We start from the raw sequence: 144,179 nt of genomic DNA, 5'->3' as shown, positions 1-144,179 counted from the left end.
TGCCAGAAATAAGTCATTCCTGGAGTAACAGCTGTGTTCTGCGTCGTACAGCTGATAGGTGTGGGGCCATGGCCCATTTCCCCCCATCTAGGATTTTCAGGGCAATTTGATGTATCGCATGCGGCACTGGTTTAGACTGGATAATTTTAAAAGCAGTTTAGCACCATTTCCTTCTTTTACAGCTCCTTGAGAAATGCTTACACATTAGCTGTAGCGGGGAGCTAGGTGAATTATGAGACCAAAAGTTTTACTTGGGGATGGCTATGTTGCCTTGCCTGCCTTTCCTTAAAGGGTTTAGCTGGAATACATTCAATACAGACATTAGAACATGAAAACACAGTGTCCGTGACCTTCCTAAATTTATAGATGATCCAACAGAGATGCAGAAAGCATGTGATTAATATAGTCTGGAGCTTGAAAATAGGCGCTGTATGCTCGTGTACTCCAGCAAAATCTCTTTGAGAGCTGCCTACCTATTCTCTGGAATTTCACTTGTCATTTAGAAAAATGAAAGTGGGTTAAATCTCTGGCTGTTATAATAGTGAAGAAAACTTCCACAATTGGAACTCTGTGTAACAAATAAACAGTTCTCTGGGAAGGTGGGAGCATAGCTCTAAATGATGTGTGAATTGCCCCAGTCATCCTGGCGAGGTGCTAATTTATTTGCCCGGGAGTAACAATTTAAATGCCAGTAAGATTTGTTCCATTTTTCTTCATGTGAAAAATGGAGAGAGGTTCCAAGTGCACATCGTCAGGTTGTGTATTGGCAATGCCAGCAAAATCTTCTTAAATGAACACCCTGTCATTCTGGCTACCCCTAGGAACAGAAATCTTTTGGACGTGGAAAAATCCTCTGGTTTTTTCCACTTCCCAGGCTGCCTCTTGTCCGTTGGTACATCTTAACGTATTTGGGAGCTGAGAGGCTGCGTGTTGCCTCCATCTATCCCTCCGTCACAAGCATTCCATAGCTTCTGAGCCAAGGGTTTTCCTGGGGCACTGGTTCCCCCACCACAGGGTGTGCACAGCCATACACATAAGTGTGTGCACAGGCATACACACAAGTGTGTGCACACACAGGCATGAAGGAAACCCATTACTTGTGACTTACAGAAGCAGGCAACAACATGAATACAGCTCTTCCTGGGACGAACAGATGTGGGGGATGTCTGCAGGTGAGAGGGGATGTGGGGGATGTCTGCACCAAGCTGTGCAGGCGTGGTGATGTGGAAACTGTCCTGGAGAGCAGGAGAAGGGAGATCCTGTCCGTGCTTTGAAACGTCCCCTCTGAATTGCATTTCAAAGGTTTGTGTTTGCATGTGTCTTTAAAAAGAGACAAATTTTATCCTTGCACAGAAGAGTAACAGCTTCCACATGGGATTCCTACCTGCCTGCAGACTGGATTGCCTGTAGTTAAGGTACACGTGCCCTGGAAGCCACAAATGGGTATAATGGCAAACTAGCTTCATCGTTAACTACTGAGAGAAGAATGTCTGTACGTAATCAATCAATCAATCAGTCAATCACTTTTTTCCGGTGCCCCCTTCATGACAACATGCCTGAATGCTTTACAGTCATTAAATTAAATCAAAGAACACACCACTGAATGAACAAGGCCAGATCAATAAATCTTGAAACCTGATTCAAACTTACCAAGGACTCCGCACAAGTAACCATGAAGGGAAGGATGACTCCAGTCAGAAGGGCATGTGTGAGGGCATAAAACTGCACGAGGCGTAGGTCATGCCAGTTAGAAGACAGAAACATTTAAAGGAACTGAAAATTTTTATAGCATCACCCAACTACCATCAGCATCTACCCAGAGCTCAATGCCTTAAGAGTCTTTTTGGACTTCTGGGCAGTATTAGGAAATAGCCATGGTAGCAAGACCTGTTTACAGCTGGCCAGAAAGCTGTACGCTTCAGGTCACGCCCTGCCAGGAACATGCCTAATTTTAGGAACGCGCCTCTTTATGATGTCTCTCTTTGATTATTGCAGGGCACCATATCAAGGTGCCACACCATATTTGCCCAGGGGGGTGTGGACTCTCCTTCTCTGGAGATATTCAAGACCCGTCTGGACACCGACCTGTGTGACCTGTCCTAGGGAATCTGCTTTGGCAGGGGGGTTGGACCCGATGATCTCTGGAGGTCCCTTCCAATCCCTACTGTTCTGTGATTCTGTGAAAGAGGCAGCATATGCCAGCTGGTATTAAACCTTGTGTGACTGGCCCATCTTCATGGACCATCCCAGCAATTTGATCTTTGCACCAACTCCATGCTGAACTTGGATCCGGTCAAAAGCCATCCGTTAGTCTGGCAGAACATCTCTTCCCTCCTTGCTTGAGAAGAAAAGTTTTATGAGGCCGCAGTAGCTTTTATGAAACTACCAATTAATGGGGCAGTTTGTACAGTCTGCTCATAGAAATTTCCCAGTAGCTGCCATAACCCAGGAAGGTTCATTGCCAGAGCAGGTGAAATGACCACAGGCCTCACTGCATTCAAAACCAGATGCAAACCCCAGTTCTTCAACTTAAACTCTTCCCTCCCTCAATAATTTTGCGAGGCATGGGCTTCTTAGTCTGAACTGGATCAAAAGTATTGCCTAGAGGCAAAGGGTCAGAGGAGATTCCACATATGAAAAGCAGGAGGCCCTCAAAAGGGTGCAACCTCAGTTGCTGAACAGACACCACAAATAGGATGGATAAAAGCCCACATGAGACTCTGGTATGTGAGCAAGCAGAAGCTGACAGTTGCCCCTCAGGAATACAGTATAAAGCCTTGGCTTCTGCAGGAAACGTGATCTGAAAGTCGGCTTCCTGGCAGCAGTCACACCTAAACTGCTGCATGGTGCTGCAGTTGCATAATGTAATAGTTGTCATGTTCATCCCAAGGTGAGTGTTCTTGGTGGCAGTGGACACAGAAAATTTGTAAGTCATTAGGGATAAAAGGGTCTATGCAAGGAAAGGTCAGACATTATCCTCATGACTGTTGGAAAGGGTCCATATTAAAACAAAGAAGGTGTTTGATTTTCTTTTGAACATGGGCAGATGATTCAGACCCACGTGCCCTTCATATGCTCTGTCTCTCCCCTTCCCATCTCCTCTCTTCTGAAAGATATTTAAGTCCATCTACTTTTATATTTTCAAACAAAACCCATAAAAGGGCCATAAATATCATGACTCGCTAAAATGAAAGCTGTTTTCTTCTCCTCCCAGGAGACTCCTGCCTGAGAGAGAGAGAGACAGAAAGAGTTCACTTCTTTGAAAATTTCCTCCTCTGTTGAAGTAAAGCTGGTATCTAAGAGCAGTCTTCAAGGCTTTGTTCTTATCATCTTGACCTGGCTTTGTACTGGCTTCTCTCTGTGTTGCTTGTGGAAGTGTGAAGGACGGGGCTAGGGGAAGGAGTTTTGGCTATCGCTGGCAGACCAAGGGTCATGCTTGGAAGGCGATTTCATTGTGGTTTCAGAAAATGTTATAAACTCTGTGCACAGGCAGAAAGGATGAAGAAACTCATTCCCCTCCTGGATCAGACCAGCGATCCACCCCTTCTGTCTCTGATGTTGGCCAGAACCAGATGCATCTCGGAGAGGTATAAAGAAAGTTTAAGTGGGTAATTATGGAATAACCTGCCCTGAGTAAAATTTTATCCCCACCTGGCCCAAAGCCCTCCTTCATCTCTCTTCCTTGGTTAGAGTTCACGGCTATGCCCTGAAGCATGACGGCTTCTCTCCCTTCCAAACTGCTTTTCATCCTGGCCTGTCTAATGTAACTGCCTATGACAGTGTTGTGATGGGATGTATAGGTCTTGTCCATTGAGAGTCTGTGACAGATCATAGCCTTATTGGAAAGAGAAGCTGAGAGGTGAAGAGAAGGCAAGGGAGGAGAGCATAATCTCAGATGAAATATCCATCAGGAAGATGGAAAGAAGACTGAATGGCTGAGAAACTAATTGCTGCCTGCTGACCTGGGCTGTGGAGATAGCTTGCAAGTGAGAATTTTTGCTTTTCAGAGATTTCAGCCTGGAGCACGCTAGAAAAGTCAGCTCTTAGTTGAAACTACTCTTCATCAATACTTCCCCTTTTAGATACAATTTTTTTATCATTACTATTATTTTTTAAGCCGTAGAAGCATGAGAGTAGTCCTGAGGAAACTATTCTGTTGTATTCTCAGGGAGCTTTTTCTTCCACTGAAGTTTGTTGCTCATTTCTGAAAAGGTATTGCAGCAATATGGGGCTACTAGATACAGAACACCGACGAAAATCAGACTCGTTTTCTACTGGCTGAAAAGGATTTAGGAACCCAAGGTCAGACATTCTGGTCTATGTCCTCATCCCTCTTTTAGAAACAGAGATGGCTGCTCATACTCCCGAGTAGAGCACAGAGTATCTGGAAGTGTCGCAGAGGTCACCAGCTTCTGTGGGTTGGTTTGGTTCTTGCAGAGTGCATCAACATCTATGTGACAGAATGCCAGCTGCCCCAACGTGAGGGTTAGAATTGCCCGACACGTGAAGTCTCTTGACTTCTTTGATGTTGTCCCCATTATCTCCAGCGACAGCACTTTACCACAGAGAGTAATAACAGAGTTCCAGGGAATGCTTACTTAGTGTGCTTTCTAGATGGATACTTTCCGTTGTACGCAGGTTGAACGACAGCTTTCATTTGTTTGTCCAGGAGTTCAGCAGTTCCTAGTGAGGGAGGGAGAAAGAAGGGTCACACCCAAGCCTCAGCAGTGAAGAACTTCTCCTGCAGTACCCACAGTTTCCCATATTCCTTTCCCTCAAAGACGCTGCAAAGTGACCTCATGTTTTCCAAGTGACGGGTGTTGAAATCTCACCCCATCTCCTGGGTGCCACACTGAGGTGTCCAAAGCACCCTGCTGGTGTGTATTAAGAGAACTGGCCACATAATTCATACTGGGAACAGCTGCGGTGGGCAGTTCAGTGGCTCTGTAATCTCCTGCTAGTCACCACTTGCCGTTTCATTTCCTTACTGGCCAAAGCGGAGAAGTGTAGGGGAAATGAGATGTGACAATGATTCCCTGCTCTTCCAGCTGCTTTATCAATTCAGTAAGGGGGCGAATAGCATCACAAGGTAATTTGTATTGTGGAACATTAACAAGCTTGTTGTGGGGTAAAGGAACAGCTGTTGGCAACAGTCAGGGATGCATTTGTAGGAGGTGAACAGAGGGGCAAAGAGGGTGGCATCCCCATTTTCTGTTTTCCCCATGAGTCCATCCACAACTGGCCCTTCAAGACATCCATACCCAATATATTACCTAAAGGTTAGGTCAGGCAGATTGGCTGTCCATTAGACACAATTAGTTTAGCCCTGACCAGCGGATGGTTAGTGATTTTCCCATTAACGCCTACAATAGAAAGTAACTGCTTGCTAAGCAGAGGCTGGCCTTTGGGTCCTTACTTACCATCGATATTTCAGCTCCTGTGTCATCTGGGAATGTTGTAAGGTAGTGAGCATTAACTGCCACCATCACCTTGGGACTGGGATCCTCAGCAGTGGGAGTAGCGGCCGCCAGCACTGCCCCTGAACCAAACCCCCACACTAGTTTCCTGCATATTCATAGTCTAAGTTTAGTGCTGATAAATTTGGGTACATCCCTGAGCTCACATCCTTTGCAGTCTCTGGTTTCTTAGTTGTTATCCTTTTACACTCTACGGTGTCACCCCATTTCCTGACACAGGTCCCAGAGAGCTATCCTGGGAAGTGACTGAGGGAAACCCGTCCAGCTGCCGCAGAAGGGGAGCAGGCAGCCCCTCAGAGAGACTCCCTTTTCTAAACACATTTCCCATCATCTCTTACACTCAGTAGTAACTGCGGGTGTTTCCCAATTTCCCCGTTCTCCTTTTCTCATTTTCCTTTTTCAACTGTGCCTTTCCTCCTTTTAACTCATCAATCGGATCTGTGGATGCCCTACCACAGCTGCCTCGTAGCCAGCACACAACATCTTTTCCCTTTCCCCTATTTAACTTACAGGAAGCCCCCCCATCTGGCAGACTCCTGCCACATGTGACCAGCATCCATGCAGTGGCTCTCAACCCAGGACAAATCACACTGGGAATTTCATCGTCCATCATTTTCAAGTTCTCCTTCCAGTTGTGGCCATTCAGCATCTAGTTTTTCATAGCACAGACAGACACACAGAGGCACTGTTGCAGATGGGATAGATCAGAGGGATGCACTTCACTCTTGAGAGAGAGGCAATAATATGCTAATTGATATAAACCAAAAGGGTGTAATGGTGTTTGGTAATAAACACGACAATAATTAAGATTCGATGGTAAGGTAATCTTGATTAGTTAGTGCATAGAGAACAGGGTCAGATGAATCTATCAGGGAGACCCTCCCGTTGAGTCACGAGGTTCAGAAAGAATCCCCTTGCTTTCTAAACTCCTGCTCAGAGAGGAGCCTAGGTGTGGCTGGATTCAGTCTTAGTCCCAGACTTGGTCAACGGTTTATGTCTAAAGGATTATATATACAACCAATCCTTTCTATTTCTTAGCTAAGATCACAAATGTCAGTGCACTTATTCCCAACTCACTTACTGAGGATCTGTTGCGGATCTGTTGCAGCAAGGATTCTCTCGACCTCGAGGAGTAACCTTGAGAGGCGTCCCTTTCCAGGGGAGATCCTGACGTGCAGCCCGCTGTCGTCTCAGGAGAGCTCAAAGGGCTCTTGGACTGCTCACTGTGGATGCAGCAGGATGATTGGCTCATAGTCATATTTACATACCACCTGTATATGCCAGTGGACACTGACCAGTGTCTGGGTGGGCACATTAGCATAGATAACCCTTGGCTATCGTGTTGTTATCTGTCTTCCTGAATCCACTGTGAGAGGGATGCAGAAATCACAGTCAGCACCAATGGTTATCAATCAATCCATGTAAACAGGATAAACAGGAAAACATGGGGGCAATGGGGGAAGCATACTGTCACAGCAATCTTTTTACACTCACACTGAACCCATGGCTTCAACCGAGCCTGTCCAAGAGCGATCCCACTTCCAACACCAATAAAATGCCATGGTCTGAAAGGATCTCTCAGATTTAGAGGAAACTGCCAGACAAAAGACACAAAAGACATGGCTGCAGAAGTCAGCAATTTGCAGGTGATCCTGGCTGCATAATTGCCCTTTGGCTCTTTCTGGCCACCTGCACTGCCTACCTGGGGCTTCGCTTTGGCCTAATGGCACTGCTCCCAACAGACATCGGGGCTTTTAGCGTGAGCTGGGTCAGCCAATATCTAAGCAGGAGCTGAGTGAACTGTCACAGGAAAAAAACCCAAAAAAAGATACATATATTATTTATCAGTGAGTATGGTGATAGGACAAGGGGTAATGGCTTTAAACTGAAGGAGGGCAGGTTTAGATTAGACGTTAGGAAGAAGTTGTTTACTATGAGGGTGGTGAGTCCCTGGCACAGGCTGTCCAGAGAAGCTGTGGCTGCCCCCTCCCTGGCAGTGTTCAAGGCCAGGTTGGATGGGGCTTTGGGCACCCTAGTCTGGTGGAGGGTGTCCCTTCCCTTGGCAGGGGCTTGGAACCAGATGATCTTTGAGGTGTCTTCCAACCCAAAGCATTCTTGCATTATGTAAAGTAAACCTATATGTAATTTCTCATTTAAGCTCATTTCTCCTTCACAACGAAAAGTAATCCCTGTTGTCAGTACCATACTGTAAAGAATGGACTACACAGCCATCTCTTTGAAAGTATCTTCTTTGCTAACTCCCATGGATCAGCTTATGCACTGTCCTTTTCACCTGTGTGCATCCTTCTGAACGTTGGGGAGCAATACTGACTTCTCATATGCTCCCTGGAGAGGCAGCTGGGACATTTTTTTCCAGCGGTGGATCTCTGGCAGAACTTTGTGTCTTCTCCTTCCTTAGCTGACCAATGCCGGGCCTTCTCAGTGTGGGCTAGCAGATCTTTCCCCTCACTGGCTACAAGAGCTGCTAGAAAGCCAGGGGTGCTTAGTGCTGCCTAGTTCTGATGACAGGTTTTTCTCTGGTGACCAGACACTTGGGTGAGACTTTTGCTCAAACAGTCTCACAGGTGATGATGGCAGAGCTGCTCTGCTTTAAAGCTGACATTTGCCTAGTCAATCCCCACCTGGAGTACTGTACCCAGTTCTGGGCTCCCCAGTATAAAAAAGACTGAAATCTCCTAGAGAGAGTCCAGAGAAGGGCTACAAAGATGATTAAGGGCCTGGAGCATCTCCCCTACGAGGAAAGGCTGAGTGAGCTGGGGCTGTTCAGCCATGAGAAAAGAAGGCTAAGAGGGGATCTATCAATGTGTATAAATCTTTCAAGTGTGGGGCATGGGGAAATGGCCAGCCTCTTCTCAGTGGTCTGTGGGGACAGGACAAGGGGCAATGGCCTCCAGTTGGAGCACAGGAAGTTTCACACCAATATGCAGGAGAACCTTTTCCCAGTGAGGGTGACAGAGCCCTGGGACAGGCTGCCCAGGGGGGTTGTGGAGTCTCCTTCTCTGGAGATATTCAAGACCTGTCTGGGCACCTACCTGTATGACCTGTCCTAGGGAACCTGCTGTGGCAGGGGGGTTGGACACAATGATCTCTGGAGGTCCCTTCCAGCCCCTATGATTCTGTGATTCTGTGAAAATCACCTGCAACTGTTTGCTTCTAATCCTATAAGGCAATGCCACTGCCTGGTGTGGATGAGGTGATAAGTATTATTTCACTGAACTGACCTCATATATGTGTCCACAGCTTGGTCTGATGACAGTTACACACCGTAAAACAATCCCTCACCTCATTAGCAAATCTCTCTGCTGTCTGCAATTAAGTCCTCTTCATAATTCCATTTTTTCCCCATTTACAACAGTAGAGCTATGGCAAGTGCATCAAAATTAGAACTAACTTGCCTATTATTTTTCCTAGCCACCTTCATCCTTGTCTTTCAGTTATAAATGCCTTGGAGGAAAGTTCATCCTTGCTTGGTGCCTGAAAACTCCTTAGCTCTTAAGGGCAGCTACAGAAAATAAATAATTAAAAATAATTCTAGAGTCTGTTTTCACTATATATATAAAAAAAGGCAAAACCTGAGCCATGTTATAACCTGATTTGGTGTGATTATACTGTAAATAGGCCATAAACAGTCAAGGAGAAAATAACCCACAATATTCACACCACTGAGAGACTGTGTAGTGGTAATCACTGTTTCTCCCTGCTGTTCAAAACATTTTCCAAGTGTCCCCAAAACTGCACTGGCAGCAGAATGTGGCCCAATTCGAGGGCTTTAATGCTATTGCTAAGTAGAAACGATTTTTCTCTTAGAAATTTTCAGTGAAATAGTCTCTATTTTGCAAGGAAAAAAAATCATAGCTAGTTATTGTCAAAGCACTAGAAAAAGAGACCATCAAAAACATTTCTGGTCAGTCCCATGTTTTAAAAAAAAATAGGCCAATTAAGGAAAAGTTACAAAGGTTGAATTTTAGAAATAGGCATTTTCTATCTGAAGATGCCAAAGACGTTTTTCAGTGTTGGTTGCTGAACAGGGAACATAACCTCCACTTTATAGGTGGGGAAACAGGGAGGGAGATTTGTTTGCCTTCGGCTCATTCTCTCCCTTTTCCCCAAGAACTGTTACACTTTCCCTGCCACACAGAGAACCAGTTTTAAACTGGTGTTTTAGCTGATCTTTAAGAGCACAAACCTTCACAAATAGCATGGCCACCTCTCCCTAACACAATGCTCCAGAGGAGCTCTGCCAGAGAACTGCTCCCAATCTTGATGCAGGGAGATGGTGCGCTTTTCCTGCTCTTGGTGGAGTCTTTTCCATCTGATACCCTTGCTCAACACTTCCAAATATTTCCCCTTTATGACCTTTTACTTCTTGGCATCCTTTTGGGCTTACTGATAGCTAAGGAAATAATTATTTACTGTTACTCTGGTAGTATCCAGAGGCCTTAACTAGCACCAGGTCCCCACTGCGGTAACATAATACATGCAGTACAATTCATGATATTCTCACCCTAAAATATTTGCAAATTAAATGAACAATATGCAGTCCCAGGCTGGGAGGAAAAGATTGCATTTGTCAGTGTACTTGAGACCTAGAAACTGAGCCCAGTGTTGTACATACACGAATACTGCAGCAGAGGAAGTCTGCAGAAAATTTCAAAAGATCAGGTTAAATTCTAGCTTGCTAACAAAGTCTGTCTCCCTGAGCAATCACTCAGCTCTGTGTGGCATAATTAAATACTCACTGGCCTCCAGAGAGCACAAGAACCACTCTAAACTGGTGATTAAGGCATTTGCCTGAGAGGGGCAGACAGACGCATGTTTCAGAGACCTTTTTCCAGAGACCAGGAAGAGTTAAGCGTTCATCAGTGCAGGCTTTTCCCCTACCACGTCATAGCTCCTGATGGCTAGCCTGACAAGTTCTGTTCTGTCTTCCTGGCCCAATGAATACTTAAATAATCAATGAAAAGGGAAACAGTTGATGTGGTCTCTCTCACTCCAGAATAACCATCAGCACAGGGATGCTTCCTCAGACTTCATCTAGGTGATCCTGCTCTGGCAGGGGGTTGGACTAGATGATCTTTTGAGGTCCCTTCCAACTTCTAACATTCTGTGATCCCATGTGTGTCATGGGTGCAGGCTCTCTCTTTGAGTAAAAACACTGTCTTCTCAGTTGGCCTGAACACTGAGCTGTTGAGTTGAAAAAGGCCACTTAGCTTTTTGTCACCCGCTGGTTATGGGCTGTGTCTTGTCCGCAGATAAGGTTGGTGTAAGAACCAAAGGTAACTTCAGGGCAGTTGCATGACTATCGATTATAATCCAATATAACTGCAAAGTGCTGCCTGAAATGGAGGTCCCATTCTGCCTCAGTTTGCCTTTCTTAGCCTCCAGGAAGCACGCTGACATTGGGTATCTTAAGTCAGGTCTAGCAATGATGGGGGTATGGGGTTTGTCAGATCAGTTTGTTGGTATGACACAAAATATACCTGGTGTAGAGGTGGGAGCATGGTGTAAATGACTGCCTTGTGGCCACTCAAATTGCCATCTCCAAGATAAGAGAGTGAGCTAGGCTCTACCTCAGCAGGAATCCTCAAATACACTGGGATGAAAGGCTGCCTTATGACTGGAGCAGAGCCAGACTTCGGCATTTCTTCTTTTTCGAGGAGATTCCCCATTCACTATGGCGGTGTTAGCGCAGGGACTGCCCTGGACAAGGAAGCTGGCTATCTAACAGAGAACTGGAGGATCAGTAGGCAGGCGAGTCCCTGAACACTAGATATGCTGCACTGAACTTTACCGTATGGAGGTCATCTTGTGGATATGGGTGCTGTGGTTTAACCTGGCCGGCAGCTAAACACAGCCACCCCACGTACACACAGTTGGGTGGGGGAGAGAATTGAAAAGGGGAAAAAAAAGAAAACCTGTGGGTTGGGATAAAGGCAATTTAATACAACAGAAAAGGAAAATGATGGTGATGATGGTAATAGAATATACCAAACAAGTGATGCACAGTACAATTGCTCACCACCCGCTAATCACCAACACCCAGCTAGTTCCCAAGCCGTGGTTGCACCATCCCCAGCTTTCCCCAAGTTATATACTGAGCATGGCATCATATGATACGCAATATCGCTTTGGCCAGCTGGGGTCAGCTGTCACTGCCATGTCCCCTCCCAGGTTTTTGTGCACCCCAACCTCCTTGCTGGCAGGGCAGTGTGAGAAGCTGAAAAGTCCTTGACTTGGTGTAAACCTGGCCTAGCAACAACCAAAGCATCGTTGAGTTATCAAGGTTATTCTCATCCTAAATCCAAACCACAGCACTATACCTGCTGCTAGGAAGAAAGTTAACTCTGTCCCAGCCAAAACAAGGTCACACTGTGATGGTGCAGGTGGTTTCAACTATAAATGCAGGTCATCACATGGATGGGGCATACATTCCTGGCACCACCGGCAGCTTTACCTGCAGTGTTCTGTTTGAGGGACGATTCACATACAATCTGTGTGGCAGATGACGCTTGGGCATGCAGCAGCTTTCTAGGCAAAAGCTAGGCTGTCACCCACTGGAAGCACAAGCCTTATTTAGCATTTAACAGCTCAATTCAGCAAAGCACCAGATTTTATTTTCTCTTTGCCATACTTGCTCTCCCAAGGCTCAAATGATTGCAAATGCCTCTGGAGCACCAACACTTCAAGTCCAGTGTAGCCTGGCTGTTATTCCCATCAGCTGTGAGCCTGGCAGTTGCAGAGATGGGATGAGCACTTCCCATCTAGATCATTTAACACTTGTTTTTGTTATGAACGCCATCATTTTTTAACGTGACTTAGTTTGGAAAGCTGAAGTGGGGCAGACAACACAAGGCAATGCAATGCCTTATACCTCTGCCAGACTTGCACTTCGTAAGAGAGCGTCTTGTAAGATCAGGGTGGAGTGGGAGGGACATTTTAGGTCAGAGTAGACAACTGGCAGAAGAACCTTCTCTGAGGGAAATGTCTTGCCAAGTTTTATGCAGACTGGAGAGACACTGCATGTGGCACATAACAGGGGATGCACAAGGAGTCTTCCTATTCTTTTATTCTACTACTACACACTACAAAACCCATGGTCCTTGCATGAAGGAGCAGAATAAAATATGGTTTGACTTAAATCCATTCTTGCTTGCAAATGTAAATTAAATCTGTTCTCCTTCACATTTCTTTTGTTCTGCTGCTTTTATTTTTGTGGAAATGTTCCTTGGTGACTCCTCTATCATCACTTTGGCCCTGACAGGTGAAAATCATAAACTCTTCTCATGTCAGAAGCTCTAGGAACATGTCCTGTCCTCGGTGCCTTCTTGTCTTGGCCAGGGGCAATGAGGAACTACAGAACCCCAACTACAGTGCATTGGCTTTTCCTGCCTCCTCTCCTGCACAATTATTTTGGGGAAAGCTCTGAATCTAGGCCAGAGAAACTATATTCATACCATTCCCTACTGAAGCCCTGGCTCAGGCTCTTTCCTTGCAGCAGGACCTGACATACTGTCAAAGCTGACAGCGCTGTGCCAGTTTATTTCACCAGCCGACCCGGCCTTTTCTTTCCCCCCATCTCCCGAGCTCGGCTGCTCCCATTATATGAACCCTGGCTCAGTCCTGTCCTTAATAAAATCTCCATGCTCCATATGGTCCCTCAGCCTCACTTTGATTAGTGCTCTCAGAGTCTTCCTCACCGCTGACGTCTGTAATTTCCCGACAGCCCTTTTCCAACACTGGCTTTTAATCAGGCGCTCTGGTTTACCAGCACTTCCTTCCCTCACAGTGTGCCTTTGAAGCAGGGCTGCCCACGGTGGTGGAGTTCCCTCTCCGCTGCCCTTTTCTGTTGTTTCCACACAGGATTCTAGGACAGAATTTCGTAGCTTTTGGGATGCTCTGATTTTTTCTCTTTAATTTTTTTTTTTGGCTGTGTCATGATCCTAATTTCCTTCAGGATTTCTTCTTCCTCTCCTGGGAAATTTGTCTCTATTTCTGGCATCTGTCCTTCCGAACCCTTTCCACTTTTTTTTTTTTTCTCCTTTCCAAAGACAAGGGAAAAGAATCCATTTAATATTTGTCTGTAGTAACGTCTATCTCATCTGTCAATAAATTACCCTTTGCCATCTCTGGGAGACCCCTTTGTCTCCCTTCACTGACCTTATTCTGTACCTTGCCTGGTTTTTTTTAAGGGAGGATGCAATATCCCTGGGCTGTCATTCCATGAAGAACAGCTGTCATTCCTCCCACAGTGTATGCGTATGTGTTTGAAGAGGGAGGGGAAAGGGAGGGGGGGGAATTAGGGGAAGACAGGGAGCTGCTATTGGGAAATCTGATGGTCCTATTCACAGTGGTGAATGTTTTTTCATTCATGATATTCAGCTGCAATTTCGTCTTTCTTCCAGTGGTTTTAGACATTCATTTTCTGATTAACAGAAATCTAACCCCCATCTATCTGAAATGCAACTGCAAGAATATTTATTCAACATTTTTTAAAAGTCATTATGCATGCATTTTATACATCTCTAATTTCTTCTCAGCCTCTGCAACCGTGATTGCTCTCACTGTCAGAGCTGCAGCCCAACACCACAGCATCGGATGCAGAAAGCACATCTGTGGCTAAAACCCACATGATTTTTTCTCTATATTTTCAGTGTTAGAAAGCGCAGTGTTCCCCGAGAGGGTTAAAGAGCATGGTATAGTCCTGCATGCAACCAGCTCGCTGAGAGGACCTGCGTGAGGGGGAGACAGATCCATGAATCCCTTCGCTTTGCTTACTCCTTGTGCTGTGTGAAGCTCTGGAGACTCCCAGACAAGCCACCGCAGAGCATTCCCTGTGTATAGCATGGTCCAAGGGCTGCTTTGTGCTGGTCACACGGTAGCACAGGTACAAGTCTCCTTCTTCTTGCCCCTGCTTGCCTCCTTTCCCCCCAGCCCCTCCAATCTAGCCATAAATTAGTATAGTTTAGAAAAGCAAATTCTGGCTTTGCTCAAATTTTGCCATTATATTTAACAGAAAAAAAAGAACTAACTAAAACAAATCCCCTGAAGATGCCCCCACCTCTGCAGCCTGGTAATTACACTTTGTAATGCATTTATTCTCACAATATGGATGTGAAATAAGGAAACAAAGTGATTACCTATGATGCAGGCATGCAGTAGGGATACACTGAAGTGACCTGAAGGTACAAGACAGAGCACGTGGCGGGGCCCTCGTGCTCATAGTGAGTCAAAAACCTGGTCTTGTTTGATCTACCCTTGGGGTGTCCTTTGTTTGGCAGCCGGACACAGGCAGTGTGCATGTGTCACAGGCCAGATCCAGGCATGACCAAACTGAGGGCACCCCTCTGGACCTGAGAGCTCAGACATGTTCCAAGGCCCCAGATTAAACAATGCCAGAGACAGCCTGTGCTAGGGCCTCACCGCCCTCCCAGGGAATTTCTTCCTAGCAGCTGATGTAAGTCTGCCCTCTTTTAGTGTAAAGCCATTACACCTTGTCTCTCCTCAGCCTTTCTGTAGGCCTCTTTAGGTACTGGAAGGCTGCAATAAGGTCTTCCCCAAGCCTTCTCTTCTCCAGGCTGAATAAGTCCAACTCTCTCAGCCTGTTTTCACAGGAAAGGTGCTCCAGACCTCTGATCATCTTCGTGGCCCACCTCTGGGCTTGCTCCAACAGCTCCATATACCTGAGGGGACGCAATACTCCAGGTGGGGTGTCAGCAGAACAGAGGGGCCACTTCCCTCAACCTGCTGGCCACTTGTTTTGATGCAGCCCAGGATATGTTTGGCTTTCTGGCTGCAAGTGTGCATTGCTGGCCCATGTTGAGCTTTTCCTCCACCACTACACCCAAGTTGTCCTCCTCAGGGCTGCTCTCCATCCATTCTCTGCCCAGCCTGTAGTTGTGCTTGGGATTGTCATGACCTATGTGCAGAACCTTGCACTTGGCCTTGGTGAACTTCATGCAGTTCACATGATCCCACCTCAAGCCTGTCAAGATTCCTCTGATGGTGTGACATACATATCAAGCTTGTCACTTCTTTGTCCTGTACTAGAAGGATATCAGCTGAACATCTTTTCTCTTAAAAGGACTATAGTACTTATTTAACCACAGCTCTGTGACTGATGTCTGCTCTGGTTCTCTTTCACATGATTGGTCTGACTCACGGTCTCTGTTGGATCTAGCTGCCCTGACTGCAAAGGTAACCCACCTCCACAGCTAGAGGTAATAAATTCTTTGGCCACAGCAGTGAAATACATTGATATGATCAGGAATTCAATGAATTCAGAAAAATTCAAGGAATTCAGGGGAAAAATCACTTATTTCTGCAGTTCTCAGTCCAAGATATCAGAGTAAACTGGTATCAGTTGAAATCAGATTTACATCAGTGCATCAAGATACCAGCCGAGTGAGTTAGCAGTGAAGTCACCTCTTCTTTGGGTTAACTACCTCCAGCACCCTAGTAAAGCAGGCAGCTGAGAATGGTAATATCTCAGACTTTTCCAGGGTGAATCACCGGAGCTTGGGAATAAGAGCCCTTACTTCCCTGGGAAGTGCTGAAACAGTCTCATGCCTTCAGGGTCTAAAAGGCTCTGTCTGCATATGGAAATAGGGTTTTCAAATGTGTACTCCTACTGGTAACAGCCCTGCTCCAGCACCAGGAAAAAAGCTGGGTGTCTGCTGAAGAATGGCTCCTGGCTACTGCCATCTTCAGGACTACCTCATGTTAATTACACAAGTCTTTTGTAAAAAGACACCTGTGGCAACTGGCAGAGCAACTGCACACACATTACCAGCTTTGAGGCTGGGAAATTGTTAAATAGCCTTAGTAACAGAATATTAAAACCTTGATGATGAGTGAGCGTGGGTGGAATAATTGTCTGCTCAGAAAGAGGCGCCTTTTTCTCTTTCTATTTCTGTGGCTGAATCCTTATCTCCTGGATAAATAAAAACAAACCTCCCCAGTTATTATTGTTCTTGTTCACCTTTTGACTCTTGATTAGATTTACCGCAGATACATCCCTTTGGCAATGGAAGCGGAATCAAGGCATTTCTGGTGCCTTCCAGTGGAATTCTCACCTCCTGCTCCACCTCAGACTTGTAGTTTTCTGAATGGCTGTTAATTACCGGTCCTTCCAGCTCCTGGCTGAGATACACCTTCCTGAGTGATCACCGGCTCTGACTGTTCTGCATCACTTTGAATCCTTATTTTATTTTTAATCCTCAGCACTTGGAGCCAAACCTGACACTTTTCTGAGGAGAGAAACCCTGGGTGATAGCTGCCTCACTCAGGCTGCTTCTCCTTTCTATATTTTTCAGTGTTTTCCCAGATGAGGCCCCAGGATTATTGCAAACCAGTCCCAGGAAGAAACGCTGCTCAATTAGGCGAAAAGAAACTCCAAGGAAAAAAAGGAGTAGAGCCAGCAAATTGCTTGAGATAACAATCTCCCCCCACCCGTGTGTCTCTGTAACTAAGAGGATTAGCTGAACTTTCTGTGTCACACCAAAACTGACAATAAGCAACAGTGACTTCCCCCCGCTGGCACTTGTACCTTCACATGTTTCATTTTCTTGCCCATACTACTGCCTTGCCCCTTGCTGATTGTATGACAAACTTGGGGATGAACATGATGGCTCTTTCCTTTCCTTTAAGATTTATGACTCAAAGCCAAACAAACCCCAACTCTAGTTATTACATGCTCTGTTTCCTCCTAACAACAACTCGCTTTTAACAGTATAAGCTAACCAAGGAAACATGGAAATATGGTCTACTTGATCTCACCTGATCTGTCTGCTGTTTGCCAGAGAGGCAAACAGCAGCCTCAGGTCTGCTGCCATGGGAGTAGGCATAAAGACGTCCCTCGGGAACAGGACCAAATCTGCAGAATATATAAAGCAGAAGTCCCATGAAAATTCAAAGTGGTTGATACAGCACTGCCAGCAAGGAGCTGGCTGTTTATTTCAGGTGAAGTTTTATCATTGTGTGGTAGGAGGACTACCATGGGTACTTCTGCAGTGAGGGGAAATGAACTTGGGTGAAGCACTCTGTTGCTAATTATGGTGTCAGCCCCATGTTCCTCTGACAACAGCGTACACGTGGTGAAAAGAATGTGGCTTGTGGTTGAAGACGATCAAACATCAAATAATTCCAGTTTCTATAGTAAACCAATTCCTTTTTGCTGAGCCACACAGAACATCACTTTAAACCAGCTGAGCAACTCCTTCCCATGAGCCTGCTGCACAACTTGCACAAAGAAACAGTTTGTTCTAAAAGACAGGGCAAAGGAGGAGCATTCTTCCACTGAAAACATGCTCCCTCCCCTTCTCCAAACCAAGTTTCCACAGAAGACCACAGCAGAATGGTGGATATATAAGGTGAATGTCACTGATACCTGAAGGGCCACGCTCAGGCACACTGACCGAGCGGGCAGCTGTGCCACCATAAGGAAGGAAGTGGAAAGCAAGAGGAGGCAGGAGCAGCAGCAACCTATTCACATTGCTGTGAGGTAGACACCAACACTTAAAAAAGGCATGTTGTGATAAACATGGATGGGGGACTCAGGTGATTGCCACCAGGGCAGGGATCGAGGGAAAATGCTGGCACAGCAAAATCTGGAAGAAGTATTGGGGTTGGGTCAGAAAATGCATGGGACCTGCCAGTTTTTGTAAAGCATTTTACTGAACTAGGCATCTGTGCTGCGTACCCTCTCATTGCTACACAACTGCCTGAACCTAAATTAAATCACTGTGGCATTTCTGCCATGTTAAACGGTGTGAGCAGGTACTCTCAGGCCACATAAATTCAGCAAAGTAGTGGTTTGGGGGTCCCTGTACAGCTATATTTGCGATCAAAGGGTACGGTGTTGTGGGGGAGAAATACCTCCAGGCAGATTTAGACTTTTACTCCAAAAATCTGTTCAGACTGAGGCATTGTAAAAAACGCCCAGTGCATTGCCATGGGGTAAGACTGCCTTGTCACTCTACAGCAACCCCTGCCTCGCCTATATGGAGCAGCAGTTTTAGTTCAAAGGGATCTATGTCCATTCTCTTTCCCCATTTACATGAAATGGGACTAGAGTGGAGCGTGGCAGCCTTTTAACAGTGCCCCACAGCACTGCAAGAGTTCAGCCCGGAGAGTGAAGGACACCGTGTCCAATTGAAATTACAGAGGAATTTGGGGTAGGCAGAATGTAATTACACAATTGGAATTTAAACTGTGAAATTAAAAGGAAATATTCAAGGATGAAGGGGCAGAGAGAATCCCTAATCTCCAGCCAGGCTAGGCTGTGTGCCAGAAAAGTCCCCTTCTGAAGAGGGAATAAGCAAAGAGCCTGTCCTGGAAGAAAGGGGGGTAGAGAATAAAGACAATGTTTTCAAAAGCACCCTAACTCCAGCTGTGTGTTTGTTTCATAGGCTATGTCTATTCTACAGAAAACCTTGCGGTTGCTAAAAGGTGTCAGATGTGTCCCTCCTGGCCCCCTCTTCACTGAGGTCAAAACCAATTTGGTTCCTCGTGTAAGCAGCGCCAAAGCATTCCCAAGGTCTACAGCAGAAAGTGTGCTGTACGTCTGGTGGAAAAAAGGAGTTCATCCCTCTCTTTCATAGGGGTGCGAAGCAGAATTTGGCTTTCTTGTATGGGCTCTGCCAGACTGCAGCCACTCTCGCTGTGATATCTGAGCATTTCCCCATCTTAGCTAATAACCTTCGGAACAAAAAGTATTACGTATTTTTAAGGGTTCCCTGGTAGTAAGGGAAGGCAGAGAAAACCACTGAAAAGAGATCTGTGGCAGTTTTGAGTGGCAAGGTGAATCAGGCTATTGCCAATCCATTCTCCATGAGATCTGAACTGAGTTGTAGGACCCCATTGTTGTCCCTCTGAGTAGAGAGACAGGTAAAGATGGAGCCAGCCTTGTGGACCTCCGCAAGAGGAATGACAACAAGTTGAACAGGGTCTTTCAATCGAGGCACAATAGAGAGAATCGGGGTCTCCTCTCCTTAGGCTGCCCAGTTACACATGCAACTGCAGACAAGTGCCTTAATTCCCCTGCCTCAGTTTACTATTGCTAAAAAAGCCTTGTGATAATTTCACAAATCTGCTAAGCTGGTAATTTGTATGGCATAATCCGTTAAAATTGGAAGGCACTCAGACACTGTGTTGATGACAACCACTGAAACATATACAAGCATCTGAGCTGGAAAAAGTGCAGCCAAAGCAGCAGAGTGAGAAACAGACTGAAAAACCCACCTGAAAAGATAAGTGTCCCCGTAGTGATTACCTCTCCCTTTCCTGAGGATACGTGAAGGTTCTGAATTACAGGGGTTTTAAAATATGAAAATGAAAACCATGTTTCTTTTCATCTCTACTCCATTTCTTATCTCCAAAAAAGCAGTTAGCTGCACCTGGGAGGGGCAGATTATTACGAGGTGGTACAACTTTCCTGCCACAATTTCATTAGCTGGGAGATTCAGCGGATCGGTGGCGACTCTCAGAAATAAGGGATTCGGGGTCATCCTTTCTCCAATCCAGAGACAACAAAAGAGGGACAGAAACAGAACTAGAAAGCAATCCGGTCAAAGGCAGCCAGAGGAGTGTTAAGGGAAAATAATAGCCTATATATGCGGCGGACAGTCTCCATTCCTCTTCTGCTGTTCGTGCTGAGCACTCACAAGGCACATAGGAAAGAGCTCTGAAGGGAGGGCAGAGCATAATTCTAGAAAGAGAAGGTACTGGTGGGTCCCAAGCCTCAGGGGTGAGCTGGACAGCCTACACCACGCTGGTGAACCAGGGGAGGGCAGGGAGTGACATGGGAAAGAAAAGAAAACCAGCTTTCTGGTTCAAGTACGGACCTGCACAGCCTCAGAGCACCTAGGGCCAGGTCTGAGTCCCGCTGAGGCCTGCTGTGGCACCAGACTGCTGGCCCAAAAGTGGGGTCCTTACCCGGTGTGCAATACACCAATGCACACACGGAGCAGAGGTGTTTGATTTATTCCATGCCTGTGCAGAGATGGGTGCTCAGTGGTAATTCCACAAACTAGTCCCCTACACACAGAATTTACAACCTATTGTTCTGGTTACAGGATTAGAAAAACATGCCTAATTTTACACTAATTGGTTAGTAATTACTGCATCATCTAGCATATCCAAAATAGCAGGCATACTCCTTGAAGATGGGGGGGGGGTGTGGGGGGTGTGGGGGGTGTGTCTGTGTGTCATTTGCACTATCCTTTATTTGGGTGGGTGGTCACGATCTCCCCCTGCCACCTTTACCTTTCCCCCAGTTTCTGTTGACTTCAGGCCCCTCTGTCAATGCCCCAGCTCTGGCACCTGCTGGGGCAGGATGTTTCCTATTTATCAGCCTTTCAGCTCTTCTCCAATGATACTTTTTAGCAAAACATGCTTCTTATCAGGCCTCCCATCCTTCTTCAAAAGCAGAGTTATTAGCAAAGCAAGTTAGCATTTTTAACCCTAAACTAAACAGCGTCTAAGCACTAACCCAAAGACATTTTTGTCTCTCTGAAAATTCTAATTTATGGATATTGAGACCACTGTGGCACAGTCTTTATATTACTTTGCTTCTCCTCCTCAATCAAGGAGCTACTAATCCTGTTTTTCCCTCCTCCTTTGCCTGACATCTCTCTCGCTTGCAAGCTGTTTGAGACATGGACGGTCTTTTGCTGTCTGTATCTGTAGCACGTTAAAAAAAACTGGACCATAACCTTTAACTATTACAGAGACTGTAAGAGGGAGACTGCGGGTCTCTCTGTGCGTGCATTATACATGAAAAACGGTGAGCAGACAGAGCCACAAAGGTAAGATTAATTAAAGGTGAGACAATCGGAGCAGTCTGGCAGTGAAGGGAATGGAGAAGTTTTGGGGAGGTGTGCAGGAAAGGGGCACAGACCGCCGTTCTGAGGCAGAAGCCTCCACTGCAGTACCTGGAGGACAAAAGGGAAGGCTGAAGCAAACCTGACTCAGGAAACAGCGCCTTTTTGAGGAGAGAATTCTGATGTGAAGAAAAAATGACAGCGAGAAGGGGCATGGTGTGAGAAAAGCAGCATCTGGGATTCACATCTGAGCGGCACAGTGGAATTGGAGCGGAGCAGCTAAGTTTGCTCCTAATTTCTTCATTTACTAGAGCTGTGTAGGGAAAAGGAGAATTTTCTTTCCCAGTCTGATTTTTTTGCTCAGATGCTGCGATTTGTGCTTTTTTCTTTTTTGTCCCCCGCCTCCCCGCCTTAAGAAAAAAAAAATCGTCTCTGAAACACGAGTGAATTAATTCTAGCAGGAAATAGAAAATTCAGAAGGTAATATAGCCATCATAGAAGATATGGGCCATAGGCACAAGCAGAGCATGCCAAGGAGGTCTAGAAATTAGGAGGTGCCTGGATCAAAATCAAAACATCAGATGCATATATACTGCAGAGCTTTAAACGATCCTGAAATACCCTTTCTTCCCTTTACAGGTGTGTTGGTTTTGAACACTGTATTGTTTTCCACTGCCAGAAAATATTTTTAAAGCAAAATCCCTGCAAGAGGTGATTCTACAAGGCTGACAAGTCCAGTCAGAGAACAGAAACACGGAGTCCCGCAAGGCACTCACTGCTTTGGGCTCTGTTTCAGCAGAGGATGTAAGCGCGTTGTTAACCACCAGTGTGAGCCCAGCCTCACCGACTTCAGCCGAACAACTCGGCTTTGTGGAAGGAATCTAGAGTGCTCAGCTTCTCTCAGGACTAAGCTTCACACCCCCTTTGTGTCCTGACGCCAGTCAGGCACTATCTGGCAAGGATCATCAAGTAGTAAGTTTGCAGAAATCACAAGCTGTTTGCAGACACCTCGCAACTGAAATAGAGGTAAAATTTATCTGATAAATTATTCATCACTAATGATTTGGCCAGCTTTCCTGGATATATAGCCACAGGGATGTATGACACCTTGGGGAAGGCATCAGATAGAGATGCATTCAAACTAAACTAGAGAAGGGGATGCAGACATAGGTCCAGTCTTTAAAGGTGGAGGGAGAGCAGCTTTGTGGCAAATACAGAATGAAGTTCTCTTTCTAGCCGGTCATTTATAAAACACAGAGCAGGTTAGCAATTACCACAAAACCCCACAAAAGACCCCTCACCCCCTCCCCCCCCCAAAACCCCCCACCCTAGTAACTTATTTGTTTTCAGACAGCTTTTGTTTGGCAGCTGTGAGTTCCAGCAAACGGCGCAGAAGCTGAGCAAGAGCAAAGGCTAAATCAGGTGTGGTAATGGGAGCAAATTCTCCCCGACGAGACGCTGCTACTATCAGGGAGGAGGTTACTAGGGAGTAGCGTGCAGGACTGAGAAGAGTCTACGGGTGAGATGGGAAGATACAGGAGAGAATATTCAGCGTAGGCAGGATTAGAGCTGAGCAGAGTCTTAACCGAGGCAGCCCTTTCTCTACACCTTTATCTGTCATGGTGCAGCCACTGTGTTCTGCAGTGCTGGTATAACCTGGCCATAAAACTGGATTAACTGGCCCGTGAGGATCATGGCTGAACAGAAGAGGAGCATGACAATATGCCTTTGTTTAAACGTTCACTTCTGAGAGTTAAACACAGATCTTCAGGAGACAAAAGTGCTTAATTACTGGTACTGAATACCATCAAATGAATGTGCAAGAGTAGAATTCGTGTTAGGGGAAGGGTTTTGCTCTTTCACAGCGCAGTCCATTTCTACTGTTCTCTGCCGTATCAAGAGGTTATTTTATAATATGGGAGGGGGAAAAATCCCATTACCAGAGGAACTTACTTTTAAATAAAGATGTCAAAATTACCTTTCTGATTCAACCCTTGGAGAGAAACCACACACTGTCTGTCTCCCTCCCTCCCTCCCTCCCTCCCTCAGTTTTTCCTTTTTGGCTCTTCCCTAAATGAAAAAAAAATATATATATAGTGACTGCCGCTGATACGACTGGTAATTTCTTCAGCAACAGCATCCAAGAACGGATCCTTGCCAGTTTCAGTTATTCCACAAGGTTTCGAGCCCCAGAAGAAAATCCGGCTTGGACTCTGACCCACTGAGGTTAATGACTTACGGAAAACGTTAAGCCCGGTCCTTAATGAGCGCCGTTCTATACCACCTTCTGCTTCTTGTTTTCATACGGATGTGCATCACAAAGCTCAGGGATACTAGCTATTTATGCAACACTAAGAATATAAGCAAAGTTTTATTTTTTACTCTGCCAAATCTGTGGAGAATCAGCAAAGCTTTGCCACGCTGCCTGTTTAGGCGCGATTGCTTGTCCTCATTTGGAAGTTTTGAATTTCAAGCCGGCTTTTTATTTGCCGGTTGCCCATGTCTCTCGCTGTTCAGTCTACTATTCCTTTTAACGAGGGCTGCACGAAGCCCGACTCCCTTTCGGGTTAGTCAAATCTAACGTGGAAAGTGGAAAATAACTCGGATTTGAGAAAACCACCCCGAGAGCCACCGCACTGCCCAGAACTGGGGGCACGTTACAGCGGGTTCTTTAAGAGGAAAATCGCTTCCTCGTAATTGCGCTTTTCTGAGGGACAGGCAGACCACCGCTCGCGCGCCCTCCTCCTCCTCCGCAGAGGACCGCGGGTGCTGTTATTTCATTTTCTCTGTACGCAATTCCCTTTTATTCACAGGGGATTAATTTAGCTTGGGGGCTCGGGCAGTACCTGTCGTGCGGGCGCAGCTACGAGAGGCGTTTCCACACGCGCGCCGGCAGACACGGCTCTGTTCGCGGCGCCCTTTCAGCCCTAACGGCCGCATCTGGGGATGTGGTCAGCCGGCTGCCGTTTTACTACCACCATTAACCATTCGCGCTACTGCCCGGCGGCCGAACGGTTAACGAAGGCTGTGCGAGGCAGGACTAGAAATACCTCCTTCGCCCGGAGCGGCTCCTCCCTTGCCGCTCGTGCCTGCCCCGCAGCCGTTAACCCGTTGCGGCCTTCGCGCCGGCAAGAAGCCCCCAGTGCCTCCCCTCCCCGACCCGGCTCAGCCAGCGGCGGGCAACCGAGCACCACAGCGGGGGGGGGAGGAGGGCGCAGGGCGCCCTAGCCCTTCTATCTGCGCCATTTGCCACCACCGGCCACAGCCCGGGGGGCGCAGCCCCGCGCCCCCAGGCTCTCTCTGGCAGCCCCAGTGCGCAAGCGCCCCCTCCCCCCCGCACAGAAGCGCGCAGACCCGCGGCAGGAGGCGGGGGGGGGAATGGCAACCGAAACGCTGTTTCGCGGCACGACGGTTTATACGTTAACGAGCCCTCGGCCAGAGGTGAAAGGAAAGCAGCTGCGCGCCTGCGCAGTGCCGCGCGAAACCTGCCAGGGGGTGAGGAGCGAGCGAGTGCTCCCGCTCGGCGCATGCGCGGCGGCGCATCTCCCACTCGACGGGAAAGCGGCCGGAGAGGGCGGGGGAGAGAGGAGAGCGGGGAACTTGCGCAGGCGCAGAGCGAGGCCGCGGCGCGGTCGGTTGGCGGCTGCGCAGTACGGCGGGGTGTGTGGGGGGGGAGGGGGCGCGCGGCGGGGGGAGGGGAGGAGGAGGAGGAGGAGGGGAGGAGGGAAAGGGGGGGGGGCCCGGGAGCGAGGGAGGGTTTATCGGGCGGCCGATTTTGGTTAAAATATTCAAAATGGCGGACGGAGGAGCAGCGAGTCAAGATGAGAGTTCGGCGGCGGCGGTGGCGGCAGCGGCAGGTAATCATTACTGCATTTTACATATTCATATTCATACTCGCACACGCGGCCCCCCCGCCGCCCGCCCGCCCCGCTTAGCATAATTTATTAGTACTCAGGATTATTATAATTAACGGCACAGGAGGGAGCGGGGGGGGTGGGGGGGGAAGAGAAGGAAAGCAGCCTCCCCGTGCGGGGAGACACACATACACACACACACACGCTCCCTCCCTCGTCCGCCCGCTTCCTCACACGGAGCCGCACTCCCACCCGCCTGCACGCCGGGGCACCGGCGCTGGGGCAGGCAGCGGGGCGATGGGGGGCGGCGGCGCGGGCGGCGGCGGCGGCGCAACGGCGAGGCGGTGGGGTCGGGGTGGGGAGTCGGCGGGGGGGGGGGGGCGGGATGGTGGGGGAAGCGGGGAGGGTGGGGGGGAAAGCATCCCCGCAACCAAAAGCGGTCGGAGGTAGCTAGCCGCCGCCCGGCCGGGCTCCCCCCCTCGGCCCGCACGCCCACAATAAAAGCCGCTTTACATATTCATGGCGGGGGGGGGGGGGGGGGGGGGGGGGGGGAATGCTGCTGGAGCGGTCCCGGCGGGGGCCGCGGGAGGGGGCACGGCCCGCCCAGTTGGGGGGAAGCGGGTGGCCCCCCGAGTGGGGCAGAGTCCTCCCGTTGGCGCGGCGGCGGCAGCAGGACGGAGGGGGACGGGGGTGCTGGCCCCTTAGTGGGGCCGGGTGAGGGAGAAAGACTTGGTTTCCTCATCTCTCCCCTCATTACCCCTCCCGCCCTCCCCGCATCCCCCTCAGCCAGGGTTATTTCCCCAGAGTCTGGGGCCTGCAGGCATGGGGTGGATGGGTGCGGATGGCCTCGGGGAGGGGTAGGATGAGAGCGTGGTTTGGCTTTTTATTTAAAGCGTCCCCCCGCCCCCAGCCCCGTAAAGGGCAGGTTCACTGTGGGGTGATTTGGGGGGTGTGCGGGCAGAGTTTCTCTGTGCCCCTCTCTGGCGGGAGAGGCCGCGTGTTTGCGCCCCCCCCCCTCGAAGACCGCATTTGCCCCTGCGGCGTTTGCCCTCCTCCCCCTTTGCCCTCCTGCTTCCGCAGCCCCGAGGACTCGGGGAGAAGGAGGGTGCTGCGGCCTCGGGGCAGGCCCCCTGGGTGCCTGGCCCCGCGACCCCTCGCCCTAGGCGCCGGGGCAGGGGCGGATGATGGTGCCGGCAGCCCCGGTGGGCTGGCACTGGGGGTGCGGGTCCCGTCCCTCTCCCTCGCGCGCTCGCTCTCTCCCTCTCCTTCTCATTTGAATAATGTCTAATTCGGGGAGGTTTATATTATTGAAATGGCCGCCTGCCTTTCCCCGCCTCTCATGTTTAGTAATTCAGACCTTTAATAACAGCCACTCAGAGCCCAACGCCGTGTTTATATTTTACATTCGCCCCATGTGCTTTTGTGGTTCAATATGATTCTTCTTTCTCGCTCTCTCGCTTTTTTTAAATTTTCTTGGCAACCCACAGGGCCCCGAGATCAAACCCAGGCTGTGTGAGGAGAGGAGGGGGGAGAGCTAGGCCCTGACTCCTCTGGCAGGCGCCTAGGCCTCACTCTGCTGCTTGATTTATTTACTAATAACCAAAATGACCCCCCCATCTCCACTCCACCCCTGCCAGCAAAAACAAAACCCTCCTGGGGCTTGAGCAGCATCAGATCTGCTCATAGATTCTCAAACACTCATGTCTTTTAAATAAGGAGCTTATTTTTAATTTATAGCAACTCAGGACTGTAAAGCTGTGCCTTTCATATCTGCTTTTCAGAGGCTTGGGCATTTTTGGTCCCTTTGTCCTTGATTCTTTTCCTTAAAGGAGAGTTGCTTCTAATTTACGTTTCCTGGCACTGAGAGAGCTATAGAAGACACACTCAAAATCTGAACAGCTTTCCTCCTCCCTCTGAACACAAACAGAATTGAATACATTGAAGATAATCTTATTCACCTTCTTTTTGCTTAGTGTGGATGCAGTTTAACAGCACAGTGTGTCAGTTGCTTTTGTCGCTGCTTGTATCTTTGACTGTTCTGGGTTGTTTGGGGTTTTTGGTGTGGGGTTTTTTTTTTTTCCTTCTTTCATTTATATTTGGCTTTCAAGACACTAGATACTAGGCAGTACAGGGTTTAGAAAGGAAGATAAGTTTTCTGCGAATGTGTCCTAAGAACACAGAGTGAAAATTGAAATTAATCCTCTTAAATTGTCTAGAATAATTAAGTTTAAAACCAGGTATTAGTCTACTTAGAAAGAAAACAAATGGGGTACTTTATTAGGAGGAGGCAGTAATTAAAAAAGCCTCAACTATTTATGCAGGGATGGGTTTCAGATAAAACTGTAGGTTTTCATTAGTGACCATTGTTTTCACACTGTTGAGTAAAAGGACCTAACGGCAGGGTACTTCAAAGTAGCTGTGCCAGATTAGCATGTAAGCATCTCTGAAACATGACCAGAAAGAGCATTCACATACAAATGCAGGTGGCGTATTTTGTAGTTTGGTTCTAAATTTAATTTGTCACAAAATACTACGCTGCAGCTAATGAAAAGCATTTTGATTTCAAAAATAATGACTCAGATTATTTATCCTTTTTCTTCACCCCTGGTGAAGACAGGTCCTGAATACTAGAAGAAAAAAAAAATCTGTAGAAGCGGTAATGAGACTGTTCAGGTGACTGACTGTTTCACAGACCAACAGCACAAGGCTGGCTGGACAAAAAGCAGTAATACGATTTCATGCCTTAAATAGCATATGTTTTTGCACTCGCTTCACAAGATGTGGTCAAGCCGATGATGTCATTGGCCAGAGGACAAGGTGCAGTTAATTTGATTTATTGACCTGGGGTGAGGTGTAGCACTGAAACCTTCTCATAGGGAAACCATTTATCTGAGGACAATTTCCTTTATAGCAGCAATTTAACCACTGCTGAGACTGTAGATATTTTATCCAGCATGATAAAAATGTACATTGCATCTTGCAAACAAAATTTTTGTCACTGGCATTTTAGTATTTTTTATAGAATGGAATACTGGACAGTGGCCTTGTGCAGTCTTATGGCCGAGCTGGGGTTTATAACTGAATTCAGGTATTTACGTGTCAAAATGCACGTGATTTTATTGCAAACATACATTTGTGTTCCTGTATTGTAGCTTAAAATTTTACTGGAACATGATATGGATAGAAATATTTGTTCACCGGTGAAGCCCGGAGGCAACATGTTAGTGGGAAGCCCCTTTTCCCAAAGCCTGGCGTCATCCTCGCTTGTCGGAAGGTGCTGAGACTAATGTGTGGGTATTACTCCTCAATCTTGAGTGAGGACTTTTGTGTTAGTTTATCTCACTGGTGGGTGTCAGATTTTAAGCTGCTGCTTAGATCTTCTCCATCAGCAGTGGGTGGGAGAGTTAAAATAAACTTTTTTTCCTTCCTGCAGACTATCTGATTGCGGTGAGGGTGGAGAGTCGTGCTTCCTAATTCTTACCAGGGGAATACGTTCTCCTATTGTGGCTGTCCTTTTAGCTTTTATTTTATTAAGGACAGAAGGAAGAAGGCTTGTCCTCGCTATGAAATAGTTCCACTGCCTGATTGCCTCTGCTCAGTTATCAAGGTGACTCTGCCGTTTTCCTCTTTTTTTCTTCCTTTGTGAAAACCAACCAAAATTTACCAGTCTATCAGCTGGTTGTAAAATAGGCTGAGCTGTGTCAGTAGCCATGCTGTCACATGTGGAGTAGAGTTGAGGTGTATGTTAGCATGGTGATTTCTCAAGTAGAGCAGCTAGAGCTTGCTCTTCAATTCCTAGAAGGAAGGGGGAAGAATCTGAGCTTCCCACTCTGTCATTTTAAGAGGAAGAAATCTCAGATTTGCTGTCACGCACAATTTCTCAAAGATTAGCCTGCAGTAATAATTCAAGCAAGTAAGTGTTAATACTGACTTCCTGATGCTGAGCGTGGAAAGCTTCTGAACGCTTGTCTTAGCGAGTAATGGTGATGATGGCTCGAGTTGCCTCACTTGACGGAATCAGTGAGGTAGCCTTCAACTTGGTCTGTCTGTTAAACCTGGGAAGGACCAACATAACTCTGCGTTAGGAGTCTCTTGAGCGGTGTGAAGAAGTGTTGTTCCTACTTCTGGTCCATCCTAATAATGTATTGCCTAGAAAAATGAGATTTTCAACACCACTGTCACTTGAATGATCTTAATCAAATTTCAAGTGGTAATTCCCGTGCTTAGAATAGCACATTTTTGCTGCTTTCTGTATGCTCAGATGTGTGAGGATGCAAAGAATTTTGGGGTAAATGTTTTGTCCATGCTGTCCAGAATTTTTCTGCTTCATCTGTCATTCAGCATTTTTATTCCCATGTTCCATAGGCATCTCCAGATGCTCTGGCAAATTTGCAGTAGTTGTTTGTAGCATGCAACCAGCTTTCATTTGCTTCCTTCAAGTTTTGGCTCCTGTGGAGTTCAAGACTTCAAAACAGATTACAGCATTTTTAATGTGCAAACCTTGTCGGTTAATTTTTGTACCTCCCCCCCACCCCGTGTTATTTTCTATTCTCAAACTGTTGTTGCCCATAGGAAAATAATCTTGCTACTGATATTTTATACAGCTGACAATTAGGCAGCCGCTGCTACTTGTACTTACAGCTTTATTACTTTTATCTTGAGAGAAGCAGTGACACTCCTGGCAAATGACCGTCTTGTATGACATACGTATTTTCCATCTCTGTGACAAAGCTGCTGTCAAAAGGAGGTGTTGAATGAAATTAACTATGACTTGAGTGTCCCAAATGTGATAGGCTTGGTTTGGGTGCTTAGGCTAGTATGTGAATGAGAGACCATCTCATGTTGCTGGATAGACTTACAGCGCCTGCTGTTTACTACTGCAGAGATTTGCTTCTGTGTTGACAATGCTTCCCACCCCTTTTCCTATTGTGCTACGTTGTTACAGAGGGCAAGTTAGGCATGGGATTTGTTGGACTGAGCGTGGGAGGTAAATTTAAGGAACTGTACCTGCTTTGGTTAGTGTGTAATATGTAATTGCTTGTACTTCACTTGAAACTGTTTGACAATTGCTAATCTGAGAAAAAAACATGCACATAGATGTATTTTCCTTTCTCTGGTTCTTTGCATTAAATTTCTCAAGTTGTGTGAGCAGCCTCTCATGTTGCTTCATGTGCACTTAGTTTTCTCTGTAGAAAAGGAAATAATTACTTAATATCTCAGTATTATTCCTTTCCCTAGTTTCTTATTTCAGAACTACCTAGGAAATACCACGTTTGTTAACGTAGCTGTCTTATAAATAATCAGCTTTATAGCGCATTTCAAAGCCTTTGCAAAAGGGGTTTTTATAGACTGCTACTGGCTAATTGAATTAGCTTAGGGTTAACAGCACAGTTGAGCAATGAACTGTTGGTTTGATACAGAGAATTTAGCGGGTTCCAATCCTGAGTTTGTCACCAGTTCTGCTGGCTTTGCTGTTCTGGGCTAAATCTGTGTAATGGGAATTACAGAGAACATTTTCACAGAGGGGATAGTTAGCTAACGTTTTGTAATTTTTGAATACTACAAAAATTTGAATTCTACACATTTTGTGATTTGTCTGCTCTTTTACATGTAATCACACAAGCTCGTGCCCAGGTTAAACTTGGCTTAGGATGTTCCAGTGCTGGTACTGTTCATGTACTCTCATCAACGATGAAGGCCTCCTGTTGTAAAGGCACAGATTACTGTCAGTTCTAACTACAACGTGATGTAGATCTGCTGTAGGGTATGCAGTTCAGTGACAGTTTAAATCAGCCCGAGCCTGTCCTCATCTCCCTGTGTGTTCCTGCCCCCTTCTCTGCACTCTGGTGCAGATGCTTGCCTGATTCCTTTGCTGAGCTAGTTCAGGGAATTAAATTGGCAGAAAACAAGCCTTGCCAAAAATAATGAATAGGGTTTTTTTTTTTTGTTTTGTTGTTGTTGGTTTAGCTCTCTGAACTGGCTTACAATGAGATTAGACAAATAACAGTACCAATCAAGGAAGGGAACAAGAAGCACGTGTGTTGACCCAAGTCTTCTCATAATTTCATTCTCTGATGGCCTTCTTGTTGGCATAAATGGTGTGTGTGTGTGTAATGCTCTCAGCTATGTGATCATATCATTTACTTGGCACCCGTCCTAGTGCTTACTGGTTTCCAGGATGCTCTAGCTTACCTTGCTAACCTGGTGGAAAACTAGCTCCAGATTGATTTAGGTCTTCGGTTTGTGAATTGATATTGGCTCAACAAAGGCTTTCAAGTGCAAGAGAGAGGGTAGAACCATGTGAGTGAAAGTGGAGGAAGGGGGAAGAAGGAAGAGAAATGAAGCTTCCTCTTTTCAAAAGCAGCAGCAGCAGCAAGCAGTCTGGATAGCTTAGTTGTACAGCTTTGCTTTTAGATTGACACAAACCACTGTGAAACCACAGCTGATTGAGTTGATGAACTCAAGTTGATCTAAAACGGTACTAGCCCAAGGGGAGCAATGGGAATGTGTGGCCATGGGCACTGTGCTGGTCCTCCTGTTCTAGCAGCAGTCTGTACATAGGTCACGGCAGCTGGTGATGAAACGGTACCTAAGTAAAAGAGTACCTTAGGAGCCAGTAGATGCTGAAAATTTGGCGTGGTTTGTGCTGTCGTAGGTATGATTGCATTAATGGTAGCCACCACAGAAACTCTTAAGTAAAAATCGTGGATGACCTTTAAGTGGTTCCCATTATTTTGGCGCTGCTTAGTGAGACACCGGTCTAAAAAGGACTGTGGCTTAAAAGGACATATCAGCAAAAGTACTTGGGAAATTACAGGCACTGTTACTTCTGCTAAATTTTGGACTGTAAAGCCACCTTAAAAAAAAAAAAGCCAACCCACAAAAAAAATCCTAAACCAAAACGCAAAAACCCCAAGCATAACTGCTTCAACCATTTAACGTGATCACCCTGAGACAGTTCCTTTCTATCAATGGTAATATTGTGACAAGGAACCTTTTGCTCATTGTTCCTTTTATTTTTTTTCTTCCCAGAAATCAGATTTGGCTTTATAGAAATGAAGTAGCATATGTAGCATGTTTGACACTGTATGACAGGGCATGAAGTTTTGGAAAAGGAAGGTATGGACAGCTAAGTTACTAAAATAGTATATACAGTTGAAGACTTAAAAATAAATGTAGAAAAACCTGTTGAATCAGGGTGAAGCTTGCTTCATTTTTTCTAACCATTTCTTTAAGAGCTGGGAGAAAGCCACCATCCTTTTGCAGTCAGCGCCTTTGCTATTTGTTCTCTTTGTCCTTTTGATGATTCAGTTTTATTTGAAAAATACCATGTGACTTAGTAATTTGTTCCTGGCCATACCAGTGTGAAGTTGTAGCTTTATGCTACTTGGATATAGCCAAGGGGGAGGAGTATACAGTGAACATAGGTAGAAATGACTCAGATGTTTGAATCACTCATTTCTACGTTATTAGTTAATAGGGTCTACTGAATGAGAAATGTGATTCAGGTTTCTTCCAGGAACCCTGTTGCAAAGGTGACTTTCTAATTTTTAATAATTTTGTTTGTTACCTGGTGATATCTAAGTACTAAAATGACCACATTTATTTAAATTTTCAAATGCAGGTTTAATCAGATATGTGAATCTGTTTATATCTGAGGCCCCAGAGGTACAGACATGCTAGGAAATGCTACCTGTCCTCTCTAGCAACTCCTCCAGGAGTGCTTCCCACCTCATCCTCCTGTGCATGTACACACACCTGCGTGCACATGTGCTTTGTTCAAAATACCAGAGGGCTCCAGCTGGGGACGTGTTCTTCCAGCTCTGACTGTAGCAGGAGAAGACATTGCTGCTTCTGACTGTTGGAATTACCTGTTCCCCTGCATCTATTGGTGGGTCTGCCCACAGGGTGTACAGTCTCATTCATTTCAGTTAAAATTAGCTGGGTCAGTAAAGACTGTGATTTAAGCTGCCTAGAGTAGCCCAGATAATTCTGATAGAAATCTGTGAGTGAGGGATAGGCTGAGTTGCTTTGTCATCATACCTGAGGGTACAGTTCGTGTTACACTTAATCCAATTTAAGAGTGGGCTGCTGCCAAAAAGAAGTGGGAACATAAGCAAAAAGAGCATTGGGCTGTTGCTTTCTGGACTGTTGTCTGTTTTGACAGAGCCTGTGTAAAACGGTGTCATAGCTTCTGGCAGGAATGGGTTGAGGTTGTGTGGAGAAACTGGAGGTAGGAGGGTGAAGGGACCAGTAGCTTTCCACTTACAACATTTTTGTTTCTAAATGAGTGCTTCTGTTCCAGTGTTAAAGACCTGGTACTTCTCAGGCTTTGTTGAATGTTCCAGAGGTACTTTTTTGGTTTTCTTGAATTTATGTTGATCTGGACTATGCAATGTTAATTGTTATAAGTATTTCCAGTATCTCAAGTGAAGCATGTGATTTACGAATCATTTCTTTTAAGCAGACTTCATCACAAGATTGTCTTTACTTGCTGTCCTGTTTCAGTCAGAATATAGTTGCATTTGAAAGCTTATGGCAGCTGAACTTGGGAGCTTCAGAGTATCTCAGAACAGTTGAGCTCCTACACTTGTATATAGATATTTAGTCTCGGGTGTAGTGGCTTCAGTCACGCCGTCTCACGCAGCAAGTTGCTTGAATCCCATCACTTGCTAGCCTTTATCCATTATTTTACTGCTAGCATAGCTTCTCTTCAGGTAGGATGGGAGTGCCAAAGGAAGGCAGAAGCCATCGGCTGGCAGGCTGCACTACTGCTTGTCACTTTCTGCCAACCACTGTCCTCGAAGAACGTGTGGAAGTAGCAGCAGTTGTGGGACACTCAGTCAAAGCGCTCAAATGCCAAGACACGCCAGGTGGAAAAGTGTGAATGAGAAACACGATAATTTTCCAAAGTTAATTTTACTCAGTGTTGCAAAAAAACCCCAGATCTTCTTAAGTTGCCGAGTTTTTTAATGTATGTTTTTTTAAACTAATCTTTGCTGCTTACCTTTTTTTTTTTTTTCTTTCCTTTTTTTTCTCCTGTGTTTGCAAGGTTGTACAACGAAGGGCTAAGCAGTCTGGTGCGTGCTGCTGTTCTTCACCTCTGGCTCAGGCAAGTGCTGAGCTGCAAATTCTTGGCTTTTGGGAATGTAATCAAAGGAACTACCTTCTGCTTGCCCTGTTTTTACAGCCTTTCCTAGGTGTATGCTTGTGACTGCTGTTGGAGGAAGATCAGGTGGATCCTGAGTCTGAGCCAGTATGGTGATTCTTTTTGTTTCTTTCAAACAAAATCACCTTCCCCCTTGCTTCTCACTCCACCTTGAGTTCTGAACATGGTTCTTTTCCTATCCTAAAGTGCTCAGGAGCACTGTAAAAGAGTTCAGGAAAGATTATGTTCCTTGTGTGCTCTGAATGTTTCTAGCTCTAGAAAAGAACCAAAGGGTTGCTCTAAGGTCATTCCTCTGAATTTCTAGTTCCCTACCATGGAACTAGAGAACTGGAAGCTCCTTTTGTTCCCTCACTTTGTGAAGGTAAGAGGGTGGGTGTTAAAAACTAAGCATCTGTTACAGCTGTGTGGAAAAGATCTGCAACTGAGTGGATTCTCTCTTTTATTTTAAGAGGGTCTTTCAGAGTGTGTTTCAGAATTATGCTGTAGACTACAGAAATCTGTCTAATTTTTGAGCTTATTTTTTCAAGACTATTTCATTACATTATTACAATGTAATGTTTTGAGAGATAAAAGCTCTGTGTTTTATTCTGACATGATTTAATTTAGCTTGTAACCTAGTTGCAACATGGTTGCATCTTATATTATTCAGTTCAGTGGGACTAAAACTTCTTGAGACAGGATTCAACCACGCCTGTGTTGGGAAAAACAAGTTCATTAATATCATTCTCTCAACATAGTTAAAATTGAAAATAGATCCAGTTATGTTTTGTAACACATTTTAATACTATATATACATAACTGTTTATAAATTTAACAGTTAAATTGAAAGGATTGTATTTAAGTGCTCATACACTTTTTTTTCTGTAACTATGAGGATGAACTCTGCAACAGTGGAAAGGATTTGCTATATGGGAGTTTGAATAAAGGCATGGAGAGTTAGAATGGTTGCATGACATCTTAAGCCCCCTAGCCTTTTTCAGCTTGATTTTCTGGGGGAGACAGGAGGGACATATAGTGTTTCTTTGTGGTGTCTCTAGTCAGGTTTGCAAGTCCTGTGGGCATATCTAAGGATCCTAGCAGAAAATTTTGAGTTGTTGCTTCTGTTATAACATTGACAAATGAATAATGTAAGAAAAAATACCATGTACAAAGGTGGAACATCTTTTCATTCCCCTATCTATTGTTAACATAAAAAAAAGGTAAGACTTAGCAGAAGGACTGTTGGGGAAAACCTCATTCAACAAGTTATTTTTAAAGTTATATAAAAAGCTCTCTAAAGTGTTGAGACAATCCATAATTTTCTGTGTGCACTCGGAGAAGACACGGTAGCTGCTTGAGGGATCAGTTAATCTGTCAGTCTTTCAAAAAGCAAAATTAACTGCAGGCACAGTGGTATTTTTTCATTACTTACTGAGTAGTGATTTCATATTGTGTGGGTTAGCTAGAAATGCAGTGTTTATTAATGAAGAAGGGAATATCATTGCCATTTGTCCTGTATTTGCATAACAAACAGGTTTGCGTATTGTATAATACACTTGGAGAAATTTGTACTCAGAATTGCAGGGAAGTTGAGAACTCTGCATTTCTGATGTAACTTGCTTGAGGTTTTATCAGCTCAATTCTTTCAGTTTTCTGTGTTTGTGGAAGTTACATATATCCTACTACACCGAAGACAGTTAATACGTTTGTATACACAAGTTATCACCAAAGGCAGCAGACGTTCCTAGTGTTTTTAAAAACATGTGGAAAATTGTTCATTTCTTGACTTTTCTGTGGCGGGGAGTAGATTGATACACTCAACAGTTTCCTTAGAATGTTGTCAACTGCAGTAATTTCCTGACTACACTTCATATTGCGGAAGGTTGGTTAAGCGGGGGATTTTCATGGTGTCATCACTGGAGTAGCAATCATCACTTTTGATCGTGTGAAATAATATTAGGAGAACACTGAAAACAGAAACATGGGATACAGCTGTCTACTCATCTTGTGTATCTGAAACTCTTCATTTATTTTTATATGCATTCTCTACTTTGTCTAATTCTCATTTATTGAGACAGTCTTTTTATGAAGAGAATGGGGACTGGAGAGGCAGGTTACTTCAGTACTTCTGTCCGGTGGTTTTGGTGTAATCAGTGTGTTGGATGGCAGCAGAGAAAGTGTCCAACAAAGGCACAAAGCCAATATAGAAATGTGGTGCTGCTGTTTAATTGGTAACTAGGACAGTTTTGTTTTCTCAGAAGCTGAAAAGAACCCCCATCAATGCATCCTGAAATTGTTTAGACACATTGACTAATTACATATGGTTATGTGGAAGTGTTCTCTGGTCCAGCAATAGTTTATGGATTACTCTTTAAGAAGCAATCATTATTTGTACTTTTCTATATGGTGTGGTCTGTTAAAATCTGTTTTGAAACAATTTCTTTGGTGCTAATAAACTTTAAGGTTGAACTTCGAAACGTTATTTGGTATTATTCACCTACAGCTCTGACTTTTTTTTTTAAGTTTGGCAGGTTGATATGAAGTTGATTTTCAGGTGTTTTTTTCTTCATGCCCCTTCGTAATACTGATTGATTTAGTGCACAAATATTGGAGATTGCAACATTAAGTGTGGCATTTGTGCATTTAATACTTAGCTGTTAGTAACAAACCTAAACATTACCTGATAAATTGTCAACTGCTTAGCTTTCTTTTTTCTTTTTTAAAATTTGTGATTTCTGAAGCTTTTGTATTTGTGAATGATGAGGAGCCTGGGAATAGCAGATATTCCTCATGTAAACCTGGGCTGTTCAGAGGAGAAGGATGATGCTTTTATTTACAAGAAAGCTACTCTTGGGCTGTTCTCATAGCCCTGCAGATTTGATGCATTGCATTTAGTGAGTGCATGAAAAACGCATGACTGGTGTTTGAAGGCCCTGCTGGGTCAGTCCTTAAACAAAAGGAGTTGTGGTCTCTAAATGTGGAATATGTTCTTTATCAATTAGTTCTGCTGCTGTGTGACAGTTCCAATTTGATGTCTGGCTGGCTTGCTGAAATAACTGGAAAATGTTTTGTTTTGTGGTTTTGGTTTTTTTCCCTTTGGGGTTTTTGCCCTCTGTGTGTGAACAGAGGTTTGTTGTATATAATTGCAGTCATAAGCATAGGAGAGGAAAGCGCAGAGAGAATTACTCTGTACTGGAAAAATTGAGGAACACTGTGGAAGAAAAACATCATTTTTTCAATTAGACTCTTTCTGTCATGTGTATACTTTATCAGACCTCTTTATGTGTGACCGAGTGTTTAAAAAGTCTCTCACCAGGTGAACAAAATAAGAGGTATTGGAAAGGCAATTTACTTACAGTAATATCTTATTTCCTGTGTTGGTGACGAGATTTGTGTTTGAATAAGAACATTTCTTTTGTGGCAGCACAGGTGCTCCTTGATTCTGCAGTGAAGGCAGTATTCTGTGCTTGATACTAGCCAGTTGCCATGACAACAATTATGATGTCATGAATTCAGTACAGTGACTTCACTGCAGTGTGTTTTATCTTTATTCTCAGTTTTCTTCAGATCTTGCTAGCAAAAAGCATCTACACATGATACTGTGACTTATGTGATAATGATGACTAATATGATACAGATCTCTCTCAAAGTAAACCTAATTGCTGCTTACCTTTAAATTCACCTGCAGTCTGGGAAACTTGAGACCTTATATTTTTATGTATCTGGACCTGTTTCAGTTATATTAGTCCAAAAAGTTTGCTGATAGGAATCAAGAGGAAAATACTCTTTTTTTTTCGTCACTCAGATGTGATTCTTCTCAGCTGAGAGAAATGTATGTGCATTTGAAACTGAAAAGTGTGAGTAGCAGTATCCTGTTACGTCTCTGCTCCCTGAATAATGTGTTGAATTCTAGCTTGCCTTTCTTAGTCCTTGCCTGAAGCAGGTGAAATGTTTTCTTAGCCTCTTTTCAAGGGTTTCTTGACCCTCAAATGGTACCAAGAAGCTTCCTGCCCATCAGCCTTTGGGAAATGGTCAGCTGTTTTCTGCTCTCTGAGCACTTCTATTTATCACTAGGCTATGTACCTTTGTTTCACAGGTAGCAGAGCTGACTGTTCAGTGCATACTCTTACCCTGTCCTCCATTGCCTTTTGATAGTCAGAGAAGTCTTTAGCATTTTTATTATATTTTAAAAGTTATATGACTTCCAAATTTAGCCCCAGTAAAAATGCCAGTAAAAACATTGAGTTTAAATAGCCTGCATGTCTTTTGTTGACATAACTGTGTGTCTGTTTAGAGCTGACTTATTGGCTTAACTCAAAGGTTGCCTGCGACTTCTGGGCCATCTGACTTGACATTATCAGTGACTGGTGCAGAGTATGTTAAAGAGGTATTTTTGTAAGGCTTTTTTTTGGCCTCGTCAAGTGAAAGGTTCTTCACCTTTGGCAAAGGTATTATCTATGTATAAGCAGCGCCTAAGCATGTTGTGTGTTTGAAAGCACACAGGAGAAATGCAGGATGTGCTGATTTCTTGCTGTAGCTTACTGCTGCAGCGATCATTTGCATTAAATTGTTTTGAACATTATATCTGTTTAGGTGAGGTTAGAATGAAATGACCTCTTCACATTTTTCTTCCTCTGAAGAAAGATGGAGACATGAAAAGCACCCACTAGCAAGTGGGAGGATGTCATGGACAGCCTGTAAGGAAGATGGAAAATCAAAGTTATGCTTGTTTTTCTGCAGAAAAGAAAAAAATATTTTGTGTAGCCTGTCATTTATGATAAGTATATCATGGAAGTTGAATTCTGGCACGTTGCAACTAGTGTTAAGAATATGTGATAGATGTTTTTGTTAATGAGCTACTATCAGGGAGCAAACTGCTGTTGTAGGTATTGTTCCCCTTACCAAACTGCTGAGGTTCTGTGCATGAAGTTTTGCTGGCTTATGTTGGTAACAGCTGTGCTGAGAATTAGTACCTTTTTTTCCTCTAACCTGCATAAATGTGCTATTGATGTTAAATTCCCTAAATGCTTTTTCAAAATGGTAAACATTTTTACCTTACTATAATGCTGATGCATGTGGTTAGGTTTTACTAGTTGCAGAGTACTGGTAGGATTTGATTGCTAAAGATTTTGGTCTTTAGGTTTATGTGATCCTCAGAGTAGCCTTTTGTGATTTAGGTGGGCTTTTTTGTTTCTGTTCATTTCAGAACACTGAGGTTTTTCTAAAGCTTTTGTTTTTCAAGATGCGATTGAACAAGGTGCTAGAGAATCTTCTATAGGTTCCCTTTCCTGCAAAAGGTTGGACTGGGTGATCTTTAGAGGTCTCATGAAGCTGTTAGTCCTTCCAACAGCTTTCTTAATGGCAAACTGACATAACTGTGCGTGAAAAATTGGTAACTCAAAACTCTAACATTTTAGTCACGTGGAGATTAGATCATTCTGTTCCCAGCAGTGTTTGTGTGAATGAGTGGTGCATTTAGGAATAGTATTAGGGCAGTTAATACCAGACCGAATAAATACATGGAATTTAAAGCTCTGGACTGCAGGTGCCTTGCCAATGCAAATTCTTCTGAAGGAGTGAAAGGGGACTGTAGTGTTTTTGGAATGCTTAGGAAAAGTGACCACCTCCACTGCAGCGTGTGAAAATGAGAGGAAGCTTGGAATGGGAAAAGTATAAATAAGCTTTACTGCGTTGAGTCCCTTACTCTCTTCTGAGAATGGGTGGGCATGTGGCCTCTCTGCAGATCAGAAAGGGTCTTGCTGCACTTTCTTCAAACTTAACATTTAAGAGAATTAGGATGGCGATATGGGTGGGGGAAGAAACAACATAAACCCACTACCTGCCCACCAACTATTTCCATTTAGAATTATTACATGAAACACCCTAAACCTTCAATGCTGTCTTTTATTCCACTTCACATTCTCCTACAAGAACGAGTTTCATTTTTGCCCACTGGGACTCAGAAAATAAATAAGCTAATCAGAATTGTCTCAGTTAGTGCATCTACTTAAACATACAGGTTAGAACCCAGGTAGTTACAGGCTTCTATATGCTTTGTTTATACAGAGAGACCAGAATCTATCTTGTATGTCATTACCAATGCTGGTAGCGCATGAAAGAATGGCAGTATTGGTGGAAGTGTGGCAAAGTAATTAGCTTGCATTTCAGGATACAGGGAGGCACATAGTGGCTTGAGTTTGTGTTTGCTTAGGAGCCAGGGCAAATGATGGTGTTCTGGTACTTTTTTGGGTGCAGCTTTGGAGACATTTCCAGGTCAGTAGTTTCAACAGGATTTCAGTGAAAAGAGTTAAAAATGCTTGGATGGGTCACTTTGTAGTACCTACTTTGCAGCCCAGAACCAAATTTGGTTCAGAATCAGGTTGTGTGAAAGAGGAGTTAACAGAAGAAATTGGAAGCTTGAAAGGCTGCTTGCTACTGTGGAAAGGTTAGGAGGCTGGAAATATCAGGTGTTTCAGGGACAGTACCTGGTAAAAAGCTGTGCTTCTAGACTTGGTCTTGTTCAGGGGTCCCTTCTGACCTATTAACCTATCAACAGGTTCACCTGTCATCATTCTGAATATCAGGTGACCTAACCCACCAGTTCTTTGCTGCTTCCAGTCTGCTGGGGAAGGCTCTGAACAGCATCACAGGTAGAGGAGACCTCGCTAGACATGTCCTGTCCTCTAATAAAAGCTATCTTTAGAGGACAAGGTTTTATTGGCTTCATAAATTGCTGCATCTCTTACAAAGACCTATATATAAAATTCTATATATCACCTTTCAAAGCAGTAAGGGTTTGAAATTTCATGTTTTGAAAGCAATGAGGATGATCATCATAAGTACAGGGGGGCTGGCCTTAACAGGCATGCACTAAAATAGTTATAGGTGAGCTTTGGAGAAAGCATACTGTGTTAATTGGGAGCCAAGTGAAAAACTTCCATGACAAATTTGTAAATGGGGATGGGTGATTTCCCTGCCGCACCTAGGACCATGACTGGGAGGTCTGTGGGAGGCTGGGGTGACATGGTTATCTTGCCCTCAGCAGGCTGCCTGGCTCCCTTTTTCTGCAGCTCTGATTCAGATTACCCAGCAGTCCTTGTGCTTCGCTATGATCAAAACGATACAGCCCTCACAAAAAAAAAATGTGCTACTCAAAGCTCTGTGTGGCTCCTGTAGCCAACTTGATCTATACAATGGGAAATAGGAAAGCCTTCTTTATCTGATTAAACAGCCGACTTTGGCATGAAATCTCCTTTTTAATACCAACTTGCTGGAAGTGCTATGACAATAAAAATGCCTTCTCCCTCCCCTTGTTGGGAAAGCAAAAAAAATTGTCACTTCCTCGTTTCATGTATTACTGCTAGAGCAATCTCTGACATTTTTTTAGTTGCAGATGCAATACCCTGGTTGTACTTCAGCACATAACTTTTCAACTCATATTAACTGCCAGCATCTGTGCTACATGAGGGCTTTTTCATGGTGACCTCAACTATTGTTTCTTCTTGCTTGCTATATTGGCGTTAAATGAATCGATAATAAAATGAATCATGTTTCAACAGTAATCATTAAATTACAGACATCAAATCATCAGTTTGGGAGATTACTGTGCCTGCTTTAATAGTGAAGCATTACCTTGCACACAGCAATCTAGAAATCCAGTGTATTTTCTTCAAAAAGTACAGTCTTTTTCAGCAGTTCATTGATGAAGAACTTTCCTGTCCTTTTGGCACTAAGTTGTGATGTTACTGAAACAGAAACATACCATTACAGGTTAAAGTACTGTGTTACCATGTCTTACATGTGTTACTGCATATTATTTTGTACCAGAGCACAGTAGGAGGTGCTGTACTTAAGGCACAAAAAACTTGAAGTAATCTGTTCCGCTTGAATAGAGAGAAAAGGTGAAGGTTTGTTATAGCCCTTTTGGAATTTTCAAGGCTGTTATGTAAATGGTGTTGGAGTAAACGTATTTCAGACTCCTCAATTTCTCTTTAAAAACAAATGTGAACTTTGTGAAATAATTTTCCCATTAACACAAATTATGTTTTAAAAATAAAATAAATGCCTCATTAACCAGAAGATTGATAAAGTTGCCTGTATAAGTATAAATAAATAAATAAATATAAAAGCAGGTTAACGGTGTCGTTTGTGTCCTGTCTTGTGTCCGTCCCCCAGTCCTCTCCCAAGCTTTATGAACATGTCCTTAACTAATGTAAACCTACTGAGTCTCCCCCTACAGTTAGTGTTGGAGGTGGCTGAGGTGGTCAAGTTTGACTTTTGTTCCAGATAGAAGGCACGAAGCAGTGCTCCTAATAATGCAGATTACCATGCATACTCAGCACATCTGTGTGAACTTTCAAAGATGAGTCTGTGCTTGGTGTTACTGCAAATGAAAACCACTGGTGATAGCTTTGTATAAGATGGCCCCATTTAACGATGTTAGGTAATCCAGTTTTTTAATATACTGTGTTTGCAGCAAAATGTAGGGTGCCTCTGTAGTAAATTGAGAGAAGGAAAGGCTAATTTCAGTAATCTTAACAGCTTTTGTGATTAAACTTGTTGGTTTCTGGTTTTGCTGTCTAGATAATTTGGGGTTTGGGGGCTTGGGAAAGGAGCTATTTTTACACCCTTTTCTTTTCGATGTCTTGCTTAAGATTCCTTGCTTACCAAACACATATGCTTGTGTTGCCTGCTATGGTGGAGAAAAGATTTGAGAGAAAGGGAGAAACACAAAGGCAGGTGAATAAGCCATCAGAAAGTGTTTGGAGAAAGGTAAAGCAGGAAAAGAACAGCCGTGTAGGAAAAGAATACTCCTCATATTCTTTATAAATAGTATATTGTGTGGGGTGAACTTCACACCTGTGTTTGTGGTGTCGTAGATAGAGATACTTGCCTGGTTGTAACTGCAAAGTATTGCCAGGGTAAATGCTTCTTGAAAGAAAAGTCACAAACTGCAAAAGAAATCTTAGGGTCCCTGGACTTGTTCTTTTGTCATTCAGATATTTATTAATGCATGTAATTAAAAATGAACAACTGGAGTAAGTTCAGTGTTCAAGTAACACAGCCTCAAGATTTGATGCAGAGTCTGATGTTTCATCTGGCTCCCCAGATTTGTGGTGTTTGCATTAGCTTCTGCTTCTCATGTAGCATTGATTGAGTACAAGAAAATGTTGGTTACAATAAATACTATCTTTCATATGTCAACAACAATAATTAATTGTAAGATGAGGATAATAAACGTATAAGGTTGATACCTAGTCAGAATGAAGAGAAGTATCCTTGAAATGTTTTCTTAAAACATTGGTCTACAAGCCATATGGCAGAGATAACAGCATTTATTGGGCTCTGAGAGGATCACAAGGTTCCATATGTGATTTCTGGGGATGATTTCAGTTCTGAGAGCATGTAGAGCTTGTGTGTGTGACAGATCTCTTTTGAGATAAAGGAATTCCCTTTACCATCATATTTTTCTAAATGCACATCCCTTACATTAGTTCTTTGCTTTGATTCAGAATGAATTAAAATCTAGAGGCTGTACAGCTGAACTGGTTGAGCTCAGTGAGTTTGCATTTTAATTTGTGCAGTGTCTACAACAGAGAGATGATGTTCTTTTTAGGAAGAACGTGGATGTCTGATATTTTCAGTTCTAGACCCTTTGCTTGAGAAGATGTATTGGATTTCTTGCCTTTTCTTATTTAAAAAAGATATCCTGAACTCTCAACTGTTTAAATACTAGTGCGATGTGCTGCTGCAGAGGCGTTTTCATTTCATACTGCTTTCATTCAATAAGATGCGCATTTTTTCTCTATAAATGAACTCATATTCAGTAGTGCAATTGATGAATTCTCCTCCTCTTTTCTTCCTGCTGTAACACTGGCAAGCAGTTCAGTTCATCCAGGTGTCAGTGCTTTTAGTTGTGTGATCAGAATTTTCTAATGAGGGGAGGAAACAGTAAGAACTGGTTTGAAATCGCTTTTCAAGTTCCAAAAAGAAAAAGGAAAGCAAAGCCATCTTAAAATTAACAGCTGGAGTATTTTATTCTTTATAGCCTTTCTGAGGGGGAAGAATAGACATGGATTTTTTTTTTTTTTTGCTTGTATGAGTGAAACCTTACACAGCTTTCCTCTCATTTTTCTCTCATGTTCACCCCTCATCTTTACCATAGAAATGTAATTCCTCTTTTGATGGCTTTCCTCTGAGGTTTGTCCTGTGACGCAAACCTAGTTTGGTTGACACAATCTCTGATTCTATTCAGTTTTGCTTCACCCCCGCCCCCTTCTGACCTTATTTTTGGTTAATTAATTTTAACGATCTGTTTAGAAATATATTAATCCCCCCCCTTTTTTCCCCCTGAAGCCCAAGCAAATTGAAAGCAAAAAAAAGCAAGCTATGCCAAGTGTTTGCAGGGTGCTCAGGACAGAGTAGTACCTGCACAAGGGCACTCCAGTCCACCCTGTGAATAAAAAGCTGGAGTGAGATATGTATTGCTAGGTTTCAATTACTGTTTTCTTTTGGTAGCTGGGGAGTGGGAGGTGGCATTGATCAAATTTGAATAAACATTTGAATATTTTGGTGTGGATTCCTCCCTTTTTTAAAAATCTTTTTCCTGTGAAAATGTTTCTACCAGGGGTGTTGGTAATTTTTTTCCTTTCTTCTTTCTCCTCAAGACCTGTAGAGCAGGAATGAGAAAGTCATTAACAATCGCAGCTTGCAGGATCATAGATGAAAAACTTTGTATCTGAAGTGACTAGCTCCTGACCTTGCTCTTTGGTCCTAAAACTCATTGACTCTTTTTGCCTATGATCTTGAAGAGAGTGGAACAGTGCTAGATCAGAATACCTGGATAAATTCTTTGCTTGAAATACCTTGTTTTCTCTAAAAAGTACCAGGAAAGCTTGTTTCCAATTATAGGATACTTGTATTCTATTTGGAGTGACTCAACTTTGTAGGTTTTAATAGGGTCCACTTTGACAACACTGGGACAACACTTCTGCTAGGCAACCCTGATTTTTATGAGTCATTGGGTGGTTAAGGCAGATGATGGCCTTCATGTATATAGTTTCTTTTCCTAAAAACAGTATTTTTGATGACTTTGAGCAGCAACATTGATGTGTGTTCTACTTAAACTGAGTAAAAATCTTTTGAAATGGGTATTGGGACAGGAAGATGCATAACAGCTTGTGTTACTTTTAGATACACAAAAGTTCTTGAGATGCAGGTTGGTCAGATAAGGATAAATGATACTGTTAGAGACTCAAGAGAAAAACCACAACAGTGCTAGCCAAACTGCTTGTAGCATTGATGCTTCCAGTGAGCAGAAACAAATGTTTGGCATATAAAGTCTTATGATTGTTTGACTTGAAAAGGTAGCCCAAGTTTACAGTAATAAAAGCCTATTTTGTATTTATGGTGTTCTGGCAAGGAAGTTTTCTGCCGTTGGAAAGTCTCTGTAGGAATATAGTTTGTAAATGCATTGCAAGTTGGGATTGCAAACTGGCAGCACAGTGCAAAGCTGACAAAGTTGAGTGCCAAGATTTAGATTTTCACTAGAAACAGATTTTCCTATGCCTTTGCTGCAAAATGGGGCATTTGATATTCAAAACAGTAATTTTGAAATACCTTTCCTCTGGTTTTCAGATTAGGGCAGCTAGATGACCTTTCAGTTGAGTAGCAATTCAAAGGTATGCTCTACCTTCCTGAAGTCTTGAATGTGAAGGTAAGGCTGGAAGTATGTGCTCTGCTCGTTAGGGGTGTTACCAGTACAGCATGCTTCAATTCCAGGTAAAACTGAATGGGCAGATCTTGAGAAATGATACGGTACTTTCTAACCTTCCTTCTGACAGCCCAGCTCTTGGTGCCTGCTGTTCTATCTCAAGGCTACCATAATCAATAATCCTCATGTGCAAAGGAGAAGACATGAGTAGCTTCTGAACTCTTCTTCCATTTGATGGAGTGCCAGCTGTTCTGTGGAAAGACTGCATACCCCTATACAGCAAATATTTAGTGTACTGTTCAACGGCATCAGAGGGGAAATGATATCTCAAGGTAAAGAATTGGAACAACACAGTTGGAACTGAACCCACAGTTGGGACAGTTTTCTGAGAAGTCAGTAACAACTAGTTTGTTACTAAGCAGGCATTCTTTGATACAGTGCTAGGCAGCACTGGGAATAATTCTGCCATGAGTGCTCCAGTGGGTTAGCAAAGCACATCAGTACCTTTACAAAAATATCATATCTATTAATCAAATTTCCTGAAAAGGGTAGTCTTACATGTATGAGTTCTCTGCTTTCATTTACATAGTCCAGTCATGCACAGTACAATTAGGATGAGGGTCTTTTCAGCCTCCAGTGGTAGTCCATGGTCTTCCTCACACTATCTGCTAGTTGAACTTTGGGCTTCCTTTGTCTGCCATATATAGCCATGGCCATTCTGCAGCCCCGGATTCCCTGCTCTAAGTTACAGCAGGCAGGAATGTGTCTGAGTGGGTGATACCACCTGGGGTGCTTGTCTTTAGCAGTGTTCCCCCTTATCTTTAGTTATTCATGGGTGAGCTTCACTACTGTATGCCCTATCTTTTTGCATATCTTTTGTATTGTCTGGGCCCACTGAAGCCAAATGGAAACCCTCTGGCTTGACTTTTAGTCAGCTGAATAGTGGTTTGATTGGGCATATTATCTGTTGGAGGAATTCAAGCCTCAACCCGGGTTTCATTCTTTGAATTATGCAACACTTCCCCCTTTAGTCTCCGTTTACGGGACAACTCAGGTTTGAGCTATTTACACAGCTCCCCATGGGTCGTCTCTGCTGAGACAGGGCCCAAGGCAATCCAGGGCTGAGTTGCTTTTACATCCCCACCCTTTCCCCAATCGCCCGGTGCAGTAGACGTTACCGAAACCTGTTGATGAACCCTGAGCCGGACAATGCTTACATTGCACCCTGTGACCTGAGTCACAACTCAACCACTTATATGTTTTTATTGGCCGATGTATGGGTATAAGTGTCATCTTTGTTCTTTAGTGGAGCCATATATTCCCCAGTCTCTAGATTAACCCTTACCTGAGACAGATTTTTACCATCATTCTTTTAACACAACTGAGAGCAGTACTTACTACAATAACACAAATGATAATAACTGTTAATGTTTGCAACAGGTTAGTAATCCACACATAAAATACTCAAAAATATTTCCTGGCCAAGTGTCTTTTATCTTCTGGAGGTTTTCCTGAAGAGGTAGTGATCCATTAGGTATTGTAGTAAAGCTTTTGTGTATCACAGTAGGGTCTCAGTCCGAGATTGTCGGGATTTAACCCTTTCAGAATTGTCCTTTTATGACATAGCCATAGCTCCAGTTACTTTGTTTCGTTCCAGAATGGGGAACTTGTTACTATAAAGCTTAAACAGCTTCTTCTTCCAGCGCTATGAAATGAAGAGGTCTAATCCAGCAACAATATGAAGTACACGGTTGCTCTTCACCTGGAAGGAGAATGTATTTTTAGCCATAATATTTCAAATTAATTACATCATGACAGTCTGAGGATCTAGGAATGCTACTATTAATCATTACTATTATTATTCATTGATAGTTAAACACTTATTTGTGCATGTAGACCTTGGGGAAAGGCATGTCTGTCAGGATTCTGGTGAAACTTGAGGATCGATATGAATGGGAGAAAAGAAACGGCTAGGGTGTGAATGAGGACCATTAGAGATTCCTTTGTAGCACTATACAACAGTACTAGCCATGAAAAGAGGCTGAATGTTATCTTTTCCAAATCAGGAGTTTTATTCAGTCTTTCAAAGCAACATAATAAACCAAAGGTCTTGCGTTGTCTTTCTGCTTTCCAAGTCAGAGGCTTCCAGGTCTCTGAGCTTTGATCTTGGAGCCAGCAAGGGAGAGGTACTGCTTATTGCAGGAGCATCGCTGCTCTCGGCTTCTAGCCATCATCACCAAATTTTAATTTTATTGTTGGTTAGGGATTCTTTCCTGTGAACTGAAATTCCTTGAGGAGGTTTGCTTCATAAGTACTAACAGCTTTTCCCCTTTTCCCTCCAAGAAAATTCTGCCCTGAGGCGGTGCCGTTCCTTCCCTACGTTAAGGTTGCATGTGGTTACTTTGCGAATATTCAGATAAAGGTATTTCGTAGAAATAATGTTCTCGCTGGTTAGGGTTTGGGATATTGTAAACGAGATAGGAAATAAGAAAACAAGTTCAGCGGGAAAAATACGATGCTGTTAACTGAGGAGCGAAGAAATAAGGTACAGGATATGTATTGGTGTGCCACATTGTTTTAGCAACAAACTTGTGTGACAGAGCAAAGGAAACCTTGAGATGCTGGATTCCATAGCAAAGCAAAACTTTAAATGGAATAACATCCTTAAAATAAGTGTTGATTACCAAATAAAATTAGTCTGCTGCTTTTAAATATGTTAATGTGAGTTCAGAGAACTGAGGTTTTCCCCTGATTTATACTGTCTCCAAATGATATCTTGGGCAAATTTCCAAGCTTTCCCCAGTTTCTCTAGTTGCTGGTTTGTGATTTGCTTTTGCTTCCTTCGGGTGAAAAAAAACAACCCAAACAAACAAAAAGCAGCTGACTGATCAAACACACACAAAAAAATTAAAGCCCTAGATAACAAAAATCTTCCCTACCTTGTTGGATGCCTGAGGTTTTCATGGTTTATATATATTTTTGTGATAATTAAACACACTGAATAAATACACAATAATTGATAATAGGTTTTCCCCCTCCTCCCCATATATTTCGATTAAATATTGCTTGAATAAGTAATCCCTAATGTTGTCCCACTGATAAAAGATACTCCTGACCGGGTATGCCTCAGTACACAAATGTATGTTCTTATATTTTTCCTGCCCAAGAAATAGCTAATGTATTGAACTTAATTTTTAGGTTTGGATTTTTTTTCCCTCTGAATCCCCAGTCTGCTTTATGTTATTCAATATTCAATTTGTAGTTTTCACAGAGTGTTATTCAAGCTACAATAACCCTTTGTAGCATTTGGCTTTTATTGCACTTGTCTGTTCAGGCTTTGGTCTTCTGATTGCTGTCAAATATATGCATTGTGCTATTCAGTTAGCTTTGGATAGTTCTCTTGGATATTTTGGAGCTCGCTAACACTTAAAGATCACAGATGTAGTAATCCAGCACTGATGACAGAAATCTTTGTGTTTTGAATTCTCAAAAATAGGAATTGGTAAGAATAGAAAAGTATGGCTACCAAGAGAGCTTTGGTTCTGTTACGTCAGCTCCCTGAAAAAGAAATGCCATACAGATAGAAAAGCTATTGTAGCCGAATGCTTTTCTGAGTGAATTAATAGTGAATGCTCTTAAAAGCATCTTTCGTTATTAACCCAAATCAGTTACTAATACATGGGTACAGCTAAGTAAGGAGACACCAAAAGTGCACTGAAAAAGGTAAGCAATTGTCAGAAGGACTTAAAGAACACTATTGCTAGGTGGCATTTCTAAACTGCATGGTATGAGCTGCTGCTTTCATGGAGTAATAATCATGTATCTGTGTTATCTTAATCAGTTGCCATTTAAAAGAAGGTGATGTCAAATGTTTGCTATTGCCATTTCAGTATAGTAAAATAAGATTGAATAAATTGAGAGGAAATGAGTCAGTCTTTGTTTAAATACCCATTAGTGCACGATGCACAAAGCCTTGTCATGAGGGAAGTTGTTCCCTCTACTCTAGTTTCCTTTATGAGTCTCCTGGCTTTTCTAAAATAAGCATGAAGGGTGTTTTTAGTTGCCATGGAAGTTGTGTCATGCCAAGACAAGAGGTAGACTCTTCTGGTAGAGTAATTTTAAAGGAGGTGTCAGAGAGATTGTGTTCTTCCAGTATAAAAAATAGAATGTGTTGTTATCAAGATGTGGTAAAACAATATATAGTTTTTATAGCACCGTGTAACTGAAGCTTTTGGATTACGCTGAAGCCATAGGTCTCAAGGCTGCTTTTTTCATAAACTTCATCTGACTGTTTAGGATAAAGACGTGGTTCCTTGTTTTTCTGCCTTATCTGATTTGAGAAGCTTCCGTAAACACCTCAGCAGAGTTTGAGACTTCAAGTTGTACTCTATGTGGACCAAACTTTACCTTATTTGGAGTACAGTGCTATCTAATCCTATGGTTTTGTAAGCGGTAGTGTATCATTCAAACAGTAGCAACAGCTGCTCTGAGAAGGATGGGGAGGCCAGAAGAAAAGGGGGGCGGGTTTACAGCTCATGAAGCTGGAGGTGGGTGGCACTGTTGGCTTAGGGATAACGGATAGAGTAACTGCCCTGTGTATTCCTGCTTCCTCACTATCAGTAGCAAGCCTGTCTCTGGATAAGAATATGCATCTTAATAAAAGCTGAGCTGCTTGGGCAGCATGTTCTTCTTTAGGAGTCACTCTTACCTTAAGGAGAAAGTTGCAAAGATGGGAATAGCTGTTCACTGCTTGTTTGACCACACTTTTCTTAATTGACTTTTGAACTGGCAAATCTTGGAAGAAGTAGTAATTAAACTGGTTTAATATTGCTACAGAGTCTCAGGATCATTCAGGACTTCCTAATTAATAAAGTGTCAGAAAATGGAAATAGGTAGATAAAGTGTAAGCATGCTTCTGTTGAGCTGCAAAAAAGGACAGATTATATCCACCAAATCTACCTCCATGGAACATACTGTTTTATATGAAAGTGTAGTGAGAGCGGGTGGCAAAGGCGTGTATGCATGCCACCTATCAGGTAAACTGTTTGACGCAGGCATGCATATGAATATCTAGGGGTACTTAAGGTTAACAGTGGTAGAATTTGCCATGTTACAGGGCCTTTTTATACCAAGTTGAGGGTTCTGTATTGTGAAATAATTAAAATATAGGTGCTTTAATTGATTGAATAGAAATCTGTCCTATTCAGGGTTGCTTTTCCTCCCTGCTAGGGGAATCAGTTCCCTTGATACGACATAGTAACTGCCTGACAGAGGGAAGCAGTGGGAGTGTTTGCTCTTTGGGGAAATCTTGTCCCTTCACATCATCTTTGTGCAGCTAACTCAGAGCCTGGCTTATCTGTTCTGAGGAACTGTGGCACCAGTATTAGGCCTTCAGTTTTGTGGTGATTTTTTTAGTGATGTTGGTTGTTGCTGAACAATGAGGTTCTCTTGTTTCCATTTCCATCCAGTGTGCCTTTTACTTCTGCTGCCACCCATCCACCACCAAGCTTCTTGTAGCTTGATTCTTGCTGCCACCTGTTTGGCAAGTGTTAGTAGTAAGGTCAAGTGTAGAGACATCAGGAGAGGATAGAAAGTCAAGAACTTTATGTAAAAAAATAAACCAACCCTGTATTTAATTAAGTTTGTAGTGGTGCTGTTTCTGGTCTGCTTGAAGTTCTCTCTAAAGACACAATCAGATACTTTACTAATATATTTGGAATTAATAAATGTTTTGCCCGATTGCTTCCAATTCTGCTTTGGTTTCGTAGCTTTGCTTTTTCTACAGACAGCAGTAGAATCCTAGAGTTCATATTTGGTCATCTTTTTGGGGTTGTGGTTTGATTAGAAAAGAAGTAAAAGTAAAGTAAAAAGAAGGTGACAATGTGGAGGGATTATGTTTATAATTATTATTATAAGGGTTTTTGATGTTTACTGTGGGTCTAGTGTAGCCCTGAAATCTGATGTATCTTAAAGTAAAATAAAAAAAACCTCAACCCCAAACAGAGCAATTACCTGGTTTTGGTAGCATGGCAACATTCCTGGAGGCATTTTCTGAAGTATTCCCAGTAGGCATACACAATTAAAGGAAATAAGTAGTTTAAGATAAAATGCGTAATCTACATAGTGACTTCTAGAATAGAAAGCTTCTAAGTAGACAGGTGATTGGATTGCTGTGCACATCACAGGAGAAGGAAGACTGTATGAAAGCTATTTATACAATATACATATTCCCTGACTGAAAGCTAAGTGAGCATATGCCTGGAAGCTGCACTAACAAAATAAACAGATGAGATTTCTTTTTAACTTTAAAATAATACAGCTGCTGCCTCCAGTCAGTGTCATGATGAATGACTTCTCTTTTGTGATCTGTATGTTGGATTAATGCAGTATATTTTATTTGGGTTGCTTTATAAACTATTTCTCAATGACTGGTTCAAGTATGGTGTATGACTATAATCTGCTTGTTGCCCCAAATATGAAGTGATAGCTGCACTCCAGAAGTGTCTTTTCTTCTGAAGCTGTGCTTAACACCTTGTTCTCCAGTGTGCATGTGATAAAATGATTCAGGACCAGTCTACTGAAGGAGTGGTTTGAGTCTTCTGTCAGTCAGTATCACTGTGATAGATATTAGTTGTTTGGTGTTTGGTATTTTCTTCTGTGTACTTGAAACATTCTTCTGTGTACTGCTACTTTCTTATTCATTTTTGTTTTGGTCTAGGATTTTCAGAAGTTGGCTGTTGGAACTGTTAGGCTTAGGTCAGAAGAAGAAAGGTTTTATGCAGATTGAATCTCCTATTACAGGAAAATGTTAGTTTTTAACTTTGTTTCTTAAGTAGTGGTGTGTCTTTTGTTTCCAGTTCCCTGACCAACTTTCTAATCATTTGGTTGATTTTGACCAATTTGACAGAAAAGCAGATGTACTTACAATTTTTTTTCTGTGAGTTCCACGAAACTGAGCCAGGGAGGAGAGGGGGTTTATGAGTGTTCTAAGAAGACACTAAGATGAACTCTTGTAATGAGCATTGAAGAGTTAATGCCCATCCTCAAAAATCTCCCAAACGTAAGAAGAGCTTTAGTCAAACATGACATACGAAAAATTACCAGACAAGGCAGTGTTTGCCGAATGGCATATTTAAGACAGTAAAAATGCTGAGTTTTGGCAGGATAAAAGTAATTTTAACATGTTAGTGTGTGTGTGTTAAGATATATGAGAATTCTCAGAAGCAGCCAGAAGTCTTTGTAGTCATTAATATATTTGCTTTGCCAGCTATAGGAGCTTAAGTGCTGTCCAGCATCACCAGATTCTTGTGATTGCAGTTCCCTTCAGGTATGTGTGAGACTTTTGGGTGGCAAAGGTAAGCTTCCTCTTGCAATGAAACAAGTGTGGGGGCGAACAAATTCAAAGAGAAGGCAGCAGAATCTTTGGATTCAGCTATTCTACTCTTAACTAAAATTGTGTTAATAATGGTCTTAAATGTTTTGTATTTCTATAATTAGAAGTGCTGTTGTGTGGCTGCAACACTGTCAGTATTCAAAGAGTTTTATAAATTTAATTAATTCTGAGAGACACTCCTAGTGAACAAAACAGATTGAATTTTTATCTTCAATTATTTAAATTGCTCTCTAAGCTCTTTATTTCCATCTTTTTTGCTTCTACTCAGTATCTGTAATCTCAAATACATTGTCTAGCTTGTAAAGTTGATGTAATAGTTATAGGTTCTGTAATTCTCTCCAGTGGAACTCCCCCATATTTAAAAAAAGCCAAAAGCAAACCACCACCACAATTACTTCAGAAAACACAGCTCTTAATAACAGAAAACAAGCTTGTGATAAAGAAACATTTCTACCAGTTTCACTGCATGGTGTTTCCCAGGCTACCTTACAGGTAGCATAATAGGTTGTAAATATGCTGCCGGGGTGTGACAGAAACCTCTGTAAAGCACAGTGACAACTAAACTCTGCTATGTCAGTGGCTGTGCTGCGGGTCTGTGGAGACTTAGTTGCTTGTCAGTTTATAAGCATCCATTTGTAAACAACTTGCATAGTCTAATTGTGCCTTTGGACCTTTGAATAAAATTAACCTTGCGAAGGCTCATTACAATATGTATATTTAAAAATGGATATACCTTCTAGTACTACTTGAAAAAGAAAGAAGAGTGTTTTAAGTTATGGGATGAATCTAACATTTTTTGGTTTGGGTACCTTCTTTGTTGAGATGAAATAAAAAGCAGTTCTCAGATCAGAATAGTCAGGTGATGAGAAGAACATTATCAACTAGGAAAGTTACATTATGGATCTGCTGTTACTTTCAGAAATACTCTGAAACTAGTATGCAATAGGTAGACACTTACGTTGTCCCAATATGTAAATCAGGAAGGAGACAGGTTAATTGTCCATAAGGGACAGCTTGAGATCCTTACGCTTTAAAAATCTTTTATTGAATTAACTTTAAAACAATTATTAATAATTTATTGTGGTATTGACACATAAATATCTTTATGTTTTGCAGTCTCATGTTTTATTCCAGCAGCTATTGGCAAACGTTTTCATAGGTAAATGTCTACCGTAGATAAAAATCCACAAAGGAATATATAAATTATGTGTAAGTAGCTGGTGCGCGGTGCCGAGGGGAGGAGGTGGGCGAGCGGGCAGAAAGGGACGCTTGAGCAAAGCGCAGCCCGCAGTTATGAATTATTTCATATAAATACTGCCCGTGGCATGGATATTTAAAGAGGGCGAAAAGCCGAATATATTAGGAGAGCTGATATTAACTGCCGACAGGCAGCGAGCGATTGGAGCGCGCTCGGGCGGCTGAGAGAGGGGGGCAGCGGATTGGGGAAGCCGGGCTCAGATAACACCCCCCTGCTTTCTCTTTAACTGACCAAGCTCAAGCCGCGGTCCGACTTCTGAAGCCTTCATGTGCGTTGGTTCTCGCTGTAAGCAACGCTAAAGAACATACATACATAGATACATATACATTTATTGATTGACTTGTTGGGGAAGCGGGGGCCCCGGGCCGGACGCGGGGCGGGGGCTGCGCGGTGGGCTCGGCCCGCAGGTGGCGCTGGCCGCCCCGCTGCTCTCCCGCCGCTGGCCGGGCAGGGGTCGCTGCGCTGGGCGTGCGGCTGGCGCTCCCCGGGAAACGCACGCCTTCGCAGGTGACTACTGCAAGCCAGATGTTTTTGATAAGGTTGTGATAAATGTATTTGGATCCATTGAGAATAAGCTTTAACGCGAAAATAAATAAAAAGCGCCCGGGGGACTAATTCTGTTTTATTTATATTCCTTAGCTCAGATAGAGTTGGGGTTTTTTAAAAAATTTTTTGTTCTGTTCCTTTCTTCTGGTTTTCTTAATAAGAGCACTGGACAATTTATCCCCATGATGAAATTATATGGAATGTTTTTTGCCCTTTTTTTGAATCTGAAACCTTCAGCAATGCATACAGCACAACTGAATTTTCAAAGGAGAACTCTTTGAAGTCCTTTTTTCTTTTTTCTTTCTTTGTGTCTCTGTCTCCCCCTTTCTCCATCTCTCCCCCCTCCTCCTCTCTGTCTGTCAAGTTCAAGAGCAGCTCAGATGCCATGAATTAAGTGAAGCACAAAAGGGGAAAAGGAGACCCTTTTGAAGAACAAAGGCCTCCCATTAGGCTGCCGTGTTCTTTCTCTGACCAAAATTGCTCCCTACATGGTTTTTATTGCTGTCCACATGCTTGGCACATAAGGTAAATACAGTAGGACCCTCGTTACCTCACACTCTCTCTTCCTCTTCCCTCTTCAATAAATGTTTTGTCTCTTTGATGTCCCTAGTAATTCTTATACTGATTGTTCCCACCCTCATAAAAGCCCCAGGGGTAGTCATGGTGGTGGATAGCATTAGATACTGTGTAAATGCTTCCAGAAAAGAAGACAAACTGCAGCCAAAGAATTTATTTCAGGTGGAAGAGAATGGGAAGGAAATACAGATGTTTTCTTTTCTTTTCAGCATGTTGCCTCTGTGTCCCTGCTACACTTGCCTATCTTGGGGAAGTTCATAATTTCTTCCAGTTTGTTTTATAAAAACTAAACAAGGAAATAGGGCCAAATCAGAGTTAGGAGAAAATGTGTGCTGCAAGACTTTAAAGATATAGAACTCTTAAGCTTTCTTGATTATTTGTCTTTGTTTTGGACAGCTCTCTGTTCCAGAGTTCTGGTGAAAAGTACCAGCTAAGGTTCAGACCTAGATAGATAGGTTTTAAATGTGAACCTTGTAGTGTGTACCTTTTTAAAAGAAATTGTCCGGGCCCTTCTTAACTGAAGAGACATTTAAAACCAGCACTGAAAAGTATGCATGCATGTATGAAATCTCAAAGCAGTGTAATATGCTGTGTCTTAAACCTAAAATCACAACTAAACTTTTTTAGTACTTAGATGAGAAAATTGGCTGATAGTTTAAAAGGCATCTTTTGCAGAGTTGGTTTTTTATGGCAGACTCTTGAAAGATGAAAATAGTTAATGTGGGATAGTGTAACTCACACCCAAATTGTCTGGAAATTGTAAAGCATACAAGTGTTTCTTAGAATTTGGAAATTATTTTCTTCAAGCTTCTACTTCTTTCTAAATAAATGATGTTCAAGGATCTTTGTTTTGGTATTTGTGCTTGCTTTCATCTTCTAGTTCTGTATTTTCACTGACACAAAGTATTTTTATTAGCTCATCTAACACACTTAAATATGTAGTGATTAACAGAGAAGGCTCTGCTCTTTTTATTTTTGGCATTGCTTCTTCATGCTACCACCTCACCTACTAAAGCAGATGCTTTTATGAGCATATACTGTTATGAACATAGTAATTCCAGAAAAAATGCCAAGAAGGCTACTTAGAGAAATAACACAGACTCTTCTTTGTCTCCTTGGTAGGCTGCAAAGCAAGGAAAGCCCCTCTTGACTTTTCAAGTCAAGATGGTGTTGTCCCATGTGTCCATGTTGTGTGTAGACACACACTGCACTCCTCCCCCCACTGATCATCCTACATACGAAATTTTACAATAAATGTTATTGATTGTAATCTGTCAACGTTTTTCTACACTCTCTGCATAAGCAAGGCTTTACACATGCCCTTCCATGCAGGGGAATTAAACTCACCTCCTCATCTATTTGTAATTGGCCTACTTAGCTTCTATGTGGGGAGAGAGGCGATGCTGGCATTTAATGAACTTTCAGTATATAATTGGCTTGTTTTGATGCATATTTTATGCAAGAATGGATTGTCTGAAATGGAATCTGTAACTTCAGATGTTCTGGTAGAATACTGTGTTGGTAGCAGTAGCACATCTACTTGTGGTAGAGGTGGGTGCTGTGATTAATGGCAGTGGCTACAGCTGCCTGAGTATGGAAGATGAACCTTTGTTCTGCTTTTCCCCCTCCCCCTTACCATGCACCATTTGTCATGTAGCCTCTCCTGTTGTCATTTAACCTATGTCCTCTTACTCCATCATGGAGCTGTACCTGTAGTCATCTTCCCTAGCCTCACAAATCCGAGCCAAACCCTGCCTCCTGGCTGCCTGCAGAGAGCTTCGCTTCCCTGATGAGAGCGATGCTCAGTTGACACTGGGAGCAGATCTTCACCCTGGTCCTGAGCAGCAAATGCAGGTCTCAACCGTGCTGCCGCGCTCACAGCAGCTGCTAGAAGTAGAGCAGTGGGTGAGGAGATGCAGCTGCCACACCTACAGTTTAGCTGCAGCAACTGCTGATTTGTGCCAACTACTGCTCACTGCCGTGGAGATGCTTTCGTTGGGAATGGTGCTGTATCCCGAGTGCCGGGCGCGTAGCACCGCTGACAGGTCTGCGAGCCCCTGAACTTAAACACTCCGTGTTGGGTAAAATAAGAGGAAGAGTTTTTGAGGTAGGTGGGGCTGTATCATGCAATCTAGTAATTTTAATACTACTTGGAACTTCTATAAAGATGGAAAGGAACTTCTTATAAAAATACATTTTATGGACACTGTAAACAGCAAGTATCAGCTTCTGAGTAATCCTCCCAACACTAATAGGACAATGACTTTCCCAGGAACATTTTGTTGATAACTTTTGTTTTTAAATTCCAGGAGGTGATGTTCTTCATGTTTTTTCTTTAAGAAAATGTAATGTACATTCAGGAGAGACCACTGAATTTTCAACTGCAAGAGGCTTAGCTTTAATTACTTGAAACCGTGTTCTTTCCTTATGTAGGAACTGCAAAATTTCAACAATAGTACCTAGTGCCTTGAGGTAGAGCCAATGAAAAACACTTAACTTGCTACTCTTGAAATAAGCTGAATATTTCTTAGTAGTGACTATGTCTTAAGAATGATTTTTGCACCAGCATGTTGGCATTTGTAAAAAACAGATTTCAGTTGAAGTCTGTGCCATAACTTCAGGAAGCACTGAATATGACATGGAGAGATGAATTTTTAAAGCATTTGAAATAAAATCTGCTCTTGTGAAGGCTTATGGTCATGGGACTAGTGGAACTAAGGGTTTCCAGATAAAAATTTAGATATCTTTATGAGTCTTAAAACTACACTCCCAAGACTGTTCTGCATGAGAGATCCTGTTTTTCCTGCCTTCAGATGTGTACTTCTGCCAGCTCTGTTATCATTTGCTTCTGAGCTGGTATGGCTGAAATATATCCTTCAAGGGAAGAAGAATCCTATTCTGTTAGATCAGCAAGATGATCTTGCTATCCTTATGACAAGATAGTCCCTCTAAGCCATTTAAGAAATGTAGATGGAGGAGGAGGGAAAGGGTCAACTGTTCAAATGGTAGCCCCCGTTCCTGAGCCAATGGTGAGATCACAGGGTGCATCAGCAGGTGGCTATGCTGTCACCAAATACCTCTCTAGTCTCCATGCCAGCTTTTTGGCCTAAACTCTGGGACTCCCTGGAAGAGACTTTCAAATAAGGCTTTTGGGTTTCAAGTTGTGTGTTTTGTTTGTTTTTAAATTTAAGCACAGCTCTTGTGAAGATTGTCACATTGACACTACATTTTCAAGTTCTCAGTGTTCTTGTATGTCTGTGGTATCCTGAATGCTCCTTAGTATGATTGCCAAGCCAAAATATGTGACTGAGCCCTATAGATTGAATATTTGCTTTGATTAAATGTGGGATATCTATATCTAAAACTTTCTCCAGTAGACTGAAAATGGGATTTATTTCTTTTGCACTGATGCTGCCAGATGTTTCTCAATTTGTCTTCGTTTTGACCTCGTAGTCATTCAGGAAAGGCTTGCTTATCAGGGCTCTGAAATACTAGGTTGGTTATTCTAGTCATTGAGATTCTCACAGGGTTGGTCCAGGATAGAGTGGTCCGCTGCATCATTTGCTCCTTCCCAAAGGGCTAATATTTCTTACTAGATTCCTCGTAGAGCTTTGAAGCTGTATAACTACTCTCATCCTGATCACACAAAATGTAACATCTGTTGAGTTAAACCAAATAAAATTTTCTGCTTTTTTTATTCTTTGGTTTGCAGACAAGAAGCAGCAAGACTCCACGCACTTGGAACTGTCACTAGCATTCCGAGTTCTCTGCCACTGGAACGGGTTCTTTTCACTAGCTTGCTTTAGGTTATCGTACGGAGATGACTTGTTTGGTGTTGAGCTGCTTTGCTTCTTGTATTTCACAGGGCTGTGGGTTTTTTTCAGGCAACAGCACAAGCAGCAAGTTTTGCAAAATGATTTAGTTGCGTGTTAGATTTTGAGCACGAAGTAAAACTTAAGAGTGTTTATTTCCATTCTGCCGTATGTTAAAATCAATCTCAGCCTTGTGAAGAGGATGTTTTGTGTAATGATGATGATGTTTTCCTTTTAAGGGCAAAACAAAATGTGAAATTAATTAGAAATCGGTCTAGCAAAATCTGTTCAATCACATTCAGTAGAGAGTTCTCTTTGGTGGGTGAATTTTTCAGGCTACAGTGGTTTAGGAAATGATTTGTCTGCTTTGTCACGATGCTGGGTTTGCCATGACATTGGGTGTTTTGAGTGTGTTGTCCCCTTCCCTCCTCCTGTCAAGGTATTTTATTATAGCATCCCTTCCTCCTCCTCTTCATCCTCCCCCTACGTACATTTTTATTGTTTGAGATACAGTTGCCAAAGATTTCTGGAGGTTTTGGACATAATTGATAAAATTAGTCTTGATTTATTCTTTTCAGTTTGGGTTCTTTTGTTTCTAGTTAGTTGACTACGTGATCCCAACTGTTCTTGGCCATGTTTTTCAGGTCTGAGTGGTCTCTAAAAATAACAGCAATGAACAATTAGCCATCCCAATAGATTATTAGTGTTTTAAAACAAAACATAGAGTTTTTGTTTCTCCCCTCCCCCCAAACCACCCCGACTTAGTCCACAAATCAAGCAAAAAACCCAAACCACAACAGAAATGAACCCCCTCACTATACAAAAAACCCCCTCCACCAACTCTAATTAATCTTTGATGTTTATTTTCCTTATCAATTCTCACTGACACAATCTAAGTTATTCTTACTCATTGCAACTTATTTGCTTTTGCCATCCTTCTAGTTTTTTGTGCTGCACATATTTAAAGAGTTTTTAAAGAGTCATCTTGCATTCAGAACTATTTCTAGCTGATCTTCTCTGTTCTGGGACTGGAGTCAAGCCATGCATCTCTGGTTTAGATCATTGACGCTGCAGCTGCAGTACCTGAGAGCCTCATGATCTTTCCTCACAATATCCTGTGAGGCAGGAAGGATAATAAACTGAGGCACTAAGGGCAAGTCTGTAAAGATATTTAGATATGGTACTTTTCTCTTGTTGTGGAATTACCTTGTTAAAGGTACCGTCAGGGTCAAATCAGTGCCTAATCATCTCTTGTGGATTTTCTTATGACTTGCCCACATGTTAAAATGGGGAAGTCTGAAGCCAGGTCTCCTATGCCCAAAGTTAATACAGTGAGCATTATAGATTTTTCTTTTTTTCCCCTTTCTTGACAGATCAGGATTTTCATCTTCTAGGAATATTAACCCTTCCGTTAGAATTTCTTGCTAAAAGCAACAGTAGTAGCAAAGAAAACCATGCAGCCTATATTGTGATTATCTCTCTTCCTTTTTCTGCTTACCATGGTGCAATGGTCTTTCCAGGTAGGATCAGACTACTGCCATATTCTGAACTCCTTTAAGCTGAATCCTTCCTTCTGTGTCTATCTCCCTACCTATATTTCATTTTCAGCCCAGGAGTCTATTTCTGTTGATATTTGGATGTGTGTGTAGTACTAGAATTCACGAATATCTGTTCTCAGGAAAAGGTTTGAGATGTGGAACTCTTCTTAAAATGTCTGCCTAAGCTGTTACCTAGAAGGTATGAGGTCAACTCTGCACTTACCTGTTCTCCATGGTTTATGTTTAGGGAACATCCCACTCTTTTTTTTTTTTTTTTTTTTCCCTTAAATTACTTGCATATTTGTACAAGCACATATTGTAATGTTGTGTTGAAGTAACTATTGGTGTTCTTGGCAAGGTCTGAAGAGTTGCACAGCTGCCGTTTGCAATTTGGAGCTGCTGTGTGTGGCATTCACTGTTTAGGATTAAGCACTGATCATGATCCTCGGTTCTCGTTTCGTGGCATAGTACCTGCAACGGAAGGGAGTAGTCCTGCAGTATGCAGCTCTACATGAAAGCCTTATGGATTTCGTCCGTGTCCATGCTTGGAGGGCTTAATTAACAGAACTAATTACTGTTCCAGATAGATCTAAACTTCCCGATGTGCATTAACATACGGTTGAAGAAAGTAGAAAAGAAATGAAGCTGTCATGTCTGTGGCTGCTTATCAGCTGTTAAGTCTAAATGCTCAGCTCTCCATGGGAGTTATGGGCATGGCCCATACAGTGCTTTTCCCCAGAAGGCATCATTTTCTCAGCTGAGAGAACACAGGTTTCCTAAACAGGGAATCACTGCTGACAATCCACTTAAAAAAATTACAGTTAGTGAGCAAAAAATACCCCTGTCTTCTGGCTTACCGGCACGCATGAACATTGGCCTGATCCTAGGCATCTGAAAAGTAGCCTTCACGGTTGCGCTTGCTGTTACGAGAGACACACGTATGCTTTCTTCTTGCAGCCCTCTGTGAGAGGCTGGTCTGCCTTTTCTTTTGCTCGTGTGGTAGCCAGAGTCTGTCTGGCTTTGTCTTCCTTTGGAAAATTGCTGCCACCGTTGGCTGTGCGGGTTTGCTCTGCGAGCGCGGGCTGGAAGTCTCGGGAGGAGAGGGAGGCTTGCAGTTCTAATCTCTCCTTGCCTCGCCTCTGGTCAGGCAGCCGATTGTTTTTCTGGTTTTGTTCCTCCGGGTGGCATCTGTCTTCAGGAAAAATTTCCTTACAGCAAAGTGTAGACTGCTGCACCGTGGCTGTCTCAGCATTGCTGTTTCTGACTGCTCCGCTGAATTAATTATGTGAGCAGTTACGATGTAGGTGCTCGAAATATTTGTGGCTGTTCAAAATGAAAGGGTTGCTCTTGAATGAATTTCTCTTCCTCTGCAGCCTTCTTTTGGTGGCTTGGTTTCTGTTTGGTTCTTTTTTTGTTGTTTACTTTTCCCTGAATAATAAGGTTGCTTATTTCAAATGTATGAAGTTGGTTTTTTCTGCCACTTGGGATGCCTTACCTATTTGTTAATGTCTTTTGTGATCTTATTGTCAATATTAGGAGTGGTTCGCAAGCCTACACAGCATTTCACTCCTGTCTTTTATGCTTTACTTTCTGTTTGTATATTTTTGTCTAATACTAAACCATTTTTTTGTTGTTCAATATGTTACATTTAAACTCTGTGTAATTGACTCAGTATTACTTGAAGATATGTCTTAAATTCCTGTTTCAAAGAACTGGAAAACAGTGTTCCGTGAAAGATTGGGTTAAAATTACTTGGAGTACAAAATTAAAAATATGTGAACAATGTGGCTGTTACACAGCCAGGTGTTGCAAGATCGGCGTGAACCTGACAGAGCCTAGAAGGGATTCTGCTCTTGCTAGGTAAAGACTTGAGCAAATACATGGGACTTGCAGTGTTCCCCCAAAGGCCAAAAGAAATGAATTCTCTCAAATCAGAATGTGATTTCTCTGGAAAAGTTTGCTCCACTGAGAACACCTTCTCAGCATCTCCTGGGACCTGACCCATAAAGGTCTTTGGTTCAAAGCAAGCCAGAGTTTGCACAGGACAAGGGTAGAGAAATAATTATCTAGTGAAGACCACAGAGCTGTTTGTGTTTCATGGAGAAAATGGGCGTGTGTGGTTGTATTCAGTGCTGAGTTGTTACTCTACTGGTTTCAGTTGAAATATTCTGGTGTTGGTAAGGAGAGAGCTTTAAATACTCACCTTTGGTGGGGGTTTTGTTTGTTTAATTTTAAGGAAATTAAGGTTTTCTGGGCTGGGATAGTTAGTTATGCCATTCATGCCTGTAGAACTAAGTTCTTCATGGTATAAAAATCAACTCCTGTAATAGTAAACAATTTGTATTTTCCAAATGCAAACCAAAGGTGTATTACACAGTGTTTGCCTCCAGTAAGCTACTGATACGCCTGCTGCTTACCAGCTTGACTGGTCAGTGACATAGTAAAGTTAATAGGACTTGTAGGTAGTCAGAACCTATTTAGGTATTAAATAAGAAAATATCACCACGTTTGTGCTCCCTTTGTTCATAGGGAAACCACGATTAAAGGCACAAGTTCAGAGTGTGCTGGATACAAGTGCGCAAAATGCTTAAAGTAACAGAAGCATTTCTTAATGTGTACTGGTGCGTAAAATAGCACAATGTATTCTAGTCTGCCTTCACAGGTAACAACTGTATCTCTTCAGGTGAAAATTGAACACAGCTGAACTGTTGAGCAGCAGATACTTAAAGCATTACTGAGACAGCTTTTCCTACTCTGCCTCTGCTAAATTTATATGAACTGTACTGAAATCTAAATTTTATGGAAATACATGTGCTGAAGTTTCCAGTATTGCTCCTTCCAGATATGTTTTGAGCTTGTCTGATGTATGTAGGTTTCAAGTGCTGGTGCTGCTTTAAAATCAAAATGATTTTTTTTTTTTTTTTAATTTCAGTATGTGCTATTTAAAAAGGTGCATTGCTGCAAATAAAGGGAACTCTTATTCTATTAGAGAAAATTTCTTTACAAGGAACCTGTAAATGCTGCTTGTAAATATTTCCCCCTCTTCGTGGGCAGGGTGGGGACGTGGGGAGGGATGGAAGATGGAACTTGAAAATGGATATTTCCGTATAACTAATAATATTACTCTTCAGGTCACCAGGGCTGCGGAGTCAGCTGTTGTGTCCAGTGGATTGTGATTAAATTGGAGCGCAACATTTTCTTTTCCCCTTTGTGTGAATCTGGCTCTTTGAGGCATGCCCTCCTAGAGCATGTAGTGTTTCAGCCCTTATTTCAAGCATTTCCATTCTTTGTACCTGCTTTGAGCCTTAGGAATTTTTTCCTATGCCTTGACCTTGGTGTACCGTGCATTTGTGAAGCTAATAAGGTAGATTTAAGAAAATGGCCTGTCCCTCAAGTTGAGGGTGAGAGGCTGTGAAATAAACACACATCCTATTATAGAATGGGAGAGAATAGAAAGAGAGATTTAAAAGGAGGGTAAATATTCTTTTACATAGTTTCTAGGTTGCAGGGGAAAAGATGATGTACCAATAAAATGTCGTATTTTCTTTTTTTTCTGGTGGAATGTATTTTTGTTGTTTGTTAACCTGATTATCATCTCATTTAGATTTTATACTAAAAACCTATGTGCTCTATTAAACCTCTACATTGGCAGGATTTTTTTTGGGGAGGGGGGGGTGTGGTGTGTAAGCCTGGTTTCTGTTGAGATTATTTCATTGTGCTGGCTACTAATCCCATCTCTTACAATATTTTTCCATCCGCTGTTCAGTTGCTCATGTTTGTCAGGGACATGAACATCTCAAGGAGACCAAGTTCTTAGGCATTCCCCAGTAGATGGTCAAATAAGGGAAATGCTGCTACTATTCTCATGAAAGGAAAGAATTCAGTAAGATACATCGATTATTGGAAAATAGAGAGTAGAGACCTTTATAAACACACTTACTGCAGCTGTTTATTAAACCAGAGAAACTAATCCTTAATCTACAGCATGTATATATAATAAACCCTTAAGGTAGACAAGTCTTTTGTATGGTCGACTGCACAGTTACTTTTAACCTCTATCAATTCTTTAATTTTCTTCCTAGGAGACTGTACAAATCATTGTACTGGTAATACTGAGGGAGTAAAGCAGGGGTGCAAACAAGTGCAGGGGCATGGAATTTGACTCAGAAGACCTGGTTGCCAAAATAAATGCTTGCCAAAAAGATGGTTTCTTGTTCTGATGTGACACAGATCTTGAGCTTTTCTGGAAATTAATATATACAGAACAGTTTTATTTGTAGGTGGAGTCCCCTGATATATCACAAGGGGAAAACTCTTGCTTTAATCATAATCTCGTTAAAAACCTCTAAATACATCTGCATGATAAAAAAAGAGAACCTTTGCTAGTTTTGTTGCACATTGAATTATGTTGCCACTGCCTGTGTTTTAAGAACATATTGCTCTTGCATCCCTTCAAAGGGGAAAAAAAAAGTTTTGGACAGCTTTTTACCAAAATGTGAAAATAGCAGTAGAAAAGGGAGTTGATAGAACTCGGCCTTGTGTTATTTTGCAGTTGGAGCAGTATAACAACTAACTGTTAATGTACTTATCTATTATCTGTTGATAATAAAACCTAACAAGTAGCTGTAAGAGATGAGCATTGCTTCTGCTCTCTTAAGTCAGTATTGGCAGAACATGTCTTGATAATGTGTTGGCGTCTTTTGTGGCTTTCTCTTGACATTGTTGGCTGTGCTGGATTTTGCATGTTGTCTTGTAATTGAAGAAGCTGAAAATGTAAGACTGCAGGGTAAGACTTCTGGATGGTCATAGTCCAATGCTTTACATAGGAAGAAAGATAATGCTATAGTCCACAATCACTAATGTAGTGGAGAAGGTAGCCATTGGCAACCAGTAACACTAATGGTGACTTGAGTGACTCATACATATGTATATCTGATCATAACGTTATATTTGGGGCACTTTAACAGTACGACCATATACTGCTGTTAGAGAGAAGCTTATGTACTAAAGTTATGGCTCCAAGCATAGATAAGCTGACATAATAGCTCTCTGAAGCTGAAATGGGGCTACCCTTATTCCTTGCCTTCATCCTCACCCTTGCCTTTACTTCTTTTCCCTTGGAAAGTCTTCTACCATTCTGGCAAGTTACGTACCCTTTTGCCAGGGGCTCACTAGTGACAAACCCAGTAACAGTGGGAAATCCAAGAGGGGGGTGTGGCCTCCTGTTAACATCGGTAAACCATCACACTGCTGTATCCTGACTTAAAAAGGATGGAAGAAAAAAAACTTTTTAAAAGTTAAAAACTTAAAAAAAAAAATTTTAAAACTTAAAAACCTAGAAGAAAATTATTTTCTTTCTAGTACCTAAAGGGGGCCTAGAAGAAAGCTGGAAAAGGATGTTTACAAGGGCGTGTAGTGGTAGGACAAAGGAGAACGGCTTTAAACCAAAGGAGAGCAGGTTTAGATTAGTTACTAGGAAGATATTCTTTACTTTGAGGGCAGTGAGGCTCTGGCACAGGCTGCCCAGAGCAGCTGTGGCTGCCCCCTCCCTGGCAGTGTTCAAGGCCAGGCTGGTTGAGGCTTTGGGTGCCTTTGTCTGGTGGAGGGTGTCCCTCCCCATGGCGGGGGGTTGGAGCTACGTGATCTTTGATGTCCCTTCTGATCCAAATGATTCTGTAATTCTATGATTTTATCACCTTAATTTTCTTCTGGATTGCCAAGTCAAATTGTCTCTCCCCCCTGGTTAGGTGAGCACCAGAACCACTGTGAGGGAAGAGGCAGAGCCATCTTCTTGTGACTGGGAGAAGGAAAGAGAATGATGCCTTTCTGTGCCAGTGGTGGACACTCATTAGATAGCACTGGTTATGAGAGCTACATGTGTTGTGAGGCTGTGGTTTAAATAATAAAACTGGATTGATTCTGTTCAGTCCCACCCTTAGTGGCATTTCCTTCATTGCACTTGAGACTGTAGTCCTGCAGGCTGGGGAGCTGAGCCACTGACATTGTTTTTCAGAAGGGTTCGTTTTCTGCTGCCTGTTTCTCTGAGCTTGCTAGTCTAGCCAACTGTGGGGTGAGTTGAGTGCTGGCATGACCCCATGGCGGGTATGCCCAGGGAAAAAGGAGGTTGGCCTACAATTTTGTCAACTTTTGTTGTTTGATTAGCAACATGCTTCAACTACTTCTACATCTGTATCAATTATGTAGAGTAAGATGTTTTTTCAGTTCTGAGGAAGATCGAGTTACAATGAGAATAATCGGGAGTTTGTGAAAAATATGAATCAACAAAGGAGATAAAGGAGGCTCGAATGGGTAGAAGGTACTTGACTGGGGCTTCTGGGAGTCAATATGAGATCTTGTTCTTGGTATGTTCCTGGCAATCATGTTCCCATGGTGATAGGAAAGCATTCAGTTATCTGCTCCTTGTGCTGGACTTGTATTGGACAGATGGAAATCAAAATACAGATCTTATACTTCTTGCATAATTAACATTTGCATCTCACTGCTGTGAGATGTAACTGAGGCCAAAAGATTAACAGGATCAGGAAAGAAAAGGGATTATTCATTTACAGTACATTATGTTAGGTTAAATGAAAGCTTTGTAAAGCCTTTGTAAAGAATTGAAAAACCATTATACAACAGGGAACAAATAAAGTGCTAACCAAAGGGGATTAGGAAGAAACTTCTCTGGTAAGTAGGCTATTCCATGGGTGTCCACCGTGAGGTTTCTTGTACCTAGTATTAATCATAGTCAGGCAAGTTTTAGGTTAGGTGATTCATCTCTTAGCAACAATTCTTACAACCACTTAAACAGATGCTATTTTGTTGACTTGTATAGAAATGTGTAGCTGGAAAGACTGCTTAGGCAAGCAAAGTGTAAATTTAGTTATGCACGAGATCTCTTTCCAGAAGAGAGAGCCTCTGGGGAAAGGGTAGGGTCTACCAGAATGTAAGTGTAACCAGAAATCTGACAAAGAAATAGCAAGGGTAATTATTTGTCATATGGGGTGTTTGGTGAAAATTGTGAAGAGGAACATTTGGAATGTCATATCTATGCTGGGGAGGACTGCAGTGTTAACATAACCAACTAGGAAATTTAACAGCTAAAATACTGGGTCCAGCGTTTAGAATTCAACATATCTCTAATATCAAGTGTGATAGTACAATAAAAATTTATTACTAAAAATTGGTATTATAAACAAAGAAGGAGAGCTCAGCAGCAATAAAAAGGGCCCTTAGTATGTTTCTATAAATAAGCAGGACAAAACCATAAGAAGTTAGTCATTAGTTTTATTTTTAATTTAATAGTCAAACTGATAATTTGTTCCGCAGGTAGGATAGGTTAGCTGTAAGCTGAAGTAATGCTGCAGGATTCCCAACTCTCACAAGGAAATAAAATTTGAAAGAGGAATTTTGAGGAATGCTGTTTGAAGGGGCTGCCTGATCTTGGAGTCTACCTATTGACTGTTGCAACCAAATAATCTCTGAGCGATCAGATCTCTCTGAAATGCACAAATACTGATGGCTGATGTTTTTAAAAGAATATTGAAACGAGGGAAATCCAAGAATAAACTTGGTGATGACAACACATATAAATTGTACCTCTGCTACCTGGTATCTACCTTCCATCAACAAAAGCTGCTTGACAGATAAGTAAGTGCCCATGCTCTGCGATTTAAATGTATTTTTGCAATACATTTTAAAAAAAAGATAAATATATTAAATGCTTTACATGGCTTCCCTGCTCCTGCTGAGGCAAAGAGATGTGCAAATGGGGGTCTGGTTTTGGTGTCTTTCTACTGGCATGGGAGACCAAGAGTCCCAGCTACAGCTCCATCAGTTTGCTCACTGTACTCTCTTGAAATATCAGACTGTGCTTTCTCTCCAACATAATTACATCCTGGTTAGAAAATAAGACAGTAGTATGATTTGGAAATCATTGTCTCGTAGTCATGTGGAGTTACAGTATCTACCTCTCAAGGTATTGGAATACAAGTACACAAGGTATTGTTTGGAACAATACCCTAATCTATTTTTTCCTGATGGAATTTAGCAAGCAGATAAAACTCAAGCAATGCCTGTAAATGCCTCCATTGCAAAATCTGTATATAAAACTTGTTATATCATTGCAATTGTATGATGAGGGATGATATTTCTCATTAAATCCTGCTGGCAGAAAGTGTACTGCTATAGCAGCTTGCTGCTGAAAGAAGCAGCACCCCTCCTCCTGCTTCTGTCTTAGCAACTTCTTGTGCTAGTTAAACACCTCTGAAAAATAAAATGAAGCAGTGCCAAAAACTACACCAACCCCTGGAAAAAGAGGAAAATGAGATTCCCCCCACCCCATTGGTGGGAGCCTGCTGTTAGGTTGACTGACCAGCCCATGGACCTGTAGTCCAGAGGCACTTTTTGAAAGTGCCACTTTTTAGGGAGAGCCTAAAAATGGAGAGAAAATGCTGTTCTCAAAGTAAATAGGAATGGGGAGGGAGAGGAGTGCTTGAGATTGAATGATTTGGATTTCTAAAATCTGCAGGGGGAGGCAGATTGTATTTAGTAATTTACAGTATCTGGAAAGGAATCTCTCTAACTTGTTGATGTTATGTATTTGTTGCTGTCAGTAAATCTTAAGTGCAGAGGTGGAAAAATGAGCAAGTCAATAATGTGAAAAGATGGGGCACGTTTATTTCAAAAACTTAGAAGCCTGTTACAAGTACTTGAGTGACTAGATAATTTTATTTGCTGATGGACAATTTTTGGTCAATAAAAAAATAATCTAATGTCAACTTATATAACCTTCTTGTGTAGGAGAGAGTCTTCAGATGAATTTGCTGTGAGCTTTTTCAGTTCTTGTTAAGATTAAAGCTTTGTTTTGTAATTGTATTGATAAAATGCACTCTTTTATAATGTATCTGATTTAGAATGGCTTACTTCATTGATTACCAAATTAAAGTGATACAAAATCAATAGTAACACATACTAAAAGGATTAGGGACAGGATAACTGAAAAAATCTCAATGTAGTTGTTAGTGGAAAGTCAAAATCTACTAGCTGTGTCTTTTTCTTCAGCAGTATTCTGTACCTGCCAGTGATCAAGAAGAAATAAGGAGGCTTTGTTGGTAAAGTTTACTGAGGATACAAAGATTGGTGGAGTTGCAGCTGTCAGATCAGTTACTACAAAGGGATCTAAGATTCACCAATTTTTCTGGGAAGTGAACCGTGTATTTTAATTTAGCCAGATACAGTGTCTGCTAAACATCTATCAAGAGAGACGTAGATTCTACTTTTGGAAGAGCAGCCTATGATCTGAAACATGTGGACTCTAAAAATTGAGTTGTGATGAATTACAACATGTACCTATGATAACAATTACAATACTTGAGTTATAAACACAGTTAGGACTACCCTTATGGTGCTACTAGGAAATTTGTAACATTGCAAGAGTTGCTAACAAAGCCAAAAATGTTTCTGAGAAGTTGTGATGGATTCAGAGTGTGAAAAGCCTGCCAGACTGAATTTGAAATTCAGAGTCTTCTGTTAAACCAAGTTGGACTGAGTGAGCAGTGACTTGCTCACGGTACGTAAGGGGACATCTGTTTAAGGAAGCTTGTCACCAGCTGAAGGTGCACAGCAAAATCCAGTTTCTGGAAAACTGATCCTAGGAGAGATTTCAGTCTTTAAAGTGTGCTAAAAAGGGACTTCAGCCTAACAGCTAAAGCTATGAAAATGGTATAGCTCCATCTCTTGGAGCGTGTTAACACAAATACAGTGTTTGTATTCTAATCCATCACCTGGAAGTTGGGGTCTAAGTTACACAGGGGAGCTTAACAGCCTCCTTTTATTACAAAAATTGCTGTGCTCATCTCCATGTTTCTGGAATTCAAAACCTTGGCTCCTCCCTTTTACCATCTCCCTTCACCTCCATCCCCCATTTAAGTTGTTTATAAGCAAGTAGCACATGTAGGCTTAATCCTGCTCTGGCAAAATGACATTCTAATTACATATGAGCAATTTCATTCCAAGTTTGTCCTCAGCATGCACCAACTGTCATGAATAGAAACCACGGCAGAGATAAGGGCCGTAGAGGAGAAAATCAATATGTGCTTAAATCTTCTGTATTTTTGAGGTGTACAAAACCTACCTCTTTGTTGGTATAAAAGATACATATGAGTGAGAGAGTCTGTGTGTACGTGCACATGCATACTTGCTTTTGGAGTATCTCCTCCTTTACATCTGACATGAAATAGTTATTTCTTACACCAGCATTAGCTGGTACTAAACGTGATATTCTTTCAAAATTACACGTTCACTTCCAATGTAAAATCTCTTCATTTTTCTACTTCTCAAATTCCAGACTTTGCCACCTCTGTGTCCATTTCATTTCTTTCTGTAAATGGGGCAAGCAATAGGTTTACAATACAGACCAAGAGCCTTCAGGCTTTAATTCATTGGCTTTTATTAACATATGATAGACTGTTAATATGGTGGGGTTCTTAAAGTGCAAATTATGCCAGGCCTATAGGGGAATACTAATTTTTTTTTTCTTCTAATGAAATGTGATTTTTTTTTTTTTTTCAATTGAGTGGGCTTACATTCATCATTTTTAACACTAAATGGCATGTTTCACTTGCTCAGTGGTTGTACCCTGTTAAAGCTTTGTATGTTTCCCTGGTCATTTTAATGCCACCAGCTCAGCTGTTTCTTTGAAGTGCTGCTGATTAGTCTGAAAAGAAATTTGGAAGGGAATGCAGAAAGGGTAAAGAAGAAAACTAAAACTAAAACTACTTAAGCAAATGAGCAGCTTTCAAGTTAGTGATGGATTAAGTTCCTCTAGTTCCCAGAGGTGGGGTAATGGATAAAGCTCACAGGTGTACAATGTCTGACATATGTTGATGGATGAATAAAATTATTTCCCCTTTGTTACATAAACGTATATTCTCATAGGAAACAGCTAGCATAATGGTGGCCTCGAATATTCCTGGGTAAGCTTGACTTAGAATCACAGGCTGGTTTGGTTTGGAAGGGACCTCAAAGACCATCTATTCCAACCGCACTGCCATGGGCAAGGACATCTTCCACCTGACTAGGGTGCCCAAAGCCTCATCCAGGCTGGCCTTGAACCCTGACAGGGAAGGGGCAGCCACAGCTGCTCTGGGCAGCCTGTGTCAGGGCTTCACCACCCTTGCACAGAAGAATTTCTTCCTAATAGCTGATGTAAATTTGCCCTCTTTCAGTTTAAACCCATTGCCTCTTGTCCTAACACTGTGCCTCCCTGAGAAGTCCCTCTCCAGCTTTCCTGTAGGCCCCTTTAGGTACTGGAAAGCTGCAATTCGGTCCCCCTGGAGTCTTTTCCAGGCTGAACAAGTCTAACTCTCTCAGCCTGTCTTCACAGAAGTGGTGCTCCAGCCATCTGGTGATCTTTTGTGGCCTCCTCTGGACTCACTCCAACAGCTCCATGACTTTCTTGTAGCGGGGACCCCAGAGCTGGATGCAGTACTCCAGGTGGGGTCTCCAGAGTAGAGAATCACACCTTCCTCAACCTGTTGGTCATGCTGGTTTTCATCCACTCCAGGATATGATTTGCTTTGGGGGTTGCAAGGGCACTTTGCCATCCAAAGTTGGGCTTTTCATCCACCACTATCCCCAAGTGTTAGGGTGCCCCAGGGCTGCTCTCAATCCATTCTCTGTCCAGCTTGTAGTTGTGCTTGGGATTGCCATGACCTATGTACAGGACCTTGCACTTGGCTTTGTTGAACTTCATGAAGTTCTCATGGGCTCACCTCTCAAGCCTGTCAACATCCCTCTGGATGGCATCCCTTCCCTCCAGCGTGTTGACTGCAGCACACAGCTTGGTGTTGGCCGCAGGCTTGCTGAGGCCACACTCAATCCCACTGCCCATGTCACTGAAAAAGGTGCCAAGCAGTGGCATTCTCAATACTGACTGGCCCCTGAAGAATGCTACTCATCACTGGTCTCCACTTGAACATCCAGCTGTTGACTGCAACTCTTTGAGTGTGACTGTCCAGCTGATTGCCTTGCCCTCCTTCAAATATAGGGATCGCTTGCAGAGAGATAGTTAAGCCAGGTACAAGGAAGCATTTTGTGAAGGTAGTACAAAGAGAACTCCTGATACCAAGCCTGTTTCTTATCAACTGCCTGCTCTTTTAGAAATGGATAAGCAACATGTTATTTGTTAGCCACATTTCATAAGGAAAGAGAGATTTATGTAATTTCTGTCTGACTTTTCCACTCCCTCACATAAACAGTTGGACAATTTTAACCAAACAGAATAAATTATGATGTTTAGTGATACTGTAGTTTTCCTGAAACTGATGAATAAGATAAGAGATAAGATCCTGACTTTATATGTGGTGGTTATAGGTGCTTTTAGTGCTTCAGGTATGACATCTTTCATCTTACAGCTTTTCATGGAAACATCTACTGTATTTTCATGCTCAACAAGTAGTCAAGAGCAAATCAAATGCTAGGATTTACCAGGAAAAGAACAGAGTGCAAAGCAATACAAGAAAAAATAGCACTGTGGCACAATCCATTACTGCATCTTTCTCCTGGGTACTGTAGTGTGCAGCTCTTCTCCCCCTACGTGAAAAAGATGTAGAAAGGCAGCACTAGGAATCATTGTACAGAAGCCATTCACACTTTTTATGAACAACTGTGTGGGCTAGAGATTATCATCCTAGAAAAGATAGAGCTAAGGGGGGGGGGATATGGCAGAAGTCAGTGAAGTGTCATGGAGGGGTGAATAGAGTCTCTGTCCCTTTTTGTGCAAGAGGCTGGGGAAATTGAAGTAGTGCTACAGAAGAATATAGATTCAAAACAAAATAAAAAGAATGATCTTCAGTGAGTACTTAAGCTGTGGGACGCCTTGTCGCAGGCTGGCTCCTGAAAGTTTACAGGGCTTCAATGGGATGTTGACACAGATGTATGGGAGAGGAAGATCCGTTGAGGGGTATTTAGTGTTTATTGATGCTGTCTGCCCCCAGAAGTGCTTGAGTTGTAATTCAGGCAGGGGCACTGTCATATGTACCTGCCATGTTCCTGCTTCCTGGCAAGCAGTAAGATGCTTGCTGGGATACACGGGCCCTTATCTCCTAAGCCTGTTGAGTTGTTCTTACTTGAAACCCCAGTCTGAGTAGCAAAGAGATGCCCTGCTGAAGGAAAAGCAGAGAAAGTGTAGTCCTTGTCTGTATTGCTTATCCGGTCAGTTGACCAACAGATACGTACCTACGGCTAGTTAGTACAACTGTGGTTCCAAATTAGCCCCAGTGCCTTCTCCCTGTCGTTTAGCCAGCAGATACAGAAGGGGACACAGTGAGAAGGCTGAGGTGAAGCATAAAGGAGAAGAGTTGCGGGCTTGGATGTAGGCGAAAGCAGTGAGCTCCGTATGCAGGATGCAGAAAGGAGCGGAATGAACGGGAGGGAGCTACGTGTTTGTAGGTAAGGAACAAAAGACAGGCTTCCTACGTGATGAACGATCGTTTGTCAGTCACAGAGTAACTTCAGTCTTTTTAGAATGAGACTCAGAAAGCTGGTGCAGGAAGAGTACAATTAAAATTGGAAATATTACAAAGCATTTACCGGAGAGGTGCTGTCTCGTGGAAGTCTTACAACTTGATGATCGGAAGGATTTGTGTTTGGGTTTCTGTCTTTCAGCTGTGTGTTCGTGATTGCAATTTAAAGAATGACAGGCATTTTCTAAGTGGTGTAGTGTTTCCTAAACTTCAGTGCCTTGCAGCAGAAGAGAGAAGCCATTTCCTTTGCAGGCATCACCTCCTGTAAATAACAGATATTCACTATGCGTGCTGAGCAGTTGCTGAACTAGGAGCATATCCAGAGTTTTATTTTCCTGTATTAATCAAGGAAAAATGGATGTGCTTTTTAGTAGATGTTTCCTTTGCAAGATGCTGTAATTGGTGTTTCACTGGCTGAGTGTTTAAACTCTGTAGCCAATATGAAGCAGATACAACCTCTTTCTCATGGCCAGCTGTGCAAGTTGCTATGGGAACTCGGTGGGGACTATCTGCAGATTACTGCTCTGGGGACCACACCTGGCTTATTTGCATTCAATTTAAGTTGGGGAAAATTCAAAAGAAGAAAAGAGGAGTGTAGGCTAGCCGGTAGGCAGGCAAAAAAGGGCTTGTCATTTTGAGACTGTCACGTTGGATGGAAAAGCTGCTTGTATTCATGGGTCTTTGCAGACTCATGCAGGGTTCTGCATTTGGAGTGGTTTTGTGCATTTTGCCAGTGTTGTGAGGTTTGTTGGAAATGTAATGTCACAGTGGATTTTTTTTTCTTTTGGTATTACTGCCTCTAACTTAGTTAAATCCCACATAATTTGTTCGTTTTTTCTGCATTTTTAATGAGTAATTTTTCTGTGATGGTGAGGGATTGTGAAGGCAGCCTGGAATACCAGTCGTTCTTTTAAAATGGCATGTTAGTTCACCTCAGTGCAATATTGAGTGCCACTGGAGAGCTTAGCTTGATTTTTTTCTGAATACTGAACTGCTCTTCTTTCATTGGTGACTGACTTCTAAGAAGGCTGTGGAACAATTTTCATTTGAGTCAGCAGCACTGGTCAGTTGGCAGCTCTCAGGCTGCTTGTGGCTGGGTTTTTGGGGGTGGTGGTGCTCAGGCACTGAAGCACTTTACTTACTTTGTACATGTTTGTTCTCACTACATCGACTTGCTGTCTCACCGGGACCGGACAAAAGGGATTATAACAGCACTGTGTGCTGACTCGCTCTTCCACTGGGTTAACAAACTGCCTTGGTACCTTTCTGCAGGAGTGTCTTATGGGAACATGTGAACTATTTTCAGAACAGTAGGCTTAGAAACTTTTACAAATGTGACATCACCATCTCAGTACTTGTAATTAAAAAGAATATATATACACCCCCCCATACTATGCATGCAATATAGTATATGTGTTTTATATAAAACACATAAAATATGTGTAAATATAAAAAGTATATATGTTTACATAGAAAACATGTAACATTCATATATAATACATACAAAATTCTGAGGGTTAATGGGTGGTTGTCTGTAAACATTCTCAGGTCTAATCTATTGTGATGTCTCTAAAGCCTCAGTCTCCCAGGTTCTCAGCCTGTCATGATGCTCTAGAGCAGCATACAGGTTTTTTATATAGATGTGTCAGATGTTTATAAGGTGTACTTTTTAACTGCTATAGTTCTATTATTATGTTATAGGGTTATTAGTTGTTATTTTTAACTTTTTCTGTGTAAAATTCCTTGAATTTGCGATTTAGCGCTCTAGGTGAGGTCTATGCTAAACTACTTACTGGTATAATTGTAGCTGTTACTCTGCTGCTTCTGTTAGCTTCTCATCAACACTCCCCAACTTCTTTACTTTCAAAACCTTGTAGTTCTAATGCCTCATTCAACACAGCTGATGAAAATAAGTGATTATATATAATCACATTTCCATTTTTGAGCAGGGAAATGGTGTGTGTGAGGAGACCAGAAATCAAAAAGAGCTTTCTCAAGAGTGGAACTGGGGGGTATGTGCATATGTAAGTATACTAATTGGTACAAGTTGTCAACTTTAGGACTGACAGTGTCCCAAAGAGGGAATATAGTTGTGAGATTTTAATTTCTTCTATTTGTCACGTAAGCTGGGTGATGGTGTTCATCAGAGAAATATATAACGAGTGGATTTAAGCTGTAGAGAATAAGAGTTTTAAGGTTATTCTGCTGCTGAAACAATCTTGCCCAGTTGTTTGTTCCTGCCTCCTTGCTGCCTTTGTGCTTCAACAGGCAAACATTTCCCCCCTTGGTTAAGAAACAAATTTGGATTAGTATTTTCTCCTTGTGGCTGGAGTAGTTTTAACATAGATCAATTCTTTTTTGTGTATTTCTGTATGTGGCAGCACAAGAGAGCAGGCAGTACAGCATTGAAGATGAGTGGGGCTGCAGCTACTGGCTTTTTGCTGACTCAGCAAAAAGTTGTGGCTGTGGTACTGACAGGCATTTAGTTAGGGTCCTAAATTAAGTGGCTTATTATTAATATTTGGTTTCTCTATGAAAATTGTAAGATACACATATATGAATATTGTGTTTAATTGAGGAATTGACAACTAAGAATTAAAGTATTCTGGGTATCTTTTTTCTTTTGGTTAGGCCTTTTGACCTAATTTTTTTCAGCTGACTTCTTTTACCCCGTAATTTGTGACTAGATCATTAATTTCTTTAGAGAGGATTCTGTATCTGTCAACCTAACCCTTGCAACCCAAGTAAGCTACAGAAAGGGGGGCAACGTGGAAAAGTTTACCTCTGCTCTGTTTTGTTGGAGAAATAAACAAAGGCATTCCTGGCTTCGGTGGCCTGTGTCCGTGGGTCTGCAGATAGAAGGTGCATGTCTTCCCAGCAGATCCTCTGCAGACAGTCGCAGGTGGCAGTCGCACTGCCTGCTCCTCGGCCTTGCTGCTACTGAAGCCCTTCCTGCGGCTGGTTCCTGGGAAAGCCAGTGGGTGCCTGTTCTGTGCTGGCACAGCAGAGCTGCTCAGACGGGCATGGCTGCGCTTCCGAGTGTTTCTCGGAAAAGCTACCCTGGGTAATACTTTGTGTGTGTCTTTCACTTTCTACTGTGCCTAAGTTATCATAAAATAAAGAGCCAGGTGCCCAGGAACTCAGCCTCACACACCCCCCTCCCCCCCCACACACACACCCGCAACTGATAGCAAACACGGTCTTACGTTAGCTCTGACCGCCTGAAATGATAGGTGCATGGCTAGGGATGCTGATGGATGGAATCAGTGTCTGCAGTGTGAATAACTCCGTTTCTTTCTTCAGATCTTGCATCTGGCAATTTTTTGTTCAATTTGTAACATACAAAGCAGCTTGTCTGGAATTTGGCCTTTTCCTCTTTGAGATCAAATAATTTAAGCTTCAGAAAGAAGCATTCTCGTGACATGTCTTGTGGTTCCTACAGGTGTTAATAGTGTCTGGATCAGTGTGCTGAGGGCATTAAAGCAATATCCTCCTTCAGATTTGAGGTAGTTATTAAGGAAGAGAGAGCAAAAGCGATGCCTGCAAAGGATGGTGATAACAGCAGTGCAACTTCGAATCATACCACGGACCGTGGAGGTTTTGCATGTGCTTTTTTCTGTTAATTTGTCAAACACTAATGCCACTGAGAACGAAATACTCTCTCTGCTGCTGATGTATCCAGTTGGAAGTCATAATAAACTTAAATCTGTGACTTTGATTTATGTATTTTGAGAGTGACCTGTAGTACATTTAATGACAAGTGGTGTGGGGAGACTCTGAGATTGGAATTGAAGTGAATTGTACGGTTAAGTCGTATACTGAATTAGGCTATTCTTTGTGGAGTCCCTATTCATCAGGCTAGACTAGTAATTACTACTTCGTCAAAGTGGAGAACAGTGAAACAACATGTTTGCATAAGGCATCATGTTTTGATTTACAGGTGACTTTAAAAATAATGGTTTTAAGTTCTGATGGCCTGTCTCTCTTAAGTGGGTGGACATGGGGAGGCAAATCTAATGCTTTTGGAATGCACACATGATGATATTTTCTAAATGTAATAGGTCATACAACTACTAAAGAAATACCTCCATTGAATATTTCAGCTGGACATAAGTAGCCTTCATATACTGTCACATCAATTGTGTTGTCATTTACTTATTAGAGAATATTTGTTTTAATAAAATACTTGGTATGTGTATTGCTGCAACGATTTTAAACTAGCAGTATTTATGCTAGCTGAGGCTTTGGTTAAATTAACTGCATTTATCTTTTCCATTCAAATGCATGCGTAATTTCAGTAGCCACTGTGTGTGTGTGGGGGGGGGGGGGGGGTGGGGGTGGGGGGTGTGGGTGTGTGGGTGTGTGGGTGTGGGTGTGTGTGGGTGTGGGTGGTGTGTTCCCATGTCATCCCAGCATGTGACTGACTGGTAGAGACAACCAGTTCAGGTCCAGGTGATACAGCAGTATGAGCTGGCCTTCCCAGCCAGGGGAAGTGCAGGGTCACCCCACTCCTTGCCATGGCTGGTGCCTGGCTCCAGGTTCTCCAACTGCCCCAAGCTGCAGCATCCTTAAAAAGCTTGCAAGCTTTCAAGGGGATGGGGTTTTCTTTTGGTTTTGGGCTCTTTTGTTTGTGGTGTGTATTTGCTTCAGTACTGCTGTTGTGCAGCCCTGTGCCCTTAGATTAATGCTTTTTGTCTTTTTCTAATCGATTTTGTGGTTTTACTGGTCATGTTCTTCAGCCCTCCCTTGTGTTTCTTTCATGTAACTTCACATCAGTCTTCATTACAGTTTTTCTGTATGTTGTTTCATAGACTCATTCTGTGATTCTAATTTCCTGCAGTACTTTTTTGAAAAGCAATGTGGGGCATGCAAATCTTGTAAAAGTAATAAGGTAATAGGATAATAAGAGATGCTCCAGGTGTTCAATATTGTCACTGTTAAGTATCTCAGATTTGACAAAGCAGTAATTTTGAAGGAAGGTGAGACCTGTATATATATATGTGTGGACAAAAACTCACAGGTGCCTCCTTTAAAATACTTATATTTTTAAAAGTAGTTTGAATGTGGTTTTTAAAAATGCCTGCGTAACTTTGGATACTGCTTTTCCATACAAGTTTACTAAAGCAATGAGTATATCATGGTATAGAACCATACCTCAAGCATGGTGGAATCAAAGCATGATTTGCTAATTTTCTATGCTAACTTCTAGTTAAATGAAAGGAGGCGAGTGCCCTCCTGCAGCTACTAAAAAGTGCTCCTGTGCAACAGCTCTGTGGCAGTTTTAATGTGCTAGTTGAAAACAAATCAAGTGTTGTTTAAGTTTGTGACAGTATGGGTTGTTTGGGTTTTGGTGCTTTTTAAAAGTTAGGTGTTTGTGATGTAGTATTAGGTACATATAAATAAGTAAGTAAAGTCTTAAGCTATTATGTGACAGTGATGAAGACCTTGAAAAGGTAGTATGAGTGAAACAAGAGTTCTTATATCAGAATATGGGAAGACCTCTAGTCTGCTATTCTTCAAAATATTCTGTGATTTCTAAATAAATGATATGATGGTTGTGTGGATCAAAGTTGTGGTTTTGAATGCCAAGGGTTGACTGCACTGAATTTGTATCCTTTGCTTTTGTAAAGAAAACACGTAACAGAATGAACGAAAACATGTAAATGTTATGTGGCTCCTTTCTGACCTGCTATATAGCTTGTGGGCAATAAGGGGAGGAGGGAAAATGTGTTCAAATGATGTGCCAGAATGATGGTGTTAGACATGAGTTTCAAATAAGGCTTAGTTTGCTTGTGAAAACTCTAGTGCTGTATTTTTTGGAATGAGAGTATTTATTTTCTTTCCTCTCCTCCCTGCCTCTTCCCCCGATATGGTGGTACCGTGCAGTGAGTTTGTCATGACCCCAGTTTTCTTACTACAAAAATACGAGCTAAACCATTATAGTTGCTACCTTCCATGGACAAAAATAAGTGAGACTTAAAAAAACAAACCCACAAACCTACCTCTTCATATTAATGTGTCAGGTGCCCAAGAGTATCTGCTGTCCTGCACCGATAAGATGAATTAACATTCCTGCTTAGCTGTCTGCATACATAATTTTCTTCCAAAAAAGGTACACCATTTTGAAAGACATTTTGTGCTGTGCAAAGTTTGAAAGGGTAGTTATGATTTGAGTTTGAGAGATGTAAAATTAGATGTAGACTAAAATGCCAATTCATAGCAATTGCGTAATGACTGAGAGGCCTAAACCAGGCCAATTTTATTTGACTTTTCCAGATAACTGCTTTTTGGCTTTCAGAGCAAACTTAGCAATTTTCAGATGAAATCAATTTTGTTAGCCAGAGTCAAAGGTGGTAGCTAAAATTAGAGCTTAGTTTGCAGCCCTGACTATGAACAGGCTGCTGTCTGTCTGTCCATAATTACTCTAAGAGGATTGTGCCAACTTTAATAACAGTTTGTTTTGTTGAAGTATGTGATTTTATTTTTTTTTAATAGCGCATTGGAGTTCTATTAGATGAAATTTTTATTAGGTTTCATTTAGCTTGTGGAATGGAGACTTGGAAATGTCTTGAGTTAAAATGTAGTAGCTCTGTGTAATGTCAGTTTAGGGCTAACTGTGTCTATGGTCTTGGCTGGCATGGCATAAGGACAGCAGCCTACTCTGTGGCCAGTCTCCAGTGACACTGTGCTTAGTCATGTGCTATTTTCAAAGCTTTGGTCACCATTCGTCTTCCGTGGTTCTTCAAGACAAAATACACTAGACGTTGATACACCGATGAGGGTGGTATTCTAATATGTTACAGTTAACACCTTGTTTCCTTTCCTTGTATTGTTCCAAGGGAAATAATGTGGTGTTGGTTTACTGGGTAATCTGCCCTGTTGTATCAGGCAGGTAGATGGTTATCTGCTCGTCACAGAGCTGGCTAGTGCAGAAAGTTCCTAGCTGTCAATGAAATTTTACTAATATCTGGAGACATGTCTATATAAAAATTGAGATTCTTTCCCCCCAGAAGGGTGTGAAAGCTGTTGAATAGAACAATGTTGATAAATTTGCCTTTTATCCCTTTAATTCTGCCTCATTTGTATAGAAACTCCAACCAGTAGTCTGAAGATAAGTATTTAAACATCCTTCCCCCCTGGTTTGTAAGAACTTTCGCTATCTGTAACACTTAATAACAGTAAATGACATTGGGCAGTAACATTGTGATGCTTACAGTCAGTCTGTTGAGCATAATAACTGGGAAAAAACAGGAGGAGAAATGAAAGATGATGCAAAAATAGGTCTAACCAAGGCTTGTATTCCCTACACAGGAAAATGAGGTTACCATTCCAAAAACTATGGTTCTGAGGATCATGCATAGTCATTAGAACTGAATAAATAAAGTGACATATTGGTGGGACAAACAGTGAAACAAAAGCATGCATTTGAAATGGGGAGGTATGGAGGATACATAAAGAGTGAAGAGAATGAGATAACACTGGTCTCCTAAAGCCGTACCTACGGACTCTGAAGCCTTTGAGGAACGTCTGCCGTTGTCATACCTGGCTCCGTGTAAGTGGCTTAGTTACTTTGGTTTTAAGGAAAAGTATGAAAAGAATTGTCTGGGAAAAATCATCAGTGTAAGAATTGTAGGGCTCAGTGGAGAGAAACAATCTTTGAGATGTCTGTAGCTGCACAGGAGGGATGTGGATAATTTTTTGCACAGTCGATCACAAGGTGTGCCAATTTCTCTTCTTAGAGGTGCCTTTGGAGGAATAGCAAAACTTTGTGTGCAAAGCCCAGAGTGGTATTTTGCTTGAATGTGAGAACCAAAGGTATGATTTTGGTCTGGGGTGCTAAGTAACTTTTAGTGTAAGAATCCAGAAAGAAAAGAGAGGCCATTGATGTGATAGAACCTGAACAGCAAGTTAAGCTAGCGTATTCCACCATTGGTTCTGAAGCAGGATGGTACCCACTGTTCCTCCCCAAACCTTTTCCTGCTTGTGTCTTCAGGCCTCCTTTGGAAGCCTACCAAATAAATAGCTGCAGTAGTGTGGCCTAAATGAAACAATAGAGGATTTGCTTGCCAAAAGTTAAGAACTTGCTTAACAGGGTAGATAATAAAATTGTTCAAGAATGAAGTGGCCATTGGAAGAATGGTATTCTGATGTCTCCCCTCCCCCTTTCTTTTTTGCCAATTGTAAATTTGAAAAATCAATGTATAAGGCTTTTTTCAATTAACAGGCTAGTGGAAGTTACATTTCAAATGAACATTTGTGTAAGGGTTGGTGTTTGTAAGGCAGATTGGTTGGCACAGTCAGGAATGGGAAGCCAGTTTCTGTCTCGTCCTTGGTAGCTGTCAGTGCAGCGTTGATAGTACAGAGGATGAGTAGCACCATACTTGCTAACACGGCTTAAGGCATATCCTTCTCTGGCCTTTATTTGCTGCGTGCTTGTTCAGTTGCTTGACACAAGTCATCCATCACTACACACGTGCCTGCTTTTAACGGTCACTTCCTGCGGTCGTGCTCTTTTGATGCTGCACCTGTGTTCAACCAGCTCAGCACAGGCTCTCATTTGAAAAGGATCCCAAAGATAACACTGCTGTCCTACTCTGCTCCTGGCTGCCTCAGCTCAGCTGCTACTTGAACGGGCCCTTGGCTTTGTGAAGTGCTTGGCTTGTTACACCACTTGTGTCCAAACTCTTCTGAGCAAGCAAACAGATTATCTCCCCGTGCACTCCAAAACCATGTATGGACGAGTGACGTTTACCAAAGGTCTGTGAACCATTGAGGTGTACCTCAGAGGTCTCAATGGGACACGTGAGTAAGTAGAAAACAGAGTTGGAAACAAGGTATTAGGAAAACCTATTCAGTACGCAGAGTTTGTTTCCCTGCAATTGGGAGCACCTTCCCTTCTCGCAATCTTTTTCAAGTGTTGATCACTCATGTTAAATATATAGCAGGGAACATCTTGTGTTAAGTAGAGATATGAACCTGAACAGAAGAAGAGGTCAAGCGTGGAAATAAATTCCAGTCAGTACTGTATGATTGAGAAGTCCCTTTTCTCTCTCTCCCTCTTGTTTGGAGAGGCGGTGCTTGAATTCACTTCAGAAATGAGGAGAAGAAAAGTACAGCTGGCTTTTTTTTAAAGAAAAAAAGAAAGAAAAACACCAACTCTTCAAATTCACATTAACACTTGGAAGTAGGTAGCTCAACCCTATAGTCACCTGCACCATCACATTGTCTTTTCCTGATCAGAATCTGGAGTGTTAAATGTTGTGGTGTCCACGGTACCCTTGAATTTTTATATAAATGCTCTTGCTGTTTACATTAGTATTTGAGTGGTAAACAAACTATTTGAAATGGTTTAATCTAGCCTCATAGTTTGTCAGTATACTTTGCTCTGTGGACCACTTTTGGAAGAGAAGATTAATTCCCCCACAGACTAAAGCCTCTTCCCTGTTCTTCAGTCCTTCAGTGTATTTTGTGGTCACAGCAGCAAGCGTGTTCTGGCTATCATTGAGTGGTTCAAAGGTGCAGCCTGGATGTAAATTGTCCCTTTCAAAAACCACAGCTTTGCAGTGAGATTTGCTTAGCTGTATATTGTGTACGCTTGTGGAGGGGACTAGTAATAGATTTTTGCTTTTTCTTGGAAGTCATTGGAAAGCAGAAGACTTAAATCTATTTTGATTTCACTCAGGATAGATTAGTGGGTGTCAAATGTTATGCAATACTTGACATAGCCAGTGCTGTAAAGATGTCTGTGGCAAAGGGATTACCCAATAATGAATCACCGAGCCCCTCAGCCATTTAAAGGAAATCATGCCGCTTCCTTGCCCTCGTGGTCCCCTCCTTCCTGCCCAGGGCCTCCTTGTGACAGTTCGCGTTGGGATGTGGAAAACTCTGCACAGATGTGCAAGCACCGGTTTGACAGCTTTGTGTTCAGCTTCTACCTTGCTAATTGTTTTCCCGGGATTATTTGGATTGTGTAGAAAGCTTTTTCCAAATCCCCTTTATTACTGAAGTTATTGTTGCCAGCAGGAATAAGATTAAAGGTGCTTAAGTCTGTAGAGTTGTTTCTAATTTGTACGTGTCATTTCAGTGGCATTTGAACAGAACTCTGTCTCTTCCCCTCCCTGCTCCCCTGTGGTACTGTGCTTGAGTTAGGGCTGAGAAGCCAAGCTATTGGAAGAAAATTCATTTTGTTCCCTAATTATTATGCTGGCACTCAGGAGATAATTTTTCCCTTCATGCACTGCCAATTAATATGCAAATGAGCTGATAAATATTTATACCGTGATTTAAATTATGCAGGGAGCGCTTTCAGTGTACTCTGCAAATGAATTGTTCATGGACTTCAAAGTGCTGGCTGCTGTGCTAACGAGGGGAGATTTGCATAAGGCCCTAATCAGGCGCATACTGATTAAGCTTCATTATGGAAACTGCCAGCTGCAATCTTTGTTTCTATTTTATTACAAAAAGGGGAACTTTTCACGCTTCAGTCGCCTTGACAATGTCAGACACAGCTAGTAGGAGAGACTAAAACTCCACAGAGCAACTGAAGTTTCCCTGTTCAGTTGAAGATTGCTATGGTGTAACTGAAGTTGTATTTCTTCCCCCACCTCCCCACTCCCTTTCTTGTTCGGTCGAGAGCAGTAGTGTAGATTTGATAGAAATTGCCATTCTCCCTTTCCTTGGACTATCTGAACCTGTAGAGGATACCACAGCAATGCTGGACTGCAGCGACTACGTTCTAGGTGGGTACCAGCTCAGCTCTTTCTTATAAGTGTTTAATATGGAAATAGAGGCTGCGAGGTTGACTATGCATAGAGGCTTAATCACATATGCAGAGGCTGGAGAAGGTGTTTGTAAGGCTGAAGCTCACCAGTGAATCGACAGCAAGTAGCTGCCTAGTAGATAGCTAGATAGATCTGTACCAGGGTAATACAAGGTTTGGGGGTTTTTTGGTTTGGTTTTTTGGTGGTGGTTTTTTTGTTGTTGTTGTTTTTCTCCTTTCTTCCTCCTTCTTTCCCCTGCTCCAGGAGAATTCTCTGCACTAGAGAGATTTGCTGCTAGGCTTTGATGATATTAGTACAGACCTTTTGCTTTTAGGATTTCAGTCTGAAAAGCATTTGGCTTCTAACACACACTGGACTTGACTTGCATATCCCTGTGCTATGAATTTTAAAGCATTAAAATGAATGAGAGTCTGGGTCTCAAAGAATTTAGTAGCTGTATCAAGCCATTCCCCGACAGAATGTATATTATGTCTGTGTATTTTTAATATAATAGCAAGGTTCTTGGTGCGTAATAGAAAATAAGGTGGAGTCCAAAAGTGGTTGCCATTGATACCGATGCAAGCTGTGCCTAAGGTTACTGGGATAATGTATTTCCTGTGCTGAGATTCCATCAGGACTGCAGAACAGACATGCCATAATTTCTTCTTCATGTCTTTTAAAGTTATTTATAATAACGGACCATCCCAATTTTACAGTAGGTTTTATTTTCAAGGCTTTACCCCCAAAGCTCAATGTATAGATTTTTTTTTTATTATTATACTTTTGATCCCATTATATAAGGTCATGTGAGAACTTACATGTCAAAGTAACAGAATATATTTTTAGATGGTAAATGTTAGAGCAGACATCTGAAAACATTTCAGAAACAGATATTTTTGAAAATTAGTTTCCAGTGCATTCCTGGCATATTTTTACTCACACTGATGCGTATGGAAATACCAAAGTTGAATGAATCTTTTTTTGGTAATGCTGAGGGAGTATGAGGCAATTTCTCTTTAATGGGTGAAAGGAAATAGTTAATATATATATATATATTCCATGTTAAGATTTTCTGTGGTTTACTTGCTATTTACAGTTCCCAATACTACAGGTTAGTCCAGTGTCAGCTGCCTCTTTCTTCTGAATACCTTTTTAAATGTTACTGAGGTTGTGCGAGAGCCTGGCACAGCACTGCTTTGCGACACCCTCACTCAGCCCTGCTAGCAGAGTAGCAGTGCTGAATATATTCACTCCTGAGAGTTTGATTTCAATCATGCACCTGCTGCTTTCGATCCTTCCTTCTGTGGAGTTTGTTTTTAGATAATGTTGGCAGAAGTTGTAGCCCAGGGCCTTTATTTAAAACCCAAGTAAGATCTAAAGGAGAAAGAAAAGGTGAGGGTGGGGTGTTGGGGTTTTGTTTGTTGTTGTTTTTTTTGTGTTGGTTTGGGATTTTTTTAATAGCCTACTTCATTTGTTTATTCTTTTAGCTTTAAAGCAGAAATTGTATGAGCACATATAAATAAAATGATCTTTTTATTTGTTGTATAATGAATCAGTTTAGTATCCTGCGGATATATGTCTCTCTTGCTGGTAGCAGTTTTGTTCTTCAGATGTATGTCATACCATTTGCAATGGAAATAGCGTCATTGTTCTTGATGCTTTACATGCAGAAGGCCCACAGATTGAACAAGAAATAGTCAGCTGGTGAAATAATGGATGCTATCCTTCGTTTGAACCTGAGCAGTTCCAGAAAGATGTTTCTTCATCCAACTTGCTGCTTTTTTGCAATAGTAATGTATGTGGTCTTTTGTTAGGGATGAATCTTTACAATAAAATAGTCTTCATTTTGACATGCTTTCGGTAGTTGAGTGAACTTTATGTGTATGTCTAGTGCTAGGAAACACTGCAGACCTTTTTAAAAAGGATTTATTTTTGCAGCATAGCCTGAAAGAAAAACATTTCTTGCTTGCTTTATGAAAAGACATCTGTACAGCTATAACTTTGTTCTGAGCAAACTTGCTGGTCACACGGGAAGGTTCCTCATATGAGCCTCTGCATACAGAGAACAGTCACTGGGTTGCTTGGAATTCTGGGTGTAGGACAGTTGTGTCCCCTCCCCAGGTTTAGTTTGCTTATTCTACCATTAGTATCCCGCACCCTTGCTCTAACACTTCAGTAGCTGCAACAAAGTAGGGCGGCAGGCCCCGTGTTGTTTTTCTTGCAAGAGCTTTCTGAAATGGTTCAGTGAATGGATCCCATGTTATTGAGAGATGATGATCTCAACCTGTCCTCTTCTCTTCTGTAGTCAGTACTATGAGGAGCTCAGCCTATCCTTGTGCTCTAGGCTTAAAAAATACCTCCAGTGTCCAATAGCCCATGAGCTAGCCTGGTTTCCACAACCCGATGTATTGGGACTTCTGAACCCCCTTCGCTCATTTTCCTGTTGGATGAGGACTCTTGGTGTTTGTGTCCAAAGAGAAGTCTCCCATTCAGTGTTCTCTGAACCTAAACTGATTTCAGTAACCGGCTGTGTGTCAAGGAAGGAACTAATGCTTTTTATCAAATGAATGTTGCCTGTAATCACTTTAAATAATAAAATGCTGTTGCCACAACAATAAACTCAATTTAAGGTACACACAACTTCTAGATAGAAGCATCCTTGTATTTGTTTTACACAGATATCTGTCAGCAGGGAACAGCACATGAACAACAAACATTTCTGTGGAGTCAGTGGGACCCGTGTTGTGTTTCTGGAGTGCAGACTGTATGATCCAAAGGTGGAAAGTAACAAAACAGGGAATGGGGAAGCCATAGATTTGGTATATGTAACCCTACCAGATACCCTGTCTTTCAAGACTGAACTCATAGCTTGAATCTGCTGAGCAGAGGTGGTGAAAAATAGGGGGAAACTTGCAGCCTTTTGCTGAAGTCCAGCAGCAGTCAGCTGGAAAGTTTCTCCTCACTCACTCTCCCTTTCGAAAAGCAGTTTAACACGTCTGCCCTTATACTAAGAGTAACATTCATAGTTCAGATCTCTTTTACACGTGGCTGACATTTAAAAGAGTTACACATAGTCATAGGATTTTTTTGAGGAGAGTTGAGGCTCTTGGAGAGGCTGACTTATCAGGGGAAGGTTCCTATTTGTTACAGCCCCCTGGGTTTTCTACGTTCTGGGTTTTCTACTGGATTCATCTGCAGCAGTTGTTTATGTGGAAGTTTACATTTGTTTTAAAAATATTGACATGTGACATGTCTTAAATTGTGTTTCCTAACTGCTTATTGGAGTTTTTCCAAGGTTGATGTCTCTTATCTTTTCTCTCACACATGCTGCATTTGTAACAAGATCTCTCCTCTTCCCACCTGGTGCTCTCAGCCAGGCTTCATTGTGCCTTCTGTTTTCATTCAGGCCCTGTCCATGTGTGTCACTTCCCTTCCTCTGCACTCACCCCTGGTTCAGGTAGCCTGAGGGTGGCTCTGGTCCCTCTGGGCAGTAGCAGGTGATAAGACTCAATGGTAGTTCAACTCTCATACAGACTGCCCAGCAGTGAAGTGCCTGGGCGTTCTTGGAAATAGCTAGGGGTAAGGATGCAACAGTTAGTGCTGTTACTGTGTTCCTCTTCAGGCTGTTGGTATTTTGGAAATCACTGCTTTGATGAAAGGGGTAACTTTAAGCACCTAACAAGAGAATATCATGGAATATAAAGTGTTTATTTTGAGCTCATTGAACTTGAATTTAACAGGTGATAGGAATAGATGAACATGCTTAAGGATTTGCTTATACTTCAGGTTATGGAGTAGTCAGTCTTGAGATTATTTTTGTTGTTTTGGTTTGTGATAATGTGGCGCACTGAGGTTGGTAGCAAGGAATGAAGAGGTAATAAGCTGGAGAGCTGATGCTGTACACAGAACATCTGTATAGATTCCAATATAAGGAAACTATATTCTCTGTCTGCCATCTGGAGAGGTGTTGTACTGTATTCACTTGACAAGCTTTGAAACCAAGGGCAGACTCTTCAATAGATTCATCCTGGGGAAGATGGAAGAGGAATTATTTTGTATTTTGCAACACCATATATAGGAAATATAACTTAGGAAAAATAATATTGGCTACATTACTGTAAAATAAAAATACAGGATTAGAAAAATGGCCTCTGTTTAATTATAATGACCGAATTTCCTTCCTCTTTTGGGGGAAACCCATCCCCAAGAATAACATAGGCCATGGTAGTCAGACTTAATGTTTTTGAATCTTAACCTAGTCATCGTTCCTTTCTGCCCCACTCCCCCTTTTTTTTTAATTCTGTGACTTTTATTGTACTGAAAATTCAGTTCCTACCTATCTTTACCCTCCAGCATGCTGTCTTTCGTTCCGTTAACACCATGTTTTCACATATGGGAATAATGACATACAAGATTTTGAAACAATATATATGTGGAAGATTCCGTTTTGTGTTCTGCTTCCAATCATTCTTTTTGTGTTATGATGTGAATTAGGATAAAGCATATATCAAATTCCTGACGTTCTGTACTTCCCTTGGACAAGAAGCTATGAACAGATTTGGGGTTTTGTTTTTGGCACTGTATTAGTTTATCTTTATTTCTGTTTTAATGCAGACTCAAGAATGAACAATCCGTCAGAAACCAGTAAACCATCAATGGATAGTGGGGATGGGAACACAGGTAAGAAATGATGAATTGGTGCACAGATATTTTTCTGTTGGATTTGATTGGATGTTAAAAGTGAAACTTCTTTACCAGTTTTCAAGAATTAAAAAAAACCAAACTTAACCAAACACAAACGAAAACAAAAAACCCTCCACACCTGCTGGTTTTAGAGATTTGGGAACACTTTGATCTTGTCATTGACCCTAATGTATGCAGGGTATTCACGCCTACTGTATCAGAGCACTTCCCGCACTTTGTACATTAAGATTTCCCTTCCCTGCTTCCTCAGTCTGTAATGTTTCTGATATTATGGAAGGTCTGGTGGCACTAGGTCTCTATAAATGGCCTCCATAAGCAGTCTGATCAGCACCTCTAACATTGTCATTTAGTTTTGGGTTGAAATTTCCCCTCACAGATGTGGGCCACTGGCTGATCTTGTTTCTGTTTCAGATTTCATTCAAGCACTCAAGAATAGGGCAAAGGAAGACAGCGTAATTTCTCAATAGTAAAAAGAAAAAGTTTGCCGACTTTAATTTTTCCTGTGTTAGAACAGAATCTTGACATTTGGCTGGGGAATAGCTCTTGTGATAATGTGCCTTTTGGCCACATCCTTAAGATGTGGCTAAGTTCTGGGCCATTGAAGAAGCTTGTTAAGTCACTGTAACTCAGTCATGCAATCTCATGCTTTAATTCCTTTCTGGACCTAATTTAATATTAATTTTGAAAGCAAGAGAAAGGATAGTTCTGAATGGGAAGTAAATAGTTTAACCTGACTTGGAATCTCTTCTGAGCTCAAAATAACATTTGGGAAAAGAAAACTTTAACGAGAAGGAACATGTTGCTTTGAGAGAATTCTAGTTACCTTGTATGAGGAAAATTATTTTCCCCCTCTTGATTCAATGATGAGTTTCAGTTCAAACTCTGGACTTATTTGTTTTTATGCTGCTGTCTCCTCATTCTTTGTGCAAGGTTTTAATACAGCTAAGAGTGAGTATTCCCAGTACTGATCCGAGAGGCTGGATGTTTTCTGTCAATGCACAGGGTCCATCAAAAGGAATTCTGCTTGCTTATTACTGTTGTTTTGTTATTGGTATCCCAAGTTTCTATAATTTCTGTTATATTTGGAATAGGTTTAAAATATCCCTATCATATCCTTGTAGCTGGAAAGTGTGTGTGAAATTCTGAGGAAGTTCAAACTTTGTGATCTGTGTGACCATGGATTCCTGCGTACACTTTCTTCAAAGTGAGCTTTCCCAAGGTGCTTCCTTAAGTGCAGCTTTAACTAGCAGTTTCACCTAAACCAAGCTGTTAGAGGAGGACGTGGCTTATTTAAAGGTGGTCCATTATCATAGAAGTGTTGCATCTGCTTCAGCAGGAGCTGGCTCTGCTCTCCTAAGCAAATACTTCATCAGTGTGAAGGTGGTGGTAATGGTATAAAATTAAAGGACTAAAGCTCTGTGCATGTTGTAGTTGTTACAAAAGTTTGACTTGTATGGGTCTTTGGACCTTTTGCAAACATCGCTTCTGTAATGTCTTATATTTCCAGTTGTTCCTTCCACTGTTGTTTCCTGACTTTTTAAATGATGCAAACTAAAAAATTCTAGAATTTCCAGGGACCTTTTGTTCTGCAGTCGTTGCTTTGTTTTTAAATATAGTGCTCATAAACCACTGGAGATGGTGATTAATGGCATTTGTGGTGTTCTTTGAGGGTTCAAGCATCAGTTGCTTTAGTTAACCAGCAGATGTTAAACCTGGAAGCAGATACTTGAAGAGTACCATTTGAGGCTTCAGATCAAGGTGCTTTGATGATGGTTCAGGGCTCTGTGCATGCTTAGTGAAAAGAAGTCAGCTTTCAGCTTGGGTGATAAGGAACTGGAAGTGCCAGTGATTGTCTGGGGAGTGTAGGCTCTGAAGCAAAATGTGTGAAAATTATTTTTGTAAATGCTCAGAGTTCTTGTAAGTCTCTGTAACTGTCCAATTTCCAGTGGCATTTGTAAATCACTTCAGTCTGCTCTGTAAACACTATGAGTCTGTGTTTTGAACCTTGGTAGATGTTTGTTTGGGTCATTCCTGTTTTAAATGGTAGTTAACTGATGTAACTTGAAAATGTTAAGAGAAATTACTGTGGGGCATGGAATTTACGTTTGGTAGAGCTGGTGTTGTCAGGAAAAAAACCCAACATGGTTCCCACTGGTAAGGATGACTTAACATCAGTAGCTCTCTGAGCTAACAACTAAGTTTCATGAAAGTTAACAAATTAGGGTTTTGTATTTCTAATTCTGACTATTTAGGGAACACAGTGAACTCCCCTGAATACATTGGTCACAACAGCATGTCCAAAACAAATTTTAACTTTAAATTTTTTGTGCTAATTGGACTTCCCTCTTAAGCATCTGAAAAAGCAACTTATATTTCAGACTAATTAAAAAAAAAAGCAACCAAAAAAGTCTTTATGAGTACAAGGTGGGATGACTGTTTTCACAAGAACATGAACTGATCAATTGGTGTCAGCAATATTGCAGAATTACAAAATCTTTTTCAACCTTCAGTTGTGGGTAGAGTCTATGTACTATCTACTGGAGAAGAGAGAGAAGAAAGAAGAGTGTTTTACAGTAAATGGGATAGCCCTTTTGGTTTCCTTTTTATAGGTTGCAGTATGAAAATTTCCAAAGCAGCTCAACCTGCTTAATGTGTATTCTTTCTTAAAATCTGTGTGAATGCAGTACTGTGAAAGTCAAGGTTATATAGTCTATGGCAACTGCAATACTATGACAGGCATTGACAAAGTAATTTTTTTTTTGTAAGTGTAGTATTTGGAAGGATTCTAGGGGTTCTTGTTTGCACTGCTTCCTCTCCAGAGACTGATTTTCCAGTTTCTGTAAGAAGAAAGTCTAAAAGATTGAGAGAGGGGCCGTTCTTTAACTGGTACAATTCTGGGCAAATATCAATGCTAAACTTATTAGTAATGCAGACAAGGAATCAACAATTTCTGAGCATTGGGAGTATATCTCTGCATGCATGCATTGAGAGAGAGATGGGGAAATGTGATGCTGGTGCTGGAAGATGTCTCCCAGAGCAAAGTGCAGATACCCACTGAAGTTAGTTTTGAAATCTTCCTTCTTTTTTGCCTTCCCTTCCTGAGTCCGTCCTTGCATGTTACTCCACATCTCTCCAGACCTGTAGCTCCTCACTCTTCTTTCTTTCTTGTGCAGTTTGTAAACTCAGACTGAAGACCTATGATTATGAGGTTGGATTTTGAGAATATGGTCTTCTGATTGCAGGTGCAATGTTCTGGCTGCATTTTGCTGTACCTCTGCCCTCCTATTGGTACAATTCCAAGACAGCATCAACTAATCCATGTACGGGTGTCCTGGTGTTCTGTTCCTTTCTTTCCCTGGAGTGGTACTGAGTGAGATGGTTCAAACATTCGATTTGGCTTGAAAATTAATTGCACTTTATATTGGTCTTCATCCAGAGCAACTCTCTGAAGTAGCTAACCACATGGCTGAATTTATGCCAGAATTTAAATGTGCTTAAGTTGCATTGGATGACTACAAGGATGAAATTTTGTCAGCTTGATTCAGTCTTAACAACTTGCTGAAGGCCAGGAAGATTAATTTCTCTACTACCACATCTCTGACCTCCCCTGCTTTGCATTATCTGCTGTTTGCTGGGCCCTAAGATTCGTTAATTCATCTCACATAACTGGCAGAAAACTGACTTGGCCAAAATGAGGAATGGCTGAGGGAGCTGGGGATGTTTAGCCTGGAGAAGAGGAGGCTGAGGGGAGACCTTATCACCACCTACAACTACCTGAAGGGAGGTTGTAGAGAGGTGGGCGATGGTCTCTTCAGCCAGGTGACAGAAGATAGAACAAGGGGAAATGGCATGAAGCTGTGCCAGGGCAGGTTTAGATTGGATATTAGAAAAAAATTTGTTACTGAAAGAGTTGTCAGGGCCTGGAACAGGCTGCCCAGGTAGGGGGTTGAGTCACCTTCCCTGGATATGTTCAGAAAAATGGTAGATGAGGTACTTAGGGATGTGGTTTAGCATAGGATAGGAATGGTTGTCTCGATGATCTTCAAAGGTCTCTTCCAACCTTGTGTGATTCTGTAAATATTTCTATTTGGCTCCCATTACTAGTTTGTTTTCTTGGACCCACTTTAAAAGAAAAAGGGAGAAGTTTGCATAAGGAATTTTCAGCTCAGTTACCAATGTGAATTGTCTTACTGCTGTATCTATGAACTACTGGAAGGGGCAGGGCAGAACAATGTAGTTAGAACCAACAAGTAAAGGGAGACGGGAGATTGATATTCCTTATGGCCATTGTTGGGGGTGTGTTTTTGGTGTTGGGGAGCTGTTAGATCAGTGTTAGCAGTTATGGGAGCTGGAATGGAGCTGGAAAAGATATAGATGCTTGGGATTGTTAAAATCACAATACTTGTGATTGCATCCGCTATGTCTATTAATCCCCGTGATTTTTTGGCCTTTGACTCTTGAGCCGAAGTGGGGCTCTGGTCCTTCCATGTCCTTACAATGTGCTGCTGCTTCAGGCAGCTACATTTTCCATTCTCATCAGATTTCTTGGATTCCTCAGGAGTGGCATCACACCCTTATAAGCACCTTAAGAGCAAGGCCTCTCATATGCTGGACACAAAGTTCATTGTCCCTCATGTTTTTGAGAAGATGTGGGTATCTAGTGCTAAATGCAAGCAGCCCCTGGATAGCATTTCTTCCAAAACAAAGGCTGCATATGAAAGGGAAGGGACACTGTACTTCCAAATACCAAAGAAAGCTTAAGGTACAAGTAGAGCAGAGAGTGAACAAGCATAGTTTGTTTTTTTTTTCCTCTGAGCTTGTTTTCAGGAGTTGTGGGGAGGAGTTGGAGTCCTTCAAGGTTGGATTTAAAGATAATGTTGTTTTCTCAGTACCTGTCTTGACTGTTTTTAGGACCCGTGGAGATTTTAAGCCCAGTCTTGGAACTTGCTTTGTTCAAAACTATCAACCCTGGGAGTTTTCAAATTTGCATATTAAGAGTCAGCATTAGCACTAACCAGAGCATTTGTTCTGCACATGTGCACAGCAGTGCTTTTAATGATGGTATTGAAATTTGAGTCTCTTTCTGGAAGATAATTAACTAGAACGGCCCTGTCAGTTTATTTAAGGTGAGGCTTCCACCTAGTCCAGAAATAATTTTTGGCCCCTTCAAGTTTCCAACTGAAATGGGGAATACCTGCCTTACAGGTTTTCTTATCTGTATTTTTTCTTTCCCTTCTTGAAGGATCCCTGACCACAGGTTGAAAACTGATTCAAAGCATCTGCTTAAATGGTGGGGAGGTGGTAGATTGTTCCCTTTGAATTACAATAGCTGGATGTCAGAAAATACTTTAATATATTATCTAGTCACCTTCCCACTCCCTTTGGCCTTCTGTATTGAGAATGTTCTGCAGTTTACCAGAAAGTGTGAAATTAGATTATGGTATTCTAGCTCTTTCCAGCAGACCTCCTCATCTACCTTTCTTTGGAGAAATGCAGCCAATCTGCATTCATTCAAGATCAATCCAAACCAGTCTCTTTCACTTCACATGGGATCAGAATTTTAGACTCAGTAAGCAAAATAGTTTTACGTAGTCTAATGTTTGAATATTTTTAACATGTCTTTGGATCTTTGATAGCACATGGCAGTGGCATTGGAACTTGATGGTTTTTCAGGTCACTTCCAACCCAAGGCATTCTGCGATTTTTTTGTCTCAAGTCTGTAAACCCTGGCACAAAGCACAGAATTACAAACTTGAGAGGAGACCATCTCTTCCCCCTTGCACATCCACCAAAGATGCATAAAAGGGCTGCCTTACTTGGGCACTAGAAAGCGTGACTATCTACACTAGATCAGTATTTAATTGAACAGTGACTCCACCTTTGGAAATTTTATCTGTGTAAGCGGTTTGTAGGTCAAAACAGTAATATAAAATATTGGATAGTGTATTTCCCTAATCAAATTTTATGCCTGCTTGCTTCTGCAGATGTTTCTAAGGAATAGCAAACCTCTGTTGTTGTTTAACAGCTGTGACTCTCTTGCTTAGTAGATAACCTAGATTTTTATGGTGAAAAATGTAGATAATGGAAGGGGTTTTGAAGCAGGAGTTGGTTGAACACCTGTCCATGGGCACTGAACAAAATCTGTCATGAGGAGTAAGCATGTAAGTCTAAAGCTGGTTTTACTTCATTGCAATCATGCAATTTTTAAGATTGCATCATCTGTTCTAGAAATTCCACACAGCCTGATACACTCTGAGTCTTCCTTCTTGTTGTTAGCCACTGTAGGTAGTAATATGTGAACATACAAAATGAGTTGATGGTAATCCTTAATGTTGATTTTTATCATCTCCCTGCAGAATGATTCTTAAAAGTTTGTAGTTATAGCTCCTCTTGGCAGAACAGAATTCTGTGGTAGTTTCATGTGGAAAAAACATTCTTTGTGTTGGTCATGTTTTGTTTGTTTGTTTTTAACCTCCTCCTTCCTCCCAAGCAAGTGATTTGGGGATTGGGGTTTTTCATGTCTTCTGGGAAAACATGTTTAGGAAGAAGGCAATAAAAAAATGTAGGAAAAATGACCAATTCTTAATTATATAAAAATGGGTGAGAGCAAAAGCAAGCCCAGGCAGTTATGTCGTGAAAGCTTTGCACAAATGTTCATGTGAATGTGGAGGTATCTTTAATCAAAAGAGTAAAAGTGTGCCCCATAACTACTATGTGTATATGGTACTTCAGTTTTTCTCTAGTACTATTTTGCCTGTCTTTAATGAAAGCCAGCTTTTTATGAGTCTTGTCCTTGCCGCTTTCTGAACTTGAAGGTAGTCTTTAGATACTGGATAGAGTGCACAGAGAACGGAAACACTGTTTAACCTTAGCTGCATACACCCATTTGGTTCTCAAACTGTTGTAGGGAATGATGGGGTAATAGTGTACCTAGAGGAGGTAAGATGATAGAAGCTAAAGAAAATAGAATACTGATTTTGTTCAGCTGACAGATGCTGTATTACGAAGTCGAAGCAATACTGCTTTCCCACCCCTGCTTTCAGTTAAAATCTTTAATTATTGTTACTGTCAGAGTATTTTTCTATTGCATAGTATTGAGAAAATAGCAAGAGACTTTGGAATATTAATTCTTATTCCATTTCATTAAAGTAATAACTAATAGCTCTAAATATCTCTCTCTGTCCAGGCACGCAAACAAATGGCCTGGACTTTCAGAAGCAGCCTGTGCCTGTCGGAGGAGCAATCTCTACAGCCCAGGCCCAGGCCTTCCTTGGGCACCTTCATCAGGTAAGAGAAAACCCATTTCAAAGTGGGGGATACCTACTATGTTATATCCATCCTCTTTCTGTGAATGATGGAGAGTCGTGTAAAGGAACCGCATGCTTGGATGGGAAAAAAGTTCCTACTGTGGCACTTGCTTTGTTGCATTAGACTGCAGAATACTACAAGATAGGGTGAAAACCTATTGGGGGTAACTAGAAGGACACTTTTTGGAGATTTGAGAATGTCTAAAGTTTGTTGTGGGGTTTGTTTTGGTTTTTATTTTTTTGTTTAGGTTTTTGTGTGTGGGTTTGGAGGTTTTGTTTTGGTTTTTAATGTTTAAACTTCCACGGAGATAGCAAATTGAAAGGCAAGGCAAAATTTAATCTATTTTTTGTAAAGGATTACATTGGTCTAACAACTGCTGAGGTTCTGAAGCTGTCACTACCTAGTTAAGAAAACAGAAGTGATGCTGAATGGTAGTTGGTACTATGCTTCAGTCTTTCAAGCTCTTACACATTAACTAGAAATGCAACGTGATCATACTTACTAAGCATATATGGTTTCTAAGGGTTTTAAATTCTCGCCCCCCCCCCCCCCCCCCCCCCAGTTATTTCAAGAACCTGTTTGTCAGATGATATTCAGGCTTCTACTACTGTGTTTCTGTTCTGGTGCTGCTGTGTTTAGGGAATCAAAGCTGAAATTCAGATGTAGGCCGAAGCAAAATGGGGCATCCCTATGTGAAGAAAAGTATAAGGGGCGTTTTTTTGGCAGTTTTTATCTGTTCACACTTGATGTATGAAAACAAATGTTCTAATTTCTTTCCCTTCCTCGGCACCAAGTTTAAACTTTAAAATACTGTACCTAATTGGCTGACCTTGAATGTTTGAGGTCTGAGGTTGCACAGTTATTGTGGTATAATTGACGTACTGAAGCTTTCATGCCCTCTTTTAAGAGCTCTGAACTGCCATGTTATTGTGTGGAACATTCCACACGTCTTGTCACATAATTACAATTTTCCTAGTAGATTGGCTTATGTAGGACCTAGGGAGTGCCAGCGTTTGAATTCGCTGAACCAATAGGCTGTTGTAGGCTGCCTTTATCTGGGGAGAAGCTGACTAGTTTTCATGGGTTGTCAGTATGTGTTTTAACATGGAGACAGATACAGCTGTTCTGCAGAATTTTGTGTGTTTGTTTTAGTCTTTGTTTTGTTACATAGATTGATCTAGGACAGTAATTGTATTTAGCACAGTGCGCTATCTTGCTCTGGAAATGTATTTATTTAAACAGTTGTCAGGATCTTTATAACTTCATGTTTGATAAAGTGTGATTCATTTCTTGAAACTCCAGTTCAAAGGAAAATCTCAGCTATTCTTTTATGCACCTGCAGGTGTGTGGGAATCTATTGTCAAACTGTCCTCTGTAGTGTGGCTGCTGTTAGTGGGGGTGTTATTCAACTTTAACACACAGTGCTTTCCTCCAGGCTCATACAGAATACTGGGTTGTGGGCAACATTCAAGAAGAGCTGGATTTCTAATTAGAAGATGTTTGTTGTGTGGTGGAAGAGGTGTCCAAATTGCGTTCAAAGAGATGGCAGGAATATGCTGGCTGTACCTGAGCGAGATACATTTGTAGTCTTTTATGTGGGGCTTTTATTATTATGCAATTTTAAAAGTATTATTTCTGGGCATGTTTTTTGGACTGCAGGATATTATTGTTGAGATTATTCTCTGCTGTTAACTCATGTTAAAAGCTCAGATTACATCAGCTGTGTCAAACTATATATTTTGCTTGTGGTGAGGAGGAGCTTTTCTGTGAGCATTTGCTCGGATGTAGAACATGCTTAGTAAGTCAAGTACCTTCAACTGGAGCAGTAAGAAATATTTCCAAGGTGACTCTTGTTCAAATATTCAGTTACTAATTTCACGTACTGCAGTTTAAATTAAAACTCCTTCCTGTGCTTGCAGATATGTGGACTCTCTTTTGTGATGTACATTACGAGGGGACATCTTTTTACAGGGGCCAGAGTGCTGCATTTTGTTTTGCTTTATTGTATCCTTATGTGTAGCCTGATTTTCAAATGAGCAGTGGTTTGCAAAGGTGGCCAGAGATGGAATTCACTACAGGCTGTAACTCTGACCTTTGACAGTGTTGGTAATTAATTACATTGCATTCCTTTTATATAGGAGGAGTGGTGGTAGAAACAAGGCGAGACTGATTAAAGCAGTCTTCACTAAACGAGAATTTAGCATTTGCTGTACAGAGAAAAATCTTATTAGAGATAAAATAACACTCTTGGAAATCTCGCTTTTTGAAGCATCAGCTGTTCTTCACAGCTAACCCACGAGAACTTCTTTGGACCTGTTAATCACAAACATTGAATTCAAGTTTTGAGTATACCTGAATCGATACAGCCTTCGTAAAAGTGCCTCCAGTCCTCTGCATTGAGATCTTCTTTTCAGTGGCTGAGGACTGCAAATACGTGAATGGGGTGATCTGAGGAAGAGTGCTTATGCTGTGGGGTTTGTGCTATGCAGATGGTTGCTCCTCTGCCGTATAAGGAAGCGGGTGAATGCAGTGTACATCTTTGGGGTGCAACCTGTTCGGAAATATCAGAAGGGTGATGATGAGTAGAGCTTAATGCCCTCACCTGAAGCCTGTAATTTCTTAACAGGAATAGGAATAGTTAGACTGTCCACCCCAAAGTGCTCTGTCTCAACTCAATTTCATGATAATATCTAGATCCCCAGGCAAGAATATGTTCGGCAGGAGCTAGACAAATCACACTGAGGAAAAGCCTTACAGGTTTTTTTCAACCTGGAGAACAACCCCTGTTTCACAGATTCAGATGTTAGAGGGGCATGCCTCATTCTTGGGGGAGCTTTTATTGGGGTGCAGATGGGGAGGCTGTTCTTTTTACACTGTTAAAGTTTTCTGTGGATTCTACACTATTTCATTTCCATTTTTGCACTGTGTTGTAGGTCCAGCTCGCTGGAACAAGTTTACAGGCTGCTGCTCAGTCCTTAAATGTACAGGTAAAGACAGTTTCCTTCTGCTGCTCCCATTAGAGATAGTTTTTAACCTATGATACCTTACACTGCTTTTTCATCCTGACTGGTCTTGCAAGTGATAGGCATGAAGGAATAATAGTTTTATGACTGGAAATCAGGTGCAGGATTGTAAGCATTCAGAAATTGGAGCTGTTCAAAGCATTCAGTAATCATAATTTTATACTGAATTTCAGTCAAGTGTTGTATCATGAAAATCATAAAGCTCCAGGAATATTTCATGTTCTTCCATTTATTCACTTCTTTTAAACATAGCAAGTATTACTTTGCAATTTGTCCTTACTTCTGGTAGCTGAACATGGAAGTATAATGTAACCTTAACTATGTAGTGTGGGTAGTGTAGATTGCTTGTGTAAATAACGCGTAGTGATTTCAAAATAAGTCAGAGTAATTGTTGTTTAATAATGTACGTGATACAACAAAGCTTTCAAACTTTTTTATGATGCTGAACACTTCAGTGTATCAGTTAACGTGCCACTTCCTCTCAGTACTATATTAAGGGGCAAGGGATGCAGTTTTATTGAAAACTGGTTTCAGCGTTGCTTGTTATTAAAGAATGTAGGTAGTGCATTACATGAAATGCAATAGAATGTGGACCCACTTATACATAATAACAATTTGGAAAGAAGAGGAGGTATAGTGACCTTCCTTTCTAAGAGGAAGGAGGCAGAAAATTGCCTTGGTTGCCATGGTAAACTTCCATCCCTGAGAGAGATGTTGGCAAACAGGCTGTATCTCCAGTGCAGAATGTTTACAGTCCTGTGCTGTAATTATCGCTCAATGACTGGCAGAATTAATCAGAGCCTTTATGTTAATTAGCCTGCTCTGCAGTCCCCAAAACAGGTGGTGGAAAATATGCAAATCTATGCAGAATTTTAATGTTCTGCATAACCAGTTTTAATTACCATAAAACTCTCTCTCCCCTCCCTTCATGCACTTGCATATTCTTCCCTCATGTCTTCACAATTTCTTCTGTTTAAAAAAACCCACACAACAAAAAACAAAGGCACAAAAATATCCCACAAAAGACACAAAAATAACACACCCCCCCAATCTTTTAAAATAAAGCAGCATTCAATTAAATAAATGCTAATGTAAGATTATTTAAAAGCACTATATATTTTATGTATTTTGCTGTAGGTAGATAAATCTGTGAGGATTTCTCAAACCGGTTCCGTATAAGCCAACACTATGATGACTTAGAGGTGCAGGATGCAGATATAAAAAATGGAAACACAATCTCCTTTCCCCTCGTTCCATTGTTCAGGATTTTAGCCAATGAATAATTTTAACAACCTTTTCTTTCTTTATGGTGAAAAAGGTAGTGTCAGCTTCAGTTGCGTTTTGTGAAATGAAATAAGACCCGAAAATAATGTCAAAGAATTACAAAAGACCTGAGAGTCTTTTTGTTTTGTTAACTGCATTACCTACAGACATGTTTGAGCAATCGTAGCTAAGATGGTGGGCACATAGAGCCATTGCTTAAACACACTCTTAAAATAAACCCAAGGGCTTTTTGTATGCAGATGAAAGATTTTTATTGTGCGGCGTTGAGATAACAGCGTTATACATTAACATCTGTTTTACACTATAAAGAGTTGTGGGTTGGTTTTTTTTGTTGGTATTATTTTATTTTTTTTTCGACTAGTCTAAATCTAATGAAGAATCTGGGGACTCTCAGCAGCCAAGCCAGCCTTCCCAGCAGCCTTCAGTGCAGGCGGCCATACCCCAGACCCAGCTCATGCTGGCCGGAGGACAGATCACTGGGGTAAGATTTACCCAAGTCTACTGCAGTAAGCCTCCTGTCCGGCAAACGATGGCAGTCTGTATGGCAGTCCCCGTAGAACTGTCAGCAAAGGTTATTGTCATTTCCTTTAACATAGGAAGAAACTTGAGTGAAAGAGGGAACAGAAAGTATCTTTGTATAAACCAGCAGACTTTAAGCTTTGTTTTTTGTTGCGAACTATTTGCTTCCAACAAATAGAACCAAATTTCTTTCTCTCCGTTCTCAGTATCTGTCTTGTTTTGGGGATTGGACTCGATGAGCTCTGGAGCTCTCTTCCAACCCCTACAGTTCCGTGAATCTGTCTTGACTCAGCCATGAATTAAAAGCCTGGTGTGTGTACAAATAAGAGTTGCTGATGTCAGAAAGAGGAATCTTTATTTTTTGCCAGATTAAAATGAAGTATGGGAGCATGAGACTAAATCTTATCGGATAGCTGAGTGAAGAACAAAAATTATGGGAACTGTTGACACTAATTCTTCCTCTTCTCAAACACATTTCTTTTTAAGTTGTTATATTAGTGCTTGCCTTAAGCATATTCAACCCTTCTGTTTTAACCTACAAATAGCGAGGGTTTTAATTGCAAGTCTTTGGGATTAATTATGGAATACCTGTAGTTTTAGGATTACTGGTGTTTCTGACTTTCAATGCTTTCAGTCATTTAAAAAAGCAAGTTTTGTGAATGGGCTGGTTTGGTTGAAGATGTTTGCTTCCACGTAATCAGCTTTTCAGTTTTAAGAGTTTGCATCTTAATAAGGAGTTTAGGGCAGTTGCTCCAACAATGTGTTTATGATTTGAGGTATTAGGTTAGATCATCTCTACAGTTGATGTCTTAATTTCATGTTCTATTGTTAAGCCTTTTCATATGCTAGTTGAGTAAGTAAACATCCTACTGAGTTTTTGGTTAATTACATTTGAAAGTTTTAAAAGTGAGACTGTTCTAATATTTTATTAAAACTCATCTTCTCCTACTATTTTTTTCTCATCCTCAAAAAAATGGCTTGTTTTAATTTACGTTTTTTCTGCAGTAGTGAAACATTCAAAACTCCAGGCCTATGCAGATATGGATTGTAGTAAATATGGGCATCAAGATTCATTTACATGTAAAGGAGAGACTGCTGCCACCTGTTTCACAGAGATAATGTGTGTTTGGGAAAGGGAAGGGATGTAAACTTGCCAACTCTATTCTATTTTATTAAAAAAAAAAAAAGGCAGATGGGGAGACTTGGAGAGAAACAAATGGAGCTCATGTTCTTTACTTATATCTTAGGGCATAATGGAAATGATGGAATATGGCAGGGATTCATGCTAATGTGAAGCAGCTGGGGTGTTATCAGTTTGTTCAGTAGCCATAGCCAGCATTCCTGCTTCTCATTCATCTGGCTAATCACTTGCTGTTCCGCTGGGTGTAAATTTCCTTTCAATTCCTGGCAATACTGATTCTTTTCTTTTGCTTGCTACTTAATTACCTTTCTCCTGAACCTCCGGGTAGAGTTGTGAAGAAAACTGAGGAGTGCAGTTAGGTTCTGTAGGTTCCAGTAAGGGCAAATGTTTGCATTGTGAGGTTTGGCTTCTGTCAGGTCTGTGGCAGGTTGGTTCCTCTGCTCTGTTGAGTAGCCAGCTGTCCTTACTTAAGGCCAGAGCCCTTGGCTAGTTAATGGCTGAACTGTAGTAGTAGTAGTAGTAGTAGTTCTAGGAATGTCTGGTTAATATAACTAGTAATGAGCTAGCTAATGACTTTGTAGCTCAAGTGGCTCTTTCCATTATTAATGGCTGTGTTTTCTAATTATTTATAGCTCACGTTGACGCCAGCCCAGCAACAGTTATTGATACAACAGGCGCAGGCACAGTTGCTGGCGGCTGCAGTGCAGCATTCAGCCAGTCAGCAGCACAGCGCTGCTGGTGCCACCATCTCGGCCTCTGCTGCAACGCCGATGACGCAGATCCCTCTATCTCAGCCAATACAGATTGCACAGGTGAGCCTTGAGGCTTGAGAGGGTGGAAAACAAAGAGGTTTGACTCATTGCATCATTCAAATAATATTTTAATACCTGACTCAGTGAGCTTTTAAGAGTCCTTGAGTAGTGTTAGTCTTTCCTCACACATCCTTAGCTGATGAGGCTGGAGTTGGTAGTTTTAGCAAAGAATGCATGCTAGCTGCTCATCGGTTCCGCTGGGCCTTCTCAGTTTCTTCCAGAATCTGACCAGGTGCTGTATTTTCTGATTTTTCTTCCTTGTAGTTAGCTTGAGCAAGGGTCAAAAAGAGGTATAGAAGGATGCCCGTAGAAATGACAGTTGTCCAGACCTGTATGAGTTGGAAGGAATGCCTGTGTGTTCCAAAGATGCTTGTTAGATCCAAACAGCAAGAGGGTGGAGCTGAAGAAAGGCAGTTTGACTCGACAGATTTGTGCATGGTTTTGGCTGCGTGCTTAGTGCTAGGAGCTCAGTGACAAAGAATGGGCACTCTTGTGTGTCTAGAGGAGAACTTAGCAGAATGAGTCTGATGTCAGAAACAATCCAGTTTCATGGTCTGCTGCTAAAGACCTGCTAATTCTTTATTTCAAAGAACTGCTTGCCAAGGAATTTCATACCAGTAGCAGCAGAGATCCTCCTGGGTCTTCTAGGATTGGCTTAAGTCAGTGTGGAGAATGCAGCACCCCAACTCTGTGCTTTGCATATGTAGTGTGGAAACTCCTTTGGCTTCTGGACAAGGGTTACCGAAGGTACAGCACAGGCATCTTGTGTACTACTAGTAGGTGATTGTGTTGGTGAGGTCCATCTTTCCATAGATTAAGGTTCTCAGTATGTAATATTTCAGCTTGACTAGTCTAGCCATGCACAGTGCCTCGGGTACATAATCACTGAAGTTGCTGCTTCTCTCAGTGAGCAGATTCTTTAAGACTGTCGGACGCTTACTATTCGGACTGTTTTCACTTGCATTCAACTAGAATGAAGTGTCTAAAAAGTGAAGGTGAGGGCTGATTGTTGTGACATTTCCATTCTTTTACTTAATTTCTGAAGTCCTGTAGTGAAATGTGCTATTCCTTTATTGGGCCGCTCAAATAGCTGAATAACAGCCTGGTTGTGATGCAGTTTCTTTCATTGGCTGAAGTGACAAACTTCTGTGGTCTTGATCTAAAAGCTTTCTGGCTATCCCTAGTGAGGCCAGAGTGATGCCATGCCACATATAAAAGGCCAGTACTGAAGTTGCCCCACAAGAACCCCTCACACTAAGCCTTTTGGTACACCATGGACAAGGCACGCGACCAGATATTAATGCTTGCTTTAGCAAAGGATCCAATTTCACTGTCATGATCTGGAGACAACTCAAGGATGTAGCATTGAAGGAAACTTGTAAATCCCAAGATTATCTCTTTGTTTTGTTGAGCCTTTGTAGCCAATAGTACAGGAAGATTTCAAGAGAAGAATGAGAAATGTCATTGTCAAGGCAGTTGATGGTTAACTTCTAACATCTGTCTCTGCATCTGTCACTGAGTTCCCATTTGATACTATGTGAGTCTTTTAACCTAAATGTAAGTGATCCAAGAGGTGTGTGCCTCTTGTCTTCCAGGTGTGCAGCTTAGGTGCTTGATCGTGGTTGGAGCACTGAAATTTCATATTAATAAGATCTGTACCTTGAATTTTGCGTTTGTCAAACCACCAAACTAGTGGATACTTTTGGAGGTGGTGTTGTGTATGTGCAAGGTGTTGCTAATCCTGCTCTCCCACTTCAGTGGGAAGTTATGCAAATGTGTGAAGGATTCACAATTATTTAGTACTGGGCTTTTTTCTCCAGAACTTACAAAATCTTCAGAGAAGGGTTTGAGAAGAGTTGAAAAGATTAGGCATGTACTGTCAGATAGGAACTTCTGAAGTGAACATTGTCTGGTTTGTGCTTGTGAATGAGCTAAAGGCTCTGTGAAAAATAGCGAGTGATCATGTAGCTGCCACCATATAGTGCGCGTTTGTAGCACAAGCAGAGCAAATTAGTTTCACTTGTGTTCTGGCATTCCTAATTGCTTAAAAGACATTAATTGTAATGCCAGATATTTAGGATATCTAAATGTAGCTGCTTTGAATCTCATTAACTGCTTCTTATGATGAAAGTACTGGGCATAATTTGTGCAAATGTTGGATGGAATTTGAGGTACTTTCTGGAAAACCTTTACCATCTAGGTTTTTAGGTGGATGGCACTATGCTTTTTGATCCATCTTGACAGCAGTTTATTAACAGTGCTCGACTTTGTTTGTGTTGCTATTGTAAACATCCAGCTGATTACACAAATAGCTGAATGTTTGTTTTAATTGATGATTTTTGAATAATTGATTAACCGGCAGGTCTCTGCGGCAGGGGGATTACCATATTTATTTTAATTAACTAATTGCACAAGCATGACTTCTTTAGTGTGCGCCGCAGTTAATGTAAGGTACCTGCTGCAGTGGTCTGGTAAGATGTTAGTGCTGCTGCTGGGCTGATGCTAAATTGTCACTAAACAGTTATACCAAGTTTTGGAGTTCTTTGTAAACTTTACATGTTTTCAGGTTCCATGCTTAGTGTTTATATGACATAAACATCAAAATGACAGAGGTGCTTAAGCCTGCACTGAGGTTGTAATGTGAGATAATGGTGCTAGATTTAGAACTTTAGATTTAAAAGGAAAAAAAAAAACAAACCCAAAAATCTTCCTTATATTAAGATGTAGCACTTGGCAGATTGTTCTGCCAAGGTAGGAGTTGGACTGTTTTGATCTTTCTAATTTGTTAGGCAGCACCAGAAGACATACATCTCTTCCCAAAAGCCTTTCCGTCTCTTTCTATGTGCTCGTGCTGGGATACAGATTTTACCATTGAGGAAAAAAAAGGTACCACAGGAAAAGTGTTGGGGCTGTTGGTGTGGTTGCTATTGGGAGATTTATTGTAATGCTACAATTAACTAAATAATAAAACTTTCCCAAGGTAGAAATAAAGTTTGATTTCAAATGAATTTAAGGGTCTGGTAGGGCTATTTAAGAGTGATTAGCCTTGGAGGTATCATTTCCATTCTGCGTTTCAGAATTATATTTCTGTATTTAAACAAGACTCAGCTGAGATACCATTTACCAAGGCAGATGCACAGAATAAGATTGCTTATACCAGTTTTCCCTGAGGCCTCAATTTAAAAACGGTTTTCTCATATTAAAGTGTAAGAACCTGATGATAAGAGCTGTCATGTCTTAGCTGGGTACCCTGTTATGAATACTATAGTCTTAAACAAAAAGCTCTCCTCCTTTGATCTTACAAACACACTGGCACGGTTTCTTTGTATTCTTCCTTGTATGTAACTCCAACTCCTGTGGTGCTTCTTCAGATCATCTGAGATCTACTTGGTGGTCATCTGGGGGAGTTTCGTTTCTTTACTTTTGGTAAAGGGGAAGGTCCTCAATTTGTTTTTCTGTCCATATTTTTTGCTTATACTCCTCCCCCTCCACCCCCAACCCCGCCCCCCTTTCCTTTTCTGTTTCAACTTTTTCTCCTATCCACACCTATTTTTCATCCTTCAGCCTCTCTTCTTTTTCTTCCACCCAGCACTCACAGCCTTAGTCAGCTTGCCCTGCTCTTTCTATTTCTGTCTCTTTTCTGTATCTAGCCCGCACACCCAATTCAGTATGAGCCCCTTTGTGCTGCCCAATCTGCAAAGGTAACAAGCAGAGCATTGATTTTCAATGAGAGATGAGTGGAGTGGAGGTCCATGTCACATTGCGCTCAAGTTTTTAGTAGCAGTTCTGGCCAGTGTAACTTTACAATATGGAGTACCTGAGGAGAACTGGAACAGTTCCCTCTTTTCTCAGGAAGGAAATTTGCCTCAGTTTCATAGGAATGGTTGCAGTACTTCTCAAATTTTCTGAAAGGAAACGATACTATCATCAACTTTAAAGAAAACCTCTTTGGTGCTTGGGGGATTGGGGCACTATTTAAGATTTTACTATTCCCTTATAAATTGGAAGCTTCTGTTCCTTAGAGTGCCACTTGGTCAATCCATCTGGGTGTCTGCCTACCATATTATGGCACTGTATGCTTTTGACTTAAGATGACCAAGTTGCCTAAGTGACTGATGGCCAGTGTCTTTTTAATGCAGGTTAAGTAGTCATTTTCTTACAATGCATGTCAGTGATCTCAGGAATCAATGGACTCTATTATTTTTTTTTTCTCCCTAGTCTTCTTTTTCACCTACTGACACTCCCCACCCCTGTTCCTCAGGAGATTGCTGCAACTTTTAAGTCTTAGTTTAACAGTTTTAAAATGTAAGGTCATAGATAACTACATTCACCAAATGGTTGTATTGTGTAAATAAAAAGTTATCCTTGTCAGTCTGTCTTGACTTTCCATCACCATTGCTGGCAGTTAATGGCCTTTCCCATCTGCTCACTGAGCAGCTTGTGTGAGTGCTCAGTAACAGGCATCAGTCAAAATATATGGGGTCTACTTTACTGGCTTTAAGAGGTAGGGCTTTGTAAGTCTGGCTCACTTGAACTCAAGTATGGTAGGAAGTATGTTAAAACAAGCAGCTCCATTCAAGCAGACAGGTTGAGCACTGTTTCAGGAGCAAACTGGCACTGTTAATATCTTCTGACACAGTTGGACCCAGAAGAGGGTCTGCAAGCAGGTACCCTGGTATCTCTGCAGCTCATCTGAAACAGAGGAGGTTTCGGTCAGTGTGGTTTGTTTAATGGGAGGTTGTAGGTGGGAAAAATACTCCAGGCTTTCATCCACCTGCTTGGTGGGTGTTTTGAAACAGCTTCTCCAAAAGATGGAAATATTCTGCACGTGTACAGATAATTTTCACAGATTACCTCTTATGTTGGTTGGCTTTGCATTGTGCTTCAATTTTCAAACTTCAGTTACCCTTGTTACTGTCCTGTTTGGAGAAGATTAAAAGAAAAAGGCTGGCTTGGTGGGAGTGTTTATAAGCAGTTCTGTGTATTTTAATTCTCCAGCTAAACAGCAAGTTGAAGCATTTTTCTTGATGATTCAGTTTCTCAGAAATTAGCATTTATGTTGAGACCAGTCATTTAATTACAGAAAATTAATAGTTCTCAATGGTTTAAACACATAAAAGTAGGGCTCTAAAATAGTGTAGTGTTTTGGATTATTCCTTTTAACCTTAATTATAACCATGTCTACTAAGCTTATTGTAATTTGTTTTAGAACTAATCAAATGTATTTATTTACTGTTTTGAGTTAGCTACTTCCCGAAATTTGACCTGAACAACCAGAGTGCAAACTAGGAATCTGTATTACTTTCCTGTTGCTGATTAGAATGGTAATTGCAGATTGTGGTTGTTATAAACAAAAATAGCTCCCAGCTAATATGCTTGATTTGTCAACAATGAATTTTCTAGCATAGCAGAGTTGCATCCTCAGAAATTAAACCCAAGAAATCTGGGTGCTGTTAAGACTGCACTGGGGGAAGGAAGCGGGGGGGAAGATTGTTGTGGATTTTTTGTTGCTTTTGTTTGTTTCTTTCTTTTAAAGCAGAACAGTGCTGGAAGTGTTTTGCTGGGTTATTTAGTAAACAATTTTTGTTAGTTTTATGAAGGACAGCAAAATTCAAATTGCCAGCCTAGAGGATATTCAGTAGCAGGGCTGTTGTTTGGCATCCACTTTTATCTCTAAATGTTAGAATGTAACTGGTTGATAGGAAATCTGGTTACATTGGGAGCCACGACTGACTTAAATGTCTAACGCACAGCTCTTTCTTTTCCCTTTTCCCTTTTCCCTTTTTTCTGGTTTGTTTTTTTTTTTTTCTTTCTTTCTTTCTTTCTTTCCCCCTTTCCCCCTCCCCCCCCTTTCCCTGTTTCCTTAAGGATTTGCAGCACTTGCAGCAGCTTCAGCAGCAGAATCTCAACCTGCAACAGTTTGTGTTGGTGCATCCAACAACCAACTTGCAGCCAGCACAGTTCATCATCTCACAAACACCGCAGGGGCAGCAGGGTAAGTGCTTATTGCCAGAAAAGAAAATCATGCATAGCATTTCAGAGGAGAACATGAAACTGAGGTGGTTCATATGCTTTCGTTGTCTGTTGATATTCCCTAGGAGAGAGAACAGTAGTGCAACTAGGACACTTCCATATGTTGTTCCTTTCTGGGTGTTAGACCTCAGCCTTGTCAAAGTTTGTGTAGCTCACTTCCCAAGAAGGATCAATCCAGAGATTGTGTCATGGGAACATTTGCTAACAACAAGGCCTCTTGAGAAATACTACACTATCTGAATTCCTCAGTTGATCTCTTGAGAAGGAAGCCTACTGGGAACTTGGAGAAGGCAGCTCTCTAGAACTCAAAGGCAAAATCCTTAGAAGTGGAGGTCAGGAGGATGTGTGGGCTGTCTGGATTAGGTCACTGCTGGGGTACAAAACTTGAAGATAGGAGAAAGATTACAAAATCAGAAGACCTTGAGGGAGAGTAGAAAAGTCCTTGAGCCTAAAGAGGGTAGAGTGACTATTTTCATAAACTGAAATAATAATTATACATTGGGAAAAGAGCTAGAATGCTTAATTTTGTGTAACAGCTCCTGAAAATAATACTTTGGCAATATACTGGTAGGAGGTAGTGTGTCAGACTGGTTGAGATGTGATATAGGAACTTTGCTCAAAGAACCAATGCATTCAAGTTGCAATACATCACAGTACTGACAGCACCCTGTTTGTCAGTGCCCACAGAGAACTGAATTTGGCTGTGGCCTCTTATGCTGATATTCTCCAGTGGCCTTTCCCCTCCCCTTTTCTATTCTACATGAACTCTACTCCGTTGTTCAGGTCTGGTAATCCAAAGATTCTTGCTCAGAAGGCAAATCCTGTTATGCTTGAAGAGTCCTCCAGAGCCTGGCTGTCCTATAAAGCAGCTCTTTGCACCTCATTTTCTTCTGTTTCTTTCAATTTTTTTCATGCATCATTCCTTCTTATATCCTATGACTTGGATAGAACTCTCTCACTGTCTGAATGCTTTCATTTGAATAGAGGGTTAGTCAAAATTAACTTTCTTTTAATAGAACTTGATTTAGGAGAGCTTTTATACCAGCAGCAGTAGAAAGTCGCTGAAAGACTAGTCATGGACACATTTAGTGAAGTACTGGTTTCTTAAAATGAAACAGAACTTCTAGAAGTAATCAAACTTCACCAAAGTTAAGTTCAAAGGTACTTTAAAATAGGCTCATGTTTGTTTTTTAAATAAATCTTTTTTAGGCAACAGCAAGCACAAAAGAGTTGTTTTGAAAAACTCACTGGTATTAATGTCTGCCTGCATTTTTCAGCTGACTACTTTTCTAAAATGTCTCTGGAGATGCTTCACAAAGAAGGAAACTAAGAGAAGTGAATTATATTCATATCTGAAAGTGAGTTGTTTGCATTTTAGAAAGGAAGGCAGGCTGTTTTGTTTGTTTAAAATCTTCTGAAGTAGAGTAATGGCCAGAAGAGGTTTTCATAGTACCTTTTCCAGGGGCCATCTCTGAAAATTATTTCTTCACTGCAATTCAAGACCTGCATATTGCTGTCATCAGTGACGCAGTGTGTGTAGCAACACCCATGTTTTACTGAAAATGTGCAGCCTGTACAACTGAATAGCTCAAAAATGGAAGAAGATTTATATTCTGTATTCTGACCATAGGCTATTAGTGTGTGACAACCTTCCAAACTGAAATGCTTGAATGGATCTAATTTTCTTCATGAGCACTCAATGATAAAGCAACATGTATGTCATAATACCCCTTATCTCACTTTTTGGTATGGCTTTTTGCAGTATTTCATGGTTATTGTTGAAGATCTCAAACACTAGGTTATCATTTATGAGAAAGATTGAGGAATTGTGTATTTTTATTTTGTTATTTACTGTTGCAGCTGACTTTCCCGTGTTCTGGTCCTATTGCTCCATTAGTCAACTTCATAAAACAATAAACAGTCTGAAGAAACTAGTGTAGAGCTTTCTTTAAAACCAATGGCATTCAGTTTTTTTGGTAGCCTCATTGGTACTGCATGCTGCTTTTCATATATATAGCACTTAACTGAAATGAAAAATCAGGGGTTTTTTATCTGTTCTGCAAGAAATCAATTGTTTTAGGGGCTACAGTACATATTTAGTACATACTGTGTGGTCGTGTGCATGAGCAACATTGTTTTTAATACAAGAGAATAGTTTTGAGGGAAATAAATGAAGGGTAGTATCTCAAAGCAAGATTGTAGAAGACATGTAAACACTTGGGAGAAAAACTTTTACCTCAGAGGTGATGGGGTGCTGAGTAATGCAGTCATCAGCGGTCATATTTAGAGTCTTGGAAGGGCTTGAACACCATGGCTTAGATCCAACTTCTGAAAAAAATTAGACAATTCAATACCAAAAATATTAATCATCAATCAGGATGTTATTCTACTTTCTTTCTTTCTTCAACACATATTACAGATTATAACAGTAGATGTGAAATTCTCCTCGTAAATCTACTACCATATGTTCAACATGGTCATTTTCCTTTTCCACATGATTTCTGGTGATTCAGCAACTTATGTGAAACAAATCGTAAAGTTCTTGTTTTTCATGACTTGTAATAGGCAGCCTCATTAACTGAAGGATTTTTTGTCAATCCTCAGCAGATATACTGAAGATTGAATGGAAATAGGAATTTGGAACAATTTCTTATTCGAAGCATTATTGTCTCCATATTGTTGTTTAAGTCACAGGCAGGAATGCATCACCTTGTATAATCTTTATACCTCTTGTATCTGTTCTGATAAGTGATAGATGTGTCTCTAGGATAATAAATTCAGCACCCTTTACTGCAATTATAGCTGCTTAAAAGTATTACCTTCATCAGGTGACCTTTCTACTTGGAAGATATTGCCAATAAAAAACACATCAGTAAAAATCCATGTGGAGAGGGGAAATGGTGCTGCATTTCATTTCAATTAATCTCACAAACAGATGCTGTTAATACCTGAGAAAAGACTGCATCGTTATCAAGCAGAGTGAACTGGTTTAGGGAACAGTACTTATGAAGTATTCAGAAAGGCAAACATGGAAGACAAGCTACTAATTAGCTGCTTGAAACTGGCCCTGCTCATTCTCAAATTACTGCTTTTATTGTTAACCTCCTTGTTTATGATTTCATATTTATTTATTTTAATTGTAAAAATACCTGAGATGATGACAGCAGGCCAAATCCTGTCCTGTTCTCTAGTGGCATATTTCTCCTACATACTTTGAGACTTCACTTGCATTATTAAAAAAAGTAACCACATATTTAAAATGGGACAATGAATGTTAAACATTGGGTACCTACCTTGCTAGCCTCTGGTACCATAAATGAGAGTGCAGCCCCCTCACCCAATGTGATGAGGGTGGAGGGAGCTGCCTGAAGTTGCCTGTGTTTCTTCTCACATGCATCAAAATTGCCATGGGCATGTGTTCATCTCATCTGAGATCATGCACCTGCACTGCCCTTACAGGGTTTCTCCTCCCTCTGTTAATAATGTGTTATGTAACTGGGTGAAAGTCCTCTGGTCCTTTCAATATGCAGATGAGGAGACCCAGCTCTTTATTGTAAAGATACTCTTAAAGACAGCATATTTTCTGACACAGCAGTTGAATAAAAGGTAGCTGACTCAAACTCATTCCCCAAGTAAGAAGGGAGAGCATGAAGTTGAATGAAAAAGTACTTGGAAAACATCATTTAAATGGTGACTGTTCCCCCTGTGCTGCAAATGCCCATAACCAAGATACGAGTTAAATGTTTAGTATTTACTATCCTCTTGGAAGTCAAGTCTTTGCTTCTAACCATCCAAACAGCATCAGTGGCTACAAATGTTGACTTTCATTGAAGTAGTGTGGCAGCAGCACTGCATGGATTTTTGTATTAGTACTCTTCAAACCCACAGTTCACCAACTTCAGCACATTTCTCTCATGTTCTTGAACTGATCTTAAAGGGTACCTGGAGACTGCAAAGGGTGCAGCAGCAGACAGCAATTTAACATCTCAGTGGAATACATCTGTAGGAATCCATAGGTTAGTACTTTCTCTCCATGTTGGATCCCAACATAATTCCAAATATACGTCCATATTTTGGAAGGTCTGGGTTTGATAAAATGAGGTACACCAAAGTGCCCAGAAGCTTCTTTGCATCAACAGTGTTCAACAAAGTTGATCAGATGGTACTGTATGTAATATGTGGGATGACACCCTCCCTTCTTCCTATTCAGTTGTTTCCAGTTAATCAAACGATGACATTGTACTGGCTTTGTCTTGCAAGCTGACTTCCAGGATATGTCTGTGAGAAGATGAACAGCTTTGGCAGAGAAAAACACAGTCAAGTTTGTCTTTCTTAAAATAAAAATCACTGTTTTGGGAGATCAGTTAGAGATGAATTATGTATTATGCTTCTGGGCCAACTTTTTAAAAATTATGCTGGAAAAATCTGCACTTAAATATTTGTTTTATATTCTGTTTCATTTTAGAGAGTAACAACTGAGTCCCAGATCAGTCCTTGGGGACTGTGGGCTGGCAGGAAGAGTTTTTTGGCTTGAGCCGTTATTCACACTACTTGCAGGCATCATAGAAGTCCTAGTGGATGACAGCAAATGCATTTACTTTAATCTCTAAAGCGTCGCATTTTTGCATAAATCCCAATGTGCCTCCATACAGTTACCCTTTTGAGCATCACGTGGGTGATGTGTATGCCACATTTAATGCAGTAATACCACTGGGCTCTTAGAACCCAAAACAGAGGGTTAGAAATACTTCCTCTGCAAAGTTAAGAATGTAAGTACAATATTTTTTTATAGATGCAAAAAATCATGCAGGTTGGAAGGGACCTCTACAGGTCATAAGTATAACTCAAAGCAGGCCAAATTACACCAGGGTCCTCAGCGCCTCAGCCAGCTGAATTTTGAACATCTCCAAAGATGGAGATTCTGCAGCTTCCTCGAGTACCTACCCCAGTACTTGACCACTGTGGTCAACTGTGGTCCTCAACACATGGGGAAAAAGAAAAAACTATCAGTGTTGTATATCTAGTTGGAGTTTTCCATGTTCCAACTTCTGTCTGTTGCATCTCATTACTGTGCACCCTCAAGAACAGTCTGTTTCTGTCTTTGAAGACAGCAGTGGGATCTCACCTTAGTTCCCTTTATGGGTGTTCCAGCCTGTTGGTCACTCTGGTGAACCTCAAATGTACAAAATCCATGATGTCACTGTGTCTTGTGCTGGGAAACCTAAAGCTGGGCATGGTATTCCAGATGTGGTCTGAAGTGCCAGACGGAGTGGAAGAATCATGACGCTTGATGTGCTGCTTAGCTGCCCTCTTGCAAACACAGCCCAGGATGTGGTTGGCTGCCTTTACAATAAAGGCATACTGCTGGCCCGTATTCAACTTCTTGTCCTCCAGGACCCCCTGGTCTTTTTCTAGCTTTCTGCTTTCTAGCCAGCCAGTGCCCACCCTGTATTTGCTGCACAGGGTTATTCCAGCCCTCATGTGGGATGTTACATCTTCCTGTGTTCATGAAGTTCCATTTGTTCAATCTGTCTAGATCCCGACTTCTGCCTGGTCTCCCTGTATTTGGTGTTGTCCACAAACTTGCTGAGAAGGCATTTGTCCCATCAGCCTTGTTGGCAATAAAGATGCTTTGTAGCAATGCAAATACTGTTTTTCTGAGGAAGCAGCAAGGTTTTTGAAGTACCATGAGTACCAGCTCAACAGTTGCCTAAAAGGTGCAGGTTTTGACTTACAGGATACATAGTGCATCCTTTTAATATAGTGTAAGTGAAGTTCTGTAGGACCAAAGCAGGAACCTGTAGTTTATCCTCAAAAAAATACCAAAGGTGAACCATAGATTAGCACTAGCCATGGCAGAAAACAGCAAAGCTGCAGCTGCACACCCATGGAAACCTACAAGAGTCCAAAGCCGGTGCGTGGCAGCTGTCTGTAAAGACTGTAAGTCGTGGAAGAGAGGCAGACTTTGTCAAAATAGTTCAGCTGCTTTCCCCGTCCCTTGATCATTACTTCAGTCAGCTGCAGACTCAACTAGTTTGTTATTTCTCCAATGTCTGCCTGAGACACCTTGTAGCAGTATTTCTTAAATAGGATAAAATGATGTAAAACCCAGTAGATTAAACATGTTCAGAATATTTTATACTGTTCTTTGGTGATAATTACCTCAGAACTTATGAGTGAGAATAAAATGAGGAAAAGTGTAGTCATCTTGTGCTCTTCAGCAGAAGTGTTATTGGCAGAAAAGCATCCTCTGGGATTTCTTTGAGGGGAAAAAAAATCACAAAAGGACAGCCCTAATTACTCCGATTACATAAGATGGGTCAGTGACTTGCGATCGATGGTGTTACTAGTGGACCAGAGGTCAAATGTGGTCACTATCAGCAGCCTATTTGTTGTTTCATTGCTGATCAGGCACTCTGTGCTGTTGGTGTGATGGCTTGCCCCTTTCTATTTCAAGTTGTCAGTTAAAATTCACCGCCACTTGCAAAAGTCGAAACCTCCTCACTTAGAGGTGACTGTTCGCTAATTAGTATTTAGATTTGGGCAGCTGAAATCATCTCTTGAGTGAACAAATATTTGCCCTGTAAAAAGCACTGTGCAGGTATAGTAGGTAGCTGTCTTGGAAGTTCCTTAAACTGATCCATTCCCTCACTGTGGCTTCTCACAAACACAGCTGGAACATGCTGATCGTGTGGTGCAAAGCAAATTCACATGATTGTCTTTGCTGTGCTCTTATGTTGCAGAAGCAGCTGGCTTTATTCTGTAGGCTTTGAGCATTTTGATGGCAACACATTCTATATAAAATATGTATTCAACACTCTGGAAAAAGAAAAGTAGCAATAATATTCTTGTTAGAAGACAATTCTTCTGTAGCACTGTATCCCTCATCGAGGCTAGAATTTGTTTCCTACCTATTGTAGTACATCTTTTCATGTCTCCTATAGGCTTAAGCTTGCATAAAACACCCACTTTCTCCCTTAGTATTTATCGAGTCCTAAATTCCTGTGTCGCCTACCTGTGTTTTGCTAAGAGGCAGCTGGTCATGAGTGGTGTGCCCTGATTGATTGGCCGGCTGATGAACCAGGACAGACCATATCAAACTCAAATTGTAGAATTTAAGTGGTGCTGACTTGGTGTTCTGTCCTCTGTGTGGCCGTAGTGTCTATCTGTTGTTGTGCTATCATTACCCCTTGGTTTTAGGTGCTTGATATATCAAAGATGCCTATTAAGTATAGTCGGGTTCTTAAATTAGTATAAGGAAAATTGATAGATGTAGCCAGCAGTTACCTAAAAATTACATTAATATTTTTCACAATAAAGTCAAGGGAGTTGGCTAACTGTAGGTAGATTTTTGTCAAGATTCTTACCTCTTAGAAACATATGAGTTTTAGTAATTGAAATGCAAAAAAAAAAAGAGCTGTAGTTAAAATATATAGATGCAAGCATGCATCAGTTTCCTGAGAGATTAATAAACCATACAAATACTGGGCTGTTAAATAATTTCTTTTTATAATGACAGCTTATTTATACATTGGTTGCAGCAGTCCTAACTGTTCTTTAATGTTGCAAGCTTTTTGTAACAGCTGCGGTATTCATATATTCAGTGTAATGTTAATTCTATTTGTACAATTTAAATGCTGCTCAGTATCTTATCAAAACTTGAAGTTTTGATTAATTTTCTTTATTTCAGCCAGGAGGAGGTTGTTACCTGTGTCTGTTTTGTTTTCTGGTATGGTCTGCTTCAGTTTGGCAGGCAAAGTTGTCTTCTTGTTAGGCAGCTGGCGTGGAGTGATGCAGAGAGGAAGAAGGATTATCAAGGAACCAAGTTTGTGGTTTTGATTAGCATTCAGTTGTTGTATTTCATCTGTTTAGTGTTCAGTTGTTTAATTTTTTTAAGGTTCCCTAATTCCTGATCAGCTATTGGGTACAGGAAGACGTAACCAGGAAGACTGCCCAAAATCTGTAAACTGAAGGGGGCAGTAAATTATTCCTGCACAAGGAATTGGGAAAACCTGCTCCATTACAAGCTTTTTCTGTAGAGAAGACTAGTAAGACTTCTCACTTTTACACTTCTGTCACCACATATACTTCAGGAGAATGCAAGGAGATTTTGGACAGTGAAGTCCAAAGTCTGAAGATATGTATGAAGGCTGGAAACAAAGGCTTGCATTGCTTTTTTTTTTTTTTGCAACTTGCATTATTTTAGCAAGAGCCTTGTTTTACTTCGTTTCATGGTGTAGTCCTTTTAAATGACAAACCAAACCCACCCTTTTGTCTCTCCAGGTCTCCTGCAAGCGCAGAATCTCTTAACGCAACTACCTCAGCAAAGCCAAGCCAACCTCCTGCAGTCTCAGCCAAGCATCACCCTTGCCTCGCAGGTCAGGCTTCTTTCTGTCGCTCGTGGGTTGCTCTGAGGGGATTTGAGTGGACTCTTGCTATCAGTTACTGGAGTAGATATTGTAGCTACAGTAATGAGTTTGTCTTTCTAGATAGGTTCAGTGTGGAGCTGAAGTATCGGTAACTTCAGTGGTGTAGCTTCTGCCTTAACGTGCATCTTTTCACATTCTGATTTTGTACTTTAACCTGAAAATTTCCATGATTGGTATCTTGGGTTAATGGCACTGGAACATCATTTGATTTCTTGTAAGGCTCTCTTGGACAGCCTAAAAATTTGTGAAATTGAGAATAGCAAGGTGTGGGCTATCTAAAAAGCTCAAAAAGAGGATTACTGACAGGTATCTTTTTTTTTCCTAAAGATCACAGTAGTAATCTCTCCTCATTGTAGCCTAGTTGTTTTGCTATTATTGCGAAGTCATTGCCGGTCTTATTAGTTACCTTCTGGGAAAGTGAAGAGATTGTTAGAAATGCATTAAAATATTCTGTTAGATATATGTTAAAATATTAAAGCTCTATGATTAAGCTTTCAGACTGTAAGAAAAGCAATTTTAAGGTTGCACGTGCCTGCAAATTTAATTTCGCTTCACTCTGGGTTTCTCTGTGTAGTTCAGTTACATGTCTGCATACTGGTTTTTAAATACCATGTAATGTCATATGGTATCTTCCTGCCAACTTGGTTACGTATAAGAATTTTTTAGGCTGTAATAAGATGCCTGCATCTGTTAGGGTCTCAGAAAACTACATTTTCTGTTATAGCACCTTTTCATGCACCTCATGGAAAATGGAATTTGTCTCACCTCTGTAGTTCACACCTCAGTTAGCAGCATGACTCCCTACAAAAGAGTATACTTGGGTTTAAAAAAAAAAAAAGTATTAAAATTATGAAAAGAAAATGAATTATATGAAGGGGATGAAGTCAGTAAAGACATATAGCAGTAATTACCCACTATGTTTAATGTAAATTAAAAAATATTGCAAACCTTTGCAGTGTGACACGTATATCTGCAATCCTAGAAAGATCATATGTGATCACATTATTTCTCAAGTAATGGAATTATGGATCCTGACCTCCCTCTACCATCTGCTGTGCACTGCAAAATACTGCACTAACCCAGGAGGAAAACAACATAAGGAGCTACATAAAGACTTGGCTATATATAGGCCATTTCTTTTAGAACAGCCATTTCTGGACCTTTGCATGCACTTTGCATGGTGCTGTAGTGTTGCATAGACTCGAGGCTGTTCTTATTTGCCCTGAAGGAGCCCACAGTCTCAGAACTGACCATAGGACATAAAACCACAAAGCAGCCTTTGCTTAAGAGCCTCAGCTGAACTGAATAGAATTTAACTATAGTGAGTGCATCTGTGACATGTAAGAAAGTGGAGATGTGCACTCAAGATGTTTCCAGTTGCACATGAATAAATCTTGTTCACCTGTGAATATTTTCCATGATGCTAATTTGTTTCAGATTCTTGTTATTGTTGCATAGTAAAATGCTCTAGTATGGCAGTGTTTGGGAACAGCGAACCTCAGATGGACTTCCAGGAAAAATAGCCATTTACGTAGAAGAAAAATGTGAACCAAAAGGAATTACTTTCTGCAAGTTGCCTTTGTTTGATTTCTGATATAACCACTATATTCATTCTTACTGTTGGAAGTATCATCAGAAGGGTTAGAGAGGAATCTATTCTTTTCTCACTGGGAAGAGTTGAGTCAGCCACAAGAGATGGCATCAGAGGAAACCTCCCGTGTTTGCTGCCCCTGTATGTGCTCACTGTTCCAAGATTAAATAGGAGACTTGAGTCTTCTGGGCTGATGACAATCTGCCACCTCACATAAGCAGTAAATTCAATTTTAAAATGATTAAAAGGGGATGAATGCCAAGCTGTCTGTAAATGACAGAACTATATCAAGTAAGAGTGTTCAGCCTTTCTTTGAGGAGCTTCTGTGGCAAGCGAGAGTTGTTGGGTTATCTGCTGCATTGAACATCTCTTACTTTTCTTTAATTGGTTCTGACAGGGCCTTTAAAAGGCTGTCATACTAATACAGTTTTCTGGATTGTGATTGCTCGTTCTCAAGAGGAATGTAAATAAATTGGAGGAACTTCCAGATTGTTAGAAATGTCAAATTCATTGATCTTTCTCACAGAAACCTCACGTGCCTTTCCTGAATTTAATTTTTGCTGATTATTCTTTTAAGTCTGATTTTCACCTTTTCCCTGCTCTCTATCTTAATAGCCAGCAACCCCAACACGCACAATAGCGGCGACCCCCATTCAGCCACTTCCACAGAGCCAGTCAACACCAAAGCGAATCGACACTCCCAGCTTGGAGGAGCCCAGTGACCTTGAGGAGCTTGAGCAGTTTGCCAAGACTTTCAAACAAAGACGGATCAAACTTGGATTCACTCAGGTGAGACTGCGTACCTTAGTGCCTGCCAGTGTGGAATCTGAGGTCTCATCTTTCAAGTTTGGAGGGAGACTACAAATCCACCTTTCCCTAGGAGAACCTTCTTAAATAGGGTTATGCTCTGGCCTTTATGTAGGGGATTTCTAAGAAATAACAGAAAAAGCCATACATCCATCTTACTTCCCTGTTGGTTTTAAAGCATAGCCATTTTCCCAGCAGGTATGTGCATTTACCAGCTCCAGATGTCATTGCATGGGCACTATTCATTCTGTAGGATGTAAAATGAATGGGACAAAGCACTTTAAAGCTGCCTTCAGAAGTACAAAGTTCCAGAAATCATACAGCACAATTAACTGCTCTGTGTGTTTAAAAAGTATGTCACAACTGCGGAGTTGCTTTGGATGTCAGAGGGTTTTTATCTCTCAAGAGTATTTTCGTATTAAACATCAATGAGTTCTGTATTTAATGCTTTTGCTGAGGTTCCTAAACAAAACCTGAAAGGACTGTCACTTTGAAGTTCTCTCCTTACAGAGGTGAACTGGAGTTGTGATTTGTTTTTGTTTGCTTAGAAGCTCAGAAATATCCATACAGCAGAAGAAAAGTAATCTTGAACATGCTGAAAATAATGAAATGAGGAGTACAATTAAATGTACAGAATGCATTTATATGTTTTGCTATTCTGTTGAAGGGAAATGCAGCTTTCTTTTTAATTTTAAAATTATTTTATCCCTGCCCCCAAATAGAATTATCTGTGCAGGTAAACAATTAATTTGGCAGGAGTCTGTGGTAAGCAGAGGTGTGGGGTTTTTGCTAGAAGAAACAGCGTGCAAAAATCAAAGTGGGTATTTAAAAGTCTGAGCTCAGAGCAGTCAATCCAACATATGTGATTTGTTCCCCCCGCTGGAATAAGTAAATCTACTCTAGCTGGAAGTATGTGCTGAAGTCAGATTTATTTTTCTGGCAAAGTCCTAAATGTTTGAAAAATCAGGGCTCATAATGAAAGTTCCTGGCAGCATCTTAATTATAACTCGAGAACAGAATGTTCTTAGTAAAATGAAGTGCATTTTGCTGGCATGTGTGCCTCCTTCCCTCCCTTCTTTCCACTAGAGGGAGGCACAGAAATACAAGTGATGGGCATGCATAAAAGCTACAATAGAACAGAGCAAAGTACAATAGCTTCCCTATAGCCTGACTAAGGAGGTTCACGTAGATCTTTAGTTATTATGTTTAATCTGCCCCACTGGGAGATGATTACAAAGGCTCAACTAGACTTTTTAAGTTAGGGGTTAGCCCCTCTGTATTGACCCAGTTGTGAATATTTGTGGCGAGGGAGAACGAACACAACTGCTCAGGCTTACATTTCAGTACGTGCTTTTGAGCTTAAAAAAGGGGGGTCTTGAGAAAACGATAGAATTGCACTTGATCGTTTCTACCCTACTCTGAGTTTGTATGTGTATAGTCAGGCAGGTCTAATAACTTCTATGTAATTGCATAATTGGATGATAATTAGAGACCCCTATTACTTTGCTTTCCTATAATTGGATAAATAGACTGCCTTTCAGGGGGTAAAAGAAATTTATTTCCAGTGGGTACTGTAAGCTTTTTCAGACTCCCACCACCCCTGCCTTTCAAAAATAATTGTAAGCTTTAGTTTGCATTGCAAACTAATCACTACATTCTGTCTTGTGAGAGACATAACGGGTTTTGAACTTGAGCGGTGCTGGCTCTTCTCCCACCCTGGAAAGTGGGTGATGGATTTAAATCCTTTTGTTTTCCTTAAAAATATTTCCATGATTGACATGCAGAGACACAATGAGCATACTGCATCTTAGCATTATCGCAGGTATGTGACTAATTGGTCGGTGCGGATTCAAGCTGTGTGAGTGAACAATGTCTGTCCCTCTGAGCTTCTTAACAGAGCAGTACATGCAACAGTGATGTACCTCATCATCAGCTTCAGCTCAGTACTGGAGCTTCATTCAGTCTACAGAGTAGCTCAGATACGTGTGGGGTACCTTTATCCGCTGTGCCATCCATCCTCACAGTGGATCGTCCCAACCTATAAAATTCTCACCCCGATATGTAAATTTCTTTGCCTACAGCTGACATGCTGCCACCTTTTGGCACTGAAAACTGTTGACAAAGAGATGGTTAACTATTCATTTTAAATCAGATGACAAATGTTAATAAGAGCAACATAAATACCAGAATTAAATTTTGTCGGGGGAGTGGAGCAAATTTCATAACTCTTTCCTGCCAAGACATAAATCAACTTATCTCTAAAATGGTTTACATAGCTAGGTTTTCTTCTTCATAAACCCAGTAGAGCATCCATGTTACTTCTCTTGAAATGATTTATGGGTTTTAAAATGCATGGGATCCTGGCATATGGGTAGAGGTATAAATGTGAGTTCCCACGTTGCCTCAGATTGAAGGGCATACAAAGCAATTGTTCTGGTCCTCTTCTAGGAAGGAAATAATTTTCTTTATGCAACCTGCACAATTTACTAAGCTTACCAAAGGTTGTTTTCTTCCTCGCTTGGACGTGGCCACTCTGCATGCTGTTAGTATACTCGTATCAAGCTGTGGTTGTGGATCTGACCTACAAGGAAAGAAAGCAAGCTTTATGTACAATCCCACTAACCCACTTGCAATTAAACTCCACTAACTATGCTCAAGCTTTTCAGTCTCTTCTTCTGGACTTTTCATACTTCTGTGTGTTTAAAATACTTAAATTAAGCTGCTTTAGACCAAATAGCGTATTTTTTTAAAAAATGCATATTTTCAAAGGGCAGGACCTTTCAGTTTTAAAACAATACAAGGAAACGTTATGGTGTTTTTAATGGCCACAATTAAGAATGTATTGATTTTTTTTAAACAAGATTTTCCAAGTGTAAACCACATAGGGGGGTGTGTATGTGTGTGTGTATATATTAGGATAAGCAGAATGTCTTGATAGCTAGCTAAAGCTTGAGCTTTGAAAAGGAATAACAGGTGTAAAGAGATGATCATCTGTCTGTAAATCTCCTTGATAGCTTTTTGGCAGATGGGTAATGGTAGTGAAGATTACAGTTAATCGTTATTTGAAATGGTTCAACTTCTTGTTCGCTTTGAAATGTGTATCCCCACGGGGGAGAAGTTTGGTTTGAACCTCAGAAGATACTAAAAATTCAGATAAGAATATTTTTGCTTCCATTTAAATGAGATACGTATTTGAAGACATCTTTTCAAGAGTGTTTTCTACTAATTTGAGATCATGAATCTGCTACATTTCTGCTTATTTGAACTTATCCTCTTTGGTGTGAAATACACAGATAGTTACTTCAATCTGCTCCTAAAGAGAGCTTGGCTGTTACTTACTTAAAAAAACTAAGAAAAAAATTACAAGTTAGTATTCAGTGGAGTGTTCTGCTCAGTGATAATGCTAAGACAAAGCATCAGGGATTTCCTGGAAAGAGTGACATGGTTAAATTGACTGAGGTTTGACATTTCTTTATGGTTATTTGGTTTAGTGTGAATCTTGGTAGCTGAGCAAGTCTCTGCGAAACTGAAATCCCACGCAGAGGTGGACTCGCTAAGAGAACACAAGAATGTGACAGGATTCCTTGCTTTGGAAGTGCCTATGTCAGTGAATCCCTTTTTTCTCTTTCTTTGTCCAGGGTGATGTTGGGCTCGCTATGGGCAAACTCTATGGAAATGACTTCAGCCAAACTACCATCTCTCGCTTTGAAGCCTTGAACCTCAGCTTTAAGAACATGTGCAAGTTAAAGCCACTTCTGGAAAAGTGGCTCAATGATGCAGGTGAATGAGTCTGTATATTTCTTCACCAGCCTACCAAAACCAGTAGGATTCTGAAAAACCCTGACAAACTGCTTCACTTGTACCCTTACGGTTTTATGAAGCCACCAATCTTTTCAGCTGTCCGTGGGACAAACAAGGGTTTAGGAATGAGGGTCCATCCTTACCTTTTCATGTGCCCATACGCATTTGAAATCATTCCAATATGAGCTTTCAGAATTGTGTTCTGCAGCCAGCTGAATAATTGCATGGGGTGAGGTATAATATGTGTCATGATTTCCCTCTTTCATGTATGTTAATGCATATAACTCCTAATCCTCTTCTAGCTTTCTTTTTCAGATGTATGGTAGAGAGAGGGTTGCATGGTTTGTTGTTTCAGTAGGCAGAGCTTATTGCATTCATCTCCTCCCACACCTCTGTGTGCGTTCTTTTCATTTCTCTCCAAGGGTCTGTATAAACACTCTTTCTCCCCATAGGAAGAGGATTTTTGTGGGTTAGGTTTTGCTTTTTCCTTCCAGAATTATATTTTCCAGGGATACAAGTTATTCATGATGCCAGTGTTGATAGCAGTGCTTGGGTTTTTTGTGGGTGGGTTTGTTGGGTTTTTTTCCCCTCCTTTACCATCAAAAGGAGCTTGGATTGGTAGTGCAAGGTGTTAGGATAGAATGTGTTTAAGAGTACTGTCAGCCAGTTTTTTCTTCCAAGTATACAACTGTACATGGTATAAAACTGATGGATCTGCTAAACAGATGGCAGGCACGGTGTGTGCCTTCCTATTTTTACCAAAATTCAAAGAGCTTTATGCTGACACCTACAGTATTCTTTGAAATTTTGAAAGTAATTGGATGCAGTGTTGAAAATTTGTCCTACATTGAAACACAGAAGTGTCATTCTGTTGTGCTGACAGGGATTATCTTTAGGTAATCTAGATCTGTGATAGAAAAAAATAAAGATCTTCTCAACGAGTGCTCTAGTCCACAGGCCAGTGGTCCCCAAACTTTCTAGCAATGCTGGATGAGTCCAGTGCTGCAAGGAATGTCATAGTTTGCTTCTCCTGCTAGCCCGAAGAAATACTTGGATCTGTAAAGTTAAGCTAAGGACTGTAAACACTGTCAGGATCCTTCATAGCCTGGAAGGTGGGAACCATTGCCTTTGGCTCTGATTCAGTTTCATGAAAAACTTTGGAAGAAAGATTCAGACGAGTTTAAAGGCTGCTTTTAGGTAAAAGCAGGCCAGGGAAGCATACCAATGATCCTTTTGTTACATTACATTGGAGTGTTGGAGAATTTATTGTTACAGAACTCAGCTCATCCTGTGGGGTTTTCAAGATGGAGGGGTTTCAGCACATTTGTGGGTGCCATTACCTAGGGAGGGGGAGGAATATCTAGAAAATAACGAACTTCTGAATGTACCTGCCCATTTGAGCCTTGGGTATTTTGACACCTACTCATCACCACAAACTCCAGTGCAGTCAGGTGTCTCCAGCCACGATTAATAATTTTGTTTACATTTCCAGCCGGAACCTGTCTGTTGGTTCTTTTCACTTTCTGCTACCTAGTGGGGTCAAGCGTATCCTCTCTTTGCTCTTCTGTGGAGTTAGAAAACCAGGTTTAGGGGCTAGGAGCTAGAGATGTAGTGTAGCTAAGGAGGGGGAGCTGCCTAGCACCAAGTATCTTCTAAGATCTCCGGAGAGAAGAGGCTGAACACTGTGAAGCTAGCTGTGAACTTCCTCTTCCTCTGGAGTATTCCAGAGTAGGTAAAAGAAATGTCAGGCTGCTCAGATTTTTTTCATAATTGCCTATGATTTACAGCTGTAGCTCATGGATATCAGTTACTGCTTCTTTTCTTTAAACTGGGACTTGTGGTTAATTGAGTGTGAGGTAGATTGAGATAAGGGAGGCAGACCTTGTATACATAGTTTAAAAGTGATGCTGTAGTGGCATGCAGGAGCAGAGTGTGCTCTCTTGCTCTCTGGGCCTACTTGTAGCCTTTAAGTTTTATGTGTATGTTTTAATTTACAAGTACTATGATTAATGCATGTGATCTCCAGAAATCTCTGCGTATCTGGAATAGATACAGAGTGGGTTTATACAGACCTTGCACAGATGAAGAGCACTTGCTTTAGACTGTACAGCTTTCAAATAAAATCTCCTGATTTACACTGCTTTCTTTTTTCAGAAAACCTCTCATCTGATTCAACTCTCTCCAGCCCAAGTGCCCTGAATTCTCCAGGGCTGGGAATGGAAGGCTTGAACCGTAGGAGGAAGAAACGCACCAGCATAGAGACCAACATACGTGTGGCCTTAGAGAAGAGTTTCCTGGAGGTCAGTGATCCTGTTGCTCTGCTCAGCCTATGAAGAAATGAAGAAACTTTACTTAACAGCCATATCTGTTAGAGTGAACCCATTACTGTGCTGTTTAGGAAAGTGCTTGTACTAAGCAAGGTGAATACAAAGGCTGTGCCAAGAAGCATGTGTTAACGTCTGCTTCACTTAAAAAAAACAAACCCAAACCAAAAATTCCTTCAAAAAACCTTTCAGGTTCTTGATATCTGCTGCTTGTCATTTTTGCAATCCCAGATACTGGGCCATAAATCTCTATGCTGATATTTTGCACATTAAAAATAAAAACCAAAAAATTGCCCTTTCTGAGGTTGGATAAATGGGGTGACAGTCTAAAGATGCACAATGTGAGGTTTTTTTAGCTGGCCCTATGTTACTCTTGTTAGGTACTTTGTGCATCTGTATGGGCAGATAGCCTCTGTAAGTGGCCCACTCAGTCCAGCTGTCTTTCACATAGGTCTAGACAACTTGGGGTTCATTTGGCTATTGCTATAGTTAATTTCTCCTATTTTTTCTTGAGAGATGCTGAAAGAAAGATTTCCTGACCAAGGTGTAGAGTTCCTTGAAGGATTCGCTCACAAGTCAAATACCTTCTCTCAAAAAAAAAAAAAAAAAAAAAGCATGTGAGCTTAGTCCACCTTTGAGGAACACACCTCTTAGTCCCCACTTCTGAGGAACACAGCTTACTATTGGTAAAAATGCTCCAGTAACTAGAAAGATGGAGGGCAGAAGTGTCTACTGTGGTCTCTCCCTGCAGACCGGATTCTGGATATGAATCTGGCCCACCCAGGTTTCTGCCTAGTGAAGAAGCAGCTATAAATTTAATACTTCAGAAGGTTATTTCACAGCTTACCCCAAGTACTCTTTCCTTTTCTCAGAACCAAAAGCCTACCTCGGATGAGATCACCATGATAGCTGACCAGCTAAACATGGAGAAGGAGGTGATCCGCGTTTGGTTCTGTAACCGGCGCCAGAAGGAGAAAAGGATCAACCCACCCAGCAGTGGTGGAACCAGCAGCTCGCCCATCAAAGCAATTTTCCCTTGCCCAACCTCACTGGTAAGAATTGAGCAACCGTGTTGACAAAGATTACTGGAAGAGCTAGTTCTACTGTGCTTGCTTTACTGGGGAAGTTGCACATGCTACACCTCCTTTGTACTGCAGGCTCCTCACCAATTTATGTTTTACTGACATTTTAAATGTCCTGCTTGCATACTATATAAGAGAGAGAACGCTTACAAATGAGGTACTAGTTTAACAAATGAGGCACTAGTTGGGCCTTCAGTTTGGGTATTTTATTTAGTCAGCTCGTGAATAAATATTCCGAGTAGCAAATCTGCAGTTGGGCTTATTGCTTCAGTTTATATCTGGATTTGCCCAAACTTTTTTTGTGGCATAATAGTAATAAAAAAATCCTCAAGAGCTCTACCCACCCATCCCCTCTTATTTTGACTGCTCTGGTAAGTAGATGAGCAGTTATAAAATTTATCGTTTGGAGGCTGAAGTCATACACATCCAATGATGCTGCTGTGGTCACTTTTAGTTAGGAATGAATTATATAAAAAAAACACGTAACAAAGACACAATTTAGCTGACTCTCATTAATTTCCCACACTTGTATTTGCCTCAGGTAAACACAAACTTCATGAAAATAGAGAGTAACAAAACACATGCATCAAGGTTCCTTCAGCTCCTTTGCTACCAATGTCCATGGAGGTCTGTTTTCATAAATAGAAACAGTAGCTATTAGATTTCATAGTAGCTATGCTAATAGGAGTGTGGTGGAATTTAGTAGCCTGTAGCTGTCCTTCTGTAGTATTTATTCCACCCTCATCACTGTAGTAGCTAATATCTTCCAGTACTCCATTAAACCATTAATTTTGGTGACATGTCATTCTTTCCCCTCATCCCTGTCTCAGGATGTGTGCATGCAACCTTTTGTTTCAGGGAAAGGGACCATAGCCTTTTTTTTTAAACTGTTGGGGTTTTGTTGGGATTTTTTCCTTTGTTTTTTTTTCTTCTCCAGTTGGAAAGCAAGGTTCCATGCCTTGCTGCCAAAGCAGAACACAGATTTATGACAGTGTGTTTTAGGAACCATGCAAGTTTACTCAGACTGCAACTTAGGAAACCTTTCCTACAGAAATTTTCCTTTTATTAGAACATGCCATTGTACGTAAGAAACTGAGGTGTTAACCACAGTCTCTGTTTTCTTGTGGGTGTTTCACTCATTGCAAGCTTCTCTGTAGACACTGCTGCCGCTCACACGGATGCTCCAGCCCCGCTGCCCCCAGCCATCGCTGGCTACGTGCTGCCTCGATTCCTGGTGTCAGCTCTGGACATCACGTGTCTGTCGGGCGATTTGGCTTAGTGTGTTAGTTTGGCTGCAGATTCAGCCTGGGAATCACAGGGACGACTTGTCAGTGTGGCTAGAGAAGCAATCTGACTCGTAGCCTGGCTGCGCAAGCGCCAGGTCTCTGAAGGCGGATCGGAGGGGAATGTTCCTTTTGATGTTGCCCTGCTTTTCCATCGGCCGAGTCAGTCAGTGTAACCACGGTGTTAGCTGCATTAATTATTCTAGGGTGTTCGCTGCCCTGAAAAAGGGATTGTGACCTTGGCCTTAACCGCTCGGTGCACAGATGATAGATACGATGTCTGGGCTGCGTTAGTGGGAAGCGTGCTACGTATCTGGCTCCTTATTTCATACACTGTTTGAGATGGGCAGAAAGCTTTTAGCTGTGTCCCAGTTGCCCCAGTCATGTTTAAAATGCATGAGGCATTTGACTTCCTATCAGAGGATACACAGCGTGAGAGAGGTTTCTCTGATAATAAACATCAGGTAAGAGAGGGGCAAGGAGGAAGGTTTTAGCCTGTATCCTTGGCTGTGTTCTCTTGGGCAATTCTAAAGGATTAATTTAATTGATGTATAACAGCCTTCAAGTATTACCATTGGATACCATTTCTTGTCCATAAAAAACCCTTTCTCTCCTTATATTTCATTTTTCCTCATAAGCTAGTTCCTCCAGCCTTAAATCTGTGGTGTTTTTTATCTGTAATGTCTTCCATTTATTGTAGCTTTCTTGTAATAAGCTGTCCACAAGTAACATTAGCTGATGTCATTTGAATGTTTTAAATTTCAGAGATCCTTTCTCTGGCACAAGGAAACTCCTCAAAGTAGAGCATATAGTTTGGTTGAGTAAAAGTGAAACGTTACTCTGTTTATCCATGTAAAGGCATTACTCTATGTACCTTTGGTAATGCCAGGGCATTAAAACATTTTATCAGCAAAAGAGATTATGAGCTGGAAAGATGTTTAAAGAAGAAAAACCCACAAATAATGCAAAAATAATATTCTGAAACTCTTTTGATAAGAGTCACTCTAAAACAAAGTGCTGTCTTTGGGAGGAGGCAGAGAGGGAGGGATAACTTGAAGTCCTGAGACAGTATGGATGTAATGGATCTATCCCCCTGTAAATGCTAAATGATTAAGAATAAAGATGTTGCTGTTAATTGGAGAATATACTACGGTTGGTCCACTGAATGATAAAGTGATGGAATTGCCAAAAAGTTAATTTATATGCAGCATTTTCCGTGCTAACTTCCTCAGCGAAGATGGGAGGACAGAAACCCAGGTCTAGTATAGCTAACTTATCTTTTCACAGTTGAGCAGTTGTGTTCTTTTCTGACCTCCAGGTGGCAACCACGCCAAGCCTTGTGACTAGCAGTGCAGCTACAACCCTGACTGTCAATCCTGTGCTCCCTCTGACCAGTCCTGCTGTAACTAGTCTGTCAGTCACAGGTAAGGGCTGATTTCTCTTGCCCTCACATTAATATCTACCATTTTCCCCTTTTAAAGTCTTCAGAAGGTATTGGTCACTGGTATTCCAGGACATTATTGTTGTTGCTCCCTGTTACTCCACTAGGAAACTTAAATCTTTGTGACCAGTCAGTTGACTTTTCTGGGGGTAAAATCACAGGTGGTGCTGAAGTGAAATATGCTATATGTCATTGCTAGCTTCTAGAGCTCCTCGGCCTCCTGTTGGGAAGTGTAATTTTTAGTGTAGTCTGAGCTTCTCATTTTGACTTTTGGAGAGCTGCTTGGTCCTACAGAAATGTGTGTTTGTCTCCCTTTCAGTTGGATGTGCAGTGCAGTTCAGCTGGATAGTGGATTCTGTTCAATCACATCTGTGTTTTGTACTGCTCTAACCAGAATCAATCTTGTAGGCACAACAGAAACCACCTCCAACAACACGGCAACAGTGATTTCAACAGCACCTCCAGCTTCTTCAGCAGTGACATCACCCTCCCTGAGTCCTTCCCCTTCTGCCTCAGCCTCCACTTCAGAGGCATCCAGTGCCAGTGAGACCAGCACAACACAGACAACCTCCACTCCCTTGTCCTCCCCTCTTGGGACCAGCCAGGTGATGGTAACGGCATCAGGGTTGCAAACGGCGGCAGCAGCCGCGTTACAAGGAGCTGCACAGTTGCCTGCAAATGCAAGTCTTGCTGCCATGGCTGCTGCAGCAGGACTAAACCCAGGCTTGATGGCATCCTCACAGTTTGCAGCTGGGTAAGGATGAATTTTTCACACTCTTTTAGGTGAGATGACAGAAAAGGAAAGGAGAATTCTTGGGATAAATTGCTTTTATGTTGCTGTTTTCTGGGAGCTCACTTGACGATTGTAGTGTCGTTTATCTCAAATTCTTAAGATTGGCCATCCCCGTCAATGTACACAAGCATTGTTTTCATTTTACAGATGAAGCAGCTGTATTGCAGCAGTGTTGTTATTTGATAAGTCAGCTACCCCACTGCCGAGCTTGACTTAAGAGCTGCAGCTTACCAGGGAATCAGAGAATCTGATGTGCTAATTGTAAAATGGAGAGCTGGCCTAGGCCTGCTTCGCCTTTCTGTTCATTTCTGAGCAGGAAGCTGTAAAAGATGCCTGGTGGTGTATTGCCAACGTTTTGGTGTTGAGAATGTTTCTCTTAGAGATGATTCTTTGTTTCTTCAGTTCTTCTTGTTTTACAACTTTCTTATCTGAGTGTGGGAGGTAACAATAACTCTCTAATGAGTGGCAGTTTCCCCAAAATACTTCACAAGAACATTTTACAGCAGCAGTCCGTACAAATCACGTGTTTACAGTGCCTGTACTTCAGGCATGTCACTAACCACACAGCTGAAAGGCAATATTTACTTAAGGCATCATGAAGGGAAAACTAAAATAAACTAAAATTGGTCCTTAATCTCTGGTCTTCCCTTCCCCTGCCCCCCCCAGCTCCCATTCCTTTTTTTCAAATGTGATGGTGTACTTCTGAACAGTGACAACCTTTTCTTAAAAGTAACACTCCTTCCCTTTGTCTTTGTTTCCTCTTCCACGGTCCTGCTTCCTGCAGAGGTGCCTTACTCAGTCTCAATCCAGGGACATTAGGTGGTGCTCTCAGCCCAGCCCTGATGAGCAACAGTACACTGGCAACTATTCAAGGTCAGTAGCGTCCCTTTTAATGCATCGCTGTTGTACAGCTTCAGTTTATGTGTTTTGTTTTTCATGACTAAAAAAGAACACCAACCCCTCAGCACTGGACATAGATGTCCTAGGAGTAAAGGTTTTACAGAATTTAAATGCACAAATGTGTTGTATGTATCACAGAGATAACAACAGGCACAACTTCAGAAAGGGAAGGTCGTGGAGTGATTTGCAAGGAGGTTTTTAAGATTGAATGTGATCTGGCATATATTTCGTTATCCAACCTCTAGTGACATAACCTCCAGCATGTTAGAGGTTAGCTCTTCTTCTGGCGAAGCATGAGGAGAGTCACAGTGTTGAGATCTGGTCAGAGAACGGTTGATCCTGAATTCTTGTCCTCATCTGTATTTAAAAAGAACCTGCAACAAACAACTTACCCCCTAAAGTCCTTATGTCGAACTTTAAATCCAAAAATCCCTGTTCAGAGGAGTGAAGTGCTGCACAGCCAGAAGTTTCCACTGACTTCAGCAAGAGTTGTTGTCAGTTTGTAGTTTGTCACCTGTAAAAACCAGACCTGGCTAACCTACATATTCAAACACTCTCTCAGCTGGGTTAACAAATCTTGTTGCCTGACTACGAGGAAGAGCCATTTTGCTAAGTGTTGCAGATAAATTTTGGAGATTGTCATTTCAGGCAGACTGAACCCTGTAGGCCGGTGAGAGTGAGTTGTGACAGTAGCTGCATGTCAACATTTAAAATGCTCCAGTTTACATGGCTGTGTCTATCTTGTGACAGCTGTCATTTCCTGCGAATGCTCATCTCAGCCCTTTCCAGTACGGGTTGCTTGAATGTACGGCTTCTCTGTGGCAGGAAGCCTAGACCAGCGTTGCACCTAACCATCTGAAGAGAGGCACGATGGAATTAAGTTAGGAGCAGACAACAGGCAGTTTAGTATCCACAAGGTCTTGTCCACTTTTCATAAAGAGTTGGGTTTTTTTTAAAACAAACCACCTATATGATGAGGTGACTGTTGCTCGTGGTGTCAGCACGTGTGCAGCACGCGTGTCAGAGAAAGGAAAACGCAGAGAGCAGTTGCTTTAAGCCTGTTTTGCATTATTGCTTACTGCTAATGTTGTCTCCTCCCTGCTCGATTTTCCCTCTTGTAGCTCTTGCATCTGGTGGCTCTCTTCCAATAACATCACTGGATGCAACTGGAAACTTGGTGTTTGCCAATGCCGGAGGTACTCCTAACATTGTAACTGCCCCTCTGTTCCTGAACCCTCAGAACCTTTCTCTGCTCACCAGCAACCCGGTTAGCTTGGTCTCTGCAGCTGCAGCCTCCGCAGGGGCCTCTGGACCAGTCGCCAGCCTTCATGCCACCTCCACCTCAGCTGAGTCCATCCAGAACTCTCTCCTCACGGTGGCCTCTGCGAGTGGGGCCACGTCCACCACCACTACTGCCTCCAAGGCACAGTGAGCTGGGCTGAGCTGTGCTGCCAGCAGCCTGTTTCACTGTGCGGTGGGATTGGCTGCCAGCGGGCTTTATAAACTGAAAATGTGATGGGCATCCTCTCGCCGAGTTGCTGGGGACAAGGGAGAGAAGGAAAAATATAAAAAAAACAAAAGCAAAACAGGAAGGATTTAAAGCTGGGACAGACATTTGCCTAATTTTATAATAAACACTGTCTTTTCAGGATCGCTTCATGGATCGGAGAACTTTCTAACCAAAAATGTAAAAAAAACAAAAAACAAAAAAAAAACCACAAAAACAAAACAAAAAAAAAAACCACAAAAAAAAGTGAAAGGACTACTTATCATTTCCAGCAGTCACAATGACAAGTTAAGGTGGGTTATCAGTTCAACATAGGAAGGGGATTTCTTGTTTCTTTTTGGTCTAAATATCTTTCTTTTTTAATTATCATTTTATAGGTCTGTTGTACAGGCCGTTATGTCATACAAGGTGTTTATAATCGTATCAATCATGTTGGGGGTTCCTTTCTTAACTGGTACAATTTAGGCAGGCCTGTATTACTGGTGTATCTCTATTATTATTATTATGATTATTATTATTATTATTTTTATATATATAGTTTGGACGCGTTTGTCTTTTGCTCCTGGATTATTTTCAGCGAGCTCCCACACCATGGGGGGAGGGCGGGAGGGTGGAGAGGGAGAATGGAGCACAAGTAGACTTTCTGTCCTAATGAATCTTCTGGGAACGTTCTGAACGGTTTCCTCATCCTTGAATTTGCCTAAAGGTTTCTTGTAGGGGGTCAGAAGAACTTGTGTTGAGCGTTTGCGCAGGAAGCTCGGTGTAGCAGTAGAGATCATTGTGTGCGAGCTTCCGGGCTGGTCCGTGTCTTTTGAGCAGAGGTAGGAACTAATTCCCAACTGTGGTTCTCCTTCCTGCCGTTTTTGAGACAAAATGGCCAAATTCTGCCCCTGGCTCTGTGTGCACGGCCCCTTTGTACTCCAGAGCGGGATCTGGCTTCCCGAGCCGAGCCGGTGTGACACATACCGTTGGGCCTTCTGTTCTCTCCCTTCGATTCCGCTGTTAAGCGCGCACAGGCGCGTTTAGGAAGTGTCCAGTCACCCCAGCCGATTGGCAGTTACAGCCCCAGGTGAGCTGGCACGGGCTCTCCCCAGGCCCCATTCTCCCGGTTCCTAGGGACAGCCCTGCGCCGTTCATCCTGGGGCTGCAGGACACAGAAGCCAGCCACAGGAGAACAGAAGTCGCCCTCGTTTATGCCAACACGACTGAGCTGAGTCTGGGGGCTCTGCACACACCCGGGTGATCTCTGTGATGCTGCTAGCTACCCGACACCGGCAGCGCGCGCGCCTCTGGCCAGCGCGTCAGGGCTTGCCTGCCACTGTCGCCATCTTTTCAAGCTCAACTCTGATCCGTTGTAGCAAAGGATATCTCTGTGGATGAGGAAGAGTAACGAACTGTACAGAAGTTAGATCTGTATATTCTCGAATATACAGTCTAGTATCTGAACCAAAAAAAAAGATAAAGAAGATTTTTAAAGAGAGAAGACTGGATCACTGCAATGCAGTTCACTTTGAACTTTCCGTTCCCGATGGATGTAAAGGTTTCTGCCATGTGTATAAAACTAAATTACTTTTAGCTAGTGAGGGTATTAGAAGAGTCCCTTTCCCACCACCCCCTTTTCTTTTGTCACCAGAGTGTCCTAAAACAATGAGCTGATGCAGCTGTGTTCATTTTGTTGATGATTCAGGGGGATCCTGGAGCTTCTCATCCAAGATCCGGAAGGCAGCAACTTTAAACTCTACATATGCTTCGGTTTGTGACCTGGGCATGTGGGATTTGCGTTTGCACTCGAGTGGCAGAACCCCTTATCTCTCTCTCTCCCCCCACCGCCGTGTTTTTGCTCTGTTCATCTCTAAATCTCCACCTTCCTGTTTTACTGAATATTTAAACCGATTATCCCTAAAACTTCAAGACTAGTGAACTGCAAGCAGGGAAACTAACAAATGTCCGTCCACCGTTTCTAATGTGTTTTTGATTTTTTTATTGTTTTATTTTTTTAAAACTAAGCTTGAACCAAAGTCAATTTCTAGCAAGCTGCTGTACTAATGGACTAGTTTGTATAAGTGCAGTTCAGATGCAGAGAGGCGATAGATGCTACTGACAATTTCTTTTTCATTTGTCTTTTGTTTTTATTAATTTTATATAAAAGTTGCTGCTTGTTTTTAATCTTTTTTTTTTTTGGTTTTTTTTTGGTTGGTTGGTAATTTGTGTTATCCTTGGGGCAGACTCTTAACTTGATTTTGTTTTTCTTTTGTTTGGTGTGTAAATAGAATGGCAATGTCAGAGGATTGTTAATCCAACAGGTCCCACCCTCATCCCACCGGTATGGCTAAACCTGTGTGGTTTTGATGCGTCTCCGTGACTTCAGGCTGCGCGGGAGACTTGTAGGGCTACGAATTCGTACTGCAGCCATGGAAGGGGCCCGCGGTAATCGCTTCGGAGCAGCAAAAGAAATAGCTGGGTGAGCTTCAGGGAGGCAGGGCAGAAGTGGAAGGAGGAGATGCTGGCACCCACTACGTTGGTCTGAAGACCACAGCACAGACTACAGTTTCTACCAAAGGAATGCAAGTCCCTGGGACTTGCTTTGAGTGAAGTAAGAGGATGGGGAGAACTGCAGCTATAGCGTTCGTTCCTGGCTCTGAAAGCTCCCGCTTACTTTCACGCCCGTGCAAAAACAGGATTTATCAGGAAGCTTTTTTTTGTTAGGGGGGAAGGGGTGTGGGAGGATACTGCCGGTCTTTTCTCCGGCGTATCCTCTGCTCCCCAAGGGTTTTGTGGCGGGGTGGGGGAGCGCAGTCCTTGCGTGTATCTAGGAAACACAAAGAAAGGTGGGCCTTAAATCAGCGGAAAATCCTCTCTCCACAGTTGAAAGAGACTGTGCCATTAGCTGTCTGAATGAGTTTTCATGTCCCATTCTTGCTGGTTTGTGGCTGGGAGAGGGTCTTGTTGAGTACATATCTGGAACACTAATGCAGCTTGGATGGTTTATTTATTATAAAAATCTGCTTTTTTTCCTGACTACCTTTGCATTGGTCACATGGCTTTGGTGTGAGCACCTTATACCCCCTTACCCTCCTCCTCTCTACCCCATCACCCTCTCTGGGGCCCAGATTCCAGGGAATTTCTTAGCAAGTCGTGTTCTGAGAGAAACTGAAAACTCAGAAGAGTCACATATCCAGAAAGGGCTTGGTTTTGCTTGCAGAAACTGACGTAATACCCAAGCAGCACATATCCCACGGTGTCCATCACCGGTGTGCTCTGGTTCGTCGTCCTAACCCATACCGATGCCTGACCGCTGCTCCTGGAGGCAGCCTTCCATCCTGGCAGTGTTTTGTCTGGTGGATGCTGGCTGCCTCCGGCGTTGGGGTGAAAGGTGGAAAATGGGGTTGGCAGCGGGAGTGCGCCTGCCTGGCGAGAGTGCGTGCGTTCCTTCAGAGCGTGAAAGGAGTAGGAGGTCATGCACTGCAATTTAGCAGAAGTTTCTTTTTGCAATCGTAATCATGCTGACAGCCAAAACAGATGTCTCTGAAAAGAGACAGTAACAATTGTGTACAGACCTGGTAAATAGGATCGTGGTCTGAGATCGTGAGTGTTGGAAATAGAGAATCATTGTCCCGGTAGCCAGTGGGACGTGCACTGTCACAGGCTTGCTGAGAGACCGGGGACATTTATTTAGCAAGTAAATTTGATTATTTTTTTTCCCCTGCAATGTCACAAAGTTACATCTCCGATTCCAGGACCAGTGGGTCTGTGCGCTGCACGGAGATGATCTTCTGTTACGTGCTCACAGACTGGAATCCTTACCGTTCTCCTTTGAAGATATTCTCCGCCGTGTTCGTCTCTAGCTGTGTGCTGGTACATTTGCTCCTGTATTGATTTGTCAGCCAGGACCAGAAGGAATCTGGTAGCGTGTTAAAAACCAGCATAGTAACACGTCCTTTTCAGAGCTCTGTGTCTCTGGATTTAAAGGCGTGTGGGTTGCTTTTCATAGCTGCAAGCATGCCAAAGGACATCCATCCGCAGGAGAAGAGAAGGCGAAAAACTCTCTCATCATAGCCAAGGACAGTTACCTCAGAAAATAAGAGATTTACAGAGACACAAATACAGATATGCCCTGGAGGTCTAGGAGAGCAATTTAGGAAACGGCTTCAGCATGAGGTGTTGTAGGCTGGTGATGAAAGTTTTTCTGATGTTAGAAGAATGTATTCCAGTTTGACTTTAGCACACTTGATCTCCTCAGAACGCACTCTCTGCAGTCGCTGTAGAATGATTCATGAGCAGCTCATAGAAGTACACAGAGATACGGCTGCTTTACAAGAGTCACATCTGTCTATTTAAATCCCCTTAAGAGGATTTATTTGGTTCCCCAGTTACTGTGCAGTATGTGTTAGTCTAAGGGCATTTTATCACGTTGCTCCGAGATGGTGTGTACACACCTGCACTCAAAAACTTGTGTTACATGCACAAGTACCTGGTTTTTGAGAGAGGTGGTTTCGGTTTTTTCCTTCCCCAGCCCACAGGCCAGTGTTACTTCAGGTTTTTGTTTTTTCTTTGGATAACTTGTGATGACACATCATCGTTCTGCTACTTCTTAAGATCCTCTGCTTCAATAATTAGTTGTCGAAGCGCAAGTTAAATTGCGTTGAAAGAGTCACTTTACCACGCATGGGCAAGCTGTGCTCAGCTGAACCAGCGAGGAGAACATACTTGAAAGTCAGTTGGCTCTTCATCTAGGAATGTGCTGCTGCTGCTGTTACTCAGTAATTCTGCTGGAGTGTGAGCAAGAGAGAACTGAAATGCTGGAGCGTTAAGAGGAAGCCGCGTATTCTGATGGCCTGAATTATAGACCTTTTAGGGCATCAGAAGCTTCGAGTTTGAGTTTTATCTTTAAACACACAGGCTGGCAAGGAGATTTTCAGTGAAAACAGTATGGCTCCTGATGCATTTGGATTTACAGCTTGTGATTTGTTGCACCTTTTAGGTTAATCAGGGAGATGCTAACACTGAGCGAAGAAGCTGTCTGCTGATCTTAACACAGGAGAACAAATGTTCTCTTGTAGGAGATAGCTTTTCATTTGAGCAAGAGCAACGTGCTGCCTCTACTTTTATCCCATATCTTAATTTTATATACTCTACAGTGAGCATTAAATGTCAGCAAAAATGTTACACTTCCCATCTCTCGGTATCTTGCCAAAATATTTTAGCATAATTATTTTTTTATTTATTTATTTAAAGGAAAACAAACCAAACACATAGAAATAACCAAGTTTGCTCAGGGGGCAGTAAGAATGGCTGTTACCAAAGTAGGTTATGGAAAGTTCTCCATGTGCATCCATGCCAATGGCTGGCCGAGTAATAGAAAATTTCCTTCTCTTCTCTTTAAGCTATAACTAATGTTTGGGTTCGTTCTAATGTGTGTTTAATGTTGCCCCTGTAAACCTCAAGGTGTTGCTGTTTTCTGCAGTTGAGGTTCCAAAGGAGACGGCAATGGTACGTCCTTAACTCTCTGCACGTTCCTACTGAGCAACGCTCTTCAAGCCAGAAACTCCCTCTTGCTTTGCTATAAATGGGGCAGGATGCCCCGACAGCTGGAACCATGCTGCAGATACTAACCCAAACCAACAGCTGGCTTACCTGAAACACTTGTTGGTATTTTCTTAGATAAAAATTTGCTTTACAAAATCATCCTGGAGAGATGAGTAGCTTCTCATGGTTGTTAGATTGTTTTGGGACAGACAAAATAGCGTGTCTCATCCCAGCTTTCAGTGATGCTTGGTTTTAAACCAGCAGTTTAAAATGTAGATCCAGCTACTGCCACGTTAACTTAATGTGAGGAGTCACCCTTGCTTTTCTGCCTGAAAAGCTCTGAGGACTGCACACCTCACTGTTGCCTGGAGTGGAGTGTTACCAAAGGAGCAAACTAACCCGCTGCCCCCCGAGGGGTTTATGGTTGTCAGTCCTCACACAGCCAGCTCCAAATTCCTTCATAGTTTTGCAACCAATGCCTCATTTTACTTCTCCCTCCCTTCCTTTCCAAAATACTTCAGCAATACAGAATTCCAGATAGGTCTGTGGAGGTTCTGCTCTTTGCAGTCGTTCGGTCTCAATTCTGTTGCTCTTCTTTCTACTGAGGAGACCCCTAAAATACTTAAAAGGTTTTTGACAGAGGAGGCTTTGCCATAAAGTTACTGACTCATGGTTGACTTCTTAAAACGTTCATATCTTTTGCTCTGCTGTCTGCACAGTGCCCGGTTCCCTGTAAGCCAGCACAAGTGCTTATGGGGCTCTTGGGACAGAGGGAAGATGCGATTCCTGTACCAGCATATCTTCAGACAAACACACGTGGTAACATGTGAAAAGGAACTTGATCTTTTTTCGGCTTATCAGTCTCCATTGGATCTGTCTGCTGCTTCTCCCAGGACACTCTTCAGTGGGCACGTGCTGCTCTCAGCTTTAACCCCTGTGGGACGCTGTGAGGAAGCTTGCACTGGAACTGCAAACAATTTAACCGTGGGAGAAGGGCAGAGACACCTTTTAGCTGAGTAGACCGCTATGGTCAGGATGCGGAACGTATCAGGTACTTCTTTTCTGACCAAATCCCTGAAACCAAAATGACTACTGGCCTTTGTCTCGGGGCTGCTTTTAGCTCCACCCATGATAGCCTGCTAAGAACCCTCCGAAACTGGAATAATCTGGGCCCCTTCCCGCCTCCCTCCCCTCTCCCTCCTCGTTCCTTCCCCGCCTTCCCTCAGCGAAAGGTAGCACCATACAGCTCTGAGAACAATACTTGTGGGTAGCAGCTGGCTTCTGGCACCTTCATAAAATACCTCAGCATAGCTTAGCATTGTCGCAGAACTGGTTTTAAACTGAAAAAATCAGAAGAGAAAAGCAAACTTTATAAATAGTGGAGATAATTCTAGCTGTAGAGTTTAGTTGAACTGATGTTTATTATGATTGATAAACATGATTATGCTGTATGTATTTGAGATCCTGTTTATAGGTTACAACTTTATAGGGTTGGGCGGGGGTGGGTGGATGTTGGGGGGCAGAAAAAGGGGGTTGACTGTGTTAGAAGGAAAATGTTTGCTCATGAATTTTTTTCCTTGTATCTGTCTTGCCAAAGGAAACATTTTGTCGCTCCTGGGTTTGGGATTGTTGTTTGGTTGGTTTATCTGTGGTCTAATCTGCAGCACGGCACGTGGTGGCATGCAGGTTACTGATTGGGTTGCTGTTCAGGGTCCTTTCGAGTGTGCGCACACTTCCCTCCCTCTTGGCCTTTCCTCGCCCTTCGCTGGGACCTAAAGACGAGGCCGCGCGTACCCGGGCAGCTCGGGGGAAAGGAGGTGGCTGGGCGGCGCTAGCGGCGGCCTCGGTGGTGTCAATCTGCTGCGGGTAGTTGAGTCCCTCCGGAGCTGAGCTGGGTCCGTCGCGTGTAACTTCGGGGAGGGAGAAGAATGGTTGTCGCATCTTAATCTATCTGGGAGAGCAAAAGTGAAACAGGTTCCTTTTATCCCCCTTGTCTTGTTACTGAATGTAGGGCTTGTAGTGCTTGATAATAGGTGGAAATCTTTGTACACACTTCCTTTTCTAATAGCAATGCTAATCCTGTCTAGACCAAAAACTATGAAAGAAAAAACCAAACTGAGAAGTGAAAGCTAACCTACTCCCACACGCATGGCTGGGGCGCCTGGAAGGCCCGAAATACTGTGAGAGGAGCGTCGAGGGGGCTGGTGGCAAGGGAGCGGGTCCTTCTCCTGGCGTCCAGCGCGGTGTCGCGGTGGGAGCGGCGGAAGAGCGAGTGGTTATTGCCTTGGGAGGGTGTCGCAGCCCCCTCCCTCTGGACCCCGGGGCTCCCTTCGCGTTTCCCTTCGAGGCCGAGGGCGTGGGGCAGGAGGGGGAGGGAGGGGTGCGCGTGGGGCTGTGTGCAAGTGCGTGTGTGCGCCTGGCTGCGTGTGGTGGTGGAGAGGGGGTGGGTTTCTAAAGGAGCTCGGCTCCACTGGGGCGGGGGAATCCCCAGCGGCCTCGTAGGGAACCAAAGGCACTGATACGTTGTCAGCTCTGCTGTACTCAGAGCGGGTAAGAGGAAAAGCTGGGTGGCGTTTTGTTGAGCTTTGGGTCAGTGTCCCTTCCTGTAAGGACCTCGTCTCTCGTGGGTGCCCCCTTGCCCCCCTTTCTGCACGGAGTTGCTTTGGCTCTGTGAAGACGTGGGGCATGTGGGGCTTGCCCGGTGCTGCGGGTCTTAGGCTGATGTTGGGATACAGTCAGGGAAAACTGTTTCTTTCCTTCGAATATGGAAGCAGTGTAGTCCAAGGTCAGAGTCTGTTCAACAGCTTTTACGTGTGGTCTTTCTCTTGTGGGAGGGACCTTGGAGACTCCCTTCTTTGCTCCCCAAAGTAGCCTTGTACATGTTCATGTATCGTGCTATTGGGCTGAGTCGTTTTATCAGTGAACTTGGTGAGCGCTTGTGAAGGAAGGGAGGGAGGGAGGCCGGGAGAGAGGCGGGTTGTCCAGCTACTCTTCCTCCGGACGCCAATCGGGTTGCAGAACTTCACTGAAAGCTTTACTAATAGAATTGTTGTTCTGACATTATGTAAAAGTGGTATTAATATTGTGTGACTTTTCAAAGAGCTAGTTAGATTTATAGGTAGGTAATAGGGATATTGAAGAAATGACTTCTCAAAGAAAAGAGCACTTGGAACAAAAGAAGTGGAAAACAAGGTGTGCTTTAAGGAAAACAAATCTGAGGAAGGAAATGAAACAGCTTGTGGGAGGCGAGGGAAGATGATCCCCTTTGGCGTTCCGTAGTGCTGCTGAGGCTCAGCCCCAGAACTGGAACACACCCCCTCTGCCTTATTTCATCTCTCTACCAAACAGGACATTGTCGAGTAGCTCAGACCAAAACGCTGATCTGTCTTAAAACTGTGTCGGTCTGCTGGGGAACGTCCCCCGGCAGAGCTTTACATAAAACCCTAAGATACTTAATTTATCACGTTAGCTTCCCCTTCCCTCCCCAAATTCTCTTATCTGTCGTAGGCCCCACTTCAGGATTCACACTGCCTTTGCTGACTGGTGCAGCAGCAGCTGCCACTTAAGCCCCACTCCCTGAATGTGATAACCTCCTCGTAGGCGGATGAAGCTGGCGCGTTGCGGTGCTGTAGGAACCTGAGAGTACTGACCAGAGGGAATCCCACTGGAAGTGGCGTGCCGAGGGGTGAGTTGTGGCCATTGCACAACCCCCTTGGAAAGCAGTTTAGGAAGGAGAGCACCCGTCACAGTGTCCTGAGCAGAAGGCAGTTGAGACAAAACCTCTAGGTCTTCCCCCGCCCGCTCTCCACGTGTCGGCCTCCAGGACCAGGGTGCTCCCTGCACCCGAGCGGGTCTGAGGGGGAAACGCAGTGTGAAAGGGTGGGGGATCAGCACCGCTCCCAGTGAGTTCCTGGGGAGCCGGGCTGGGCCTCCCTGCCAGGCGGGGAGGGGGGGGAAGGGATCGCTGCGGAGCTGCCCGCGGGTGGTTTGGAGAGGTCTGGAGCAGCGCTGGTCCCCGTGGGGCGCCTGGTGTGCCAGCCGTCTGCGGGGAGGACCCGGGCAGTAGCTTCTTCGTCCCCACCAGTGCCGTTGTTCCATTTCCTTCCTCTGTGGTGTAGTGTCTAAGGCTAGGTGTGAGTAGGTGTGGGGTGTTTATCCGCCACAGGTACAGGAGCTGTCGTATACCTCATTCTAACTCGTAACTGAGTAACTTGCTTTAACTTTCTCCAAACCCTACAGAGTTGCCAAGTCTGCCCTCCCTCCTTTGATTAACACAGAACTCTGGCCTATAGCACCCCGTGACCTGCAACCTGGGGAGTGACCCCCTAACGCCTCTGAATGTCGCTGCTTAAAAGCTACTGCAAAGTGAGGGCAAATTGCAATCTTATCTTATTTCCTTTGGTTACAAGGGGTCCTCTTGATTAGTCTGTG

The 144,179-nt window shown here is 42.1% G+C and overlaps 1 protein-coding gene across 3 annotated transcripts; it reads left to right on the top strand.

The window, feature by feature from the left end:
• Positions 1–25,069: 25,069 nt before the first annotated feature.
• Positions 25,070–134,804, top strand: POU2F1 (POU class 2 homeobox 1; the record flags this gene model as incomplete). Of its 3 annotated transcripts, none has more annotated exons than XM_084261258.1 (16): positions 25,070–25,173; positions 90,055–90,120; positions 97,331–97,431; positions 100,386–100,439; positions 102,121–102,240; positions 104,052–104,231; positions 110,100–110,226; positions 118,548–118,642; positions 120,900–121,073; positions 124,730–124,871; positions 127,047–127,192; positions 128,089–128,268; positions 130,900–131,005; positions 131,431–131,776; positions 132,600–132,688; positions 133,837–134,804. In XM_084261258.1, 16 exons carry the CDS (start codon positions 25,110–25,112, stop codon positions 134,145–134,147), a joined length of 2,301 nt encoding a protein of 766 aa, XP_084117384.1. In that variant the 3' UTR covers positions 134,148–134,804. The 3 variants fall into 3 exon arrangements, with proteins under 3 accessions (XP_084117384.1, XP_084117386.1, XP_084117385.1); XM_084261259.1 differs by lacking the exon at positions 25,070–25,173 and adding an exon at positions 85,392–85,419; XM_084261260.1 differs by lacking the exon at positions 104,052–104,231.
• Between the last annotated feature and the right edge of the window lie 9,375 nt (positions 134,805–144,179).

Source organism: Gallinula chloropus (assembly GCF_964237585.1).
Source record: "Gallinula chloropus genome assembly, chromosome: 1".
NCBI lineage: Eukaryota > Metazoa > Chordata > Aves > Gruiformes > Rallidae > Gallinula > Gallinula chloropus.
This window is presented reverse-complemented; position numbering and strand designations above follow the sequence as displayed.